The sequence below is a fragment of the Talpa europaea genome (assembly GCF_964194135.1).
Source record: "Talpa europaea genome assembly, chromosome: 2".
NCBI classification, from domain to species: domain Eukaryota; kingdom Metazoa; phylum Chordata; class Mammalia; order Eulipotyphla; family Talpidae; genus Talpa; species Talpa europaea.
This window is the reverse complement of record NC_140068.1, coordinates 93,463,720-93,607,898: the sequence shown is the minus strand read 5'-3', so window position 1 is coordinate 93,607,898 and position 144,179 is coordinate 93,463,720. Positions and strand designations below refer to the sequence as shown.

The window sequence follows — 144,179 nt, the reverse complement described above, 5'->3', positions numbered from 1 at the left end:
TGGAATATCTAAAAAATTATTATTGTTGTTATTATTATTTTGCATTTATCCTTTTTTTCATCTACTTTATTCTTTGCAGAATCATGTAATAGGCAAGGCAGATGGTCTTATCCCCATTTTATAGATGCTGAGGATGACAAGACTGTTAAGTGGCAGATATAAGATTAAAACCAGAATGTTAATCTGTTCCAGTCTAAGGTAACAGAAATGTAAATGTGCCTTAAAATGAATTTTTTTATTTTTTAAAGATTTATTTTTATTTATTTATGCATACACGAACTGGGGTGTAGGCCAGAGGTGCGCTGGGTGAGAGGATTCACCAGAGACAGAGTGGTGAACAGGACAGGCAGACTGACTGAAATACACTGCTGAGGGGAACATCAGGCAAGACAGGACAGGTCTGCTGTGCCATGTGGGTCAGCTCCCTGGCCAGGGATCAAACTCATGCCATAGTGGCTGGCCATACCTTGATAGCTCTGAGACTTTAACCCCTATGTCACCAAGGAGGCCCAATGTAAATGTGCCTTAAATAAAATAGAAGTTAACCTCTCTATCACATAACCTGGCTTATCTTTTATAGCAGAGGGATGTGCTTTTCAGAGTTCTAATACCCCTCAATATACAACTTCCAACTCTAGGCCCAAGGTGACTACTGTAGTTCCTACAATCAAGTTTGCATCCCACCTTGTGGGAAAAGGGAAAGACACAAAAGAAGCAGATGCTATTCCTTTTAGGAAGGTGATCGAAAGGTGGCACACTGCCTTCCTGCTCACAGCCCTGGCCACAATGTAACTGCTCAACCAGTCTGGTAACAGAGGCTGGAAAATGTAGTCTATCTGGGCAGCCATGTGCCAAAACTGGGAGATCAGAATATTGGAATGAAGAGGAGCATGGATTGATACAGACCTTGCAGTGTCTTTCATAATATTGAGAATTAAAACAACATTTTCATATAATGGCACTTACTCTTAATAGAAAATGTATCATCTGTATTTCATTTGTCTATTTGATCCTATTTTTTTCATTTTTAAAAATACCGGGTCTAGACATTTTTCCAAAGAAGATATATGAACAGCTAACAAGTACATGACAAGATGCTCAACATCACTAATATCAGGGAAATGCAAATCAAAGCTACAATGAGATGTGACTTCATACCTGCCAGAATGGTTCTCATCAAGAAGACAAGGGATAACAAGTGTTGGCACGATGTGGAGAAACACTATCAGTGGGTTGTAAATTGGTGCAGTCACTATGGTAAATAGCACGGAGATTGCTCAAAAATTAAAAATAGAACTACCACATGATCCAGCAATTCTACGTCTTTGGGAACATGTCCAAAGGAAACGAAAATACTATGTCAAAGAGATGTCTGCACCTGGATGCTCCTCACAGCATTTTTTATGATAACCAAGACAGGGGAACAATCTAAGTGTCCATTAATAGATGAGTGGATAAAGAGATTGTGGTATATACAGTATAGACAATGGAATATTTTTCAGCCATAAAAATAAGGGACTCCTGCCATTTCTGACAACCTGGATGGATCTCAATGGCATTATGCTAAGTGAAATAAGTCAGAGATAGATAAATACCATATGATCATTTTTATGTGAATCTTAAAATCTTAAAAGGGAATCTTAAAAAAAAAAATCTCATAGAGAAAGAGATTCTGTTACTAGAGGCGGAGAAGCAGAGGAGGGAAAATTAACTGAAGGTGGTCAAAAGGCCCCAACTTTGGTATAAGAAATAAGTGCTGGGTATATAATATACAACATCATGACTGCTGTTAACACTGCTGTATTTTTTTTAAGATTTATTTATTTATGCATACAAGAACTGGGGTGCAAGCCAGAGGTGTGTGTTTGGGGGGGTGGTGGTGAGAGGATTCACCAGAGACAGTCTGGAAAGCAGAACAGGCATATCTACTGAAATACACTGCTGAGGGGAGCAGTGGGTAAGACAGGAGAGGTCTGCTATGCAATGTGGGTAGCTCCCTCGCTGGCCAGGGATCGAATTCATGCTGAAGTGGCTGGCGATAGCTTGATAGCACTATCTTTAACCCCTGCACCATCAGGGAGGCCCACTGCTGTATGTTCTGTTTGAAAGTTGTTAAGAAGTAAATCCTGAGTTCCCATCACAAGGAGAAGAGCATTTTTTTTCTTTTTCTTTTCTTTGTACTGTTACCAGATGAGGAATGTGAACTAAACGTATTGTGGTATGTACGTGAAATCAGTACGCTATCTACCTTAAACGTATATGGTGCTGTTTGTCGATTATATCTTCAATAAAACTGGGGTAGGGAAGTGAAATTCTGGTCCTGACTTACTGAGTGGATTTCATGGTACTGGTATGGGTTACAACATTCAGTTTAAAAAACATTTTCCCAAGCAAAATGCAAACTTCTCGGCACAGTTTGGTGGTGTTTTCAAAACATGGCTACAACTCACTCTGCAGCCTCCTTTTACACCATCTTATTCCCCTCTTCCTTGTTTTTGTACTTGCTATTCCCTCTATTTGGAATGCCTTTCTTCCCCTTCCCCTTTGTAGGGTAAATAAAAGGTATCAGACTTTTCTGCCCTCTCGCCATTAGGAGTGATGATGGATCCCTGAGGTCCTGAATGCATGCCTGATGGCGGGCACCTGGAGTGGGGTGTGGGCATATGTAGATGGGATTCACCTGGACTGAGACTGGGCTTATAAGGGCGGTGTCACAGGGACACCAGCAGAATGAGAGAGACCAGAGCAGACCACCAGGAGAGCGAAATGAGCAGAGAAGCAAAGGCCACAAGAGAACATCAGAGAGCCCAGAAAGAGTGAAGACTTGCTGGGCGCTGGGAGGCCTGCCAGCCTCCTACCCTCCGACCCCCGCCCCGGCTTCCCTGCCTGCCATGTACCTGGTAAACTCAATAAAAGTCTGCAAAAGCCACCAAGGACTCCAGGACTCCTCCTTTACCCATCATAGAATCATAGAGCTCCTGCCCTGTGGCCTCCTGCCTCAATACCCTTGATCCTCACCTCCCTCACCCCCACCCAGACTGTCTTCCTGGCAAACCATTATTCAAAGCCCAATTCTAAGAAGCCTCTCTTGGGCCTCTTTGGTGGTGCAAGGGTTAAGATGCAACCTAGGAAGCTATTCACAGCCCCTGCAGCACCAGTTCCATCTCTGGCTAGGGAGCTACACCCATGGCACAGCAGACCTCTCCTGTCTTGCTTGCTGCTCCCCTCGGCAGTGTATTTCAGTCAATCTGCTTGTTCTGTTCCCCACTCTATTGCTGGTGAATCCCCCACATCTCTGGCCTGTACCCCAGTTCTTGTATGCATGTAATGGCACAAATGGCCACAGCGCAGCCTTTCTGTGACCCAAGCAGATGGGGTAAGAAGAGAGTCCTAGAGCCCTCAGTGGCTTTTGCAGGCTTTTATATGGATTTACCAGGTACACGGCAGGCAGAGGTGCTGGGGGGCCGGGAGCCTGGCAGGCCTCCCAGCCCCCAGCAAGTCTTCACTCTATCTGGGCTCTCCAGCATTCTCTGGTGATCTCTGCTGCTCTCGTGGTACTGCTCTCTGGTTCTCTGCTTCCTCTGGTGTCCCTGTGATGCTGCCCGTATAAGCCCAGCCAGCCTTAGCCCAGGGGAATCCCACCTACATATGCCCACACCCCATTCCAAGTGCCCGTCATCAGGCATGCATTCAGGACTGCAGGAGTCCATCATCAATCCTAATGGCGGGAGGGCAGAAAAGCCTGATACTTTTTACCTTACCTTGCAATGCATAAATAAATAAATCTTAAAAAAAAAAAAAAAAGCCTTTTGTAGGGTAAGGTAAAAAGTGTCAGGCTTTTCTGCCCTCCCGCCATTAGGATAGATGACAGAACCCTGTGGTCCCGAACGCATGCCTGATGGCGGGCACCTGGAGTAGGGTGTGGGCATATGTAGATGGGATTCCCCTGGGCTAAGACTGGGCTTTTAAGGGTGTCATCACGGGAACGAACAGACAAGAAAAAGAGAAGCAGAGGAGAAGCAGGAGAAGCAGCAGAAGCAGGAGCCGAGAAGCAGAGAACCACGAGAGCAGCAGAGAATGCTGGAGAGCCCAGAAAGAGTGAAGACTTGCAGGCCTCCCAACCCCGCAGCACCCCTGCCTACTGTGTACCTGGTAAATCCCAATAAAAGCCTGCAAAAGCCACTGAGGGCTCCAGGACTTTCTCCTCCTTTACCCCATCTGCATAGAATGATAGACAACCTGCTCTGTGTCCTGTCCTGCCTTTACACCTTTCTTACCTTAAGTCACCTACAGCCATCCTTCCCTTGGTATGCTCTCCAAATCCCTTAGTATCCCAATAGCAATTAATGTTCTTATCTGTCAGCTTCTTCTCCCACCTGGTAAGTCTCCCAAGGGCGGGAAAGCAGGCCTCATTCCTCTTTCTATCACCAGCATCTTTCTTGGTCCTGCATGAAGTCTAGGTCCAATGAAGATTTGCTGGACTGATCAGAAGATGAGTGATTTCTTCCAGAGGAGAACCTTCCCTGATTCCTCTGCTTTGTTCTCTTAATGCTTTTTTTGAGCCTCACATGCTACTGATTGTGATTAACTGTAGGGGCCCAGGCTGCTGGGTTTAAATTCCAGCAGTACCACTTTATGTGTGACACTAGAACAGGGTCTTTTTTTTTTTTTTTTTTTAATGCATACAAGAGCTGGGTTACAGGCCAGAGGTGTGGGGAGTGGAGGGTGAGAGGATTCACCAGAGACAGAGTGGGGAACAGAACAGGCAGATTTACTGAAATACACTGCTGAGGGGAGCAGCGGGCGAGGCAGGAGAGATCTGCTGCGCCATGTGGGTCAGCTCCCTGGCTGGGTATTGAACTCGCGCTGCAGTGGCTGGCCATAGCTTGATAGCACTGAGACTTTAAGCCCTGTGCCACGAGGGAGGCCCTTACTTCTACCTTCTTAAGCTTACACTCAGGCCCAGCTTCCAGGAGCATCGCTGTAAGAGAGTCTGGAACATTTGGTTTTAGTTTTCCACTGGGAGACACTGGAAGGTATATTAGAGGGGTGAAAAGTGATCAGTACCCCTCCATGCCCATGCTCAGAGCTCCACTGGCTTTCTGACGGTTCTTTGAACACAACAAACTTATCCCCCTGTTTGGAAATTTACATTTGCTGTTCCCTCTCCTTGGAAAGCCCTTCCCATGGATCTTCCCAGGCCTCTTTAGCATCACCTCCCCCAGAGACATTCCTTAGCAAAGGGCCTCTAGCTGCCCGTTTCCATTGAGTCGTGACCTGTTCCTGAGCCAGTCACAAGAGGATAGAGTTCCTAGGACTTATCTGGGATAAAACTCTATTACACCACACTGGTTTATTTTCTTCATAGCCCTTATTACTAGGCGAAATGAATATATATATATATATATTTATTTATTTATCCATTCACATGCTGATCACTTGTCTTCCTTCCTTTGAATGTAAGTTTTGTGAGCACAGGAACTTTACCTGTTTCTTCACCGCTGTTGCTCCAACATCTAGAATCAGCTCTGCTAACAGCATGTGATCAATAAACATCTGTTGAAGGAACCACTGAGAAATGGAGGTGACACTTTGGGTTCAGAACCCGATTTATCACATACTATTGTACTAACCCCTTCACTTGCCCCCTTCTTGAATCAAGACCAAGACTGTGTCTTGTTATTTATTTATTTTTTTAAAGTTTTATTTTATTTATTTATGGATATAAGAGCTGGGGTGTAGGCCAGAGGTGCAGAGAGGGTGAGAGGATTCACCAGAGATAGAGTAGGGAGCAGAACAGGCAGACTGACTGAAATACACTGCTCAGGGGAGCAGAGGACAGGCAAGAGATGTCTGCTGTGCCATGTGGGTAGCTCCCTGGCAAGGGATCAATAGCTTCATAGTGCTGAGATTTAACCCCTTGCACCACCAGGGAGGTCCTGCATCTTGTTATTTTTGCTTCACTTCTTAGCATGATGCCCATGGAAAATTGGAAGAAAGAAGATACACGTGCACATATTTAGGAAGCATGGGTGTGCTTCAGAATGTGAGAAGCTGGCAAGGAGGGTGGTTATTGTATAAAGGTAATCAAATGCTAAATAAAACAATCTCAAGGGGCCTCCCTGGTAGCACAAGGGGTTAAGTCTTAGCACTATGAAACTATCCGCAGCCATTGAGCACAAGTTAGATCCCTGGCCAGGGAGGTGACCCACATGGCCTGGCAAGCCTCTCCTGCCTCGCCTGCTGCTTCCCTCAGCAGTGTATTTCAGTCAATCTGCCTGTTCTGCCCCCCACTCTCTCTCTGGTGAATCCTCTCCCCTATCCCCCGGCACCTCTGGCCTGTACCTCAGTTCTTGTATGTATAAATAAATAAATGTTAAAAAAAAACACCAATCTCAGTGAGATCAGAAAATGCAAGAGATCCTCAGATCAGAGGGTGGGACAGTGGGGTCGGGCTGGGGTCAGGGTGGCTGGCAGAAGGCTCAGCTGGATAAAGGGAGATGCAGGGGGTTGTGTCTATTTCCAGAATTGATTAATTCTCTAATTATTTGGGCACTTTTTACAAGTACTTTCTCCTCACCCTTTTGAAAAGGATCCTTTTTGCCCCTAAAATTTTGTTTGAGGATCAGGATGGCTTCAAGTTGCATTCTCCACTTTCTGTACAAGATCGAGTGGCACGTTGCTAGGGTGAGAGAAAAGCCAAGCACCTCTTTTTTAGGATGCATTCTAGTATTGCCCCTTGCGGAAGATACTTCTGGAGGAAATAGGTAGCTCTGGTAGGAAGCAGATGGAGAATTCAGAAAAACATAAAGCCTGAAAAAAATCTGACCTTTGCATATATTTAATATATGCTATTATGATAATCACCAAATAATTGTCTAACTCAGCCTTTTACATGAACACAAATATCCAAACATAGACATATACAAACAGAGACACAGACACATACTCGTGTACATAGACACACAAACATCCACAAATACACACAAACATTCATACACAAACACAGTCATAGGCACAAACACACAAAGCCCTTGTTTATGAAACAAAATTAAGATGGTCAGAAGGCATTTATTTGTCAAACCTGTTTCCCAGGGAGGAAAATCATAGATCGGTTATGAAAAAAATTCATTTAAACAAGTTTCTGTTTTACTAATGACTGACCCAGGGACCAAAGAGAAGGGGAAGGAAGCCGCGAAGGGTTTCGCCAGCAGCTTGTCCACGTGAAAAGCAGTCTCCAGGGTCAGGAGCTCAGCCTGTCGCCAAGGCAGCCTCTCTGAGGGATCGGCTCTCACCGGCCCTCATTAACTGCTTGTTGGGTGGGCAAATGAATTGGAAAATGAGAAAATCAAGCCTTCCTCCCTCTGTAAGGGCTGAGAGAAGAGACTCAAGAAAGGAAAAAGAGGGCCTTGGAGGCAGACAACAGTTGCAATCGACGTGAGGAGTTCCAGGGCAAAGCAAGCAGGGTGCTGGAGACTAAAGGCCGTGAGAAAAAAAAAATGAAACAGACAGGAACATGGACATGTGTCTAACTCAAGGGGAGAATCAACACAGAATCAAGTCTGGGCTCTGTGGGAGGTGACTGCTAAACAGACGGGCCAGGTGACAGCAGTGAGGTGGGGAAGATGCTCAGACACACTCAGTGATTGGATCCCTGCAACAAGCATCTTCCCGGCCACAGAGGCCGTGGGAAAAGGGGACACCCTCTTTTCTCTGGGGAAGTTCCCACCTGCTGGCTTCCTCTTGACACCATCGTCCCCTGCACAGAGCCCCTTCAGCCTGAGGTGAAATGACAGATATGAACTCACAGCACTATTGTCACAGGGGCAGTTGCACCTTGGCAGGTTCTCATTATTCTGTTTCCTCCACTCATTTCTCAAGACTACCTTTTTCTAGAACTCAACTTAAAGGTCTCTTCCTCCTGGAAGACCTCCCTGATTCTCCACCCTTCAAAAGTTGGGATACATCCTGAGGTCTCCACTGCTCCCCCTGGCACCCATCATGCTGGAACCAGACAGCCTGAGTGACCTGGCCCCTCACTAGGCTGGGAGCCCCTTTGTAGGGTAAAGAAAATGTCAGGCTTTTCTGCCCTCCCGCCATCAGGATAGATGATGGATCCTTGTCCTGAATGCATGCCTGATGGCGGGCACCTGGAATAGGGTGTGGGCATAGGTAGATGGGATTCAGCTGAGCTAAGACTGTGCTTTTACGGGCGGTGTCACGGGGACTCCAGAAGCAGCAATAGAAGCCAAAAGAGAAGAAGCCCGAAGCAGAAGCAGAGAATGCCAGAGAGCCCAGATAGAGTGAAGATTTGCTGGGGGCTGGGAGGACTGCCAGCCTCCCAGCCCCCCAGCATCCCTGCCTGCCACGTACCTGCTGAACCCCAATAAAAACCTGCAAAACCACTGAGGACTCTGACTCCTCCTTTACCCGGTCTGCATGGGATCAGAAAACCTGCCCTGTGTCCTGTCCTGCCTTTACACCCTTGAAATAGGAACCGTGTCTTGCTTTCCAGGATAATCCACAGTTCCTGGCTCAGGGCCTGCCACACAGTGGACCCCCAACAAGCATCCTGAAGAAAGTGAGGAAGGAAGGAAGGCTGGAGGATCTTCACAGGAGGGGATGGCAGTTTCTATAGAGTATAACCCTTCCCAGGGACATATTTGAAAGGCTTGTTGCTAGGAGAGGAGGTGGTGTTTCTAGTGTCCGCAGTAAGTGCAAGGGAAAAGGATTAGGGAAAGAGGAGAGGGGCAAGGAAACTGAAGTCTTATTCTCCCCACTTGTGACTCTCTAGAATCTTCACTAAAGACTCCAGAAGTGAGTGAGAGAAAAGGATAGGAAGAAGAGGCTGAAAGAGCAATAGTAAGAATTGGCAGCTCACAAGCCCATCCACCTTAACCACCAGTGGAGGTCAAGAAACCACGAGCCTGGGGCCTCCCTGGTGGCTCAAAGGGTTAAGTCTCAGCACTATGAAGCTATCAGCAGCCACTGCAGCACAAGTTCAATCCCCAGCCAGGGAGGAACCCACATGGTGCAGCAGACCTCTCCTGTCTCACCCTCTGCTCCCCTCAGCAGTGTATTTCAGTCAGTCTGCTGTTCAGTTCCTGACTCTGTCTCTCGTGAATCCTCTCACCCGCCAGCCTCTGGCCTACACCCCAGGTCTTATATGCATAAATAAATAAAATAAATCTTTAAAAAAAAAAAGAAACCACAGGCCATTCTGTTCTGCTGAGTGTCTGAGTCCATTCATTCCACAAATACTTACTAAGCGTCTGCTATGTTCAGGGTGTTACTCTAAGTTCTAGGAAGACAACGATAAAGAAAATATGGTACTCATAGTTTTTAAGGGGATGGGGGAGGTAACCATATGTAGTAAGTCAGATGTAACATGTGTTATGAGAAAAATAATAAAACAGAGTTAATGGGTTAGGGAGGGATGGACAGGGTAGGAGTAGCTGCTCTCACATAGACTACATTGACAAGGAGGGCTCCTCTGATGACTTCTGAGAAGATGTTTGAAAGAAACAAGAAAGGGAGCAAGTGTCTTTCTGAGCAAGAATGTTCCAGTTTGAAGGACTGGCAAGGGCAAAAGCTAGAGTGCAGTAGGTGTGTAAGAGGACCTGCAAGCAGGCCTGCGTGGCTGGGAGCAGAAGGAGGGAGGACAAAGTAGCTAGAAAGGAGATTGGAAGGTGACAGGGAACTGGATCACTTAGCACTTAGCGTCACAAGGCCTGGGATTTTCACTCTGAGTGTGGTGGGGAGACTCAGTAGGTCGTGAGCAGCGGAGTAGAAGAGGGATTCTGTCTTACTTAGGCTTGACAGGATCCCTTTGGGTGTTGGGTGGAGAACAGACTGTAGGAGGAAAAGTTGGGGAGACCAGGTAGGAGGCTGCTGCTGCAATAACCAGGGAAAAGGCAGCAGAGGCTTGAGCCAGGTGGTGCAGCAGAGGTGAGGGGTAGGATCTGCACCTGTAGTGAAGGTGAGGGGTTGGCCAAAGGCTGAGAGGAAGATGACTCCTAGGCTTTGGGCCTGGGCAGTTGAAGCATGGAGGTGCGTATGACTGACTGGGCCTCGGGGCAGGTTTATGGGAGACCACCACCTGCATGGATTGGGACATGTTTAGATGGCTACTGGGCACTGATGTAGAGATGTAACTTATGTTAGTGATCAATTGCTCCAAAATAAAGCAGTTTAAGAGAAGACTGATTATGTTTGTTTTTGTGGGTCAGAAACCCCAGCATGGGGTCTGGCACCTATAGACAAGATGTTTGGTGGGGGCTGTGGTCACCTCAAGACTTGACTGAGGGAGGATCTGCTTCTAAGCCCACTTATTGGCTGCTGATAGGATTCGGGTCCTCGGGGGTTACTGACTGCAGCTGTCAGCTACTGGCCAGGCAGCCTCTCCATGGGATGCTCCCAACCTGGCAGCTGGCCTCCCCAGAGGGAGCAAGCAACACTGAGGTCACCGTCTTTCTGTAACCTAATCTTGGAGGTGACATCTTTGGCCGTGCTCTATTGCTTGGAACATTTAAGACGAGGTGATGGATGTATAAACTGAGTAGGATCATTGGGAACCAGATTAGAGGTGCCTGCCACAGCGAGGGAGCAATTGGATCAACAAGGACCAAGTCAGGGGAGAAGCCCAAGCTGGTGAGTGCCACCTGTGATGGGCCTGGGTGAGGAGAGCCCAGGGAAGTGGGGGGAACAGGGCTAGAACCAGAAGGTTCCATTGTTGGGTAGATAGAGTAGGAAGACCAGCCAGGGAGGTGGTGACTGGCCAGTGGTGGCCCTGGTGCCCCATAGGTCAGGAGAGAAGCGAGTTTTCAGGACAGGGAGGGATCAGCTGGTCAAAACCCAGCTGATCCCTGGGAAAAGGCTGAGCATGGGAGAGGGCAGTGGATGATCGCTTTAACAAGAGTAGTCTTGGCGGAGTGGAAGGCTCTAGAAAGAATGGGAGGCCAGAAAATAGAAGCAGAGACAAAAACAATTTCAAGAAGTCTTGGTGTAGGGGGGTGCACCACTGTAACTGAGCATCTTTAGCTTTCCCGCATCAGGTAACTCTCGTTGCAGTGATTCTTGGAACTCTGCATCTCCTTGTCTCTGCTCTACGCAGGTTTCCAGTCTTTTAACCTACGCATCACGAACCCAGGGGCCCGCAGCTGGGATGAGGGCTCGGAATCTGAAGTCTGCCCATGTTTTGTTTATTTCGGGTACCAACAAGTCACAACCAGTCAAGGCACGCCTTGTGAGACTAGGGTGGAGACACACACTGTTAGTCCCCAGTCGTCAGTTGGAGGCTTCTTAAATCCCAACCAGCCACCCTCTAGAGGATCCGGCTTGGAAGGCAAACAGGGTGAAGCAAAAGCTTATTGCTGACTGCCACCTGGTGGTCATTTTAGAAACTGACCTGGATCCAAATCTCCCTCCCAGAGAGGTGAGAAGAATTAACTAAATTGTTAGAACAGTACCTGGCACTTAGTAATTACAGAAGTGGGGTTACTCCTTTAAAAAAAAAAAAAAAAGATTTATTTATTTATGCAAGAGCTTGGGTACAGGTGTAGGGTAAAGAAAATATCAGGCTTTTCTGCCCTTCCGCCATCAGGATAGATGATGGATCCTTGTCCTGAATGCATGCCTGATGGCGGGCACCTGGAATAGGGTGTGGGCATAGGTAATGGGATTCAGCTGAGCTAAGACTGTGCTTTTAAGGGCGGCGTCACGGGACGCCAGCAGCAGCAACAGAAGCAGCAGCAGCAGTAGAAGCCGAAGCCGAAGCCGAAGCCGAAGCCGAGAAGCAGCAGAACGAACGCCAGAGAGCCCAGATAGAGTGAAGACTTGCTGGCCTCCCAGCCCCCCAGCCAGCACCCCTGCCTGCCATATGCCTGGTGAACCCCAATAAAAGACCTGCAAAAACTACTGAGGACTCTGACTCCTCCTTTACCCGGTCTGCATGGGATCAGAAAACCTGCACTGTGTCCTGTCCGGCCTTTACAACAGGTCAGAGGCGGGGGAGGGTTAGAGGAGTCACCAGAGACAGAGCGGGGAACAGAACAGGCAGACTGACGGAATACACTGCTGAGGGGAGCAGCGGGCAAGACAGGAGAGGTCTGCCGCACCATGTGGAAATCTCCCTGGCCGGCTGGGATTGAACCCATGCTGCAGAGGCTGTGGACAGCTCCACAGCTTGGCGCTCAAACCGCTGCACCACCAGGGAGGCCCGGAAGCCGGGTTCCTCTTGCTTCTGATCTAGAGGGTGTGGTCAAAACTGTGTTCCTTGACTTCACTACCAACATTTCGTGAAGGAAAAGTATTGTCAAAAGTAAGGTTCTCTATTTTATTTTTATCTTGATAAAAAATAAGAGGGTGTCAGGGAACCACACTCATATGGGAAGTCAGATGGTCTAGATTCAAATCCTGTTTTGCTATGTAACCATGATCACATCCTTAAATGTGTCTTAGTTTCATCCAATTATAACATGGAAACATTAGGATTAAAAGCACATCAGGGTGTGTATGTAAAGAGCTTTCAGTGTTTACAACATTGTATAAGCTCCAAGATACAATTTTTCACCATACCCACCACCAAATGTCCATTTGCCATCCACTATCAAACAATCAGTTCCTTCTACCCCTCCCCTCTTGCCCCACCTTCCGCCCTAGTAACCATCATTCTAAGTTTACAGGTTTGTTTTTGTTTTCATTATTTTCCACAAATGAGTGAAATCGTGTGGCATTTGTCTTTTTCCTTCTGACTTATTTTGCTCAGCATAATCCACTCAAGGTCAATTCATGTTCTCACAAATGGCAAGATTTCATCTTTTTTATGGCTGAGTAGTATTCAATCTTTTTATTACATATATACACATATATTATATATATAACATCTTTTTAATTATTTCTCTGTTGTTGGTCACTTGGGCTGTTTTCATATTTTGGCTATTGTGAATAGTGCTACAATGAACATAAAGGTGCATATATCTTCTCAAGTTAGTGTTTTCATATTTTTTTTGGTAAATACCCAGAAGTGGTATTGCTGGATCATATGGTAGTTCTAGTTTTAATTTTTTTTTTGAGGAACTCCATACTGTTTTCCATAGAAGCTGTACAATTTGCATTTCTACTAACAGTGAAAAGGGTTCCCTTTTCTGCCTAGAGATATTTTGGGTTGTCACAAGGGTGAGGGGTGCTCCTGGCATCTAGTAGGGGTAGAGGCTAGCGATACTGCTAAATATCCTACAATGCACAAGACAGCCCCCTACAAGACAGAATTATGCACAGTCCAAAATGTCAGCAGTACTTACATTGAGAAATCCTGGAGCTTTCTTGCCATGCTTTAAAGCAACAGGAGGAACTGCTTTCTGAAAAGTATGAGGGAAGCAGAGTGATAGATGAAGCTAGGAAGAGATTCTTTAATTGTTATGTGCACAAGTAAAATGAGACTCCAGATGACTGTGTTCTCCAATATGGTAGCCACACACCAGCTGCATGTCCCTCTTGAAACGAAAATTAATTAAAATGAAATAAAATTTCAAGTTTGATTCCTGGGTTGTAAAAGCCACATTCCAAGTGCTTAATAGCCACAGGTGGCTAGTGGGCAGTACAAATATAGAACATTCCGACCAGCACAGAAAGTTCTATTTGGAGCACTGCTCCAAAAGGACTCAGCAAAACTATGCAGCTGTGAGGCAACCCACAAAAGAAAAATTAGAAAGTAAGGCTTTACAGAGAGCAGAATATGAGAGACAACAGTAAATACCAATGACATGGTTAAGTTCGCACAAGGCAGTATATAATTCAGTGCTGAAACAAGTCACAAACACACAAGGACAGTAGTGGATCCAAGCAGTTCTCTCTCCCCCCAAAAGCACTTAAGTGCATAAAACTTGAGACCCTCCCAAAGGCAAGCAGAATCAACAGAAGACAGGTAGGAAAAGGGGCACTCCATTGTTGGGGTACACTCTCCCTCTCTTGCTCTTCTCCCTGACATAGTCAGCTAAACTTGTGGTATATCGTTCTCAGACGGAGATATGCCCACGAATCGATTGAATTGATAGAGGAATGCCTGTGACGGTATATCTTGCCTGAAGTCTTGGGGTCCTTGTAGAGGGTATATGTATGCTTGGCGATAAAGGGCACACAAAAGAAGTGCAGGACCATGCGTGATACTTGGAAGAACAACTGCATGTAAATCAGCTCTTTGAACTGCTCTTTGATGGAGCCACTGACGAACAGGACCAGGGAGAAGCTGATGAGCTCATAGACAAAGATCCACACAGTGTAGCACAGTAAGCCCTTATAGTTTTTTGTGTGGATGCAATAGAGCAACAAGATGCTGACCATGATGGTGATGCAGGAGAGGGTGCTGTTGATGGTCTTCCTATAGATCTTGATCCAAAAGAAGGCCTTGGAATTTATTTCCAAGTAGATGTCATACTTATCCTCATAGCCGATGAATATAATCTGGTTCAGGTCAAAGATGAGGAACTGGATGGTGATGAGAATAGAGAAGATGCCTGCCATGAGGGAGAGCATCCTGATGTTCATTTTGCATTTATTTTACTGGAGCCTTTCCTGCAGGAAAAAAAAAATGATCATGGAGATATGTGACAAGAGGCAGAGCCAGCCCTAGACAAAGTCCCCAAGCCGCTAGATATAAATGGAGAGCTGATACATGGACAGGCAAAGGACTAGAAGTCAAGGGGCCTGCTCTGCTCTGCTCTGTTCTGACCTACCTAGTTGGGGGTGAGCATGTCACTGGGAAGTGAGCGCATCATTGGCATGAGATACTCCTCAGGCAGCCTCTGCTTCCACTGTTCTAGCTGCAGCTATGCTTTATGGGCGGGGGGGGGGGGAGGATGCTCCTCTCAGTGTCAGGCTTGTGGGAATTAGAAAATGATGTCTATATCGGAATCGTAATAGTCAGCTCTGAGCTCCTGCAAAGGGTTTCTGGACCCTATTGCAATGTGAGTATGTATGGAAGCGTCTTCACACTAAGAAACAATTCTCAGACACCAGGGGGGACACCCTGAGGGTGTTCAACTCAATTCTGACACTATCTGAGGATACCAACAGATCCCATAAGTTAAGGGTTCATTCTCCCAAGATTGCCCTCCACTTCAGACCCCAGTGCCAAGTCCAGAAGTTACCTGTGCTTCTGACAGACTCCCTTCTCTAGTTCGATTAATTTGCTAGAGTGGCTCACAGAATTCAGGAAATCCATTTGTTTACTAGATCACCAATTTATTACAAAGGCTACAAAAGTATGACAAGCTAGATAAAAGAAATTGTGAGCCACAGAATAAGCACTGTCCTAAGTCCTGTGTGTACAGGGGGACTAAGTCACAGACTGATGATCTCTATCTAAACAATTTGGCCACACCAGAGACAGAGTGGGGATCAGAACAGGAAGATCTATTGAAATACACTGCTGAGGGGAGCAGCGGGCAAGTCAGGAGAGGTCTGCTGCACCATGTGGGTAGCTCCCTGGCTGGGGATCGAACTCCTGCTGCAGTGGCTGGTGATAGCTTGATATTGCTGAGACTTTAGCCCCTGTGACACCAGGGAGGCCCCCCCTACACATATGCTTGAGCTTTGTTCTGATTGGAAACAGCTTTTACTTTTTCAGTTATATTTCAAAAACAAAGGCTCAGATTCACTCTGAGTTACAGATTAACTGAGATGACTTCATAGAAGAAGCAGTCATGTCGATTTGGAAGTTCCAGATGAACTCGAACTTACCATTTCCCAAGCTGTCCTCCTTTTCATCTTCCCCATGTAAGTGACCTGTGCCTTCCCCCTCCCAACTCAGTGAAGGGGTCCCCTCCACCCAGGTGCTCAGTACAGACTCCTTCTCCTACTGCCCCATCTCCAAATGCACCCCATGCTGCCTTACTTCACCCCATTTCTTTCAATAGCCTCTTGACTGCTCTACCTGTTTTTCCCTAACTCTTGCCCCTTTCTGACCTATGCTCCCACAGGAACAAGAACGTTTTTTTAAAGTGCAAATCAGATCATTATCCTCACATACTCATATCCTTAGGGCCCTCCCAGATCTACCCCATTGCCTCCCAGAGAAAATTCCACATGGCAGGTATCAGGTAAGGGCCCCAGGCAAACTGTGTAACCTCCCCCTCTGCTCAGTCCACACCAAACTTTTGGTTCCAAAATGACTCTTGGCTATCCCTGTGCCTATCTGGATGTTGTCCAGGGGATGCCCATATCCTTTAAGATACAAAGTCAATAACTGCCTCCTCCAGAATGCTTCCCCTGATTCTCATTCTGGGTTAGAGCTCATTCTTGCATCTTAAGGACACTGGGCCACTTCTTCCACAGCACTTATCACAAAGCATTCTAAATTTTCTTCTCTTAAGTTTTGTTTAACAGTTTATTCATTTAAAAAATTTGTCTAGCTTCCTTGCTAGAATGTTTGTGAGTCTGGTACCAAACAGTATGTGGCACATAGTAGATGCTTGTGTGAATTCTGAATGAACAGAATGTACCAGAGGAACTCACTGGAGGCAGAAAGAGAAGTTTAGGGCCTCCCTGATGGCCTAGGGGTTAAGTCTCAGCACTATCACCACTACAGCCTGACTTCGATCCCAGGCAGGGAGCTACCCACATGGCACGGCAGACCTCTCCTGTCTTACCCGCTGCTCCCCTCAACAGGGTATTTCAGTCATTCGGCTTGTTCTGTTCCCCACTCTGTCTCTGGTGAATCCTCTCACCCCCCACACCTCTGGCCTATACCCCAGTTCTTATATGCATAAACAAATAAATCTTTAAAAAGAAAAAAAACAGACAACCATATTCATAGCAGCATTATTCACAAGAGTGAAAAGGTAAATACAATCCAAACATCAATCAACAGGTGAATGGATACACAAAACACAGTATATACACATACAATATTATTCCACCTGAGAAAGAAAAGAAAGTCTGGCCCAAGCTGTAACATGGGGACATTATGCTAAGTAAAATAAACCAGTTACAAGGAAGCAAGTATATGATCCTCTTATAGGAGGTACTGAGAGTAGTCAAGGCTTAGAGACAGAAGGTAGAACAACAGTTGCTAGGAACTGGGGAGAGAAGGTGTGGGGAACTATTGTTTAATAGATGTAAAATTTCAATTTTTGCAGGATAAGAAAAGTTTTAGAGATCTATTGCACAACGGTGTGAATGTATTCAATACTACTGAATTCTACACTTAAATGGTCAGCATGGCAAATTTTACAGTATGTGTATATATATATATAAACATGAAATTTTAAATATGCTTAAATCTGTAAAAATGTAAATGAAATAATTTTTTCAGATATACAAGAGCTTAAAGAATTTGTTATCAGCAGACCCACACTACAAGAAATATTAAAGGAGGGCCTCCCTGGTGGCGCAGCAGTTGAGCGCTGGGTTGCAAAGCTCCCCGCGGCCTCTGCGGCGCCGGTTCATTCCCCGGCTGCTCCCCGGCCACCAGAGGAGGGTCCCACATGGCGCGCAGACCTCTCCTGCCGCCCGCTGCTCCCCTCAGCAGTGTACTTCGGTCCTTCTGCCTGCTCTGCTCCCCGCTCTGGCTCTGGTGAATTCTCTCACCCTCCTGCGCTTCTGACTGTACCCAGTGCATGTATAAACAAACAAACAAATAAATAAATAAAACATGCCTCTATAAAAAAAAAAAAAGAAATATTAAAGGAAGTTGTTTAGGCAGGAGAAAAATGATATCAGATAAAAATCTGGATCTATTCAAATAAATGAATAGTATTAGAAATGATAACAACACGGGTGAAGAGATAAGATATTTCATTGTTGCTTACTGCTTTTTTAAAAGATAATTTAAGCAAAAATAGTTATGTAAAAGAGGTTTATAACACATCTAAATGTAGAACACATGATCATAATAACACAAGGAGGAGAGAGAATTTGGAAGTATATGTATTAGAAGGTTCTTTTTTTTTAAAGATTTATTTTTATTTATTTATGCATACAGGAACTGGGCCATGGCCAGAGGTATGGAGGGTGAGAGGATTCACCAGAGACAGAGTGGAAAGCAAAACAGGTAGATCTACTGAAATTCACTGCTGAGGGGAGCAGCGGGCGAGACAGGAGAGGTCTGCTGTGCCATATAGCTTAGCTCCCTGACTGGGAATTGAACTCATGCTACAGTGGCTGGTGATAGCTTGACAGCACTGAGACCTTAACCCCTGCACCACCAGGGAGGCCCTATTAGAAGTTTCTTACATTCTAAGTCCATATAAAACATTTGTACACCATGTATAGTGTTCTTATTCATAATTTCCCCAAACTGCAAACTACCAGATGTCCTTCAATGGAGAAATGGATAACTAAGATATGTTATATTCAGGTCATGGCATACTATTTAGCAGTAAAGAATGAACTATCAACATACATAACAACATGCATGAGTCTTGCAGGCTTTAGGCTGAGTGAAAGAAGACAGATGAAAAAGATTATTATTTATTGAATGATTCTATTTTTGTAAAATTCTAGAAAGTATAAATTCATATACAGTGAGAGAAAATCATTACCTTGGGATGGTGGGGGTGGTGCAGGAAGGGGTTGGCAGCAGGGTTTACAAGGATACATGTTCATGAAATCAATAGTGGTGATGGTTTAACTGTGATATACTAATATCAAAGAAAACGATGATTCTCCTCATTCCACCCCTCCCCACCCCAACAAAACCAGCTGGGGAAATTGGCTCTCCTTCTACCTCCTTTCTGGACTCCACCTCCATCTCTGTGCCTCTAGGATCTCAGGTACTGAACATTACAATTTCCAGTATGTCATGGCACTGACTTCCTGAAGGAGCAGGGCCAGGAGCAGATGTTTGGAATCAGGGGACAGAGGTGAGTGGTCATGTCATGGTCATACTGGACTTATAAACACTAAACACATTGGTGCCCTGTCTTTTTCTTACAGGGCATTCAGAAGGGGCTTTCCACATCTGCAGAGCCCCCTTCTGCTCATGCATTGGCTGGGCTGTCCCTCTCTGTCCCTCTCACACACACCCCTTTAGCTAGCTGCCACCTGCAGCTCTTTTTTTTTTTTAAGATTTATTTATTTATGCATACAAGAACTGGGGTACAGGCCAAGAAGTGGGGGGGGGGTGAGAGGATTCACTAGAGACAGAATAGGGAGCAGAACAGGCAGATCTACTGAAGTACACTGCCGAGGGGAGCAGCAGGAGAGTCAGGAGAGGTCTGCTGCGCCATGTGGGTCACCTCCCTGGCTGGGGATGGAACTCGTGCTGCAGTGACTGCAGACAGCATCATAGTGCTGAGTCTTAACCCCTTGCACCACCAGGGAGACCCCAATAGCAAAAACGTAACAAATATATGTAGTTCAAATATGTACAGTTTATTGTATATCAATTATATCTTAATGAAGGTATTAAACCAACAGACAAAGCTTAACATGTAATGTTTGCAGTAGAAGTTTGCTCAGTTTGTTTCCATCCTACCTTAAAGAGCTCCTGACATTTTTCTGAACCTGGAGGCAAAGTGTAGTTCACTGCTCTGTGATAATGTGTAATCTCATACTGTCTTCCATGGTTGGCTAATTGATTCATTAACAGTAATTTAATTTCTTCTTTAAAAGGCAAAATCCTCAAGGCCTTATATCTTTTTTTTTAAAGATTTATTTATTTTTATACAAGAACCGGGATACAGGCCAGATGCGCAGGAGGGTGAGAGGATTCACCAGAGACAGAGCAGGGAACAGAACAGGCAGACTGAAGAAATACATTGCTGTGGGGAGCAGCGGGCAAGACAGGAGAAGTCTCCTGCGCCATGTGGGATTCTCGCCGGCCGGCCGGGATCGAACCCGCGCTACAGAGGCTGCGGACAGCTTCACAGTGCAGTGCTCAACCGCCTGCGCAACCAGGGAGGCCCAAAGCCTTATATCTTATATATTTTTTTGTATCCTACAGTGTCCAGCACAATTTTAAGAAATACCTTTAGAGTAACCAAGTACCTTTTGTGTTCCTTGTCAAATTTGAAGGAGGGGAGATTCAAGACAGAAATTGAAGAATATTTTTTTCTACTTTTATTCTTGTACTTATCTGGAATACAGCATAGAGGACTGTATTCCCAACACCAAAGGGGGGTGGGAAACTATAGCACAGAGCCACTCAACACATCAAAAGTATCCTCTGAGCTACAAATATCTGAGGTGTAAATACAGATTTGCCTGCACCAGAATTAACTAAGTGGGCTGTGGGGTGAAGGCTGATGAAGACATACCAAGTTTCATTCCCTTGTCCTCTTCATTTTCACCAACAAAGTGGTATTGACTCGAAAAGGAAAGAACTCAAGGAGTGATTGATAAATAACAGTCCTTTAATTAAACCCCTCTGTTAGTAGGATGTTCCAGTTGTGATTACAGTCACATTTCTTTCCACATTCCCTTGAAAGGAGGGCCAGAGGGTCTGTAGCAGCTGAGCATCTCAGCAAATGTGGGAAAGGAAAGAACTGACATGAGAACTTCAGAGAGATGCCTCTCAGGGGAGATGAAAGGCCCAAACATTATTCATTAATGGTGGAGAGGAAAGTTGATTTTCTTTGTTTTCCAATGTGAGAACTCTCCATTGACCATAGAAACACGTCTGTTGTAGGAATGTATGCTGCCCTGGCTTTTGATTTTGTAGATTGTGTAGGCTTCGTTGATGACAAAGAATATCCAGAAACAGTGTAGGAATACACGTGACACCAAGCCAAACCAGCGTATGATTTTGACCTCTGCAATGTCAGAGTCTCTGTTAGTAAGGATTTGTATTACAATGTTGACAGTTTCATAAACAGGGATCCAGATGATGTAGAGCAGCAAGCCCCTGTAGAATTGGGCATACACTGAGTACAGGAGGAAGCAGCTGATGAGGATGGTGATTACAGACAGAAAGAAGACAATTTTCCAACTCCAGCAGATGATAAGCTTATTTATCATGTTGCTTATACTCTTGGCCCATAGGTCATTTTCCTCACAATTGTCATTTCTTAAGAACTTCCGCTCAAAGATGAGGTACATTTGGGTGGCCATGATGGTAAAGACCCCTGATAACACGGTGCCCATTCTGGAAGTCATCCCACACCAGTGCTTCTGTTTCATACTGAGACCTCCTGTGAAGACAAACAATATGAGGGGGGATTCTCGTTCCAGTCAACATGGTAAATTACCAGGCTGTCCTTCCCCCAATTCACTCTGTAGAAATGATAGAAATATGGAAACCAGGAAATAATGGCTTCGGAAAGACAGATTTTTCAAAGTTGATTGAAGGTAGGAGTGGGCAGTCTGGGGCAGTGAGCAGATAATTTTGAGAAGGATTCTCAGCCTTGGTTTCACATGAGAATCACAGAAAGTACCTATGCTCACACCCCACCCCAGGCCAATGAGTAGGACCCAGACAATGTTTTCCAAAACTTCCTACTGATTTTCCTTTTTTAAAAATAGATTTATTTATTTATGCATACAAGAACTGGGGTACAGGTCTCATACCCATGGGAGGTATGAGAGGATTCATGAGAGACAGAGTGGGGAGCAGAACAGGCAGATTGACTGAAATACACTGCTGAGGGAGCAGTGGGCGAGGCAGGAGAGGTGTGCTGTGCCATGTAGTTTAGCTTCCTGTCTAGTGGTCGAACTTTTGCTGCGGGTGGCTGTGCATAGCTTCAAAGTGCTGAGACTTAACCCCTTGTGTCACCAGGGAGGCCCTGGTTTTCATATGTAGCCAGTATTGGAAAACCCTGAGTGGAAAAATGTGTTTTAAATTTATGTTCTTACCTCTCCTAGCACTGTCTTGGCAATCATTCTTGCCCCTTGCTAGAGTGAAAATTAGCTGTATTTGTGCAGCCTTCATACAGGTATCTCAGGAGAAAAATCAGTTCAGCAGAATAGACCCATTAGGGTGAGGAGTTCATGAGAATGAGTGGACACTTGTTTTACTATACACTAAAGCTTAAGGAATACAGTGAAAGGTATACATTAAGGAAAATATAGAACCTTAAGACAGAAGAAACTTTTAATAGAAAAGTAAAAGCAATAAGGGCTAAGTGTTCTCCTTGGGAAGTTGGGAGGCAACTAATCAACAATAAGAATAATAAAAAAGCTGGAGAAAGAAAGTAAATAAAAAAGCAGAAATAAAAGAAAAGGAAATAAAGATATAGTAGCTCGATTTCAGATTGGTTAGGTTATTTAGTTAGGTTATCCAGCATTTTTCATTATTTTTAGTATCAAGTTGGTCAGGAACTGGGAGAGCTAAGCAAGCAAAGAAGTCAGTTTTTCTCTGGGGGGATTGTCTATTTGGAAAAGTTTGAATTTCATCTTGAGAGTTTTTTAGGGTAAAGGAAGGAAGTCAAAATTTGGGGCTCATTAGGGTGGGGCGTCTACTAGAAGGACTTTGTATTTGCTGTGGTCTTCCAAAGATCCATGATTAGAGAAAAGTGAATCAGAAGTAAACCTGTCCCCATATCTTTCTTCCAAGAGACATGGGGAAGCTGATTTATTAGTACCCTGAATATATGGGGAGAAAACTCTCCTTGAGACATTGTAATCATTGCTAACCTTTTTGTGGATTTGTAGTTGAAATTACATCAAGTAGTTAAAATGCTTTTAAGTAATAAATCTAGTTTAAACTAATTCCCAATGGGTCTCTAAGTTCTTGGCAAAAGCAAACTCAAATTCCTCCTAGAGGAACACATCTTTGTGCTAGCCCTTGAAGAATCTCCACCAGTAATTTTTCAGTGACTCGAACACAGTAAAAAGCAATCAAGCATGGGGTCTCCCCGGTGGCACAGTGGTTGAGCACTGAGTTGCAAAGCTGCCTGCAGCCTCTGCAGCGCCGGTTCGTCCCGGCCGCCTGGCTAGGGTCCCACATGGCGCAGGAGACCTCTCCTGCTGCCCGCTGCTTCCCTCGGCAGTGTTTCCTCATTTTGCCTGTTCTGCTCCCCGCTCTGGCTCTGGTGAATCCTCTCACCCTCCCGCGCTTCTGACTGTACCCAGTGCTTGTATAAATAAATAAATAAATCTTTAAAAAAAAAAGTAATCAAGCACATTGGGAACAAGGCATTGTAAGAACCATCAAATACGATAGCAGAAACAGAACTGCAACAGCATCAGTTATGATTACTACATTATGATTACTACAATTTTTGCATTAATTTTAATGTCATTTTTAACATTGGTAAACTATATATAACATTACATTTACATCTTTTTTTTTAAGATTTATTTATTTATTCATACAAGCACTGGGTACAGTCAGAAGCGCGGGAGGGTGAGAGAATTCACCAGAGCCAGAGGGGGAACAGAACAGGCAGACTGACGAAATACACTGCCGAGGGGAGCAGCAGGCGCGGCAGGAAAGGTCTGCACGCCATGTGGGACCGTTGCCAGCAGCCAGGGATTGAACCGGTGCTGCAGAGGATGTGGGCAGCTTCGCAGCCCAGCGCTCAACTGCTGCGCCACCAGGGGAGGCCCCACATTTACATCTTAAGTGTATAATTCAATAGTGTTAACTATATATTGTTGATAACCAAAATCTAGAACTTTTCAATTTGCAAAACTGAAACTCTATACCCATTAAAACATAATTTCCTATGACCCCTCCACCCCTAACTTCTGGGGACCACTATTTTGCTTCCTATCTCTATGAATTTTACTACTCTAGATATATCATATATCTGGAGATCACATCCATAGTAGTAAAGTAGAATAATACTGAATTTGTCTTTTTGTGACTTGCTTATTTCACTTAGCATAATCTCTTTGATGTTCTATGTTGTAGAATGTGTCAGAATTTCCTTTGATTATTATATTTAAATAAGTAAAAGTAATATTGAAACATATGCAGAAACCAAAAAACAGAGAAAATAATCTGGCAAATTTGAAAGAGAACCAAATAGAATTTTCAGAGATAAAAAACTCAATACCTGAAATTAGAAATTTAGTGGACATATTTAGTAGCACACTGGACAAAGAGGAAATGATAATTAGTTAACAAGAGATAAGTCAGGAGAAACTATCCAGAATGTAGTGCAGAGAGATTAAAAGATGGAAAATATGGATGAGAAGAAGCTATAATAAGATATCTTGACTCAGAAAGAGAGAAAGAATGAGCTGAGGAATTGCATGCTGGAAGAAAAATATCAATCCACAGAATCAAAAAAATATGATATTAAAAGGATAAATAAAAAAAGTCTGTACCTAGACTTGTGGTATTAAAACTTTTGAACACCAAATATTAAAAGAAAATCTCAAAAAAAAAAAAAAGAAAATCTCAAAAGTGACTGAGCGTTTTTTATTCAAAAGAACAAGAGTTAGGCTTCAAAAGGAAACCAAAATCCAGTGGAATTATAAGCATCTTGAGATAAAATAACTGCCAGTCTATGACTTTACACCTAGCTAAAATATTTTTCAAGATTGAGAGTACACAATATAGCCTTGTTATGAAACTTAAAACAACTAAATTAAATAATATATTGTTTGGTTTATATTTATTTATTTTATTTTCAATTTTTTTAAAAAAGATTTATTTATTTATGCATACAGAGCTGGGGTACAGGCTAGAGATGCAGAGGGTGAGAGGATTCACCAGAGAGGGGGGGGGACAGAACAGGCAGATTGACCAAAGTACATTGCTGCAGGGAGCAGCAGGCAAGTCAGGGGAGGTCTGCTACACCATGTGGGTTGCTCCCTGGAGGGCCAGGGATTGAACTTGTGCTGCAGAGGCTGTGGATTGCTTCATAGTGCAGTGCTTAATTCCTTGCACCACCAGGGAGGCCCTTATATATATTTAGATAAAACTTTATTTAAAAGGTAAGGGAGGGCCTCCCCGGTGGTGCAGCGGTTGAGCGCTGGGTTGCGAAGCTGCCCGCAGCCTCTGCAGCGCCGGTTCGATCCCCGGCTGCTCCCCAGCCACTGGAGGAGGATCCCACATGGTGCGCAGACCTCTCCTGCCGCCCGCTGCTCCCCTCAGCAGTGTCCTTCGGTCCTTCTGCCTGCTCTGCTCCCTGCTCTGGCTCTGGTGAATTCTCTCACCCTCCTGCGCTTCTGACTGTACCCAGTGCTTGTATAAATAAATAAATAAATCTTTAAAAAAAAAAAAAAAAACTTCTAAAAAAATAAATAAATAAAAAATAAAAGGTAAGGGAATAAACTCCTAAGAATCTACCTCAGCTGGCCAGGGAGCAACCCACATGGCGCAGCAGACCTCTGTCCTGTTTCGCCCGCTGCTCCCCTCAGCAGTGTATTTCAGTCAGTCTGCCTGTTCTGTTCCCCACTCTGTCTCTGGTGAATCAAATAAATCTTAAAAAAAAATTGATCTTTGACCCAGAATGGGAAGCACTTGCTGAATATGGTAAACACAGATCACTGTTAATCACTTATTATCCCTGATAATAAGGGATGTTGAACATTTTTTCATATGCCTGTTGGCCATTTGCATTTCCTCTTTGGAGAAATGTCTTTTAAGTTCTTCTGCCCATTTCTTGACTGGATTGTTTACTTTTTTTGTTGTTGAGTAGTGTGAATTCTTTGTATATCTTTGTGACCAATGCCTTATCAGTTGTATGGAGTGCAAAGATTTTTTTCCCAATCAGTAGGGTGTCTCTTTGTTTTGGTTAATGTCTCTTTTGCTGGACAGAAGTTATTCAGTTTAATGTAATCCAGGTGTTTATCTTTTCCTTGACTTTCTTTGCTTTGGTGATGAGTCTTTAAATGTTTTTGAGATGTATGTCTTGTAGTGTTTTACCTATATTTTCTTCTATATATTTTATGGTTTCAGGTCTTATGTCCAGTTCTTTGATCTGTTTTGAGTTGATTTTTGTGGACAGTGAGAGGTAGTGGTCTAGTTTCATTTTTGTGCATGCGGTGATCCAGTTTTCCCAGCACCATTTATTGAACAAACTGTCTGTGTTCCATTGCATATTCTTTGCTCCCTTATCAAAGATCAGTTGTCCATATAAGTGTGGCTTTATTTCTGGGCTCTTTATTCGGTTCCATTGGTCTGTGTCTGTTCTTGTTCCAATACCAAACTGTTTTAATTATTATGGCTTTGTAGTGTAGCTTGAAGTTTGGGAGTGTGATACCTCCTTTCTCTACTTATGATAATCATCTTAATGACACTAATAGAGACACTAGTGTTAGAGAAATTAACTTTGCCTAAGTTTGTACATCCGGCAATACCAGGCTCTGAACTCACATATGTCTCCAAAACCATTTTTTAAAAAAGATTTATTTATGCATACAAGAACTGGGGTACAGGCCAGAGGCACGGAGTGAGAGGATTCACCAGAGACAGAGTGGGGAGCAGAACAGGCAGACTGACTGAAGTATACTGTTGAGGGGAGCAGCAGGTGAGACAGGAGAGGTCTGCTGTGCCATGTGGGTCAGCTCCCTGGCCGGGGATCGAACTCATGCTGCACTGACTGCAGGGAGAGCTTCATAGTGCTGAGACTTAACCCCTGGCACCACCAGGGAGGCTCTCCAAAACCAGTTTTGGCAATCAACCTACTTGAGTCTTGTCTGCCTCAGAGACTTGTGAACTCACTCAACCCAGACACACTAAGTGAAAGGTACCAGGTGGATTTAATTTCTAGTACTGCTCTTTAAATTGCTGACTCTTCAGTTAGTTGGTAGTTTTCTATTGCTACTATTACAAACAAATTACCACAAACTGTGTTAAAAGTCACATTTTTTTAGATGACTGGATCAAGAAGATGTGGTACATATACACAATGGAATATTACTCAGCTATCAAAAAGATAAACTCATGCAATTTGCAGCAACATGGATGGAGCTGGAAGGGAGCATGCTCAGCGAAATAAGCGGGAAAGAAAAAGAAAAATACCGGATGGTCTCACTCATAGCAGGAATTTAGAAAACCTAAATAAGGGACCAGGAAAAATACTAATTATAATAAAGTAAAAATCAAAATCAACAAGCAACTATAAACCAGAATCACTCTATGGGGGTTGGGGGGAGAGAAGGGAGTAGAATCAAAACAAGGAGGGTGGGAATTGAATGGGGACTATAATCAAGATGAAAATGCACACATTGTACAAAAATGAAAAATGATGTAAAAAATATATAAAATCAAAAATAAAAAAATCACATTTTTATTATCTTACAGATCTGTATGTCAGGAGTCCAGATTGCCTCAAGATTCAAGTGGTTCCTTTGCTTCAGGTTTCACATGGCAGAAATCAAGTTGTCACTGGCTGGTCGGGTTCTTATTGGGGAAAATTCCATTTCCAAGTTCTTTCAGTTATTGGTGAATTCACTTCCTTGCAGTTGAAGGACTCATGTTCCTGTTTCCTTGATGGATGTCACTTGGGGGCTGCCCTTTGCTCCACTCCTTGCTTGTGGGCTCTCAGCCAGCAATGCTGCACCAAATCCTCAAGTTCAGACTCTCTCTCACTTCTGCTATATCTCTTCTGGCTTTAACTGAAAAAAGTTCTCTTCTTTTATGGGCTCATGGAATTACATTGGGTTCACCTGGGTAACCTGGGATAATCTCTTTATCTTTGTTTTTTTAAAGATTTTTTAAAAGATTTATTTATTTATGCATGCAAGAACAGGGATTCAGGCCAGAGGTGCAGGGGTGGGAGAATTCACCAGAGACAGAGTGGGGAGCAGAACAGGTGGACTGACTGAAATACACTGCTGAGGGGAGCAGCGGGCAAGACAGGAGAGGTCTGCTGTGCCATGTGGGTCAGTTTCCTGGCCAGGGATCAAACTAGTGCTGCAGTGGCTCAGATTGCTTCATAGTCTGAGAATTATTCCCTTTCGCCACTAGGGAGGCCCATAATCTCTTTATCTTTAGATCTTAATTACATCTTCAAAATCCTGTTTGCCATATTCACAATTGGGATATCAGGGACAAAGGTCAGAGGGGACATATATGGGCTGAATCATGTGCCCCTTCCCATATTTATATATTGGAGTCTTAACCCCCACAGCCTTGTGCTATAAAGAGACAATTTAACAGAAAATTAGGTCACTCATGTGAGCTCTAATCTACTCTATCTGGTGTCCTTATAAGCAGAGGAGATTAGGATATTTCATACACACATGAAGACTTACAGAGAAGATGACCATCTACAAGCCAAAGAGTGAGGTCTCGAAGGAAACCTACCTGCTGACCTCTTGACCTTATACTTTTACCTTCCATTTGCGAAAAAATAAATATTTGCTGTGTAAGCCACTCAGCATGTGGTATTGTATTATGTGAGCCTTAGGAAACTAATACCACAATTTTGCTTCCCACAGTCATGAATGACCCTTGAATATTTCTTTAGACTTGGGTAAATTGCCTATCTACAATTGGGCTGTTCTCTTACAAATATTAGGTGAATTTTTTAATGAAAAGGTATTTTAACAATGAGTTTTCTTTCAAATGAAAACAACCTAACAATACAATGATTTTTTAAAGTTAGGCTATGGTATTGAACCAAATCACTCAAGAACTCTTAAATCACTGTCAGCAAACTCCATTTAACTTTTAAGAAGTCAAAACAAAACTCAAGCTCTCTGAGTGTTCTATTGTTAATACATTTCCCCCACCCCCAATTTATAGAGAAAAGTTTCTGGGAAGTGAAGTTGCTGTGCTTTTGGATTTTTTCTAACCTCTTCCAGACCATTACTCCTCTTCAAACCATGCATCAGCCTTTAAAAAAAAATTGTTATTTATATTTGCATAGAAGAACTGGGGTGTAAGCCAGAGTTATGGGGGAGGGGTGAGAGGAGTCATCAGAGACAGAGTAGGGAGCGGAACAGATATACTGAAATATACTGCTGAAGGGAGCAGTGGGTGAGACAGGAGAGGTCTGTTGCACCTTATGTGGGTTTGCTCCCTGACTGGGGATTGAACTCAAGCCCCAACGGTGATAGTGCTGAGACTTAACCCCTAGGCCATCAGGGCAGTTTGTAACTTTTTAAAAAAAGATTTATTAATTTATGCATACAAGAGCTGGGGTACAGGCCAGAGATGGGGGCGGCGGTGAGAGGATTCACCAGAGACAGAGTGGGGAGCAGAACAGGCAGATTGACTGAAGCACACTGCTGAGGGGAGCAGTGGGCGAGTCAGGAGAGACTCTGCTGCGCCTTGTGGGTTGCTCCCTGGCTGGCTGGGGATTGAACTTGTGCTGCAGAGGCTGCAGATTGCTTCATAGTATGGTGCTTAACCCCTTGTGCCACCAGAGCAGGCAGAAGGACCGAAGTATACTGCTGAGGAGAGCAGCGGGCAGCAGGAGGGGTCTGCGTGCCTTGTGGGACCCTCCTCCGGTGGCCAGGGAGCAGCCCGGGATCGAACCGGCGCTGCAGAGGCTGCGGGCAGCTTCGCAACCCAATGCTCAACCGCTGCGCCACCTGGGAGGCCCAGCTTAATGTTGTTTGTGATGAAGAATTTACACAGGGCACATACAGGATGATTTGTCACTGCTCATGATTATTGGGGGCCATTCCCAGAAGTCTTATTCATTCACTCATATGTCTGCCTGTTGGGGGCCTCTAATCATCTCCATATTGGCCTTTCCATGTGATCTCTTTATATGGGCTCCTTTACAGCCTGCTGACTGGATCTTCCCACAGTGAATGTCCCCCACAAAGTGAGAAAGACCAGTGAAAGTGTGTAATTTGAGATGAAGAGGTTAATAGGAGGGGAAACGGAATAATTTCCAATTCCCAACCTCAGAATCCGACAGTATGGCTTCTACTGCAATCTAGTCTTTTCCTTTTTTTTTTTTTTTTTTAAGTTGAGGTATAATTGACATATGTTAGTTTCTGGTGTACACCATAATGATTCCTATATTTGTAAGCACTATAAAAAGATCACCATAATAAATTTAGTTAGTGTCTGTCACCATATATAGTCACAGTTTTTTTTTTAAAGATTTATTTATGTATGCAAATAAGAACTGGGGTACAGGCCAGAGGTGTCAGGGGTGAGAGAATTCACCAGAGACAGAGTGGAGAATAGAACAGGCTGATTGACTGAAATACACTGCTAAGGGGAGCAGTGGGTGAGTCAGGAGAGGTCTGCTGTGCCATGAGGGTCACCTCCCTGCCTGGGGATCGAACTCATGCTGCAGTGGCTGCGGATAGCTTCATAGTGCTGTGCTTAAACCCTTGTGCCACCAGGGAGGCCCAGTCACGGAAGATTTTTTTTCTTGTGAAAAGGACTTTGAAGCTCTATTCTCTTAGCAACTTTCAAATATGCAATACTTAGTATTATTTACTAGAGTGCTCTTTACTCTAGACACTAAACTGTGCAATTACATCCCCAAGATGCACTCTGTCCTTCTGAGTCACCAAGACTGGTCTATATTCAAGGGGAGGGGAATTGGAGCCTACTTTTGTGGTCAGTGTTAAAGAATGTGCCAAGGTACAGGGCACTCTGGTTATCCTAGTGGTCAGGCTCCAAGTTTCCACATTTGCCAGGTTGCCCAAGGAAGCAATAATGATCATAACAAGGAAATATTCACCAATGAACTGACATTCTCCACCTCCCTGCTCTGCCTTCCCCACATTCCTCTCAGCTGAAACTAAAGGCTCTCTGTGCACACTAAACCCATCAAATCAAAGTCTTTATTGGTCTGCCTCTCTCTGGTAGCCGAATGTAAATAATGGACAACGTAAGGCAAAGCATTAGCAAAGCAAAATGGCAAGTCAAACAGAAGAAGCAGGATCTCACACAACCTTTTAAAAGGAGGTAGGAAAACTGCTCAAGTCACGTGCATACCTACTAACGAACACAGATCTGACATAGTGAGACAAGTTAATGACCGGAAAAGAGAAAATCGATAAGAATGTAACAGGTACTTAAATAAGAATGGTTTGAGGATGACTAAACTGTTTCATATTTACACTCTGGGGTGTTACGTGATTGTCAAAATAAATGTCTGTAGCAAAACACAAAATCAATGAATCTAAGCGATGTAATAGTGAAAATACCAAAGGAAACATACAGTTAAAACAACTATAGACACACAAACACGTGCACAAACACACAATTTTAGGACTACATGTAGCTACATGAGGACTATAAAACTGTATAGGAAAACCACATAAGGAAAGTAAAGGAACCAAAAAAAAAAAAAATTTACAAGAAAGTAAAGGAGAAGCCTCCCCGGTGGCACAGCGGTTGAGCGCTGGGTTGCGAATCTGCCCGCAGCCTCTGTAGCATAGGTTCGATCCCCGGCCACCAGGCGAGGGTCCCACATGGCGCGCAGACCTCTCCTGCCGCCCACTGCTCCCCTCAGCAGTGTATTTCGTCAGTCTGCCTGTTCTGCTCCCCGCTCTGACTCTGGTGAATTCTCTCACCCTCCTGTGCTTCTGACTGTACCCAGTGCTTATATAAATAAATAAATAAATAAATAAATAAACAAACAAACAAACAAACAAACAAACAAATAAATAAATAAATCTTTAAAAAAAAAAGAAAGTAAAGGAATGATGAATTTAGGATTCTGGATGATTATCACCTGACCTAGGCAAGGTAGATAATATAGTCAGATTTGAATTACTGACAAATTCCTTATTTTATTTTGTTGAAGGGTTGGAGGGAATCTATAAAATTATTTTTTTTAATATTTATTCATGCATACAAGAACTGGGGTATAGGCCAGAGGTGCAAGGGGTGAGAGGATTCACCAGAGACAGAGTGGGGAACAGAACAGGCAGACTGACTGAAATACACTGCTGAGGGGAACAGCGGGCGAGACAGGAGAGGTCTGCTGTGCCATGTGGGTAGCTCCCTGGCTGGCCAGGGATCGAACTCATGCTGCAGTGGCTGCGGACAGCTTCACAATGCTATGCTTAATCCCTTGCACCACCAGGGAGGCCCCAAATTATTAAAACTATTATTTTAAAGGTAAAAGAAAGCCATGTGAAATGGCTCACACAAAGGATTATGATCAATCTAATTTTGAGCAGATGAAGTAAAATTAAAATACTAAAATAAAGCAAGAATAATAACAGCCTTTACCTTATAAAGTTTCTGTGAGATTAAATGTGGCAATATATTTAGTACACTCACTTGCTGTGTGCCTGGAACACAGCAAGCACTGTACTATGTAAAGATATTTGCTGTTTTTATTTTTATTTCATGCCAAGGGGCAACTATGTATTAAGCAGCAGGCACCACTAGCTTCCTTCCTCTTTTTTTACAAACTACTTAGTTCAAGATGGTAATGAACATAGATACAGGCAAAATATTTGCTTTCCAAGATATTTGTTTGCATCAAGGGTGTGCATGGGACATAGTTCTAGCAAATAGCATGTAAGCAGAAGTCATTGGAGAGCTCTAGGAAGACTTGCTTTTCCTGATAGATGAGGTAATGTGACTGGCACCAACGCTACATTCTCTTAATTTTAATGTGGTGTGCTGGAGCCTCAGCAGCTATTTTGTTACTATGAGACAACAGGCATGAAGACGGAAGCTTATATGTTGACAATGTCAATGCCAAGAGTCTTTTGCATTTTACTGATTATTCTGTAAAAGCTGAATATTCTTATAAGCTGAATATTCTTATAAGTGTTGATATATGCTTTTAAAATCTCTTTAAACATTCTGAGACCTCTAAGGTTAGGGGGTGGGGAGAGGGACAAGGAGATGTCTACAAGGGATGGTGGTGGGGAAATATTTTTTTTAAAAGCCTAAGAATTTAAAAAAAAAAAAGAATTATTCCAGATGACTGGGAAGAATTTCTAGGAAGATCTAGTAGGAAAAAAATAGAAAAAACATAATCTTAGCCTTGAGAGTGGTCCTTTGAATTAAATTCATTTAACCAAAAGAAAAAAAATATTAAATCTATGTTTAAGTAAGCCTAAAAAAGTATCTTGATAAGTAGAAAATAAAAATTCAAAGTGAGAAAACATTGAGCATAATTTAATTAATAGTATTTTTCTCTCCATGGTACCTAAAACAATTGTGTATCTTGAAGCTGATGGCATCTTAGATTATTATGGTAAGAACTTCATAGTTTTCTAACAGGGTGGTCCCCAAGAAAAGGGGAAGTTCCAGATTCCCAAAGGAGGGTAGAGCTGAGCAGGGAGAGGAGAAGCAGCAGAGGAGACTGGGGAAGGGAGGAAGCAGGATGGAGCCAGAAAGAGATCTGGAGGAGGCGCATGGAGCAGAGAGACATGTGAAGAAGCTGCGCTTGCCTTTTGGTGGTGGACTGGGTGACACAGATGTGGATGAGAGAACCGTGGAGAGGTGGCAATGGCAGCTTTTATCTTGGTTTTGATTTTGTTCTTTTCTTCCCAAACTTGTTTGGCTATTTCTGACCCTTTTCTATGGGTCTCTGCGGGAAGGTACTTTAGAATCATGGCAAGCTTTCGGGCCTTTCTCTGGGCCAATCCCATTTAGGTGGACTTTTACCCACAAGGGGACGGGTAACTTTGGGTGCTTGGCTTAGAAACTATATTCTTTGTCTTTTCTGTATTGTTTACTAATTGCATTAAAGTTCCTTTCCATTAAGGGTCTTATATATTTTGTCTTGATGCAGTGGATGGCAGAACCTTTTTACAGTGGGCAGGTTTGGGGGTTCTGGGGTCCCACTCCCTGCCCTGTAAGTTTCATTTTCTTTCTATGATCCCAGTAGAAAGTGTTGCTATCAGCTTCTTTCTGCTGGATCTCTTGCATCATTGCATCAGGGAAGGAAACTAACCATGACATTATGCATACTGTAAGACTTTTACAGCCTACGGCACCTCTGTCAGCTAAGAGTACATTTGGCTGCAGGGAACAGAGGCTCCTCCAACAACAGGTTAAACAGAGATTTATCTTCTTTCCCAGAGCAAAAGGTCTGGCAGTGGCAGCCCAGCATTTGGGTACTGGCCTCTGAGAACATCTCGATGACTAAGAAAAGGTAGAATAGAAAACTGGGGTTTTGGTTTTGTTTTAACCCTGTAAGTATGTTTGACTATTTCCCCCCTCAACTATTGTATTCAGTTATCTATTGCTCTGTAACAAATTAGCTCAAACCTTAGAAGCTTATGAGATAACATTTATTATCTCATAGTTACTGTGAGTCAGGAATCTGGGAGTGACTTAGCTGGAAGGTTCTGGCTCAGAGTGTCACATAAGGTTACAGTCACTGTGGACCTGGGGAGGCTATGCGCCAGGAGCAACGCCTTGACTACACTTACTCACACAGTTGTGGGCAGAAAGCCTCAATGTTTTGGTGACTGCTAGCAGAGACTTTGTTTCCTCACCTCCTGGATCTGTCTAAATGTTGCCCGAGTGTCCTCACAAGATGGCAGCTGACTCCCCTCAGTACAAGTAGAGAGAGAGAGAAAGGAAGGGCGTGAGGGAGGGGGCAACAAAAAGAGAGCGAGAGCACAATAACAAAATGGAAGCTGCATTTTTAAAAAAGATTATTTATGCATACAAGAGCTGGGGTGCAGGCCAGAGGTGTGGGGTGTGACAGGATTCATCAAAAACAGAGTGGGGAGCAGAACAGGTGGATTGACTGAAATACACTGCTGAGGGGAGTGGCGGGTACAAACAAGAGAAGTCTGCTGCGCCACGTGGGTCAACTCCCTGGCCTGGGATCGAACTCAGGTCACAGTGGCTGGTGATAGCTCGATAGTGCTGTGTCTTTAACCCCTGTACCTCCAGGGAGGACTGGAAGCTGCATTTTTTAAAAAAGATTTATTTATTTATTTATACAAGCACTGGGTACAGTCAGAAGTGTGGGAGGGTTGAGAGAATTCACCAGAGCCAGAGCCGGGAACAGAACAGGCAGACCGACGAAATACACTGCTGAGGGGAGTAGCGGGTGCGGCAAGAGAGGTCTGTTGCACCATGTGGGACCCTCGCTGGTGGCCGGGGATCGAACCAGCGCTGCAGAGGCTGCGGGCAGCTTTGCAGCCCAGCGCTCAACTGCTGTGCCACCAGGGGAGGCTTTGGAAGCTGCATTTTTATAACTTTTATAAACTAGCCTCAGGAATGACATTCATCATTTCAGCTGCATTTGATTGGTCACACACATAAAGGGAATTTTGGGGAGGAGGCTTCACAAGGGTGTAAATCACCAGGAGGTAGGGTTATTGAGGGCCAACTTGGAGGCCAGCTACCACAATTATGTATATATGTATATGTTTGTGTGTACTTTGAAAACATGAAGTTAATTTCAAACAAGAAAATAATTACAAAAGCACTAGATTAAAAACAAAACACCAGATGGTTGTTATTAATTCAGTTCCACCAAAAATACATTGCACACCTATATGAGCATATAGTTGCCATCATTTGCTATTACTTTAAAATTCTTTCCTATTTTCATTTATTCTTTCCATTTAACCTATGTGAAGAGTCTTATTTAAACTTTTGCCTCTTATTTATTGAGCACATCTATGGTTGCATATTTTGAAAGTATTTTTAGTCAATTTTATTGCTCATTTTACAAGTTATTTAAGTTCTTTACCTACTACATTCTTGTATTAGGATGCTAGTAATTTCCCCCCCAGTTAGTGTGAGTTCCTTATATAGTAAATATATTATTTTTTGCCAAGAAAAAAAAAAAAGGAAAGAGCAGAAGTGGCTGTCTTGGAGATGGAGAGTACTGAGTTGCTGAGTTGTGGGAAGCAAGCAAGAACTCCCAAGGGATGTCTGGGTACTGTACCTGGGGAGTAACTGGACCCCACTTACAAGGAACTGTCCCTGAACCAAACCTGTGTTAGGCCCCTCTGGGTCCTCTTTTGGTTTGTGCCCCAAGCTTGAGTTCTATCCTTGGTCTAGTTCTAGCAAGAATCCTGAGTTGAGTGAAATCCTCCACTCCTGATTACCTTAAGCAGGATGTTTTGATGTTTCTTTGTAGTAATCTTTTATTCACTGACCTCCACCCTGCTACTTAGCTACAAATTTCCACTTGTTCTTCTATGTGGCATCCGGCCTGGTTTCTCTCCCCAACTATGAGGCCTACATTGCTGTCTTGAATAACGTCTTCCTTACAGTCTTTAACAAGTGTTATGAATAATTTTTTCTCTAACTACTGCCCCCACCCATAATCAGGATAGATACTTGCAATTCATGGGGGGGGGGGGAGAGGGTGAAGGTGGCTCAGAGCAAGAGCTAGTAGGCTTCAAGATTTCCATTCCAAGTCCAGGGCTCGGGGACTTCCATGATGCTGTCCCACATGGCGTCACCATGGTGGCCACTGGTAAGAGGCTGGCCCTGCACCAGCAAGTTTCTCTGCTACGTTCTACACCTGGATTCTGCAGTGTCCCTGAGAGCCAGAGGAGCCCCCATGATGAGAGATTGGATTTTCTTCTAGCACGGCAATATCAGAGCAATTTAACTAGATTTTCAAACATGGAAATAGATATTTTGTGTCTATATGAGCTCGAGTTCTTTTTTTTTAAGATTTATTTATTTATTTGTTTGTTTATTTGTTTGTTTGTTTGTTTATACAAGCACTGGGTACAGTCAGAAGCGCAGGAGGGTGAGAGAATTCACCAGAGCCAGAGCAGGGAGCAGAGCAGGCAGACGGACGAAACACACTGCTAAGGGGAGCAGTAGGCGCGGCAGGAGAGGTCTATTGCACCATGTGGGACCCTCGCCAGTGATGGAACCGGCTCTGCAGAGGCTGCGGGCAGCTTCGCAGCCCAGCGCTCAACGGCTGTGCCGCTGGGGAGGCCTGCGCTTGATTTCGTAGAGACACAGCTACATTTTCTTGTAAAATGTCCACTAACTTCACAAATAAAAACTACTGAGATAACTTAGGATCTCTTATTCCCTTTTCCTTGGCTTCATTTATCACAGTATGATTGTGCACCACAGCTGGACACTCCAATACAAGAAATGGCTTTTATTATTTTATCTTTTTAAAATAACATAAAAGTCTGACTCAGCCCTCTTCCCCAAGGAAATAGAGAGAAATTCTCTCAACCCATTATTTTCCTTATTCCCCCTTCCCCCTCCTAGCCCTCTCCCCCCATTTCTTGCTGGAGTTGCATAGGACTTCCAAGTTCAACCAATCTTGGAATCTCAGGAAAGGGCTCTGGACTTCAGACCAGTGTGGTCATCGTGAGAGCTCATTGAGGCCCCTGCTCACAGCCCTGAAACTAGAGAACACAGTCTTCAGCCCAGTCAGTGCAGCCAACGCATGGTCACACACCCTGTCACTCCAGGCCCACGGTGGGCAGAACCAAGCATCTCTCCATTTCCTGAAGGAAATGGATAGCAGAGGAATCCCACTGCTATCAGAGTTAGAAACCATTCTTTTCCCCCTCAACTTTTGGAATTCACACCCCGTACACACCCATGTAATCTAGATCTCTGCCATGGGACATGGAGATTTCCCCAAACAAAAGTCTCCTAAGCCTTCGTGGAGAAAGCCATGGGCAGTGCTCTAAAACACACAAAGAGAAGATGCCCATCATGCTTTCATGGCAAATCAACCGACAAGCAGGGAAACCAGTCCCAAATCTTGAGTGAGTTATTCTGTATCCTGACAATAAATCACACTGCTGTATATAAAATCCTCATCATCTCACTCTGGTCCAACTTTCTTTTCTTTTTTTTTTTTTTAAGATTTGTTTATTTATGCTTACAAGAACTGGGGCACAGACCAGAGGTGCGGGGGGTGAGGGGATTCACCAGAGACAGAGTGGGGAGCAGAACAGGCGGGCTGACAAAATACACTGCTGAGGGGAGCAGCGGGTGAGACAGGAGAGATCTGCTGCGCCATGTGGGTAGCTCCCTGGCGGGATGGAACTCATGCTGCAGAGGCTGCGGATAGCTTCATAGCGCTGTGCTTAATCCCTTGTGCCACCAGGGAGGCCCTGGTCCAACTTTCTAACACATTTCTTCTCTTCTCACTTCTTCAAGCATATTTTCTTCCCACGTCCACCTTCATTACCCCTTCTCTTCCCTCAAGGTCATCTGAATCCTCAAAAAAGGGTCAGGTATGCATTTGTATTCTCTTGGCCTTTCTTTTGTCATCATAGCTGATTTCCACAGCTCTTCACACCAGCATCTCCAGCAGGAGTATCCCAATAAGCTCTCTTCTACTTTAATAGGAAGGAAACCATTTTTCAGAAGTCTTCTCCTAGCTCGTTGGTCAGGGCTGGGACACATGGCCACCCACAGCTGCAGAGAGGCTGGGGAGGCTGGACAGGATTGCCATAACTGGTTTAGACACATCATTATTATTTATGTCCAGACCAGGAACATAGCTGCCCTACTCTTCCAAAAAATGAATCCTCTTAACAAGAAAGAAGGAAGGATGCGGCTAATGAAATATATCACAGAGCTCTTGTTCTATTAAGTATCCTTTTTTCTCCATTAACATGGCAGAAACTACAATGATTCCATGATTTTCCCTTTCTTTCAAAGAAACAGAATTTTTATATATACACATCATTGACCAAAGTCAGGTTTACCTTTCCTAGTCTCCCTTGCAGCTGTGTGTGGCCATGTGACCAAATTTCTAAAATATATTGAAAGGGGAACAAACGACTGTGTCCACCAGGTATTAATAAGATCATGTTTTCCCCTTCCCTTATTCCTCTGTTTGAAATATGGATGTGGTGAGGACACGTCTTGGGCCAAATGGCAAGGACATGATGGAGCACAGAAAGAAGAGGCCGAGGCCCCAAAGATTTTACAGTACAGAGCTGCCACTCCAGCTCGGGCTTCTACATGAAGACACTGGAACGGTGCATCAGGTTCAAAGCACTATTATTTTGCAGCTACACTTATATTCTAATAAATATAACTGCCGCCAATCCTCTGCCTGTAAACATGGTAATGTCTTTCCCTCTTCAAATAATCTTCCCTTTACCCTTATTTCTCTCTAATTTGCATTCAGTCTTTCTAGATATTCAAGCAAGATGTTGAGCAAGTGATGTGGAACCAAGTATAAGTATTCTTAGCCATTGTTTTGTCATTTTGTGTGTAACTGCTATTTTAGAATTTCAGGTCTTGCTCTCCCGGGAAAAGACTGCATTCCAGAGTTCGACCCCCACCCCACTCTGGTCTTATCTCAGTCGGCTAGCCACAGCCGAGCTGAGCAATTCAGGCCACTAATAGGGTGAAACTAGCCATAAAATAGAGCTGCATCTTGATGTGACCAATCAGCTCAAAAACTGAAACTGTGCACCCACCGTTGTTAGGAAATGCACCAATGAATGTTTGCCAACATGATTTAATTTTTAGAGATCTGCTTGTAACCCTATATAAGATCCCTGTTCCCTTTGTTCAGGGCTCCCGACCTCCACCGTTACATCGGTGTGTGTCATGGGCCCGGACTCTAGCCCGTAATGAACTCCTTTATGTTCTTGCAGCAGCTGTCTGTGTGTCCTTGGGAGCTGCACTGGTCGACGCTGGGCACAACAAGTGACACATCCTGACCCTTATCTAACTAAAGCAGAAAAGACCGCACTCCTAGACTTGCGAGGGGGCTGAAGAACCACATGTATGAGCTACCTGTTGCCACACAGTGCCACATGTACCACCACAAAACCTCACTACCAATAACAGAGAATAGTATTTAGTTCACAAGTCTGTGGGGATCCACTTATCTGGGCCTGGGCTGACCTCAACGTGGACTCATGGGAGAGTCTGAGTTAACTGTTGGTTGGCTAGACAGTCCTGTTCATTTTGGCTGAGCTCCTACTTACGTCAACCGAGGGATGATCTAGGATGGCCTCAGCTGGGACAACTTAGGGAGGCTTGGCCTAGTGCCACATCTCTCTCATCAACACCAGACTAGCCTAGGCCTGTTCTAATGGCAATGGCATCAGAACTCTCAGTGGACAGCCCTGAGAGTGTTGGAGTCTGAATGTTTGTGCCGCCCCGCCCAAATTCAAATGTTGAGAATTTAATGCCCAACTTGACAGCATCGGAAGGTGGGCCCTATGGGAAGTGACTAGGTCATAGAGTAGAACCCTTATAAATGAGTGTCATGACCTTATAAAAAGATACCCCAGAGAAATACCCTGTTCCCACTACCACAAGAGGAGGCTGCAAGAAGTTGGCAGCTTACAGCCCAAGAGGGCTTTTGCCAAGACCCAATCACACTATCACACTGGCAACCTGATCTTGGATCTCCAGCCTCTCAAACTGTGAGAAATAAATTTCTGTGGTTTATAAGCACCCAGCTGGTGGTATTTTGTCATAGCAACCCAAAAGGCCTAAGACACAGAGCAAGTGCAACCACACAAGTGCTTTTCAAGCCTCTGTGTAATGTTTGCTAACATCCATTGACCAAAGCAAGTCACAAGGTCAAGTCACTCAGAAGGGAAAGGTCTGACAAGGTAATGTGGATGCTGCCAGAGGTGAAGCATTGGAGCCTCTAAGGCAATCAGCCTGCTGTACCATGCACAGGGATTTTACACAGGGTGGGTGCCAGCATCACACCACAGAGCTGGGCCACGGATGATACTATTCAATCACCAAAGATACTGAGAGATCTTCTAGTACCAGACCCTGGGTTTGCTGCCCCAACTGGCACTGCCCACCTATGGAATGGATTCCTTTCTGCTTCTGCTCCTTTCTATCACAAATTCCAACTGATTCAAAATCTGAGCTTGGCAGACTGTATCAGAAACATGCACATGACTTATTTCACAAAGCAGCATGGCATAGTGAGTAGCTGGGATCTTCAGCTTCAACACTGTGAGGTGGGCTCTGCTGCAGTTTCATAGAATGGAAATTTCTTCATATGTGGGAAAGAGGCTTGTATCACTGGCAGCAAAAAATCCAAACAGACTCACAAGAATGAGGAGAAATAAAAGGAGGAAGAAGGGAGAGAGAAGGAGGAGGAGGGAAAGAGGAGGAGAAGGAATATTCTAGCTTCTTACTCTCTTCAGTTCTGGAAAGAGTCCTCCTAGCTCACCTGTCTTTGTACTTCTCTTCCATTTCACTTCTTCAATTATCAGTTATTACCACTATGATGCAAAATCCAGTGGTTTACAACCACAAACATCCATTTTTCTCCCTCTTACTTCAGGCTGCTGGGTTTGGTTCAGGGTTCACTTTGGGTTTTGTGTGCTCCAGGGGTCCCTTATCCTCCTGGAATCAGCAGCGCCCTCCCCAGGGTCCCACCTTCTCATGGTAAAAGTGTTATAGGACAGGGAGAGGGGCAGCCCAAACCCCGCAAACCTGCCTATTCTAAATGGGTTCTGCCATCCGCTGCATCAACAGAAAACATAGGAGACTTTAAGGGGAAGGAACTTTAATAAAACTAGGAAACAATACAGGTAAGGCAGAGTCTAGTTTCTAAATGAAGCACCCAAAGTTACCCGTCCCCTCGTGGGTAAAAGTCCATCCAAATGGGACTGGCCCAGAGCAAGGCCCCAAAGCCTGCCACAAGTCTAAAGCATCTTCCAGTGGGGACCCACAGAAAAGGGCCAGAAACAACCAGACAAGCCCGGAAGGAAAAGAGCAAAATCAACATCAAGATAAAAGCTGCCATTGTCACCTCCCCACGGGTCTCACCCACATCTGTGTCACCCAGTCCACGACCAAAAGACAAGCACAGTTTCTTTACGTGTCTCTAGGCTCCATGCGCCTCCTCCAGGTCTCCTTCTGGCTCCATCCTGCTCCTTCCTTCCTCAGTCTCTTCTGCAGCTTCTTCTCTCCCTGCTCAGTTCCACCCTCCCTTGGGTGGGGCAGGGAACCTCCCCCTTTCCTGGGGACCACCCTGTTGTAAAAGGAGTGCAAGGGCCTCCCTGGAGGCTCAAGGGGTGAAGTCTCAGCACTATGAAGCTATAGGAAGCCACTGCAGCAGGAGTTTGATCCCCACCTGGCACAGCAGACCTCTCCTGTCTCACCCGCTGCTCCCCTCAGCAGTGTATTTCAGTCTGCCTGTTCTGCTCCCCACTCTGTCTCTGGTGAATCCTCTCACCCTACATACCTGGCCTGTACCCCAGTTCTTATATGCATAAATAAATAAATAGTAAAGAAATAAAATAAAATAGTAGAGGGTAGTGGAGGTCATTTAATGGTTGGATATGTGACTAAAGTCACAGGCAAATTACAATGCAAAGCTGGTCATGTCGTGCTCCCCATTAAAGTTTCAATGAATGTCTCATTGCCTAGAGGAAAAGGGAACACAATCCTTAGATATCATTAGAAGTCTTTCATGCTAGGACCCTTCTCGAAAATCTCAGATCACTGCACCCCATTCTTTATACTCTTTGTTCTTACCACATAATGCTTATGTTTTATTTTAGTTTTGGATTCTCCCAGAAGTTGATCCTGAGTGCAAGTACATTTGTTTTATATATACTTTTGTGTGTGAGGGATTTTTAGCATCCCATGAAAAAAACCTAAACAGTTGATAAACTATAGTTTGAAAGTGACTGCACTAGAGAAAATTTTGCACATGATAATGGGTAAAAGAATGTTGACTGAGCACTATTCAAAATAAAAATAATTGGAGACAAGTGAGGAAGAGTCACATCATGAAACAGTGTATTGCACTTAAGAAGAATAAATGAAAACTCCATGCATCAACAGAATGCTGAGTGGAAAAAGCCAGTTGCTGAAGCATATGTCCAGTGTGATGCTATTTATAAAGTTTCAAAACATGGAAAACATGTTTATGGATATGCACATATGTAGTGAGAGTCTACAACATGCATGAGATGCTAACACAGACCCAGGATCCTGGTAGCCACTGCAAAGAGGGAGGGGGGAACAAGAGCCAGAAAGGGCAGAGAGGAGACTTGAATTGTATCTTAAGGGTTATTTGTTTCTTAGTCTTATTCTTATATATCCTTTACTGTTTATTGCAGGGGTTGGCAAACTACCCATGAATCACATCTAGTGTGCTTTGTTTGTATGGCCTGTGAGCTAAGCGTGATTTTTACATTTTTTTTGTGTTTGCTTTGGCAGCACATATACTAAAAAGAGAAGGATACAGAGCTAAGAATAATTTCTACATTTTAAATTGTTTTTAAAAGACAGAATGATCTTTCATAACCTGTAAAAATAACATAAAATTCAAATTTTTGTGTCCACAATTAAAATTGTATAGGAATACAGTCATGCTAGTTTATTTTCATACTGTCTACACTTTCATGTCACAGCGGCACAGTCAAATAGTTACAACAGAGTTCAAGCAGACCCCAACGCTGAAAATATTTACAATCTGGCCCTTTATAGAAAAGTTTTCCCATATTAAAATGGTAGCATTAAAGAAAAAAATTCCAGAAATAAAAAGATGTATAATTGTGCCATCTGACAAAATTTGCTTAATATTTCCATGTTTTCTTCCAGTGTTGGACAAAACCCATCAGGCAAAGATATTTACATTCTGCCTTTTTCCCTGCTGTACAACATTTCATAGACTTCTTTGATGTGCTGTGTGCATTCAAATTTGCACATTTTAATAGCACAGCATGATTCAAGTTTACAAACCACACATCAAAATTTGTATAACTAACTCCTCATGTTTAAATCTTTATATTCTCTTCACTTTCCCCCTATTTATTTTTGGTTTAAAAGGCAAAGGACATCCCTATACACATAGTTTTCTCTCTTCCCTCTCCTCACTTTGATTTGTTTTCTCGAAAACAAATTCCCAGGAAAGAAATTCCTAGTCTTCTCTCCACCCCACCCCCCCAAACTGACCATGCTATCTTCCTTTTTACTCCAGTAGCCTCTTGCTTCTTTAGTCTTTCTGCTTATCCCTTGGCTTTCTCTAACACATCTAACCTCTCTCATTTGGCTCTTCCTAGGGCTGTTAGGTACTGAAAACACTGTCTTGCTCTTAGATCCCTGCCTGACCTCACCACCCCTTTGGTGGCCAGACATTCTCCTGCGCATTCTGAGGGTTGCTTCTTGTTCTAAATTTCTTAACCTTCCCCTCCTCACAGGGTTGATTGCACTCCCTTGCTGCAATTCAAGTCTGCCAGTGATGCCTTTGTATGCAAGTCCAAAGGCTTTTTCTTGATTTTTATCTTTCCCAAGGAGCTCCTGCTCTGAAATGACCTGCCTACGCCTTCATACTGTCTCTTTCTTTTCCTGCCCTTCTCTAATCTGAACTTATCTCTTCCATAGAATTTTTCCTAAGGACTGAGTTCTGCCTACCTCTTTTGAGTCCATATTTCATCCATGCACAGCTCATTCCCCTAACTCAAATTTGCCCCAATCTAAGTTGTTTTACTCTCCTTTGAATGAAGATGAAATTAAGGAGGGAAGAGTGAAAACTCACTAACTGACAATATGGCAAGTCTCCACTTAAAGTTTCAAAATAACCAAGCCCTTGAGATAAATTCAAGAATCACAGAGTATACTATGCTAGTAACAAGATTTATAAGGATGGATTCATAGGTCAGCAGCATCCATGTGACCTGGAAACTTGTTTGGAATGCAGAATCACAGGCTAGCGCTTTTGAACTAGACTTATTGTATTAGAATCTAGTTTGTTTTGTTTAAAGATTTATTTATTTATGCATACAAGAGCTGGGGTACAGACCAGAGATTGTGGGAGGTGAGAGGATTCATCAGAGACAGAGTGGGGAACAGAACAGGCAGACTGTATGAAATACACTGCTGAGGGAAGCAGCGGGTGAGGCAGGAGAGGTCTGCTTCGCCATGTGGGTTGTTCGCTGGCTGCCCAGGGATCGCCATGTGGGTTGCTCTCTGCTGCAGAGGCTGCAGATTGCTTCATAGCATGGTGCTTACCCTCTTGTGCCACCAGGGAGGCCCTAGAATCTAGTTTTTAATGCGGTTTCCAAGTGATTCACATGTACACTAAAGTATGAGAAGCACTGCTAGTGGACCAATGAGTGCCTTGAGTTCCTCCATCTAAAGTGCTCTAAGGCTCCCACAGGAATCTCAAACCAATGATTTTTGTCCCTAGTTGGGTGACCTGGCCAGCACAGCTATTGCCCCTGTGATGGAAAAGGTTGATTTGCCTGAGCTCCTGGCTAGGTGGGCAGGTTCTGTCCCTCATCATTCTAGGTATAGGTACATCCCTCTGAAGCTGCAAAAAGGTTTCAAGAGAACAATCTTTCCTAAGAGGGGAAGACTGTTCTTCAACCAAGTGCATAGGCAGGGTCATAGGTTTCTGGATGAAGTGGAGATATCCTACTAGAGATTAGGAAACATGGCGTCTATAATCTTTTCCAACAACAACAAAAAATATGTATAAATAACATACAACCGAGAGAAAAGAATGGTCTGTATTCTACATTCTCTCACTTGGTAAATACACCAAGCCCTATTCTAAATGTGGAGGATCCAGCAGAGACCAAAACAGACAAAATCCTGGCCTTAGTGGACTTAACATTTTAAGGATGGAGATGGACAACAAACAAATACATCACATGGCAGGTAGTGATAGTGCTTTAAAGAATAATAGAGTGGTGGAGTCTACCGTTTAAGATGGTTGGTCAGGGAAGGCCTCCCCAAGGTAAAGACATTTGGGAATATACTTGAATGAAATAAGAGAGCAGGTCTTCTAGATACTTGAGAAAAGAGAATTCTAAGCAGAGGAAATAGCTAATGTAGCAAAAAAGTGAATAAGGGTGGAGCAGATTAACCAAGGAAGAGAGTAAAATGTGATGAGGCTGGAGACCTGAGTAGAAGCAAATCATGTGGTCTGTAGGAGCCCAGACTTTATGCCAAGTGTGATGGGTTACCATGTGGGGAATAAACTCTAAGGGGGCAAGAGTGGAAGTGAGGAAGCCTAGTAGGAGGCTGTTGTATGAATGTGGTTGGTTTAGATTTGAGTGGTCACGGTGGTGCTGGTGAGAAAGAATAATAGGGTTTCTCTGGTCTGAACAATGCTAACAGCAACCCCTGGGAATTTAGCATTTCATAAACCATTAAGAAGGAGAAACATTTAGACACATTTCCAGGCACACAAATTATACTCTGCTTTCCACATGGTGAAATGTCAAGTCAATAGGGAGCAACTCCTGGAACATTTCTAAAGTGATATGAGAAGGTTGGGAAATGGCAGGTGACTTGCTACTAGTACAAGTGTAAGGCAACTCACATGGAGGAGACAGTTCAGATAATACCTTTAAGATAATGAACTCTGAACTACTGGTTGCCACCAAGGGATGGGCTCTAGAAGTCGCTGGTGATTATTCATTCAAGACATTTGCCCTTATGAAGTCCAAAATGCCAGCAAAAGTGCTGGCTATCCAGAATAAAGATAAAACATCAGCTTCAACAAAACCTCAGGAAACCCTTCTTGGTGCTCAATGTGCAGTGCTGGTCACTTTGGCTGAAGAAAAGAAGAACCAAGAAGCCAAAAGAAGAAAGGCAGCTAAAATGATGAAAAGGATAGAGGGATTTTTGTTTGATAGATTAAATGCCCATAAAGGTGACTTAGTCAAGATAAGATGAAAGCCTACAAAAGCACAAAAGATTCAAAGAAAGTAAAAATAGCCACTTTCATACAACTGCATGATCATGAAATTAGGGGACAAAAGAAGCTTGAAGATGGGGGCAATGTCTATGTAGGAAGAGGTCATTGGAGGGCACGTTAAAGAAGGTCGTTCTTTAAATGGGGGTCCTTAACTATTCTTCAATACAGGGAAAGAAATGTGGTAGCAGTAAACAGGAGGAGGAGTGGGGACAACCAGTGTAACTCGTTCTTTGTTGGGACAAAAATTATTCTTGAGGTGTTTGAAATGCTTGAGTCCCCTCCCTGCCCCTACCTCCTCTGCCCACCCTCGCCACCCCCCTAACCCCCCAGTCGTTGTGGTATACAACCAGGGCAACTCAAAATAAGCAAAGCACACCAAGACATTCAAAGAGCTCAAAAAATGCTAACATTAAATTTCATTCTTAATCTAAATCAGACTGAAAGTAAATTCAAGGGTGAAAGGTTTATAATAAATGAATAAGGGACACTAAGGATGTTTGGGGATACAATCCTCAATTTCTGAAACTCATGCCGTGGTTACATACTTTGTCCTTGCAAGAATCTTACCCGGTAGCTTGAATAGGATGGATAAATAAAATTTCCTTAACACTGTCACCATCAGCGTTCTTACTGTCAGAACAACAGTTACTGGTCGACACTTGAGATAAGAGTATTTAATTTTCGCCCACAGCACAAGTCCTATTATAGTTTTCAATTAACAGAGAACAGGGAGACTCAGCAACTAACCGTCACTCAAGTGTTGAACTGTTAGCAACCCTGGGCTATCGGATCCATGTTGATCTTGCTTCACAAATTTTTAAAGTCGGGGTCCAAAAAGAACGGGGAAGGCGAAAGGATAGTACTAGTGTCACTGAGTTGGAAGAGGTTAAAAATGGGCCCTTATTTTTAAGTCAAAGATTTGTGTATACGAATCCATGTGCACCCTCTTTCCAAAAATATACTAGATTCAGGAACCCGACACCCGCCTCCGTCCCCCACCCTGCCCCTCGCCCATCGCCCCCAAAGAAAACAGTACCCGCTCCTTCCAACAGGTCCCTTTTTTTTTTCACCTGCCTCTCTCCCCTCCCGGGAGTAGGAACTTTCAGCCCCGCCTCTGCGATCGCCCAAGCTCCGCCTTACCGGTCTACCTGTGTGCCCTGCCCCTGACGTGACCGTTCGGCTTCAGCGGCCTGCAGGATTCTGGCTCCTGATTGGTCCGTCCAACCACAGCCTGCGCAGCCCGCCAATGGCAGCGACGCTGGGTCGGGGGGTGCCCACATCCAAGATGGCGTCCCCAGGAGCTGGGAGCGGGTGACCAGCGGCGGGGAAGCGGCCTGGGTTGGCCCTCCGATTGCCGGGTCCTGGGGGCATCTCTCCAGGTACCCCCTGGCCCGCCTACAAGGCCTTCTCCAGGCCAGAGCAATGGCCTCCGAGAACAGCAAGCAGTTTTGGAAGAGGAGTGCCAAGCTGCCGGGGAGGTGAGCCCAGGACTCAGAGGAAGGGGGGACTGGACCAAACCCTCCTAGATCCGGAGCCCTAAATCCCGCGGGCCTGGGGCACCGCGGATCCCGGAAGACTGGTTTCGGGAGCCTGGTCCGGGAAAGCTGGGGCTGGCCTGCGGCGGCAGTGCTGCTGTCAGGCGCAGGAGAAGGCTCCGAGCTGTGGGAATGGCTGGGTGTGGGAGCAGACCCGCGCCTGGGGGCGGAGGGCTCTGGAAGGGCTGCCCTCCGCCGGCAAGTGGCCGGGCTTGGGACAGTGAAGCTGGGTGTGTAGGCAGTATCGGTCGGAGGGCCATTCCCAGAGCTGTTTCTCACTTTAAATAGATGTCCCTTTTGGGGGAATCTCCATCACGCACAGGTGGTGGTTTGCACGAGGATAACCCCCTTTCCTTGCACCCGCAGCTCCGCACTTAAGAATCTCTAGCTGACTTCCCAGAAGGTTCTGATGGGAACTTGGGGCCGTCTGCGAGGAGATATTCTCAAGCTCGACATTACTTTGTCTTGAGTTGACCCTTTTTCATTAGGAGTTATTACAGGGTGATCCAAGACTCGAGGTTATTTCTTTAGCGTTTTCTAAGGATTTGTACAACTCCTAGTGACTTCTTCCATCTTGCGTTGTAATGTTCTTGTGCAAATGCACTAAACTCTTTCATTCTTTAGTTGTTTAATTGGAGAGCAGATCTTCTAATGCACTTTTTTTTTTTCCCTTTTTGGTGTTTGTGGAGATGCTTAGCAATTGTACATCCATCAGTCTGCTGTTAATTTACAATTTCATTTGTTTTGGGCAGGGTCCTGAGAAGAAGGAATGTGTGTTTCAGTTCTGAATTTAAGACTTCCAGCCACAGTTTATTTGGTGATGAAATTCATGCTTGTGCCTCATATGTTATCTTTCCTAATCCTTATGGGTCTTTTCCTTCTGGAATAACCCTTTGAACCTGTGGGGGGGGGGGGTGTGTGGAGAGAGAGAGAGAGAGAGAGACAGAGAGAGAGAGAGAGAGGGAGGGAGCGAACACCGGCAAAATGAGGGTCAGTAGTGACTGTAACAATCTGATTTTATTTAGAATTCTATGCATATGTAGAATAGACTGAGAATCAGCTCTTAATAATATAGTATTAAAATAATGGGAGGGAATGCAGAGATAGCTTCAGATTAAAGTGCTGTAGAATTATAGTATTAATATTAATGTTAAAGACTTATGTTTTTAGATAAGCACCACTTCCTGCCAACTGATTTCTTTTCCTTCCTGGCCTTACGAACTCTCCAGTCTCACTAACTGCTTTTCTCTGGGGTTTTCCATAGTGAGATCATTACATTTTGACATCCTAAGGTTGCAATCAGAGTCAGTGGAAACATTGTTAAATCAGGAAGCTGTAGGAGATGGAGAGATGGCATGGTCTACTGACTGATGGTTATTAACTATCTTTTGTTTTCTCAATTTCCTCTATTGAACTATAGGAACAGTCAACTTTTTTTAAAGTACTACCTTTGGGAGATAGGAAGAGGAGGGGGTCTTTTCAGTTTCTTCTAGATTTTTCATTTTGATGAATATAGAGTGATAAAACATTTGAGTTCAGAAAGGCGGGTTGTCATTTAGGCTCTCTTACTTGTGTGACTAAGGATAAATTATTTACTTTGTCTCTCCAGGTCTCAGTTTGCTTATCTGTGAAATGAGGATAAAAATACTTTGCTCAGGGTTGCTGTAGGACTAAATTAATTATCATACTTATAAAGAACCTAGGATAGTGTTTATAACACTAAATATTAGTTTATTATTAGTATTACTATTATTATTAGAGCAAGTAAACATTTAAAAGAATGTTTTTTTGGTCCTTACCCCAGTATTAGATACCCATTTTCATTGTTTGTCTTAAGGTGTTAAAATGTTACTGCAATTCGTAATAGTTTCTTGTTGAAGAGAAATACTGTTTATCCCTGTGCTTTGAGCAGGAAAGCCCCATTTTTATGGGAAAAAAATAAAGTTATTTTAAAGAGAAAGTGCTATGATTTAAGGAAAATGTTGGGACACTTTCTCAAGAACAGAATTTATTGCATTTGTATTTTTTCAGTCTCAGTGAAGAAAAACTTTCGCCTGGGTGGGTAAACAAATGACACAGATGACTGTGTGTAGGCCCATGGTAACAGAGAAGTGAAACTAGTTTATTGTCTTTTACAAATTGAAAGGTAAAAATTCAGAGCCATGGCAGATTACTTTCAGTTTCTTTGATCATTATCCAGCAAGCTTAATGACAACAGATAAGCAACATTTTATTTAGTACAATAGCCTAAGTTCTAAATAAGTTAATTTTTAAAAAAAATAACAGCTTTACTGAGATATAAGTCATACATCATTAAAATTTACCCTTTTAAAGTGTACATTATAGTGGTATTAAGTACATTCATTTATCATATAGGTGGTTTTATGCAACTTCACTATTTTCATCACCCCCAAAAGAAACCTCATATCCACTAGTGCTCACTCTCCAACAGTGCATCCCACTCCCCAACAATACAACCACTAATTTTTTTTTATTCTATGGATTACCTATTCTGGATAGTAAATATAATTGGAATAATGTGATGTGAGGCTTTTGTGACTGACTTTTATTAAGCATAATGTTTTCAAGGCTCATCCATGTTGTAGAATGTATAAATATTTTGTTCCTTTTTGTGGCTAAATAATATTTCTTTGTGTGGATATGCTTCATTTTTGTTTACTCATAAGTTGATAGACTCTTTTGGTTTTGTTTTATTACTTTTTGGCTGTTGTGACTAATGCTGCCTATAAAACATACATGCACAGGTTTTTGTATGGATATATGTTTTCCATTCTTTTGATTATATGTGGGAGTAGAATTGCTGGGTCATATGGTAACTTGATAGAATTAAACATCTGTTTAACTTCCCTCAGTTATTCATAAGAGCCCTGTGTACTTAATAATAAATCACTGGCCCTTGTGTGAATGCCTAGGAAGATAGGAGGCAGTATGTACCCTTGTGGTTGAAAAATGCAGGCTTTGAGAAACTTACAACTTGTAGATAAATAAGTTTTGGAACTCTAATGCACAGCATAGTGATTATATAGTCAACAGCACTATATTATAAACTTCAAAGTTGCTGAGAGACTAGATCTTAATTGTTCTCACCACAAGAAAGAAACGATAATTATATGACTTGATAAAGTCTTTAGCTAATGCTATGGTAGTTATTATATTGCAATATATAAGTCTATGAAGCCAACACATTTATACCTTAAAAGTTATTCAATGTTTTATGTCAGTGTTACCTCCCAAACAAATAAAAAACACAGGTCTAACTACTTAGGTTCAAATCCCAGCTCTGTCATTTCTAACTGTATGACCTTGTACAAGTTACCTAACCTCTCTGTGCCTCAGTCTCATCTGTAAAATGGGGACAGAGTAACTACCCTACAGGACTGTTAAGAGAATTGAATGAGGTAACGAATAGAAATCACATAGGAGGCACTCAATAGCTATTATTAAAGTGATAATTGTGATTACAATAGATCCTGGGTTTTTTTTTGTTTCTCCTTCTTGCTCTAGTTTCTGAAACTGAAATTGAAAACCTTTGATAAGTGATGTGTCTGGAGCCCCTGTTGAATCCTGGGCACAAAAATATACTATCGTTCACTAGGCAGAGGGTTTATGGAGGCACAAGAAGCCTGATACAGGATAGCTGTGGCTATCAAGTGTTGAGGTGATGAGGAATATGATTTGGTGATGAGGAATATGATTCTGAGCAGTGGTTCTCAAACTTCTGTTAATCACCTGGAAGTCCTGTTAAAACAGATTTTGCCAAGCTCCATTTCCAGAGTTCCTGATTCAGCAGGTCTGAGGTAGGACCTCAGAAAAAAAGTTGAGCTTCTAACAAGTTCCCAGATAAGATTGCTGCTGTTAATCAATGGACTGCATTTGAAAACCACTGAGAAAGAGCCCTGAATTGAATTGAAAGAATCCTGAGTTCTGGTGCTGAGGACTTTTCCATATGGATCCAGAACAATCAATGCATCTGCTCTTGATTGTCTAAATGCATCTCATACTTAACATGCCCAAACAACTTGTGATTTTCACATCTGTCCAATCCCAAAAAGTTACTGTTTCCATCTCACTTAGTGGTCCCACCATTCACCAAGTTTCTTAGGTCAAAAATCCTAAGGTCTTTGATTTTTCTCTTTCCGTTCCTGCCACAATCAACTCATCAGCATATCTTGTCAATTCACTCAAATATATCCTGAATTCACTCTTATACTTCTACCCCTACTGCCATACAGCAGAGTCCTCTCTTGCCTGGACTACTGCTGTAGCCTCCTAACTGGTCTTCTTGCTTCTCTTCCTGTCCTTCTACAGACCTTTCTCATTTGTAGTTGGAATAAGATCCATGATCCAGCATCTTCCAGCCCTTCATGATTGGAAAGATAGGCCAAATTAAGGACTTAGATCTTTATCCCAACAGCAGTAAAATGCTGGTGGAAGGTTGGTAGGGTTGTGACATGATCATATTTGCATTTGTAAAAATATAGTTGTCCTGAGGAAAATGGCTAGGACCAGTGTTTTCAGGGGTTAGGAATAGGGACACCCAAGTGGTGTTCTGGGTGGGTTAATTCTGTACTGGACTGGAATGTTTAAAATCTCTGACCCTTGCCTTCTAAATGCTAGGAAGACCCACCAGCTGTTGGTACAAACCCCCTTCCAACAACCACACATCTCTGAACACTCTGACCCCCCTCAGTACCTCCAACACCGCCCCTTCCTCCAGAGGTCAGAATGAGTATAGTTTGGAGGTTACTGGCATCATTAGAGAGAAATGATGATGGCTGGCGCTAGGGCAATGGCAATGGCAAGTGAAGGTAAAGTTTCAAAATATCTGCAGGACCTGGTAGATCATTGGATTTGAGGAATGAGGGAGGAGGAGTGCCAGGCAGTGTCACTCCACGGTTTCTGGCTGAGGGGGGTCCAGTAAGATTGGATATTGTATACGTGGAGAAAAGCCAAGTTTTATGGCAGTGTGCTTAAATACTCCATGGCCCGTCTCCTTATCTATGAAATGAGAGGCTTGGATTAAGTGGACTCTAAGACTTTTGCCAATTCTGAGGTTGAGTGTTAAGTTTAAACTTACCAACCCCGACTTCTGTCAATGGCTGTTTCTCTTTTGTTCTGTCACTTAGACCAGTCAGGACTGATAGGTAAGAGTGGACAGAGTGGGGGGTGTTGAGGGTGGCATTTCTTTTTTTTTAAAAAAATGTATGCATACAAGAACTGGGGTACAGGCCAGAGGTGTGGGGGGTGAGAGGATTCATCAGAGACAGAGAGGGGAGCAGAATAGGCACATCTACTGAAATACACTGTTAAGGGGAGCAGTGGGCAAGTCAGGAGAGGTCTGCTGCACCATGGTAGCTCCCTGGCTGGGGATCGAACTTGTGCTGCAGTGGCTGCGGACAACTTTATAGGTTGCGTCTTAACCCCTTGCGCCACCAGGAAGGCCGAAGGTAGGATTTCTTATTTTGTGCTTTTTTTTTTTTTTTAAGATTGATTTATTTATACAAGAACGGGGTACAGGCCAGATGCGTGGGAGGGTGAGAGCATTCACCAGAGACAGAGCGGGGAACAGAACAGGCAGACTGAAGAAATGCACTGCTGAGGGGAGCAGTTGGCGAGACAGGAGAAGTCTGCTTCGCCATGTGGGATTCTCCCCGGCCTGCCGGGATCGAACCCGCGCTGCAGAGGCTCTGGACAGTTTCATAGTGTGGTGCTCAACCTCCTGCGCCACCAGGGAAGCCCCTATTTTGTGCTTTTGGTAGTACTTTTTCTTTAAAAAACTTGCTGGCCCTGCTGAACATTTCTTTCCTGTGTTTTTCCCACAAGCATATGTTACTTTTGTAAACAGAAAAATGTAAAAGTGGAGCTGGGTAAAAACACATCCTTGAATGAGATAAGCAAGATGCAAATTCTAGAAAGTTAGAATGCAGCTCTTAACACCATAGAGGGTAAGGAAACCGAGGCCAGAGAGAGGAAGTTACTTTCCCCAAATCGCCAGATTTCTTTCTTTCTTTCTTTTTTTTTTTTTTTTTTTGAAAAGAACAGCAGATTTTTGACTCCTGGTCCATGTTCTTTCTACTACTGCTTCCCCTTTCCCTCAATGTCTGCTAAGCTCAAGACTCCCCCATTAAAGCACCTCCTCCACCGCAGGGTGTGGGCACTTCCAGTGAAAAGACAGCTAAAGAATATGATGGATGGAGTAGAAGAGACAAATATGAGCCAAGCCTGGCTCATTTTCTACATTCTTATTTCCAGTCCTTCTGGCTTATCCCATTTTAAGCAAATGTGTTTATTGTTAGAGTCAAGGAACTCTTTTCAGCATTAAGTGAATGAAGCTGAGAAAAGTGTCGAATCACTCGAGCTACTTAGGACTTTGTGCATTTTCCACTAAAACCATCTCTATCATTTGGTCATTTTTCATCCATTAATGAATCTCATAGACTCGGTGTAATGGTTCCAGCTTGTCTGGGCAGGTACATTACAACTTAGCTCAGAAATGTTTTGTTGATAAAGTAAATGACTAGAAGATACTAAATTATCACTGAAACAGTATAGATCTCCAGTTCTGGAAAACTTCCATCCACTGAGTGTCTGAACCTGAATCAGTTGCCAACACATTTGGCTTTCAATTGGACAGCTCTATTCCCGTATTTGTTTAGCAGCGTTATCAATGCCAAGCCAACACCTGTTGATGTTTCCTACCAAGGTTTTTTCACTGTTCCAACTACGTAAGCCGGCGATGCCAATACATCCTGTGGTGTTGGTTTTATAAATGAGAATGACAGAGGGTGACCGGGATGTTTGCTCCATCTTGGCTCAAGCTGTAGCTCATCCCGAGGTGCTCTTTGCTCTGGGTGTGTGGGGTGATTTCTCTGAGATTCAACGTGTTTGCCTCCAGCTTATAGATCTAGGTAGATAAGAGGCAGCTTACACAGAGGCCTGGGCTTTACAGAGTGCGATTGTCACAAAGTGTTGTTAAGTGCCTGCTGGTGGGTGTCGGGGTCTGCCAGGTGTTGAGGGGACTACAGAAAAAGACTGGCTCCACTGCTGCTTTCTAGAAGCTGAAAATCTTGGCACTGCCGCTGCCGTGGTGAGAATGATGTGTATTATTGACCTACCAGTTTTTCCACCAAGCATATGTTACTTTTGTAATCAGAAAAACTGAAAGGTGGAGCTGGGTGAAAACACACTGTTGAGTGAGATAAATAAGAGGTAGAACCATAGTGGGCAGTCTTTTATGTGAAACTTTAAAACATTAAAAAAAAAAGGTATGTTGTTAATGGAGAGGCAAGTATATGCAAAGGTATTAAAAAGGAACATTTCATACCTCAGGGTAGTGAATCTGTCTTTCAGAGAAAGGGAGATGTGACTGGGGTCTGCAGTTGGGACTTCAGTAGCACTTTATTTTCTTAAAAAGAAATGTGACAGATGTTAGTTAGCATTTGTTAAATCAGAGTGATAGATTCATGGATGTTTGCTACATTAGTCTCTGTATTTGTATTTGTGTTTGGAAATGTCAATTAAGTGGTTTTTACATTGTGTTAAAGCAAATGTTTTTTAAATTGTGTTGGAGAGATCAGCTAGCCAGCTGTGAAATTAAGTAATACTTAAAGTAACATTCATGGTTTAGAGTCAAAATAAGTCATATATACAGTGTGTTGCCATTTATGCAGTTTGAAAACATGCACACTAACACTACATATTGTTTAGGAATACATGCATAGAAAATAAAAATATGGCAACAGAATGAGAGTGAGAAATGCCAGATTCAGTGAAACAGCTTCCTAGAAGAAGAGGAAGGGGTGTGCCAGGGTTTCGCTTCCACAATGTCTTATTTCTTATGTAAATGTTGGGCATGCTTTATATTATGATCTCAATTTATTTTAAAATAGCTATGTAAAATGTTTCATTTTAAAGAGCTTTAGAAGCCCTGATTTATGTATTTTAGGAAATCAGAGAATAAGGGTTAGCGAATAGGGGGATGAGGATCAGAGAAAGTCTCATGGATGGAAGGTAGGGGGTGGCATTTGAAGGGAATGTTTCAGGATGGGTATGATTTTGAGATGGGAGAAGGGAGAAGAGCTGGATTTAGTAATGAAGGCTTGTATGGAGTGTGGAAACCAGCCTGCTCTGGAGTTGAGTTTGGGCTTGACAGCAGTAGGGATGATGCAGGCTGCCAAGTGAATTATTAAATGCCAGGAAATCGAGCACCTTGACCACCAGGCTCTTTCAACTACCTGCATTTAGTCTCTGTAATCATCTTGATTTCTCTTCCTTTTCTAACTTCCTGCCTGTCCCTTTCGAGATTCAATAAGCCAATGAATTATATAAAGTACTTCAGGTACAGATACATGACAGCTTAGTTCAGGAAGATGTTAACACATTCATTTTGGGCTCTGATACCTTTGCTGATGAAGTCTTTCATTTATCTTGGTCTTTCTGGCTGTGCCAGCACACTGGGTTGACATCTTTGACAAGTAGTTGATTGTAAGACTCCTTTCCTGGCTAGTAATTGACGACCTTTGTACCTTAAACCTGCACAATTAGAATTGTGTTTGTTTTGTTTTGTTTTGTTTTCTGCATGGATTACAGGCAAATAGTAATACTCTTTTTTAAGGAAAAAAATTAAAGATCTCTATTTTTTCTATCAAACCAAACCGGCCTATTGAGATCTTCCTGCAGAATTTATGCCCTGATCTTTGTTATATTTTACTACTAAGAGATTTGTGGAGACTTCAGGTGTACTCATCTTAGAGTATGTGCAAATGTTAGAACACAAAGTAGTGGCCTTTTTGTGTGTTTCTGTTTCAATTTTCTTTTTTTCTAGGCCTTCTCTCTCTAAGCCAAACTTTCCCTTTAGTCTTTGATCCCTTTTATTTTTTCTCTGCTTTTCCTCTGCCTAGGTAACTCAGCCAGCACATTAAAGTAGTATTATTTGTATTTCTGCTGTAGTATATGTAATGGCTTGTTTACAGATTACTTAATAACCTTCTAGAAAGGTTTAGGGAGTAGAGTTTTTTTTTAAAGATTTATTTATTTAAACATTCAAGAACTGGGGTGAGGACAGAAGGGGGCTTGAGACAGAGTGGGGAACAGAACAGGCAGATTGACTGAAATACACTGCTGAGGGGAGCAGCGGGCAAGACAGAAGAGGTCTGCTGAGCCATGTGGGTTGCTCCCTGGCCAGCTAGGATCAAACTCATGCTGGAGAGGCTGCGGATTGCTTCAGAGTACGGTTCTTAACCCCTTGTGCCACCAGGGAGGCCCTGGCTTATTTTTATTTAAAAGCAACTTTGGGATCTCATCTTTATGTCAAACAAGGTACTTGGTAAACTTATTTTTTAAATGTCTGCTAAAAATTAAATTATGAAGAAGGGAGGGAGGGAAAAAACAAAAAACTCAACAGAGTTTTTGCATATCTACCTTACTAGCTGCTAGTATTACCACCTGCCAGGAATTTTGCTAAAGGGCTATTTACACGTTTAAACCTCCCAACCTTCTTTTTGTTTCTTTTTTTTTAAAAGCAGTTTCAAATTTTATTTATTTTTATTTCTTTTATTATTTTGTTTCTATTTTTTACATCATTGTTCATTTTTAAACAATATTTGCTTCCCCCCACCCCCTCAGGTGTAGTCCCCATAGAGTTTCCTTCACCAAAGCACCCATGCACCATCACCTCAGTCCCCTGTGCTCCTCCCTCCCTCCCTCTCATCCCTCTTTCTCCTCCTCCCCTGCAGGATGTCTCTGATTTAAAATGGTCTGTTTTTGCTTTGTTGTGCTTTGTACTGTTATTATTTTTTTTTTACACTGGTGTCTTATTTGGTTCCCCTATATTCCTGCCATAAGTGAAACCCTCTGATATTTTTCTTTTTCCTTCTGGCTTATTTCACTGAGCATAATTCCTTCTAGCGCCATCCACGTTGCTGCAAATGGCATGAGTTTATCTCCTCCAACCTTCTTAAGATTGCTTAATTTACTTCTTTAAAAGGTGATACATGTTCACAATACAAATTCAGAAAGGTACGAAAAGGTTTGCAATGTCTTTGCCACTTCAGTCACGGCTTCTCCTCCAAGCACTGCTCCTGGTGTCTTGTGTTTTCCAGGGATGCTCTATAAATACCTTCACTTAATAATATGAAAATATGTGAATGTTTTAAAGATTTTTTTACAAAAAATGGTGACATTGTATGTGCAAAATTCTGTGTTGTTCTTCAATGAATGTCTGATTTTGTTTCATGTCAGTGGATATAGAACTGCTTCATTCTTTTTATGAGATGTGTGGTGATTTAAACATTCCTCTGTGGATGATAATCCTTTATCTTTTAATACATAAGCTCAGCCCATTGATGTTCAATGGAAAACAGATACATTTGGCCTTAGTTATATTTTTAATATATTTTTTAAAAACATCTTTCATTCTTGGGCTGTATTTGCTTTGGGAAAGAAATGTCCATGTGTATATTCTATACATGGAAAGTTTATCATTTTTTATTTTAGTGATTGCATTTTAAAGTATAATTATACCATATTTCTTCAAACATATCTGTTGACTCTCTGCCTCGACTAGTGATGAAATTATTGTTTCCCATCCCCATCCCTCCTTCTTTTAGTTGATTGTATTATTTTTCTGTATCTTAGATTTAAAATATGCTTTTATACTCAAGCTATCAGCTTTAGCTATCTTTTGAGGACTGTCAGTGGAAGATGAGGAAATCAATGTACTTATTTGTCCATTTTCCTCTGTTCCATTGTAACATTTTGTGAATTATATTATTTTTACTTTCTGTGCAACCATACAGCCTCAAATATAAAATTTAGTCTTAAGGTTAATCAAATAAATGTTTTCCAGCAATCCTTTCTCCCTGGTTTCTCCATTTATCTCATTGTTCAGTCAAGTTTTTCCTTTAGTAGTTTCCTCAGAAAAGAGTTGATGAAACTATTTTCTCTGAGTTCTCACATGTTGAAATGTGTCTTTCTGTGATCTTTGTACTAGAAACAACAGTTTGGCTTGATGTATTATTGTTCTTAGGACACTCTTTTTATTGTGAAATATTATGCAAACAAATGTATATGAAACATTCTTGTGACGTGATGACTTGATGAATAATCACCCCAGGAATGAGCACCCCAGAAATTCACTTGTGTCTGTTCTCTATCACACTTCCTTCCCCGCAGAGTTTATCCATAGAAGCATTTTTATAGAAGTATATATAAATAAAATCATATAGTATTTACTCATTTACTCTTTTATCCTTTCTTTGTTTTATTCAATATTTGTAAGGCTCACATTTTTACTTGTAGCCCTACTTCACATATTTGTTGCTGTATAGTAAACATTCTATTATATGAACATACTTCAGTTTGTTTCTCTATTCACTGTTGATGGACACTTGGACTGTTTCTAATTTGGTACTGAAAGGAGCCATGATGCTGTTGACCCTCATATGTAAATATTTCGATAAGATATATATATTTGGGATTAAAAAATACTGAGTCTTAAGAGCATACATATTTTATTCTTCCTAGATATGGCCAAACTGTTTTTTTGAAATGGTCTTATCACTCTAGAAATAAGCCAGAAAGAAAAAGGAAAATATCGGATGGTTTCACTTATAGAAAGAATGTAGGGGAACCAAATAAGGGATCAGGAAAAAAATTATGATAAGGGGCCTCCCCGGTGGCGCAGCGGTTGAGCGCTGGGTTGTGAAGCTGCCCGCGGCCTCTGTGGCGCCGGTTTGATCCCCGGCTGCTCCCCGGCCATCGGAGGAGGGTCCCACATGGCGCGCAGACCTCTCCTGCCGCCCGCTGCTCCCCTGAACAGTGTACTTCGGTCCTTCTGCCTGCTCTGCTCTCCCCTCTGGCTCTGGTGAATTCTCTCACCCTCCCGCATTTCTGACTGTACCCAGTGCTTGTATAAACGAAACAAACAAACAAATAAAAAAAAAATTATGATATAAAGACAAAATTAACCGGCAACTATAAATCAGAAGCACTCTGCGGGGGAGGGGGCAGAGACGGATCAAAGCAGGGGCGGGAAGAGCACAAGGGACTATGGTGATGGTGCATGGGTGAATTGGTGGGAATTCTCCAGGGATTACACCTGAGAGGAGAAAGCAAACATTGTACAAAAAGGAAGAATGATGTAAAAAATACATATAAAATGATCTTATCACTCTATATCCCCCACCAGCAGTGTCTGAGAGTTCCCTAGGTCACTCTTCCTTGATAAGTAGTGTTGCTTCACTGTCTTTTAACCCAGGTATTCCTTTGGGGTAGGGGACATTCCCATTTTGAAGATAAGAAAACAGATTCAAAGTGTTCAAGCAATTTAGTGCATGTTTACAGTGGTATGGGATGTGAGAACTGTCGTTTGATGTCTGCTCTCTCTCTCTAAAGTCTGTTATCTTTCTACACTGTCCTCCAGAAAATCAGATATGTTAGGCCTGGAAACTTCACCAGGGAAGGCGGATGTTCTCAAAGACTTTCTTGAAAACATAGGTTGCTGTTCTTCAGGTTGGATATAGTTGTTCTTGGTGAGAACCTGTTTCTCAGGGTCCCTTCCAATGTTGTAATGCAGGTAGTGCTCACCCATCATATTTAGTTTCCTGACAACTTACTTCATTTTTTCCTTGTTTTTAGCATCCAACCTGTGTATGGAGCACAGCACCCTCCTCTGGATCCTCGGCTCACCAAAAAGTAAGTTGAGTTATTTTTCTTTTCATGCATGTGCTTCTTCCATCACCCCTAAACCCTGTCTAACTTTGTTGAAATGACAGTTTCCATTTTTGACCTTTTCTAACTTGTTCTTTGCTCTATTTTGGATCAGAAGATGAACAGACTTATTCCATTACCAAGTGGAAGTTCACTACTTCCTACATTGGAAACTGCATTTATGTAGGGTTTGGTGTTGGATTCTATATTCTGGACAAAAGATCTCTGTTGATTAAATATTGTCCTGAAATTGGATGATTAATGACTTTCTAGTAAGAGATATAGTTTCTGGGCTTATTGTACCTGAATATATATAGGTCTGCCACCTTCTCTTCCCTTATACTCTGAGAACTATGGCAAATAAATTGTAACTATAGGCCTAGCATTCTTCAGGTCTTCCTTCTCTTTGACACACTCAGAATCACACAGTAGAGTCAAGAGCTCCCTGTAGACTGTTTCTCTAGTAAAAGTCTAATAAATTATTTTCAAACATGTAGAAACCCTAGTTAAAATTAAGAAGTGTGTGTATGTGTGTATATCCATACCCCCAATTATTGCTCTGTCTCACTTTTCTCTTCTGGGCCATCACTCAGCCACTATGAATTTAAATGAGGAGGTGGCTACCTTCTCAGATGTTTAAGAACTTTGGCCTCTATCTTTTGGACATGCTTAACTGATGATTTATTTCGAGAAAGTTGTAGTTTGTAGTGAAAACTGAATGATTTGAGAAGTGCAGGAGATCAGGGTTCTCATTTTCCTGGGGCCTGTGTAATACCCACCCTTTCTTCCTTTGCAGTCAATGGGGAAGTAAAGAGAACAGTGTTAACGTATTTTGAATACCTGGAAACATGTTCTCTTAAATATGCATTATCAGTATTTTAATATTTTTAAAACAATAACTAAATGTGTGGAAAACCTTCTGTAATTCTGCCAAGTTGTTCTTTTTTTTTTGTTTTTAAGACTTATTTATGCAAGGCCAGAGGAGTGGAGGGTGGGAGGACCCACCAGAGACAGAGTGGGGAACAGAACAGGCAGATTGACTAAAGTACATTGCTGAGGGGAGCAGCGGGCAAGTCAGGAGAGGTCTGCTGTGCCATGTGGGTAGCTCCCTGGCCGGGGATCAAACTTGTGCTGCAGTGGCTGCAGATAGCTTGATAGACAACATCGTTTTAACCCCTTGCACCACCAGGGAGGCCCCAGATGCATGATTTTTATACCAGAAACCACTAGGGTGTCAGCTCTATGAGGGCAGGACCTTTGTTTTGGTTGCCACTATGCCCTTAGTTCTTAGCATGGTAGGTGGCACATAGTAGCACTGATTTATGTGATGGAGGCATGGAAGCATTATAATTTCTTAGACAGTGGGCTTTTCTTTCATGTTGGTTAGTTTAGACTTGTATTAACTCTACTGATGGGGAGAGCAAGGTTTTGTTTTGTTTTTGGAATATTTGTGTGATGTTACCATTAAATAGAATGAATTCTGTTTCCTGGTTTTACCATTAATAGACTATCTGGTCTGTTGGGCAGTGTGGCAAGCACCTTTACCTACCCAGCAGCCATCCCTGCCCCACTTCTTCCTTGCTCAAGGAACAAAATTTTATTTAGCTCTTGAACAGGAGACAATGTACCTTTAGAGCATGTATCAGGATTAGTTTAAGCCTTTTATTATAATTCTTTAGTAATCCCAGTGACTGGTCTTTGGAGGATCTTCTCATTCGTTCTGGCTAATGAGATGTGAAAGAAAGTCTCCTGAGAGAGAGTTCTTGGAGAGGTTTTCTTTTTTGATCAGAGAGAAATCATGGTGTGAAGAAATCCTCTTTTGCCTCCACTTTTATATTTCCTTCTTTTGAATGTAGTGGTGTGAAAATGAAATGCTAAAAGCTGTAGCAGCTAATTTGTAAGCTGAGGGAAAGGTCTAGAGAAATGCAGAAACACCAGCCCAATACCCTGACACTGTGGTCTTCCAGCTTAAGCATCACTGCTGAGTACTCTGTTCTTGTGGCCAATTCCACTCACAGCCAGAATTTGTTGATTGGCGGTAGATCCATTCTAGCATATCTTATAATTGCCTTTGATATGCATATGGCTATAAATCTGTCCATCCACCCACCTATAGGGCAGTGGGGTATGCTACCTCATTTTATGTTTGGGTCAGAGTCACCATAGCTTGTCTGCTCCTGTTATCAAGAGAGTTTCCCGATTCTATATTTAGGGTCGGTCTTAAGTAGTATCACCATCTCCCAGCGGCCCACACATACATCATACTCATATACTCTGTTTTCTCCCTTAATAATGATGAAAAACCACAAACATTTTCACTGATTATTTAGCAGAGTGCAGTCATACTTTGAAAAGAAGCAATCACTTAGTGCTGCTGTTTGGGAGGAATGTAAGTATCATTAATAAATTGCTTCCCTTTTTCATGCACATGGAGGTATTAATACCCTACAACATGAACAGCATCTAGGTCTGCATTGGACCATTTTACAATTCCAGATTGTTACTATAAAACATTTATGGCCCACATTTTAGTACCTTTGTTTGGACATTTTTATTACTTTCCACACTGCGTGATTATCTTTCCACTTCAGACCACCATTAATTACTGTGTGGTTAATCCTCATCACAGCAGAAGCCTTTACATTGGGCCTTCAATCATCTAAACTGCATAAGCACAGTAAGTCGCTCCCTGTCCACATATATTGACTTCAATTTGCCAAATTATTATCATTAGTGATATTATTGCCTGTAATAATTTTTATAGCACAGATAAAATTGGCCTTACTGCAGAGCGGCTCCATTGACCACTTGGTGATATGACAAGCTTCTAAATTTATTGTTTTCTGAATTGATGCTGAAGTGTGATAGATTCTAGTTCAGAGTTATGAAAGCGCAGGAGAAGCTTCGCTAGTTGTTGAGGTGACTGGATTTAATGTTACTAAATGTTATTTTAATGTTATTAAATGTTATTTTAATGTTACCAAAGCCCCCCACATGCTTCACTTCTCTTACTTCAGAGTCAAGCTTTGTTTTTCTAAATTAATTTGTGTCATATTTCTATTAAGTGAGCAGCTATCTTAGTTAAATAGTGTAGTATTAATAAAATTGGAGTGGCTGATCTTTTGCTTCCTAGTACCAGTACAACCTGTAGCCCCTCTTTTCCAAAATATCCTGAGGTGTTTGTGTTTCCATTTAATAAGTTACCATTCACCACATAACTATGTTTCTCTCAAATAGGCCATTTACTATGTTTTTGAGTTTTTAGTATCAGTTGCACTTCTTGAGTCCTGTTTTCTTCCCCACTCTTTTTAGCTCCACCATCTTGAGCAAATTACTTAACCTCTCTGAGCCTGAGATTTCTCATTTATAAGACTCACCTCACAGAGTTGTCCTGAGGAGTAAATGAGGTATCTGTGAAAGTGCTTTTTATTTATTTATTTTTTTATAGAGGCATGTTTATTTATTTGTTTGTTTGTTTGTTTGTTTGTTTGTTTGTTTTGTTTTGTTTATACATGCACTGGGTACAGTCAGAAGCGCGGGAGGGTGAGAGAATTCACCAGAGCCAGAGCAGGGAGCAGAGCAGGCAGAAGGACCGAAGTACATTGCTGAGGGGAGCAGCGGGCGGCAGGAGAGGTCTGCATGCCATGTGGGACCCTCCTCCGCTGGCCGGGGAGCAGCCGGGGATCGAACCGGCGCCGCAGAGGCCGCGGGCAGCTTCGCAACCCAGCGCTCAACCGCTGCGCCACCGGGGAGGCCCTGAAAGTGCTTTTTAAACTGTAATTTGGCATACAGTTATAAGGAGGCGTGGTGACGGTGTCTATCAGAGGCCAGTTTGATTATAACTTTGATATAGTTCTGTTGAAATAATCATGGTTAAACTCCAAACCACAGGGTGACATTCTTGTACCGTGGGTTAGGTATAAATTAGTTGGGGCCATGTTAAAATGAGGCTGCCTGTTAACCAAAGGCACCCCCAGCTCGAATTAGTTGGATTGATTTTTTATTGTGACTTTTAGGCCAAAAGGAAAGAGAGGCATTTCTCCTAGGACCATATCTCCACATGTGGCTTCTTCCCAAACTGACCATCAACATATGTAGCCTATTCCATGTGGATGGGAAATTATTCTTTCAAGGTGAGAGCGTTGGGGATATCAGCCATGCTCAGTTTGCTTGGCAGCGCCTCTTCCCAGGCTACAGATGCTACTAGGCCTAAGCTCTCTTCTTTTTAACCAGTTTTTCTAGGTAGAGTTGTTAGAGAGTACATGCAGGCTCTATGGGCAGACCTGGATTTGAGTCCTGTGTTTGCTGCCTGTTCATGACTTCAGTAAACCTCAGTTTCCTCATCTGTACATGGGAATAATAATGATAATAATAATGCCTCAAAGAATTGTGAATGAACATTAATATGAAAACAGGCATATATAAAAAGCACAGAGCCTGCCACCTAGTGAGTAGCCACTAAACGTAAACTATTATGTTTGCATGAATTTATAGGTCTCCTCTGGAGAGAACAAAATTAAAAACATAGAAAAGCTTCAGAGTGTTAAATCTTCCCATCATTGCCTCTGGTTTATAGATTTCCTGCTTTTTCTCAGTGGCAACCCGGGAACCTTTTCACTCGCATCCTCCTGTTTCATTTTTTTTCTTTAATCCAAAACGTGTTCTTGGAGTGTGTTCCCATTCATCTTGCTCAGGGTGCTTTTAGTGCTGCTTCTGTCTGAAAGAGCACCCTTCTGTAGGTCTTGCTTTTCCTCCTGTAGGCTTGCAGGGGACAGTGGAGCAGCCAATACGCAACACCACCATTTACGCTAAAGACAGGGTGGTTTTATAGCTTCCTGGGTACTTGACTTCCATGAAGTAGGAATTGGGGGTCTGCATCACCCACTTCTTGTGTTTCATTTTCTGAAGAGAGGAGATGGCGATCCTTTGTGAGAGGCATGTTCTCGTGGGGAGGTCATCACCGTGGAAAGCTTCTCGTTCTTTTTTTTTTTAATATTTATTTATTTATACATAGAACTGGGGTGTAGGTCAGAGATGCAGGGGGTGAGAGGACTCACCAGAGACAGAGTGGGGAACAGAACAGACAGATCTACTGAAATACACTGCTGAGGGGAGCAGCAGGCAAGACAGGAGAGGTCTGCTGCACCATGTGTGTAGCTCCCTGGCCAGGGATCAAACTCAGGCCACAGGGGTGATAGATTTGAGAATTAACCCCTAGGCCACCAAGGGAGGTTCTTCTCTTTCTTTTTCTTTTTTTAAAAGATTTGTTTATTTATGCATACAAGAACTGGGATACAGGCCAGAAGTGTGGGGGGGGGGGGTGAGAGGATTTACCAGAGACAGAGTGGAGAGCAAAACAGGCAGACTGACTGAAATATACTGCCAGAGGAGCAGTGGGAGAGGCAGGAGAGGTCTGCTGCGCCATGTGGGCAGCTCCCTGACCAGCAGAGGATCGATCTCCTGCAGCAGCTGCAGACAGCTTCATAGAGCTATGCTTAGCCCCTTGAGCCACCAAGGAGGCCCTTCTAATTCATTCATTTTTTTTTTAAGATTTATTTATTTATGCATACAAGAACTGGGGTATAAGCCAGAGTTGCAGGGAGGTGAGAGAATTCACCAGAGACAGAACAGAGCACAGATCGGGTGAAATATACTGCTGAGGGGAGCAGCGGGCAAGTCAGGAGAGGTCTGCTGTGCCATGTGGGTTGCTCCCTGGCACGCCTGCTGGGATTGAACTCGTGCTGCAGTCTACTTCATAGGTTGCATCTTAACTCCTTGTGCCACCAGGGAGGCCCCCATTCATTCTTGTGAGTGATTCTCATCAGCCTTCTGGCCTCAGACTCCCACCCCTCTAGGTGATACTAGCCACTTGCTCCTTGAAGGCCTCTTTCCTCAGACAGAGCTGACTTTTCTTTTTTTTTTTTTTTTTAAATCTTTTTTTTTTTTTATAGAGGCATGTTTTATTTATTTTGTTTGTTTGTTTGTTTGTTTTGTTTATACAAGCACTGGGTACAGTCAGAAGCGCGGGAGGGTGAGAGAATTCACCAGAGCCAGAGCGGGGAGCAGAGCAGGCAGAAGGACCAAAGTACACTGCTGAGGGGAGCAGCAGGCGGCAGGAGAGGTCTGCGCGCCATGTGGGACCCTCCTCCGATGGCCGGGGAGCAGCCGGGGATCAAACCGGCGCCGCAGAGGCCGCGGGCAGCTTCGCAACCCAGCGCTCAACCGCTGCGCCACCAGGGAGGCCCAGAGCTGACTTTTCTTAATTGGTTAGTTGAGTTTTGGACTTTGTGGAGCAGAAATCCCTAAAACATCATGAGGATATTTAGGAAATATCAACCAGAAAAAAATAAGTTGCTAACCTTGGGATCCAAAGTATTCGATTTCTCTCTGTAGGATTCATTACATGCAATCTGGGAGAACACACAGCCTCCAAGAAGGAAAGCAGTGATGAGCAACCACGTACTCCTGAGCAGTATTTTCTAGATGACAGAGCTTATGTAAGCCCTCTGAGGTGATGCATTTTGGGTGCATCCCAGGTCCCCTCATACAGAGAAGTGGTGATGATGGGGTCCAGGACAAGCAGCCTCAGCAGGGCTGCAGAAGAGCAGTTTGCCTTCCAGGCCATAGTTGGATTTTGGACATGCAGATATTTACATGTGGCAATGGGCTCAGTTTTGTTGTCCATAATTTAAGCTCTTGTTTATTTCCAATATTCCATTCAGTGGGTTTGTAAATACTCTTACTTTGGGAATTGATGAAAGTCAAACAACACTTTTTTACTGATTAATAAAAAATAATATGCTCTTTGTTGAAAACATCAATAATTCAGAGAATTGTAAATATGAAATTAAGTATCACCTATATTCTATGGGCTAGAGATAAGTAAACACTGTTAATATTTTGATATATTTTCTTCTTGGTCTTTGCATGTACTTTTTTTTAATACAAAAATCATGAAAAACGTATAATCGTGGTTCTAATTTTCATGTTATTGAGCTATTATTAAGTAGACCTTCAAGAAGGGGTTTTAATGACAGTGTAGCATTCCATCTGGTGGTTGAACCATATTTTATTTCATCCTTTACAATTTCTAGATGTTTATGTTGTTTGCAGTTTTTAGCCAAAAATATACAAGTTATAAACTGTTAGGTCATCTTTGTCTTGACTCTGTGATTATTTTCTCATGGTTAGAGATCATGAACTATTTTGCGGTTCATGGTGAGTATGTTGCTAGGTTGTTTTCCAGAGGCTTGTTCACCACTGGACTGTTTCTCTGCCCCCTGGCCATCACAGAAGAGAACAGGTTTTTTGTTTGTTTTTTGTTTTTTGTTTTTGGTGGGACCCTCGCCTGCGACCGGGGAATGAACCGGCGCTGCAGAGCCTGTGGGCAGCCTCGCAGCCCAGCACTCAACCGCTACGCCACCAGGGGAGGCCCCCTTTTTTTTTGTAAATTTTTTTTTTATTATAATAATCATGGGTGACTTTTTCTTAAGTGAGTTGTAACACTGCTTTATAACACTAGATTTAGAGGATTAGGTTCACATCTCCTCAGATGTATGTCACTTCACCTGACCCTACCACCAAAGCCCCCACAGTCCTTCACCCTGGGCCATTACACCCCCTGCCTACTTTGCTCCCACCCTCTCACTGCCTCCACCTCTAGCAGTGTCAGTTCCACAGTCAGATCTCTTAGGGCTTGTTTTATTTTGGTTTTATCACTCCCATTTTCTTTTCTTTTTTTTTTTTAATTCTGAGTTTTAGGCACGTCTTTCTCCTTCTGACTTGAGAATAAGCCTTTTAAATCTTTGCTAATTTAGTGGGTGAAAGTGGTATCTTGCTTCTAGCATGTTACACAATTGTAGTTTTGTGTTCTCTCTTGTGTCATATATTTTCCTTTACTCTGCATGAGACTAGCGTTTGAAAATAATGCCTCAGTGATAACTTGCTCTTTTATTGGTGTTACCAATAGAGGTATTCTGATGAGGGACATTATGGTGAGTTACCAGAAAATATTTATCAATATTAATAACAACTATCTTTCAGAACAAGTAATGTATACATGCAGGGAGATGGGACAGATTAGTAGAGCACCCACTTCCATCCAAAAAGAAGAAATGTCTTTTGGAAGGGGGTGAACATGTTGCCCTGCCTTGCTGGAGGCAAATGCGGCATTTAATGATGTTTTTACCCCATCGTATTCTAGTGCTAGGGATAAGCTTACACAGGACTGAAAGGTTTGGGGTATGAGGGATGCTGCATATGACTGAGTTAGTATCGTCCCCGGAACCAGAACAAGGGCCCCCAGGCCTTAAGGTGGAGACATATAGAGAAAAAGTTAGGGAAGTAGGAATGGTTTGTGCTACTCTGAGGACTATACTTTCCTTTCTCAGTGAGTTGATCTGCTGCTTCCCAAACTTGAGTCATGTACCATCTTCACATTTTTTTGTTGCCATTTTCTATGATATTATTTACTAAATATGTGGTTTTAAAAATAAACTCATTTATTTACTCAAATAGATTTGGTTTTTTTAAGGAAACCATATCCCTTCTGAAAATGGAAAGCCATTAGCCAGCATCATTTGCCATAAATAGAAAGTAACCTTAAAAATAAATGCAGTGAAAAATAAAACAACCTTACTGAATTATAAACCAGATCCTGTTGCTTGCAAATATGTTGGTGTGAGGCTGCCCTCACCTTGTTAAAAAGTAACCTTAAAGACAGAGTAGCACTGAACTGAGACTGTCTCCTTAAGGCTAGCAAAACGACTTCACCAGAATAAAAAGGAACAAGTCGTTCATTTTGGAACTCATTTTGTTTGATACTACATATGTGAACTACCTAGAATTATTTCTTCTCTACCAGTAGTTTATGCCCTGCTCGGTGGAATAGTTTAAGTTGTATTCCCATAACAGATTAACTGAAACCTCAGTGGATTAACCCAACAAAGGTTTATTTCTTGTTCCTGCTACATGTCCAAAGCGGAGTCAGATGGGAGGGGAGGGCAGACTCTGCTCCACATAGTCACTGTTACCCAGGCTGAGGGAGGTGCCACCTGGAACCTCAGCAATTACCATGATAGAAGAATGCTTATAAAATGTTCACACTTGCTCTTTTATTCTTCAGCTTGGAAGTGATTACCTCTCTACTTTCCTTCGTCCATGGCCAGAGTGGTCATATGGCCTTGCCTAAGTGCAAGAGGGCTGGGAAGTACAGGGGAACACAGGGGAACATGAGGGATGTTTGCTGAGCATTGCTGTCTTTTTACATCTGTCTCTTCAACATAGGGCTCATCTAGATGGGAAATGGACATGGGTGTTTTTGTTTAGGAAAGTAATGATTGTGCATAAGGTAGTTTGTGACCCTGTTAACATTACATTAAGCAAGTGGAGGTGGTGAGATGTGTCAGATTATTCCTTGGTAATGGTGTCTCCTTTCTTAAAGCTTCATTAAAGAACGGTCAAAGGTCAACGCAGTTCCTCTGAAGAGTAAGAAGGCCTCCAGTTTTCATGAGTTTGCCCGGAATACCAGTGATGCTTGGGACATTGGTGATGATGAGGAAGAGGACTTTTCCTCACCTTCTTTCCAAACTCTGAACTCAAAAGTTGCTTTGGCCACCGCAGCCCAAGTCCTAGAAAACCACAGCAAGCTGAGAGTGAAACCAGAACGGTCCCAGTCCACAACATCTGACATTCCAGCCAGCTACAAGGTCATAAAGTCCAGCAGTGATGCCCAGCTGTCCAGAAATTCCAGTAAGTCCATTCTGCTCCCCTGTGTAGCCTCAGCCTTTTCAGCAGAGTGCTTTTTAAATAAAAACAATTTTTCTTTAGGGCATCCCTCAGATCTTCCATTGGATGAAAAATAAGCAAGTTCAAGCCCGAGGTATGACATCAGCAAGCTAACTGGTCATAGCTGTGCTTGCTGCTCCCACCTTGATGGATACTTGGCTCTGTGACCTGGGGCTTCACTTTCTGACACCCAAGTGTTGCCTACCATTCTCTTTTTGCTCCCATGGTAGAACATGGTGGAATCTGTGGTTTGATTGCTCCACGTTGCTTTTGGCTTGATTTGATTTAAGAATATCAAGTACTGTATTTAAAGTTGTTAGTGGCTGAGTTTCACAAATGTTTGGCACTGTAGTTTGGCCTCCTCAACCCTGGGAAATAGACAATAACATAAGGTTTTCTTTTCCCTATTCTGAGGAACACTGCCATGTGTGCCTGAGGGTCCTGTGTCACAGTGCTCTGCCTATCAGGCTTGGTGGGGCAAAATGAGATGTCCCCTCTGTTTCTTTTCAGCCAACTGGGCTTCAGTAACTGGTTGAGATGATGTTGGTCTTATCAGGTGTTTGGGGCTCTCAGAGTACTCTTTTAAGCATCCATTGCCGTATTTAATGTTGCCCTCAAGAGTTTTATGGAAACCAGTTATTCTAAGCTGGAGAGGGAAGTGCCTTCATTCTAGTGAAAGTCATAACAGCTGACTGGTAAAAGGTGAACATGAAGAAGATTCATCCTGCAACATGTCCTGCCTCACACTCTAAGAGAACTTTTTTTAGCAGTTTCAGACTAAGCTGTGTCATGAAATTAGACTGTACAGCCTTTAAAATCATTCCACACTTGCCACTGCTGATTTGGGCCCCAGCATTGACTGACCAGGTGGCCACAGCTAACGGGGATAGAAAGCATCTCCACAATGTAACTGAGGGTACAGGTGGGGGGTAGATGGTTCCCTCCCCCCATCCCTCTTGAGCTGCCCTTGAACGCCAGAGGAGACCCTTTAGGAGGTTTATGAGGTTCCCCTCCTGTGATTATCTCTCTGTTAATAACTGAGAACAGAGGTGCACATTGTAAACCCACTTGTGCTGATTGGTTAGTATTAACCATTTAGTTCTTGTTCTGACTACCACTTTTTGGGTTTAGATAGGCCATTATGATAGGACAGTCAGAATTTAAAGTGAATTTTGTTTGGAATTACAAATTAAGGGTTTCGAAGTTAGATAGACCTAAGGTGGCGTCTTAGCTTTTGCTTGCAAACTATTTAACCTCTGAGCTGCAGTCTCCTCTATCATATATTGTAAGAATCAAGTGAGAGATCGTATGTAAATGTGACCAGCAATTGTGCCTTATACATGTAAGCACTCAGTAAATGTTATCCGATATGGTTTATTTCTCCTACCCACTGTCTGCTTTAGAAATGTCTAGAACCGCACATAGGGTTAAGTTTGAATCCATGTTCTGGTTATCTGTGACCTAGCAGAATTAAAAGCTTCTTCGTTTTGGTGGGCAATGAGGAGTGCAGAGGAATTGCAGCCACCCAGAGTGATCCAGGACTTCTTACCAGGTTTGCAGGGCACGCATTGGGCCAGGAACAGGCATGGGTGGAGCCAGAGATGTTGATCCCCTCAGGCCTTGAAGCAGCAGGGAAGGCCTGGGCCTTGAGGAAAGCAGCCACCTCCTTTTCTTGCAGAGTGCTTTAGAGAGTCATCATCTCCTACGTGCTCCTTGACATGGGAAGGAAGGCAGACACAGCCCAAACTCAGTACGAGGCATCAAGGAGAGGTCCAAGATGGGGTAGAAAGCAAACATTTGACTTTCCTCTGATATCAACAAAAAAGTTCTGAGAGTTGCTGTAGCATCTGGAGTCTCTGTATGCCTTGGCATGTTTGGTAAAGACCTGGCCCTTCTGGGCAGATGCGGGGAGCACAGCTGGGGTGCACTGTGCTCCAGCCCTGGCCGCCCCTCAGCTGGGCACCCTCAGGCAGCACACGGAGCATGCAGCCAACGCTCAAGCGGAGGAGACCAACCTTCAACACTCAGGTATTAGGTTCTCAGAACCTGTGCTGCTCATAGAATCTGCTCTTTCTTTTTCAAATTATCGCAGGTGATACCTGTCTGAGGAACCCGCTTCACAAACAGCAGTCACTCCCTCTCCGACCCATCATCCCCCTCGTTGCCCGGATCTCTGACCAGAATGCTTCTGGGGCACCCCCAATGACTGTCCGGGAGAAAACTCGCCTAGAAAAATTCCGTCAGCTTCTCTCCAGCCACAACACTGACTTAGGTGAGTACCTGTGAGCCCTGGGCAAGTTGAGACTTCTTGGTGACCGGAATTCTCAGAGACCTGAAAGCTGTTGCTCTTTATTCTTCCTTCTTTTACTTTTCCAGCATCTCCTGATCTGGTGTCCATTGCAGTGACCGCAGGTATTAAGTCAGAGTATGTTACTAGAAATTAGGGACCAAATTAGGTGGGACTGGACTCTGTGGCCTGTAGACCATAGTGCAATTCTTCTGGCTTTGGTCTGCCCAACCTCAAGGCAATTCTTACTGAAATCCACACTCACTGGTCTTTCTCTAACGCTGATCTCTGAGCTGACAGGATCACTACTGCAGAGCCGTGTCCTTGGCACTGTGCAGCTCAGGGCTGTTGTTTGGGGCTTCCCTCCCCCTGTGCTTGTCAGTGGCAGGTGGTGGTGGTGGTGATGGTGGAGGATGGTGATGGTGGCGGTGGCCCGCGTACTTGAATGGTGGGAGGCCCCAGGCAGTGCTGGTTGAGGTTTTTTAGGGCATTTGTGGGAAGAGCTAATCCAACAAAGCTGTTATGTGTTTTCAGATGAACTGAGGAAGTGTAGCTGGCCAGGGGTTCCCAGGGAGGTTCGACCTGTAACCTGGAGACTCCTGTCGGTGAGTTCTACCCACTATGTAGAGAAGCGTGAGCCTCACACAGTCCTTCTTTCCTGATGAGGTTAGTCTGGGCACATTAGTCTTACTCTATAGATTTTTCCAGACCCACTGACTGCCAGATCTGTGGGACTGCAGTCCTCTTTCGTGTGCATAAAGGAACACCTTCTTGAGAATTTATTCCCACACATGTAGATGAGCACAGGCTTATTCCGGTGGTCACGATCTTACTTTCCCAACACTAAAGAGGAAAAGTATAGTGAGAGGCAGGGTGATCCTGGCACTCGTTTGGGCAAGTGCCTACATTCCCTGTGCTTCACTCCTTTTTCATGAGGAATAATCAAATGGTCAAAACTCACTTTACAACTGTGAAGAGTTGGTCTATGGGCCTCCTTTGGAAGCCTGCACTAGTCCTGCTTTCTGAGGACTGAGTGCAGAGCACTGTGTCAGCCACTGCAATAGGAACACTTGGATTTCCTGAGCATGTAAAATTCATTCATTCATCTGGTTAGGATTTATGAGGGCCCGCTGTTCACCGGGCTCAGTGCCAGGTGCTGAGAGGGTAACAACTATGAATAAAGCACAGTCCCTGCTCTCCAGGCACTCTCTCTGGAATGTTACATAAGTGTCTGTGAGAGGAAGGGTCTCTCTTGACTGCTCCTGACCTCCAGTCTTGCAGCCACGTAATCTACTGCCTCTGCCACTACTAGTAAGTTTGAATGCTAGTAACAGTAGATATGGTGGGAATGAAAGGGGAGTAGGAGATGTAAGACTTGAGAGTGGGATCTAGACCACACTAAGAATGAAAGTTGGCCTGGAACTCTGGCTAAGAAGGGGGCTGCTGCCAGTTCCGTATCCGGTGCTGCAGCTGCTGTGTCACAAATCATTCAGCTTTCTAAGCTGGTAATTCTGACTGTTACTGTGGAGAAGAACGAATCCAGCACACATATCCATGGTGTCCCTCTGTGACATGCCTTGGAGGTAGCCGTCTCCCTCTGAGTCTCAGAAGTGTTGCCTTGCACACACGCAGCCCTCAGAGGCCCTGACTTGGGTCCAGTTCCCTCCCACTGACCCACATTCACTGCACTACCATGCCAACTCTGGGAGCTCTGGACTGCGCGTACCAGCAGTGCAGCTCCAAGTGCAGCCCGGGGTCACAGCAGTACACAGCTCTGGGAAAACTGGCCTCGCTTCATCTGCCCACATGTGGATCTGATTGAGTGAGGAGAAGGCAAACACTGGGTGGCCAGAACCAAAGAGGGATTTACCATTGTCCTCTTGGTAGTGTCCCTTCTGTTCCTTTGATTGTTTCCAAGCCACTACTCAGACTAAAATAAAAATTAATGGTTCATCCAACTAGTTCCTGTCCCAATCTGACTAGTAGTCCTGTCTGTAGGGCTATCTCCCCGCAAACACTGAGAGGAGGAAGCTGACCCTGCAACGGAAGCGAGAGGAGTATTTTGGCTTCATTGAGCAGTATTATGACTCTCGGAATGAGGAACATCACCAGGATACCTACAGACAGGTATAGTCATCACCTACTGCTGTTTTCCTCACGGGTCACAATCTTCAGGTGTGTTTCCTAGAAGTGCTATAGGGATATCAGTTTTCCAACTCTTGAGGTTATGGTGTGCTTGTTAGAAATTAAAATTTATTTCCTGTACTACTTCCCCTCTTTCTACTTCAGCAGCTCTGATTTTAAATAGATTTTTTTTTTTTTTTGGCCCAGATCAGGGGCAGTGCTTCTTAAACTTTAATGTGCATATAAATCACCTAGGATCTTAATAAAATGCCAGCTAGGGGATGATAAAATACAGACTCTGATTCATTAGACCTGGGGTGAGACCTTCACTTCTAGGCAATGCCAGCACTGCTGTCCGCAGACCAGACTGGGAGGTGTTACGGGCGATGGGACACATGATGAGAGATGAGCTCACTCAGGAGTGACTATCCAGTTGCTCTGGATTGTGTCCTCCTGCAGTGCAGTGGCTGTTTAGCATCCATGTCTGTCTTCATGTCTGCGGGAGCTGTAGCCATCAGCAGCCTTGGCAGAGAGTGCGCCTCCATTGCACATAGTGGTCCTGCAGCCTGGAGAGGGGTGGGAAGGAAGGAGACTGTGGGCAGGCAGCTATCTACCACAAACCCCAAGAACTGAAATGGCCTCTGCCTCTGCTAACGCAACACTCAGGATTGTTAGAATGCGGTTGGGAAGTCCTGAGGCCAAAACCAACCAGAGTGACCTCTTGGGTAACAGAAGTCAGAACTTGCACACCCGTTCTTAAGACCAACTCCCCCGGGTTCCTTCCCCATTTCTTACATGCTATGACCTCACCAGCGGTCCTTCTCTAGTTCCCTCTCCTGGCATGTTTGCGCAGCTGTCAGGGCTCTCCTAGTTCTTGGGAACTGTTGACGAGTAAGGCAAAAGAGGGTACATATTTCGATCATACCTTTTAAATAAATACTAGCCCAGTGTAAAATAGACTCCAGAGCAATAGGGAAAAAAACAATCGATTCTCTTAGAATGTGAAGCCTATTGCTCTTGGATGTAGGTAGTTTATCCAAGAAGATTTCCTCACTGTTCAATAAGCTATCTTGATCATGGAACAGTGAGGGAGGACAGGTAGGTGAACTAGACTCTTTGTTGGTGTGTCAGTCAGCTCTTCCCAAAGCTAAACTGTGTTCTCACTCTTACTTAAGATTCTTAGTACTTAAGAAAATAATTTGATTCTTAGTACTTGATTCTTAGTGCTTAAGAAAATAATTTCAAAAGAACAGACTGGCATTTGAGTTTTTGGACATGGCTTCTCTTTTTCAGATTCACATTGACATTCCAAGGACGAATCCTCTCATTCCATTGTTCCAGCAGCCACTTGTACAGGAGGTGAGGGAAGTACTAAACGTTCTTGGCCCTTTCACCCGTCATCCCTCGGCGGCACCCGTTCTGCGTGGATGAGTGCTCTCGTCCTCCCAACCGAGGGCAGGTTTACTGCTAATCTTGACAGCACCTGGTGTCCATCTGCAGAACTTTGGTCCTTTCAGAGAACTTTTTTGTGCGTTCTCATCTGATCTTCATAACAAAGCTGTGGCCCAAATAATGCTTCGAGAGTTAAGGGACTTTCCCAGAGTCTTGAGGCTCCTGGTGATAGAACTCACATCTTAGAATTCCTAGTCTTGTGTTTGCTCTATTTAACTACTCGCTGGGAATAGTGATTTTTGGTTTTTTGTCGTAATAAATATACATAACTAAAAATTTACCATTTTAGCCATTTAGTTGAGTGGCATTAAGTACATTCACATTGTTGTATGACCATCACCATCTTCCGTCTCTAACACTTCTTTTCATCTTCCCCAAACTGAAACTCTGTCCCCACTAAATAACTCTCCCCAGCAACTACCATTCAGCTTTCTGTCTTTATGAATTTGACTATTCCAAATAAGTGAGATCGTATGATATTTGTCCTTTCGTGAATGATTCGTTTCACCTAATATGACATCTTCAAGATTTATCCATGTTGTAGCATGTGTCAGAATTTGCTTCCTTTTTAAGACAGAATAAACTTCCATTTTTGTATAGAATATGTCTTGTTGACCCATTCATTCATCTATTGATGAAAACTTGGGTTCCTTCTCTCTTTGAGGTAGTATGAATAATTCTGCGGTGAACATGGGTGTGCAAATAGTTGTTTGAGTCCCTGTTTTAAATTATTTAGGGTATATTTTCAGATGTCAAATTATTAGTGATATTTTGAGGCCTAATAAGTTAGTGAGCACCTGCAAGGTTAGTTTTGACTCAAGCAGAAGCTAACTATAGACTCCTTGAAATTAGGGGTTTCCTTTTGCAACTTCACAGCAGCTGGGACATGGGTGTAAGGCTCTTTGAATTGTGCTTTCAGTTATCCTTATAACTGAGAGGAAGAGTGATAAAAATGCCCAGAATAGTTTTGATTTGACTTTAGATTGTTTCCATAATTCTGTTTAAATACAACTGTCTCTACTCATGATTTTCCGATAGCAGAAAGATTTTGAGAGTAACTCCCTTTTTTTACCTGTAAGATTCAGGTCAAAGGAAGCTAAAACCCAGTCAAGATCCCTTTGTGTCGACCATTGCCTCCCATTGCTCAACCTTCCTCATTCCTTATTCTAGGAATTCTGAACATTTGGAGGTGTTTAGATACATGTCATTTACTTGTGCACATTTGTTCCTAACTTGGAGATGGGGAAAGTAGTTTGTTTAAAAAGCTTCTCTGAGGAGCTGGATCTGAATACAAAGAGGGAAACTCAGACCTATAGTCTTCCAATTTTTCTTGAAGCACCATTTTGTCTAGCAGACTGTAGTCACCTTAAACAGAATAAAATGCCAACCAAGGAGCAGAGAACGAGGCATTTACTGAATAGTAAATGACTTGCTTTGCAAATTTGGGATAGAATTGGCTATAGTAAGTCAAAATTACCCACACTAGTAGAAGAGGTATAGGAAATTCCTTCAAAGGACTATGCTAGCTACTCCTTTCTACAAGGCAAGAGTATCCCAGACTTTTCTGCAGTGAAGGTTCCATGGTCTCCCCTGCTAGTCAGGATTGGTGCTCCTCTGTTTCCACCTTTTTGGCATCTCTGCTTATTGATGCATATGCATCTGCATTGTCCCATCCTTACTAGAGGGATTATACCAGGTCTCCTGATTCCAAGCACCTAGGTTCCATGCACATCCCTTATGAAACCCAGTCACCAAACATTTGTGTTTTCATAAGGGGTTGATAAGTATGTAGGAGAAACTCTAGTAAGTCCTTCAGGACTGACTGGAGGAGCTTTTAACAGAGATGTCTGGACAGACACAGGCCCACAGGAGGTGTGCGGAAACAGAGTGAGGGCAGGGAATCCTTGAGATCTTGGTGGGTGATGGGTCTATCTTGAGCTATGATTTCAGGAGGAAGGGATTATGTATCAACAAAGAAGAATATAAGAGGGCCCGCCTTTGTGTGTTGAGCCTAATGAAGGCGCCACACACTCCTCATGGCCCCAGAGAGCAAGCGGGCAAGTCTAGGGAGACAGAGAGGCCAGCTTACTTCCAGGCTGGACTTTGCTCTCACTGCCTGTAGGAGCAGGAGTGTTGACAGTAGAAGTGTTTCTCAGCTCCCTCTGCCATCTGGAACGCAGAGTCAGCCAGCTGGAAAACATCCTTTATTGCATGTCTAGTTCCCTACTTCTCACCAGCTAACCAACTGCAAACCCATGCAACAATTTCCCTCATGTTGTTCTCCCTGGGAAGACTTTTCTCCTTGCACCTGGCCCTTGAGAGGGCCTCTTCGCTTTGCCCCAAAGCCCATGTGCTATGGAGGCCTCTAATCTTCCTCACACTCTCATTCACAGTAGTCACTGTCATCTCTGCCATCCTCCTCCTCCTCCTTTTTTTTTTTTCTCTGACACTAAGAAAATGCTTTAATGGTGGTTTCTGCATAGATGTGATGTTGAGGCAAGAAGAATTAAAGGCACACAGGGAGACAGAATGACCAAGACAGGTTATGAGTGCGTAAAGATATCACACAGCTGCCACACTGCACCAGTACCAGCAGCTCTAGGCCACCTCCTCCTCAGCTTCCTGCTCAGACTTGCCCTTCTCCTTGGCTGTAGCATCCTGGTACTGCTGACACTCAGACACCAGGTCACTCATGTTGCTCTTGGCTCCATCTGGCCCATGCCGTTACCTGTGTACTGGTGCACAGGACATCTTCAGTCCCCGGGGTCAGATGTCACAGATAGCTGTTTTCACAGCTGTTGTAGGGGATCCGCTTGACAAGATATCTGCTATTTTCTTTTCTTTTCTTTTTAAAGATTTATTTATTTTTTTTTATACAAGAACCGGGGTACAGTCCAGATGCGTGGGAGGGTGAGAGGATTCACCAGAGACAGAGCAGGGAACAGAACAGGTAGACTGATGAAATACACTGCTGAGGGGAGGAGTGGGCACAACAGGAGAGGTCTGCTGCGCCATGTGGGACCCTCACCGACCGACCGGGATCAAACTGGCACTGCAGAGGCTGCAGACAGCTTCACAGTGCAGCGCTCAACCACCTGCGCCACCAGGGGAGGCCCAATATCTGCTATTCTTGTTAAGCTTCTGCTCATCTACCTCCTTTATGGACATGCAGCCCCTGGTTCACGGAGAGTTGAGGCAGCTCAGTCAAGGGCAGTGTAAAGAATGTGTTGGGGCCAGGAATTGAGGTCACCAGGATGAAGCCAGGAAATGAGTATTATTAGAGAAAATGGGGCAGGGGGTGGGTGGGGCACAGAGGGCCAAATCAAAGCAGACAGGAGTGTGGTTGAATGGGACAGGGCTAGACTCTGTAGCAGAGCCATAAAGATCTTTCCTTTTCTTCCCTTTCTAGGCCTCTGACCTCTTGTGACTGACATTCCTAACCCAGAGACCTTCCCACAGAGGCCCTGGCTGACTTCTCTGTTATCAGATCCCCAGCTGTAGGAGTCTGTAGGATTTGGTTTATTTATCTTTCTATCCCCAGCAAATGTCGAGATTACATCCTGATATATGAAGTGACTTCCTGCATTTGTACTCTGTCAGTAGTTCGTCGTCAGGCTGAGTTAGAACTAAATCGAGATCTCCTTCCGTCTCAGCAGGGAAAAAGGGAGAGGATGGTGGAGAAAATATTTCCTTTCTAAATCCTGTAGTGCCAAAAAAGATTTAGAAAAAAAGATATCAGAACATGTCTGGGGCCTCCCTGGTGGCACAGCAGTTGAGCACTGGGTTGCGAAGCTGCCCGCAGCCTCTGCAGCGCTGGTTAGATCCCCGGCCACCGGCAAGGGTCCCACATGGTGCGCAGACCTCTCCTGCCGCCCGCTGCTCCCCTCAGCAGTGTACTTTGGCCCTTCTGCCTGTTCTGCTCCCCGCTCTGGCTCTGGTGAATCCTCTCACCCTCCCACGCTTCTGACTGTACCCAGTGCTTATATAAATAAATAAATAAATCTTTTAAAAAAAAAAAAAAAAGAACATGTCTGATATTTTGCTCAGTAGAGAAACTGTATCTACAAGTGAGAGTGTGAATTAATGACATCCACAGCAACCTTTTTCTAAGCCATTTGTGTTACCTTTCCTTTTCTCAATTTTATATCACAGTGACTAGGTACTGAAAAGATAAATAAAGTGCGAGAGTACCTATCCCTGCTTGAAAACAACAAATGTATTTTTGCATTTACAATATAGGCTTCATTTTCCCCTGTATTGGAAAATGTTCCAAAAAATTCTGCAGCCCTGAGATAAATGGTGAGGTAGGTAAATGGAGGGATGGAATGTAGCCCTGTGATTTAACAGTCATGTCTTTTTTTCTCATTTTCCTAGATCTTTGAAAGAATTCTATTTATTTGGGCCATCCGACACCCTGCCAGTGGGTATGTCCAGGGAATTAATGACCTGGTCACTCCATTCTTTGTCGTCTTCCTCTCAGAATATGTGGGTAAGAAGCAAGCATGAGTACCCGTTGAACAAACTATTGCTCTTTCTTATCTGCAGTCTGTTTGTTTTTCTCAAGCGTGTAGCCAGTAGGCATGTCTTGCTAAAAAAGAGATACGGCTTTAAAATTCACAGCTAAGCTGTTTGCAGGGGTAGCAATCTGGAATGTATCTCTTGAGATGATCACAGATCTCACCTAAAAAGACCTGCTCCGTCACAAGACCAAAGTGACAAATTTATGTCCTGCAGTGAACAGGAGGCTTACTGGTTTAGTTGAGATTACTTTAGGATTATTTTGAGTTCATCTCTCACACAGCCCCCCAGCCTGCCATTTTATGAAAGCTGGCATCTTAGCCTGTGCTTAGGCCTTCCCACTTGAGTTCACATTCTGTATCATAGGAGCAGGATGTGGCTATGTAGAGGAGGAAAGGTTGTGTTACCAGAATCCCGCTCACACTGAAGGTAATGGGATGGTCCACGAACCCTAGGATCTGGATTCCCGCCCAGCCCCAACCCCTCACCTCTTATTTCACTGGGTTCTTGTCACTTTGAATGAAGTGATTAGATTTTACTGTGTCAAGTTTTCTACGACCCCCACCTCCTCCAGCCAACCTAAATTTAAGCCAGGAGTCTTAAAAGAAGTTGAAGATCCTGATGCCTTTCGTTTGGTTTCCTTTATTATTTGTGCTCAGAAACTCAAGAAAAACCCCTCTGTCATGGCCTGAAGCTTTGTTCACTTAGTTAAGGGGAGGCTCAGAAGCAGAACATTGAAAAGGTCTTAGAAAACCACCCATCTAATCCTCACCCCTCACAGATGGGGTGTGTGATTTCCTGCCTCCTCAGGAGTGGCAGAGCGAGACTAGAACATTTCCGTACATTCTAGGACTGGTGGATTTTTGTGCTTTTTGTAAAAAGTCATTGCAGGGGTGTAGGAGGGTAATGAGTGGTAGACTAATGGGGACTCTTAGAGTGACTGGTGACCTAAGAAATGTTTCACTGGATCAGTTCCATTCAGGTTTTCTGCTAGGGCTCAAAGGGATGTCTTTTGGTCATTCATGAAGCAGTATCAAAAAGTCAAAGCAACTGAATAACACCTGTTCCCCCGAAGTGACAGTAACCAGGGCAGAACTGGGAGTTAGGGGGTACGACCACTCTTGTCCTCTCTATCAGATGGTCCTAAGCAAAAACAAAACTAGTTAAAATTTAGCTACTAAATGGCTATGAATAAGCTTTTACTAGAGGACATTTCGTTTTCCTCTCACATTAATAGGTCAATTTTTGGAAACAGCTTAATTTTGTGTGTGTTTAGCTTTATTAAGAGCATCTGAGCTATTGGGATTTGGGGGTTGCTTCTTGTGATAGTTTTTTTCTGAAGTAGTATTAAAGGAAGAGCCTAGGAATGTACTAATCTACATTTGAAGTCCAAATGCAGTCATGAAATCTTGTTAACAATATTATGCCAGTTAAAAATAATCCTCATGAGTTGCAGTTGATTGGATATTTAATTACCTTGTTAGCTGCCATTTATATCTTATGCTAAATTTTCCTTTACTTTCTGTCTCTGTGGTTTTGCCTTTTCTGGACATTTCATGTAAATGGAATCATACAATATGAGGTCTTTTTGTGCATGGCGTCTCTCACTTAGCATGTCTTCAAGGCTTGCTCATGTTGTCACCTGTGTCAGGGCTTCCTTTGTGTGGTCAAATATTTCATTGTATTGGTATACGAGTTTTACTTATCTATTCAACAGTAAATGAATATAAATTAAGTTGTAATGAAATAATGCGTTCAGACTTCCTCAGCCTCAGGCCTTTCTTGAACATAGATACAATATTTTTTACAATCTTCAAGAATGATTGTCTTGTCTGAACAATAACGCTGCTTTTCTCCCCTTCTCTAATGGTGGCTTCTCCTACTGAGGCAGCTGCTAGGTTGCTGTTATGACCTCTCTGATAGTCCTCCCTGCTGCAGGAGGCCTCAGGTATCCTTCACCTGTGGAACAGGTTAAGCAATTGTCCCTTTCATCCTAGGCAGCCTCACAGGCTGCCTTACCCAGTGCTCCATCTCACTGAACCATAGCAGAGAGGATTTGCCTTGACAACACTGTGGGGTCCGGACTTTGTTTGGCCTTTCAATTCTCCTCCCCTATCTGTTCTCAAGCACTGCGTCACTTTTATAAATCAGTGCCTAAGCTTGCTTCCTACTTTGTGTCATGTCTGTTGTGGAAAGGTTGAAAACACTGACTTTCCTTTGCGCTAACAGAAGTTGTCTATAGCGAGTTGACGACCAAGCAGTTTCTTTATCTGCTGAAGCCAGCTGCTTGTATAGAAGTGAATCCTCTGTGGATAAGCTAGCTGTGTAAGGTCCAGGGAAGACAGTACTAGAGGGCCACCCCTGGGGAGATGCAGTCTCTGAACGGTGACCCCTGATACTGCAGAATACCTTTAGACTCCCTTTTCTAAGACCTTTGGCTTAGAAGATATTACTGACCTAGCTCTGAACATATTATGGCCCAATAGAGCTGGTAGTGTTGTCATCATCAAAGTAGACTCAACAGCAACTATTTAAGTGATGCATATGAAGAAACCATGTGACAGGCAGGGATCATGAAACATCCTTTTTTTCAAAAGAAGAGTTGTGCCTGGTGACTTCTTTCAGTTCAAAATGAAACACTAAGTATCAAATAATATTCTCTCTCTCTGCATGAAGCAGCACAGTAAAATTTTTATTTCAGGTTTTGTTTAGAAGTCTGAGGACAATGGAAGCCACAGGAGGGAAGTCTTTCCCAGCCCTCTGACTTATGTGTCCACCTCCCTTTGTGACATTTCTAGTTGGATGTGCCATAGGGAATCAGTTAGAATAAGCTTGGCTACATGTGATGGGGAACCCTAAGTATAGTACCTTGCAAAATGGAAAAGCTTCCTTCTCTAACATTAAAAGTCAGGAGGTGACAGTCCCGCACTGTTCCAAGGTATTTAGGACTCCAGGCTCCTGCCTTTTGTTATTCTGCCATCCTCAGCTTATGATTTCCCCCTCATGGTCCACGATAGGTGTTGCATTCTAGCCATCACATCCATATCCCGGCCAATATGGAGAAGGAAAGAAAGAAAGACACACTCCTTCCATCTGAGGACATTGTGCAAGTACATAATGCTTGGGTTTGAATCTCTTTTGTCCGAACTTAGTCTTATGTCTATTACCTATCTGCAAGTAAGGCTGGAAAACACATGGGAATCCCAGGTGACCGGTACCCTTGGGGTTCTGTCACCAAGGAGGAAGGGGGAGTGGTTATTTGTGGACAACTGATCATCTTTGTCACCCCAAGGCTCCTCAGATTCAGTGATGGACTCCTCCCCACACCAGCTACCCTTTTCTCTTAGTTGGCAGCATTTCTTGTCACTAAAGTTGGAAATGCTAGGAATTGTACATGTTTCTTTTTTCACATTCTTCTATATCCAATCGATTATAAAACTCTGATCTTATATCCTAAATGTTTCTTGAGTCTGCTTCCCTCTCTGTTCTTCTACAACTGTCTGAGGTCAGGCTTGCATTGCTGGAATGGCCAAGTGTGTTTTCCCAGCTCTGATTTTATCCCTGTCAAATTCATCTTCCACACCATTCAGACACAGACTTGCCAGTGCAGCTCCTTGGCTTAAAACCTGTTAGTAGCACTTCCCATCACCTAAAGATTAGAGTGGCCAGGTTCTCTAGCTTGTTGTGCATGGTCCTGTGTGATCTGCTCCCTGCCTCACCCCCTAAACTCAGTAACCCAAAATTGACACTTTTAATCTAAAGTCTTGTCCTGCAAAATGTCTTTATCCCGTGGGCTAATCTGTGTGCATCCCTTGAGACTCCCCCTCTTCCTGTAAACCTTAGGGTACCCTCTGCCTCCACCACCCCAATAGTGCTCTCTCCATAGCTCTGTAGATTTCCTGTGTATCACTTCACCACATCAATTATTATGTTTCCCTCCTGCCATCTGCCACCAGACTCTGAATCCTTGACACCAGAGACTATATTAAATATATTTATATTCCCAGTGCCTTCATTTTGGTGTCCAGTGAGGAATTCCACAAAGAGGAATGTCTAGATGAGTGAAAAAATGAAATTTTCATGGTAACTTTGCAAGATGATAGTCGGGAAAATTAGTACAGCTTTGCTGGGCTTGGCCACTGGAGGGCAGTAGATGACAGCATTCTGGTACTGTGCTGAGCTCAGCAGTTCTGTCTCCACTGAGGGATGCAGATGGAGGACTACCAGTCATTCAAGCATTTATTGAGCACCACACACCACACCAGGCACTGCTCTAGGCCTTGCAGATATAACCATAAGCAAAGTAGACAAATATCTTTGCTTCCTACTACTAGGTATTAGAAAATTGAAGCTTATGGCTCCTAAAAGACTTGCATAGGAATATTCATAATAACCACTCATATAGACAAAAACCAGAAACAACCCAAATATCCAGTAACAGGAGAATGGATATTCATACACTAGAGTAGTACTTGAAAATAAAGAAGCCAGTACGACTAATAAATGCAATCACATGGAAGAAACCCTCTTTAAAAAAACCATTATTTGAACAAAATAAGCCAGATGCCAAAAAGTACACATTGTATGAGTCCATTTAAGTAGAGTTCAAACATACTCTGTGGTGAGAGAAATCAGAACAGTGGTTGACTCATGGGAGATTAACTGGCAAGATGCACGGTAAGTTTTTCTGGGGTAATGGAACTCTTGTATTTGGGCTGGAGCACTTTTACACAGATGTACACATGCCCAAACTCAGAACTATGTGCTTATGTGTTGTCTACTGTATGTAAGTTAAACCAAAAAAGAAACCCCTTCCATAGTGCTTAAATTCTGCTGGGCAGAAACAGACAATAAATTGATAACTAGTAAGGTATTTGTTGGGCTGTGATTGGTCCTGTGGAGTAGTAGGAAAGGACAGGGATGTGTCCTGCTGACCAGAGTGGGAATGGGGGCAGTGACCCAGAGCCATACTTGAGTGTTATCCTGAAGGAGGCAAGGGGTCAGCCATGCTGTTAACTTTGATTGTTAATACTCAATTTTTAGAGAAAAGGAGTCTTAATAACTTCCCACATACCCCGGTGCCCTGGGCCCTGTCTCCATGTCTTGCTCCTGGGCTGTTGTGGATTCTACCCGAGGTCCATGTTCCCAGTTTCTGGGAGGCTTCATTCTCCATCTCATGTCTGACTCCTTCCTCGTGATAGCCACCTTGCTGATCCTGTTCTTCCTTGTCTGGCAAGGTGCGGTAGCCAGACATGAGACTGGGACAAACTTCTGTAGCAATGACGAGTTTTTATTAGTGTTGTTAGAAGACGTTCTTTTTGTACTTTTTTTTTTATGTGAAATTTATATTGACGTATCATATGCATTTAAAAAAGTATATATGATAGGTACACAGCTCAATAAATCTCCCATAAATAATCAGCATATCAAGATAAGGAACATTTGCGGCCTGCAGAAGTCCCTTTGTGTTCCTTCTAGTTCCTACTCCTGGCCCTTCTCCCTTTGACCCCCTCAAGGGTAACAACTTTACTGACTTCTAATATCCATATTAGTATTAGTTTTCCTAGATTAGTTTTGCCTGTCTCGAAACTTTATATAAATTGAATCACATAATGAATATTCCATTTTCCCTTTTTTTTTTAATAAGATTTGTTTATGTATACAAGAACTGGGGTACAGGCCAGAGGTGTGGAGGGTTGGAGGGTGAGAAGATTCACCAGAGACAGAGCAGGGAATAGAATAGGCAGATGGACCGAAGTACACTGCTGAGGGGACCAGCGGGTGAGTTTGGAGAGGTCTGCTGTGCCATGTGGGTAGCTCCCTGGCCAGCCGGGATCGAACTCATGCTGCAGTGGTTGCAGAGAGCTTCATAGCTTGCATCTTAACCCCTTGTGCCACAAGGGAGGCCCACCATTTTCCCTTTTAATGCTATTGGCTTGGAGGAAATTGGTCAGAGGGGTTGGCAGTCACCCTATGTGGGACCCTAATCCTTTCTTCAAGATGTCTCCTGGTCCCATCTTCATAGATGAGCCATCCTCGTGTCGGGTAGATAGTGAGATATTTGAGGGTTTCCTAGCAACAGAGATCTGTATGGAGGCAGCCCAACCAGGGCTCTGAGCTGAGCTACTTGCAGCTGACTCTAGATGGCATTGTGCATTTGGCAGGTGTCCAGGGCTGGATTTCCTATTATTGAAGAAGCTAAGGTCTCCATATGTAAGTTACAGCTTGAACGTTATCCTGTAAAACCGAGGCTGATCATTCCTGGCAGTGAGCCAAGTGGCCTGCATGCTTACTCTCATCTAACCCAGGAATAAGTGAAACATTAGAAATTGAGGTAGCCAACATATTCAAGATATTTGAGCCTAGATGAGGAACTCTGTAGGTAGCTGACATTGGCACTGGGGGCCCTGAACTACCCAGAGCCTGTTCGCTTCCACAGTGTCTTGACGACTGGGTGCCTGACTGTGAGCTCCTGGCAGGTTAAGTGTATGTTGGACCTGGTCCTTCCCTTACCCCCATACCCTGAATACCCATATAATTTGGGCTCAAATAATCTGGGATCTTACATTCCCCAGAAGCTGAGTTAGCCAACCCCTTGCTTGCAAAGTAAGTGTAATACAGGACCTTTAGGAAAACAGAAAATTTTCAGTTTTTAGTATTAACTTTAACCAGGGTATCACGACATATGTGCACCTAACCACTCCACCCTGAGTTAGTGTACAGCCAAAGTTCATCCGTCCTTCCTGGTTAATATTTACCTTTTAATTACTACCCTGATTGACAGGCACAGTGTCAGGAAGGGCTCCACAGTCAGCTGTGTCTCTGTCTTTGAAACAGCACAGCTCTCACGCATTCTATATTGCATGGTCCTCGTGCAACAGAACCACCTCCCCATGTATCTCTGCTCTGTGGGAACCTCAGAAGAAATCTGTCCTCCCACCTTCCCTCTGGAAGAGACTAACTCTCCTCACTCATTTGTCAGGTGGTTTGACTCCCCAGGATTAGTGAGGGACCATGGTGTCCTTGTCTTTGCTGCTGCCATCCAATTTTTTGCCCAAAAAATTTCAAATTAATAACAACCAGAGTATGTTTACATAGTACTTAAACCACTTAAAATTATTCCCTACAGGTGGCCCGATTAATTCCTTCACACTTTTCTTAAATCTGTGGTTTTTCTTTTTGATGATCTATGTAAATTCCTATTTCATGGGATTCCTCAGTTGTATGGCCAGAAAGATTTATTTTCTCATTTTTTCCATTTCCTTTTGTGATTGGAAAATATTAGGTAAAATATCATTCTTATGAGTCCAATTTTTAAAAAAAACAAAGGCAGAAATCAGGTCAATGAGAGACCATGGTATAGAAAGGTGGACCAGTCTGGTGCCTTGAATCCTTCTGTACCAGCCAGTTGTCTGAATCATTCTGATCCAACAGATCAAAGAATCCAGAAGTTGCCCTTTCATCACAGATGATTCCTGGGAAATGCCCAGACAAGTTTACTCCTGTATGTTTTGGAAAAACTGGTGCTTCCCAAAACGGTCACAATGTTTTTGATGTACATATGAGGCTGATTTAGGTCCAGGACTTGGAGTTCTCAGAAAAATAAACAGTTGACTGGAGCCGCCACTCAAGTACATTTTATCAACTAATAAATGGCCCCGTTCTTGTCAAGCCCAGAGTGGGCAATTTGACTTTTATAACGAGCTTTCGGGTCTCTTCCTTTTGTATGCTTTGCCTCTTTAAGTAGCCATAAAATATCCCTTAAGATCTCATTCCTCCAGTCAGAGTCCCGGCGGCTGTGCGCTCTGTCATGACAACCAGAGATGCCGCTGTCACTCGATACTGCGTTGCTGGCACAATTTTCCCCCTTCCAGCTCAATTATGTGTTGAATTTTCTCAAATAGGATGTTTAATGATTCTTCTAACAGACTGTTTATGCTGAATAAAGCCCTTCAGAGAGCATCTGGGTCTCCCTTTCTCTGCTGCTTTTTGCTGGTGCACTCAGCTCACAGGTTTTGAGTGAAGGTGTAAATTTTGTCCTCCCAGCAGGCAGAAGAGCAGCACTAAACTTTCCTCCCACCCTGAAATGCTGGTGAACTACCCCACTGTCTGTGAAAGCAAGGGGCTAACAAGCAGGCCAAGTGTAAGGGCAGAACATGGGGACATAACAGCCATGTTGTGGCCTTAGAAAAGGGGTCAGCGTCTTGTCTGTTGGTTCCTCTGCTCCCTGCAGCTGCAGGTTTGGAGTGTGTGCTCTTACTGAGAGTGGTATCTTACCAACTTGAGACCTCATGCTCTACCTTTTGGTATTAAGGAGGAAAATCTAACAGCATGAGGTCTCAAGTTGGTAAGATACCACTCTCAGTAAGAGCACACACTCCAAACCTGCAGCTGCAGGGAGCAGAGATCCAAAATAACATCAGCTTAAACAACATAGAAGTTTATTTGTCCCTCATTCAATAACAATGATACTAGTAACATTTACATAATGCTTATTTTATGCCAAGCACTATTAACATTTTTGATATATTAGCTTATTTCTTCCTTACAATATCCTGTGACACTGGTACTGATATTATCACTTGAACAGATGAGGGATTGAGGCAAGAAGGTAAAATCATTTGCCCAAAGCTAATGAGTGATAGAGCCAGGATTTGAGCTGTGCAGTCTGATTCTAGAATTTATGCTCTTAACCACATGTTTTGTCTGACAAAAAAAAAAAAAACACACAGTCGCTGGGGTGGATGTGACAGCTGTGCCCCTCCCAGCTTTTTCTTCTTGTTACTCTGCTATATGTGGTTCCTGCTCCTAGCCACGTTTCCACTTTGTAGAATGCCCAAGTTGGAAAAGACCCTTCAAAGTATGATGTGGCTCTGGATCTTCATTTGGGAAATGTGTATGAGAAGTGGGGGTAGTTTTTGTCCCGAACCTTCCTTTTGGGCTCCACTTTTTTCTTACAGCCCTGTTCTCATGAGGAGGGGCTAGGACAGTTAGTGTGAACAGCCATGCTCATGAAAAAGACAATGCTTCCCTTCCCTCACGCATGCTAAGTCTGCATCTGGAAAGTGGTCTGCCTGCACTGTGGCCCAGAGTAGTTCTCCTTCAGGGTTGAAGGGGGCATTCCTTGGGGCATTGCTGTGGAAAATGGTTCTCTGTCCTGGGGAGACAGATCCATTAAGTGGTAGAGGTACATATGCACTGGTGAGCTAGAGGACCTTAGTGGTATAATACGAAGCCTACAGAAAAGGAAGATTCAGAGCCAGCCCTTAGAGCCCAGTGTGATTTAACTAAATGAATAATATTTATATTCATTATCCACATAATGGGTATCTCCACAAAACTCACCACATAATAAGTATTTAAGTTAGGAAAAAAGGAAGGATGTTATTTCTCGGGAAAGTTTTTTAAATTGTGCTTCTCAAATAGACCTTTATATTTTATTTGGAGTCTTAGTTTCCACAGGCTTAGTGGTGTTTTACAACACTTTTCCGGTGATAAAATGCAGGTGTAGTCAATGATTGCCTTTTTTTCTAAAATAATATGCATTTTTTTTATTTCTGACTATAAAAATTATGCTTATTGTAGAAATTTTGAAAAGTCTAGTAAAGCTTAAAGAAAATAAAATTCCTCAATTCCTGGAACTACTGGGAGGAATAAGCACTGTAAACCTTATGATATATTTTGTCTTTCCTTCATGCTTATATAAACACATAAATATTGTATGTACAGTAGTTGAAAGTCTACCATCAATAATTTTGCACCTCATTCTTTTCCCTTAAAACATGCTTTCCCATGTCATTATAAATTCCTGATAAACTTCATTTGAAATAAACTGTATTGCACCTACTGTGTGCTGGGCACCAGTTAGCACTTTACATGCACTAACTGTGGCTATCCTTTGAGTTGGACTTTTAGATTATTCCCAGCATCATAGATCTCTTGCCAAAGCACCCTCAAAAGGGTTGATGTTTGTGTTTTGTTTTTTGGATTTTTTTTTTTTTACCGCCCTTAATGTTCATTAAAAACATTGTTTATACAGGATAAGAATCTGAGAGTTGCTACATGTTGTCCCAAGGATTTTCGGTTGTAAGTTTTTGTAATAATTCTCATAAATGAAAGGGCTGGAGTCAGAATACATTTTGTAAGATGCCTATGTCCCTGCAGCACTAGGGACTGCAGAGAACATGCTGTTTGCAAAACAGGCTTGTGGGTCTGAGTTAAAAACTGCCTTTGGTGCAGAACTGGGGGCCCTGGGCATTTCCACTTGTGGCCTCAGATGGTCATACAGGAACCCAAGGGTGAGGTGGTCTGTTTTACTAGGCAGATAACTTTCTTACTACTTACACCTCTCTGGCAGGAAGGAATCATCACATGACATGTTCCTTCTTGAGGTTTCTAGAGAGCTTCTTAACTTCTCTCCACTTGGATCTCAGAGCAGACAGCTTCTGACTCCTATTGCTCAGTGCAGGGTTTCCATCAGAGGCTAACAGATGGTCCTTTTAAAGAGGCTTCATGGCTGGGGAAATGCCGGAGAAGCAAGGTTAGGCAGATCTACATAATAGAAGTCTCTAATTTTAAACTTCAAATCCTTCTGTATGCTGTGATCTTTGTGAAGTTTCACGATGGGGATAGATAATACAGCATTTCTCCACTGTATTTGTCCATGGAGTCTCTTTTTCCTTATGCATTCGAATGGATGGGAGTTTTGCAAAGCCCATCTTGGGAATTCCCCACTGGGTGAAATTCAATTCCAGTAACTCCCATGGGCTTCAATTCTGAATGGTGAGGCCATGGGTCTACCTGGTCAGAATTTGGGGATTCTATCTTAAAAGTGAACCGTGGAGGCTCACTGATCCCTGCTGTTCTCACTACATATGAATGTGAGTGTGCTAGACAGCTCACTAAATTTCTGAAATCAAAGAATTTATCCAGGCTGTCTCCAGGGGGCTGGTTATAGCTCACTGAACATAAAGCCTGAAGTATCTTTTTCTAAAACTGAATGAACAAATCAGAGGAAGAGTATGATATGTCGGACCCAGTGGAATTGGTGTGAGAAATGTCCTGTTCAGCATTGTAATGAGATCTTTAAGAACTTTCCTGGGACAAGTTGCCCGCCTGACAAGGGAGGAGGAGGGCAGCCCTGTTCCTTGGCATCAGGTCAGCCTGGCCCTCCACTGGCTTTAAAGATCCATTGGAGATACTAGACTCTATCTTTCTCTCTCCATTTTTCAGAGAAGACCTCTGGACTTTCTTCACCTTTTGTTTTACAGAAGAGGATGTGGAGAACTTTGACGTGACCAACTTGTCTCAAGACATGCTGCGAAGCATTGAAGCCGACAGCTTTTGGTGCATGAGCAAGCTGCTGGACGGGATCCAGGTAAGCGGGTCTGCCCTCGCCGCATGCCGTGTCCAGGAGCTCCCCTCGGGGCTTTGTGCTCCTCATTGCCCTTCTGCATCAAACAGGCCTCCCACCTATCTTGGCTCCTCCTCTGTTTCACTTTTACCTCTTTCCTTAGCTTTATAGCCTTCGAAAGGTAATGGTCTAGTGTCCCCTGGAGTCTGAGGATATTCCACGTTATCCTGACTTTGGGGTCCACCTGTGCCCCTCTTTCTTGCTGGGCACACTGAGCCATGCGGTTTGCCTCTACAGTACAAGGCTCTGTCAGGCTTTCCACACACACTGCTGTTCTGCAGATTCCCTTGTTCCCTAGAATGCTTGCACTGTCTTTGCAAAAATAGTTTGTGCCTTTAAACATGTTGGAAGGGCCTCCCCGGTGGCGCAGCGGTTGAGCGCTGGGTTGCGAAGCTGCCCGCGGCCTCTGCGGCGCCGGTTTGATCCCCGGCTGCTCCCCGGCCACCGGAGGAGGGTCCCACATGGCGCGCAGACCTCTCCTGCCGCCCGCTGCTCCCCTCAGCAGTGTACTTCGGTCCTTCTGCCTGCTCTGCTCCCTGCTCTGGCTCTGGTGAATTCTCTCACCCTCCCGCGCTTCTGACTCTACCCAGTGCATGTACAAACAAACAAATAAATAAATAAATAAAAACACATGCCTCTTTAAAAAAAAAATAAAATAAAATAAACATGTTGGAAGAAGGGGGTGGCCCAATGGCTTGGAGTCCCTGTTCATCCTGGACTCTCTGTCATTTGCAGGATAACTATACCTTTGCACAACCAGGAATCCAGAAGAAGGTCAAGGCACTGGAAGAGCTTGTCAGCCGGATTGATGGTAGGTTCAGAAGTGGGGGTATTCTCTAGCAACAACACACTTCTCTGACACAGGGCCAGGGCCCTCTCCTCAGCCCTTCCTAGCCATGACCATTTCCGGGTTCCTCTACCATTGGCAGCTGCAACACCTTCCAAATCTCCACAGGAAGGTGAGGTAGGAACTCTGCTTTTAGCTTACGTTCTTTTTTCCCCTTAGTTTTCTGTCACCAACTCCTGTCAGTTCTCCTTCAGCATCTCCCCTCAAATTCACTCTTTCTTCTCCATTTCACTAGCCACAGCTCTGGTCCAGACAGGCCCAGAGTTCATGAATTCCTCCTAAAAGGACTTACCTCTTCTAATCTGCCCTCTTCCAAGCCGTCTACCACTCAGCTGCATCTTTCTGAAACGCCATTCTGGTCATGTCTCGCCACTTCCTCTATTGCTATAAAACCTTCCGTGGCTTTCCATTACTTTCAGCATCAAGTCTGTAATCTGCTCTTGCCCTTCATGTGATGATGTAACTCGGGACTCCTGGGCTTAATGCCAGGTTCTCGAGTCTGGCTGACACCACAGCAGAACTTCCCAGAGCTCCCTGTGATCTGTGTGGGCCAGGGGGAAGGAGACATGGCTCTTCTGAAGCACAGGAGCCTGACAGTAATTCCTTGGTTCTGACTTAGAATCATGGAATGTTAGAGGGCCTCCCCGGTGGCGCAGCGGTTGAGCGCTGGGTTGCGAAGCTGCCGGCGACCTCTGCGGCGCCGGTTCGATCCCCGGCTGCTCCCCGGCTACCGGAGGAGGGTTCCACATGGCGCGCAGACCTCTCCTGCCGCCCGCTGCTCCCCTCAGCAGTGTACTTTGGTCCTTCTGCCTGCTCTGCTCCCTGCTCTGGCTCTGGTGAATTCTCTCACCCTCCCACGCTTCTGACTGTACCCAGTGCATGTATAAACAAAGAAACAAACAAACAAATAAATAAATAAATAAACATGCCTCTATAAAAAATAAATAAATAAAATTAAAAAAAAAAAAAGAATCATGGAATGTTAGAACTAAGAGGCGACTTGGGAAACCCTACTGTTGGCTGTTGAAGAAACTGAGGCCCCCCCAGGGGAAGAAGTCAGAATTTGGTTTCACAAAGAACACACAGAACCTAATGGTGTAGTCTTCTATTAAGTGAATCTCATGCAGCAGCTAAGCTGTAAAACTTTAGGGCTGACTCTACCAGTTCTCACACTAAACTAATAAATCTTACTTCCTGATTCTCTCAGTCATGGGTTTCCTGCTTCACCTAAACATTGTCCGTCCCCCACCCCCCAACTCCTTACCCCTCTGCAGAAATTGCATATCTTTTTCTCTCCTCTCCCACGTTCTCTTTTCATGAAAACCTTCCCTGATTTGTTCCACCTGCTCTGACTCCCCCTTGTGACTTAGGATTTCAGTCTTCCCAGCTCAGTTGCGTATTTACAGTGGTTCCTATCCATGGCATGCCGGGTGTGTTTCCCTCCATCTTATCACCCTGACCCAGCTGTGAGCCACACAGCGGGGCTCACATGCAGCTCTGATGCTTTGCTCCCCAGATCTTGTCACTGGGCATGCACTGCTGCTAGCAGGGATGCTGAGCTACCTGACAGAGGCTGGCATCCGTCAGGCTCCAGAGGGCAGAGGTCTCTGCCACCACCTGTCCTATCCTTGTTTTCTGTGCCCTCACAAATACCAATGGGGTGGAGAGTGGAATTTTAAATGTTTTTTTAATTTGCTTTATTGCTTCTTTGAATTAAAGAAATAATACTTATTTTACAAAAATTTAACCAATTCAGAAACACACAAAATAAAAAATCTCCCCCTTCCTTAAATTCTACTCCCTAGAAATAATCATTTTGATGGTTGGTTATTTCAAAAATTGTGTTAAGTGTTTACCACATGCCAGGTGCTATTGTAAACACTTTTATTTTCTCGTTTTATCCTCCCTCCAAATCTTCTGATGATCATTCATACCTCAGAAGTTTTTTATAGATTAGGAAATTGAGAATGACAGTGATTTTTTAAAAAAAATCCTACAAAGCGTTATTTGACAGGCTGCCATGTAGAACAGGGATCAGGTTTATTTTGGGTTGTTCTAGAATACCACACACACACACACACACACACACACACACACACATACACATGGGGTGGGAGTTGGGAGGGAGCTAGTTGCTCTTGAATGTGGCACAGCACTTCCTGGTGAATCACTTACTACACTGGTGGGAGAGGCTGCCCTTGAATGGAGTCAGAAACCTCTTTCATTTGCAGTGTTTAAGTCTCTGCTGGCGGCCATCTGTCAGTGACCAGAGAGAGGATGGCCAAGGTGACCCCCAAGGTTCTTTTTCATTCTGGCTTCTTCTCTGATGAGTAATAAGGTCAAGCAGCCAAGTGAGCCTTATGTCTCGTGTTTTATGGCCATAGCAGCCCTGTGAAAGAGGAAAGACACCTTTTTTTCTGTGCTCAGGGCTGAGTTAGCGTTGCTGTGAGATGGGGGAATTAAAGGACTGTCAAGTCAGAGACCAGTTAAGGGATGGAGGGATGAAAAGAAATGGATTCTTGTGACTCCTTCAGAGTCACAGCCCCTAGGTGGTACCCCTGAGGCCAATGTCACCTCCTGTTTCAGAGCAGGTACATAATCACTTCAGGAGGTACGAGGTCGAATACCTACAGTTTGCTTTCCGTTGGATGAACAACCTGCTTATGCGGGAGCTCCCCCTTCGCTGCACCATCCGCCTGTGGGACACATACCAGGTGAGAAGAGATCCCTGAGCTCTGCACCCACACTTTCCCCCAGACACCCAGCTCTTCGCTGTTCAGAAGTTCCCCCACTACCTCTCTACTTCTCTGTCTGCCTTTGCCTTGGGATAAAGTCTGTTTCTCCCAGGAAAGGGGTGCTGTGCACGTCCCCACCTGGGAGAAGGGCTGGAGCTGAGAGGCCGAGAGCCAGCCCCATGTCAGGGCTCGGAGACCTAACAACTGTCTTTTCCCTTCCCAGTCTGAACCAGAAGGGTTCTCCCACTTTCATCTCTACGTGTGTGCAGCTTTCTTGATCAAGTGGAGGAAAGAGATATTGGATGAGGAAGACTTTCAGGTGAGTGTCAGGAGCTCAGCCTGGGCTAGGAATGAGCATCAGAATAGGAGTTACCCACCAGTGGGACTGCACAGACAGCAGGTACCACAGAAGGTACCTGGCTGGGCAGAAGAGAGGAGAAAGGATGTTCGGTAAAGCTGCCCTGCCCAGATAGATAGCCAGAAAGACTGCGGAGCATCTGGGCAGTCCATGGTGCCCATTCATCCATTCACTGACAAGCAGTTGTGGAATGCCTGCCATGTGGCAGGCATGGGGGAAGGGCTGGAAAGTACGATACAGAACTCTGTTTTCGTAGAGTAAGCTCTTCCCATAGCTTACATGCTCGTCAGAGAGACTTAAACAAAAGTATAGTAAATAAGTAAATTTAAGAGAATAGTAGAAAATGATGAACAATTTTTTTTAATTTAATTAATTAATTTATTTTATTTAGATAATAGCTGGGGTACAGGCCAGAGGCACGGGAGGGTGAGAGGATTCACCAGAGACAGAGTGGGGAGCAGAACAGGCAGACAGACCAAAAGCACTGCTGAGAGAAGCGGCAGGCATGACAGGAGAGGTCTGCTATGCCATGTGGTTATCTCCCTGGCCAGCCGGGAATTGAACCTGTGCTGCAGAGGCTGCGGACAGCTTCACAGCGCTGTGTTCAACCTGTTGCGCCACCGGGGAGGCCCCAACAATTTTTTTTGTAAAGTAGGACAGGATTAAGGGATCATTAGTTGGTAAGGAAGGGATAATGTACTTTCAAATAAATTAGTCTATTTAGGCTTACTGAGAAGGTGACATTTGACCAAAGACTTGGGAAAGGGGAGGGAGTAAGCCATGTGAATATCTGGAAGTGTCCAGGCAGCAGGAACAGCCAGTGCAAAGGCCCTGGGGCATGCATGTGCCTGGGCTGTTTAAGGAATCACTAGGGTGGCCAGCATGGCCTGGAGCAGAGAGATGGGAGGAGGGGGCAGCATTGCGGGGGTCAGGGAGGGGGGAGATTGGGAAGCGCTGAGGCTGGAGAAATCACTAGGGACCCAGATCACAGAGGACTTTATAGGTACTGTCAGGACTTTGGCCTTTATTCTGAGTGGAAAGGGAACCATCAAAGGGTCTTGAGCAGAGAAGGGACATGACCTGCCTTATATTTTCAAAGATTTCTCTGATTTCAATGTAGACTTTTAAGTGTGGACAAGGATGGCAACCGAGAGACCAGCTAGGAGGCTTTTATGGTCCTCCAGGAGAGACATGAGGGTGGCTTGGACCTGGGCAGTGGTGATGGAGGTTTGACAAGTGACCAGAACTTAGATATATTCTGCAGGCAGAACAAACAGGAATTCTTTTTTTTTTTTTTAAAGATTTATTTTTATTTATGTATGCATATAAGACCTGGGGTATAGGCCAGAGGTGCGGAGGGTAAGAGGATTAACCAGAGACAGAGTGGGGAGCAGAACAGGCAGATCTACTGAAATACACTGCTGAGGGGAGCAGGCAGGAGAGGTCTGCTGAGCCATGTGGGGTAGCTCCCTGGCTGGGGATCAAACTAATGCCACAGTGGCCGGCAATAGCTTTATGGCACTGAGACTTTAACTCCTGTGCCATCAGGGAGGCCCACCAACAGGAATTCTTGAAGAGTTGGATATAGAGTATGACAGAAAAGGATGTATCAGACTATACTGTTTAGAAGGCTGTTGTAGTAGCAGGTTTCCAGAGAAAGATCAGGAGTTCAGTTTTGGCCTGTCAAAAATTCATTAAAAGATTTATTTATTTATTTATGCATACAAGAACAGGGTTACAGGCCAGAGGTGTGGGGGGAGGGGTAAGAGATTCACAAGAGACCAAGTGGGGAGCAGAACAGGCAGATTCACTGAAATACACTGCTGAGGGGGGCAGCAGGTGAGCCAGGAGAGGTCTGCTGCACCATGTGGGTAGCTCCCTGGCTGGGGATTGAACTCATGCTGCAGTGGCTGTGGTTAGCTTCATAGGTTGTGTCTTAACCCCTTGCACCACCAGGGAGGCCCTGGCCTGTCAAATTTTAAATGCCACTAGACATCCAAATAGAGATGTAGAGTAGGCATTAAATCCTATGTGTCTGGACTGAAAAAAAGAGATCTGGACTGGCCATTTATGGTTAGGAGCCTTTGGCTAGATGGTGCTTAAAGCCAGGTTGCTGGATGAGATCCCTAAGGAAGTGAGTGTAGACAGAGGAGGGAAGAGGACCAGGCAGAGCCCTGTGGGAGCCAAGCAAGCTCCTGCAGAAGAGACCAAGAAGAGGTAGGTGGAGCAAAGGCAGCAAGAGGTGGAGCAGGACCAGTGAGTGCAGCAAGGAGCCAGTGGGATAGGACTTGAGGAAGGCTGAAGAAGGGTGTGGGGCGTGAGTTAGGCTGGGTAATGCCAGTCAACTCCTCCAGGAGACCCAGGAAAGAGGAGAGGAAAATAAGGGGTTAGATGGCCAGGCTCAACAGTCTATAGAGAGAAAGGCCTGGAGGTTGTTTGAGTCTGTTAGCACTGGGTTTTGTTTTCCCCCTTGCTTGGTACATTTCTGAATTGAGAGTGTTTTGGGGTTTTTTAATGAGCACACATTTCTTTGACAAGTCGAGGCGCGGAGGGGTTGTGAGCCAGAAATGGCTGAAAGTTTTTTTTTTGAGTTCTGACTAGTAACGTGGTGTTCTCAGAGCAGCAGCATCTCCATGAGATCCCCAGGCAGCACCACTCTGGAATTGGTGTTAGATGGTTAAGTCTGTTCAGCAGACAGATGAAAAGACAGGACCTGACTTGCCCAAGTAAAGGCTTTTGTGGGGGAAAGGAAAGAGTGGCTGGGTTGACTCCCACACATAGATGCTAGCTGTGTGCCAGGCTCCAGCGCTGATGAAAAGCTCAGCTTCAACAAGCAGCATATGTGACACCCCAAGATAAATGAGGAAAAGGAGCTAGAATGGCGGTGTGTTGGGGCAAGCTATCCATTTTGATAATGTGGCTGAGGTGAAGCAGGGTATCGAGAGCATGAAGTCTAATTTAGTTATCATGAGCCAGGCTCAGAGGGCCTTGTCATGTGTGATAAAAGCGCTTCCCAGATTAGCTCAGGGAGGTGAAAGTTTTCCTGGAATGGCTAGAAATTCACAGTATCGACAGAGCACAGGACCGTCATCTATGACTTTAAAACTATGTTAGACGTGGAGATGTTCTTTCCTGGGTAGCACGTTTGATTTTCTGATAGATGAGGGTCTTTCTGCAGTAATCCACAGCGTAACAGTGGGCTTTGTATCCGCTGCTGTGTTAACACCTCAATCCTACCATGGAGAGGGGTCTCGCCAGTTTCTTTAGACAAAATAGAATGGACAATTAAACTGGATAATCTGCAAAAGCTCTCACTTCCACTGCCAATTCTATAATTCTGTGAATAATAGAAGAAAAAATGTACCTGACTGTTAGGATGGAGAGGGAGGCCTTTCAGGAGATGGCAGCATGGCGTAGGTAGGAAGAGGGCACTGGAGCCGTAGGAGGCCTCAGGGAAGAAGGCACGTACATCCTGACTGCCAAAGGCCACTCGTGTTCAAGTCGCTGCAAATGAAGCTCTGTCAGAGAACACAGGCTCCCCAGAGAGTCCAACAAGTCCAGGAGAGAGAAAGGAGAGCTTCAGTGACTCAAAGAGGAACCAGGTGAAGTAGCTGCAGCAATAAAAGTGGGCAGCTTCAGCAGATCAGCCCCTTGTCACTCTTAACAGCAGGGAAGAAGTGCCAGCTCTCTGGGGAGCTAGTGGGGCGATGTTGGGGGAAGCAGCAGCTTCCCTGCCAATACCAGGAACTATACAGAAGAGCAGTGGTTAAGCTACAGCCTCCTGAGTGGACTGGCCGGGGTCAGCCACTTTCCTATGTTACTTACCATAAGTAAGTAACTTGGCTTTCTATGCCTTAGGTTTCTTACTTGCAAGGGCTATTGTGAGAATGAAACAAATGAGCACGTGGAGAGCAGTTGAGATGGCATACCTGGTATAAGTACTCAAAGCAATGAGGACTTACTATTACCAGTAATATTGCTCCCTGCATGTACTCCTAAGTCTGGGAAGCAATGAAGACAGAGCATTAGGAGCCCAGGTCTCTAATTAGGTGGTTTTTAACTTACCTAAGTCAGACTGTGAGAATCCCAGGTGAGACTGCTCAGCCGGATAAACAAACAAAGCTGGAAAGGAGTGTCAGTGCCAGGGTGAAGGTCTGCTGTGGTGAAAGCCCCAGAAGGAAAAGCACCTGCTTCTACTTGACCTAGCAGCTGTCTGGGGGTCACTGCCTGGGAAAGGGGACCAACACCTGATGATAAGGGCATCACATTGAAAAGGTTCCTTCCTGAGATCTCTGAACAAGGGGACTTGAGGCGCAGCTGTGCACAGGTATTGTCAAGGCAGATGCCCCGTCCTCTGGGGCTTGAGGGCTGCTCGCAAGAGAGCTTCTGGCGGAGCTGGGCCAAGGAGCTTTTGTAGTAAAGGGGCCCTCAGCAATTCTGGCCCCCAGCCTGGGCTGTAGTAATGTGATGATAATATCAGCTTGAATTATATGTAATTACTTTTGTAGGTCAAAGTAGTCAAATATTTGTTCAGTCTAATAATAGCTAATTCTTAGCACTTTTAATGTGCCAGACACTATTGTAAGTGCTTACCTGGGTTAATTTATTTGATCCTTGTGAGTCCCAAAAGGTAGGTTGTGATTACTATCCCTGTCTTTATAATGGGGAAACTGAGTCACAGGACATTAAGTAACTAGGCCCAAGGTCATGAGGGAGTAAGTAGTAGAAACCTGAAATCTGTGGCTTGTGCTCTGCTGCCTCCTGCATTAGGCCCTGGTCAGCACTTCCAAGGCATTTGAGCTACATTCAGCAGGGTGCTGCTCCCTGGCAAGGACCTGCTTCCTTTCCTTCTCACGATGTAAATGTTTTGCACATATTTGATTGTTTGAAATCTGAGTAAGTCATCCCCCAGGGTCCTCCTAATGATTTCCCACCATACTGGCTCCTGGGCTTGTCTCCGTCACTGCTAGGAAGACCTGCAACCTCCAGATTCCCTTTCATGCTCTCCCTCTCAGAGGGTACAGTTGTACCGCATGTGTCCCTATGGGGAGGAGGGGCCCTATGATCCTGGTGCCTGACTACGGCAGGGAGTCCCAGGCACAAGTGCAGGTTGCTGGAGCAGAGAGGGTGTCTGGGCCTCCATGAATCACAGCACCCCACCCCAGGGCCTGAGAGAGCAGGCAGGCTCCAGAGCCACCATGCACTCCGAGGACTGTGTTAGCCTCGAGGACTGGCAGAGGCAGGATTCCACTCAAACCAGGTTTTTAAAAGTGTGTTTCACCCTTTTTAAAAACTTTTTATTTTGGGCCTCCCTGGTGGCACAAGGGGTTAAGCACAGCACTATGAAGCTATCCGCAGCCTCTGCAGCACGAGTTCGATCCCTCCCTGGCGAGCTGCCCACATGGCGCAGCAGACCTCTCCTGTCTCGCCTGCTGCTCCCTTCAGCAGTGTATTTCAGTCTGTCTGCCTGTTCTGCTCCCCACTCTGTCCCTGGTGAATCCTCCCCCCCCCCCACAATCTCTGGCCTGTACCCCAGCTCTTGTATGCATAAATAAATAAATCTTTTAAAAAAAGTTTTATTTTAAAATACTTTTACACTTATAAAAATGTTGCAAAATTAGTAGAGTTCCAATATATCCCCAGAAGTGAAATGGCTGCATCATACGGTAATGCTATCTTTATTTTTTCATGGACTCTCCATACCTCATTACATAACGACTAACGATCTACATTCCTGCCAGTAACACACAAGGGCTCCCTCTGGCCCATATCCTCACCAACATTTGTTATCTCATGTTTGGGGGAAGAACCAGCAGTGCTACCACGTGGGAGTGAGATATCACTGCAGTTTTGACTGCATTTCCCTGATGATGAACGATACTGAACAACTTTCCAATGTCTCTCCAGGTCCTCTGCCCATTTTTGTATCAAGTTATTTGAGTTTTTATCTTGAGTTGTGTATCTATACTATACACCCATTTATCAATATATAGCTTTATATATTTTACCTAGTAATCCCCTTTCAGATTTACGGTTGGTAAATATTTTCTCCCATGCTGCAAGCCAACTGGAGCTTAAGCTGATGCTTTGCCACCCCAGACTGCTCCCCATTATACCCTTTTATAGATGTACACTTTATTATATGTAAACTATACCTTAATCAAGCACTTGGTCCACACAAAAAGTGGTTATGTTTAGGATTTATACGGTCTATGGACTAAAATGACACCTCAATAAAATACTGTTAAAAATAAGTGAAAAAATAATAAATAGTAGAGTTGCATATGCCCCTCCCATCTACTCCATGTTTACATCTGACACAACCATGCTACAATTTCCCAGTCAGGAGAGTTGTATTGATAAAATATTATTAATCTACAGAACCTTACCAGTCTCCCCATTAATGGCCTTTTTTCTGGAGCAGGATCTAATACAGGCTCCCAATCTGGGATAATTCCTCAGTCTTTGTCTTCCATGATGGAGAAATTTTTTTAAACTTTTGAAGAGCGCTGGTTAGTTATCAAGTGAAATGTTCCTTAATTTGGGGTTGTTGGACATTTTGTCATGATGAAGTTCAGGGTCCTGCCTCTTGGGGAGGAGGCCACAGAGGCCACTGGCCTTTCTCTGTGCCTGGCGTTGGCCTCGCTCTGTGCTGCCCCCGATTTCTTGGCTTCCGTGGGTCTGCCAGCTTCACTGTAAATTTACTATCTTCCCCTTGGTAATTAATCAGTATCTTCTGAGGAGACACTTTGAGACAATGTAATTACCCAGTTTCTCATCATTCTTCCACTCGCTAATTTTAACATTCCTTAATGGTTCTCGCCTGTAACAGTCATTGCTGTGATGTTTGCCTAGCGGTGATTTTCTATTCTCATCATTCCTTCTGTGTTAATTGGCATTCCGCTCCAAGGAAGAGCTGTCCCTTCATCCCCATTTATTCATTCAAGTATTTATTTATATCAGATTCATGGGTATTTATTTTATCTTATGACTTACCCGACACTGTCATTTATTTTGCTGCTCAAATTGTCCCATCTTTGACCCTTGGGCATGCATTCAGGGTGACTTATTTTTTTTGTTTTTTGTCACTGAAAAATATTCAAGGGCGTCATAATAACTTCAGAAATAAGATTGTAGTAAAGATTTTATGTGACATTCAAGAAAATGCAAAACTACTTGATGGGTTGGTACAGGTCAGTGGTTGCAGGGAGAATATTGACTGGGGAGGAGCTCAAGTCTTCTGGGGCACAGGAAGTGCCTTTCATCTGGGTAGTGGTTATATATGTAAAAAGCCATCAAGCTGTACACGTAAGATTTTTGTAGTTTGTTGCCTGCAGTTATGCTGCATTTAAAATGTCCATCAAGGTTGAGCTTCTGCAAAACCTCCCCCAGCATTTCAAGATGGACATGCACATTACGCCAGGGCTCCATGCCCCAGAGCACACCGTGACCAAGCAACCAAACAGCTTGCAGATAAGGAGCGGGGGCAGCTGCCTTGGAGAACACCCATCTGCTAGAGGTTGTAAGTCAGCGCCTGTTGGCCCACTCCTAGGCTTAATTCATGGACAATGAGGAACAAATGTTTTACATTTTGTGATAAACCCTTAATTTACATTTTTCAAAGAAGATAATTTAAACCGAATAAAGCAGTAACCCACAGAAAGCCTAAAAACTATTTGACTGTAATGTACTGTATCTAGGAAAAGTACCAAATCAGAGAGAATGGGCATCTGGTCACCCTGCAGTCTGAAGTCATCTTGTAAAAAGCAGCTCTGTAAGAGCCCGGAAGAGCATGAGACCCCAGAAAAATAGAGGCACTAATAAAGCCTCAGATGACTCAGAACTGATTTCTACAAACACCCCAAGGACTAACAAAGTTTCTTTAAATATATAAAATGAAGCTGGCAAGGAAGTCAGTGCGACCAAAGTAGCAGCTGGTCTCAGAATCCTTTGCTTTCATCTTGCATAAGCAAACCTTGGAGAGAGTTCCACTCTGAAGTTTTCTTTTGTAGGAGACAGGCCAGTCATTAAATGAAAAGGTGCTAAGCCCATGGGATGTTCCAGGCCTAAATAACAAACTAAATGTAAATAAACCCCTCAAACCTGATGACATCCACTCACCACTACTTCAGGAATTCAAGGATGGGGCTGTGGAACATTGCCCAAGCAAGGGCCCCATCTTTGCTGACATCCAGTGAACTTCTAGTTTGAATTCTGCTCAGAAGAAGGGTTCAGAGGGAACCCTGGGAACAGAAGGCCTTTTTCCACAGCAAGCTGGTATGAGAAAGGGTATGATTCCTAGACATGAAAACAAAACAAGCCGTGAGGGGACTCCACACAGCCTTCTCCAAGGGGAAGCTTGCCAAAGGCATGAGGCTCTTCGATGCTGGGGACATCAGTGAATAGAAGTTTGCTCTCAAAAAGTTTGCACACAAAAGTACATTTTTAAAATTTTGTATTGGGATCAGAGGAAATGTCGTGCCAACTCACCATCACAAAACAGGAGGGATGTGTTTTAAAATACTTTTTTGACTAGGAAATTTTTACACACATGAATACACTTTCTATTTGAAAAAAAATTCCAATATTGCTAAGTGATTCTAAATGATAAGGTACGCAGTACCTTATTTTACATATATTTTATGTGGCTTTTAAAGTTCTTTTGCTGTCAGCTGTTACATGTCCTACCTTTGGTTGTGCTTGGTCATTACCACTGAATAAAATTAATCACCTTGGAGCCTCCCTGGTGGCCTGGGGGTTAAGTCTCAGCACTATCAGTGCTATGGTCATCCCCGGCCAGGGAGCTGACCCACATGGCCTAGCAGACTTCTGCAGTCTTGCTCATTGCTCCCCACTCTGTCTCTGGTGAATCCTCTCACCCCACCCCACCCCACCCCTCTGGCCTATACCCCAGTACTCCTACACATAAACACACACACACACACACAAATTAATCACCTCTTCTAGATTTCCTTCAAACAGTTTTTCTTTTTAATTTCTTCTATGTTATGTTCAACCTGTCTTCCAACTCTGTCAAGTGGTATATGTTACAGTGGTTATACTTACAAGTTCTAAAACCAGATTGTCTGGGTTCAAATCCCAGTCCAGCACTGTTTTGTGACCCTGGGCAGGTTCTTAACCTCTGCCTCAATTTTCTCATCTGTAAAATGGAGATAATAATATATACCTCACAGAGTTGATGTGAGAATTAAATGAGTCAATGCAATGTGTATGTGAACCATTTGAGCCCTGACTGGTATATAGTAGGTGCTCAATAAATGATAACTGCTATTATTGTCATCCTTGATGTTCTCCCTCTTCATTTGCAATTCTTCCATCTATTTGGACAATCTCTAATGGGTCTCCCCTCCCAGAGTCTTTTGGCTTATTTCCTGCTATCACTTCTTCTCCTTTAGCCCCTTCACCTAGTTGTCTTCCCCCTCCCATAGGGTTTCAATTTCTCCTATGCCATATTCCTTTTCCTTTGGGATCTGTAGATTTTCAGAAGGTGCCTGGGCCAGGCCCTTTTCTGATATTTCAGCCACTTCCAGCATTTCTCCTATGGAGGCCATTGCCCTTCTGCATTAATTTGGAAACACTCTGCTGCTTGTCCCACAAGATGTCTCTTCACAGTGCCTCCTCTGACTGCGTGTCATGCTTAGTGCGCTCGTGAGTTCTTTGCAACATTCAGTTGTCCCTTGCCCTGACAGTGTACCTTCTTCACCCTAAACTGCCTGATTTTTTAATTGCTATCTTCCTCCAGCCATGATTTCTCCATTTCTATTTCTTGACCTCTATCCAAATACATCAATGCATTGGGCAGGGTTTCCCATTGTTGTGGTGCTATAATGGAGTTGCAGTTCCCACACAAGGCCACCAGGTGGCAGTGGTTCTCCCAGTAAAGTCTCACTGCCCTTGGGGGAAGTGGGGAAGTTAACTTGACTACGTAGAATTATTTCAAGGCTTTTGGGAGGTTTCTAGCAAGACTAGAAGAATTGGAAATTACAGATCCTATCCAGCAAAGAATACTCTCTTCTAGAGAAATCACCCCTTTGTTGGTAATTACCCTGACCATGTAATCATTATAGAAAATACCACTAATAACAAAAAATTACCAGGTTCCTGAAAGCTGACCACATGAGGGTGTTATGTTTACTTTCAGACACTGCACTGTACAAGCCTGCATAAATGAATGCATATTGTATGTATATAACTGTTGCTGAAGCCATTTTGTATACTTTGTTTTCTAATCTCGAATCACTACAGAATATAGTGGGTGTTCTATATTGTCAAAAGTATGTTCTATATTGTCTAGAGTGCTGGCTACATGGCATCCGAAGCCACCTGTGCCTTTCCGACGGTGGCAAGATACAAGCTACAGGGAGGACAGGGATGATGTCTGTGTGGCTAGGGGGAGCAGAGGCCATGGGCCAGGGATGGTCAGGGTGGCAGAGGACGCTCTTCTCTGCGTAGAGATATGGCCAAGTCCAAGAACCACACCCTGTACAGCCAGTCCCCAAAATGGCACAGCAATGGCACAAAGAAACCCCAGCCACAAACATGACTTGTAAGGTGTTAGACCCCAGGGTCCTGAGGAATACGTGCTTTGCTAAGAAGCACAAGGACCTGAAGAAGATGCAAGCCAGCAGTGCCAAGGCCATGAGTGCACATGCAGAGGTGGTCAAAGCCCTTATAAAGCCCAAGGAGGTGAAACCAGCATCCCAAAGGGCAGCAGTCACAAGCTCAGTCACTTGCCTACACTGTCACCTAAAGCTAGGGAAATGTGTTCATGGCTGCATGGCCCAGGGTCTCAGGATCTTCTGGCTGAAGGCCAAGGCTGAAACCAAGGCCCAGGCTGAAGCTGCGGCACAGGCTCCTAAAGGAGCCCAGACACCACAAAGTCTCCAGAGAAGAAAAACCTGCCTATGTGAGGGCAGGACGGTGCAGCCCCTCAGCTGCTGTCCGCATGGTACCGGTGGCCTCCTGTGCTATTTGTATAAATAAACCTGAGGCAGGATCTATTGGAAAAAAAGAAAGTATATATCATCATTTCCCCCCTTTTTTATTTTTTACACCTTACATGGGTACATGCTTATACAAAAACTGTGAAAACATTAAAATCATGAGTTGGCTACAGAGTATTCCATTTTACGGATTTACCTTCATTTATTAATGAAAGGTCACCCTGTGTGACATCTAGGGGTTTCCTTTCTTGGTACCTCACTATTAGACCTATATCCCAAGTGTGTTTTTATTCCTTAAGAGTTTTTTTTTTTTTTTAAGATTTATTTATTTATTTATACAAGCACTGGGTACAGTCAGAAGCGTGGGAGGGTGCAAGAATTCACCAGAGCCAGAGCAGGAGCAGACAACAGACAGACTGACGAATACACTGCTGAGGGGAGCAGCGGGCAAGGCAGAGAGGTCTGCTCGCCATGTGGGACCCTCGCTGGTGGCGAACCCGTGCTGCAGAGGCTGCGGGCAGCTTCACAGCCCAGCGCTCAACCTCTGTGCCACTGGGGAGGCCCTCCTTAAGAGCTTTTATATCTCTCTAGTGGAAACCCCAAACCTAGTTGCCTATTGGAATCATTGCAGAAGTGTGTGAAAAGTGGATTGCTGGGCCACCTCCCAGACCTTTAGAATACAAAAGTCCAGAACTCTAGGGATGAGGCTTGGGTCTGTGCATCAGTTGATCCAGATGTTGGCAGCCTGACTGAAGCAGGCCGTGGTAACAGGTAGGGCCACCACTCAAATCCCTAAGGGTTTCACCGAGGCTCAGGGCCCTGGAATCTTCTTGCTTATGTTCCTTTTTTTTTTTTTAAAGATTTATTTATGCATACTGGGGTACAGGCCAGAGATGCGGGGGTGAGGGAGTTAAGAGGATATCAGAGACAGAGTAGGAGCAGAACAGGAAGATGTACTGAAATACACTGCTGAGGGGAGCAGCGGGCGAGACAGGAGAGGTCTGCTGCCCCATGTGGGTCACCTGCCTGGCCTTGGATCAGCCTCATGCTGCAGTAGTTGCGGATAGCTTCATAATACTGACGTTTATCCCCTTGCGCCACCAGGGAGGCCCTTCGTGCTTATGTTCTAGAGGAGGTTAAGTAGGTATCATCCTTTCAGCTCCCCTTTCATGAAAGGCAGGGCTGTTTCTGAATGAGTGAGGTATGTTCTCAAGAAATAGTATAGCAGTTTGACCTCACCTAGCAGGTTGATTGAAAATGGGAATAAAGTTGATTGACAGGAGCAATTTGTACGAAAGGTTTTTCAATAAGTTTTAAAATGTAATTTAGTGTTAACTCGGGGTTAAACTGGCCTCTAAAGGGAAGTATAAGAGGAGTTAGGTGTTGGCTGTGGTGTGGATCAAGAGGGGCAAGCTACAAAAACAAGAGACTTTAACCTAGGGCCCACATTTGAAAGTTAGGGGGTCCCTATACATAAATGTTAAAATGGTTTTATTTTTAATGACCTCAGATTCCAAGTTAGCATTTTATACAGTAATGAACTTAGGCAACAGTAAAATTAGCAGTACCTTTCTTTGTCACTAATTGCATACATTTTCCTGTCACATTAAGTTTTGCAAATGTCTCAAAAACATTGTTTATGCTTGTTACTACTTTGAAATTAAGGTAGTTATCTGCCATTACATTTTGTTAGAATTTATTAACAGTACATATATTGCAATATCACAAATTTGTTTCTGAAATACTCGAATAACTATATTTCAATTTGACTATGTATTTGATTTTATGTCATTAAAAGCGTTATTTTAAAGAAAGGATTCATTGACTTCACCAGACAAGAGTCTGAGGTGCAAGAAAGGTTGAGACCTCTGCAGAATCTGCCAAACTTACAATGAAATTTGACACCCTAAGGAGGATGTTGATAAAGGGGGGGGGGCAGCAATACATTTTCCATTGGGTGGGGTGGGGGCACTTGGAAGGAATAGGAAGCAGGAGAGAAGAGCAAAGGGACCAGATATCATGGAGTTCATGGTGGTGGCACATTGGGGATGAGGGGGCATGAAGGTTATGTGCCAAGGGCAACATTTTAAAAGTAAGTTGAGATATAAATGATGGTTCTCTTAAAAGAAAAAGTTTTGAGGCAGACATACAGCTGAGCCTAGATGGAACCCTGGGAGAACTGTGACTGTGAGAAATGAACAATCCAGAGAGATTCAGATCAGCTGCAAGCAGGCTTTTTTTTTCTAAGTTATGTTGGCAGCTGGGTGGGTTGAAGGAGTATCCCTGGTTGAGCACCTGCTCTGATTGAATGGAGTTCAGTAACAACGGTTTGAGGGAGGGGGTGTTAGCATGTAGGGGGTGGAAAAGCAAGAAAGCAGATGCCAGCCACTGAGGATGGGGCAAGGATGGATGTAGTGCCAGCAGGCACAGGGCAGATTCACTATTGATTCGGGCAGTCAGATAAAGCAGAGTTCCGGAGCACTCAGTGGATTTTTCAGGCGTTAATGTTCTCTCAGGGAACCAGGTACCCAGGTACCCCAGGCAGGGAGGCTGGCATGCATGGAGGCAGGGAGGGGCCAGGCAGGGAGGGGCCCTGGGCCGTAGGCAGGCAACTGAGCCTCCCAGCTCCCCACAAATCTTTTTTTTTTAATTTTTTAAAATTTATTTATTTATACAAGCACTGGGTACAGTCAGAAGCTCAGGAGGGTGAGAGAATTCACCAGAGCCAGAGCGGGGAACAGAACAGGCAGACTGACAAAAAAACACTGCTGAGGGGAGCAGCGGGCGCAGCAGGAGAGGTCTGCATGCCATGTGGGACCCTCACCTGGCAGCCGGGGATCGAACTGGCGCTGCAGAGGCTGCGGGCAGCCTCGCAGCCCAGCACCCAACTGCTGCGCCACCAGGGGAGACCCTCCCCACAAATCTTTACACTTTCTCTGGGCTTTCTCGCATTCTCTCATGGTCTTACCTCTTTTGTAGTCACTCGTCCTCTCATAGCCATCTTCCTGCGGCTGTTCTCTGAGTGACGCCACCCTTATAGCCCTGGCCTCTAGGCCCAGGTGTGCACTTACGCATACCCACACCCATGCTCCAGGTGTCCACAATCAGGCACACTTGCCCCAAACCCGCGATCCCAAGCACCTTCTGCATCAACACCATCAAGGTCACAGCTGATCACCACAGAGGCTTGTAGTGTACAAAGCCTGATTAATTCACTTACAGTGGACATACTACAGGAGCTAGAAGTCTGATTGCTTCCTCGCTGTTATTCCTGTAGGTTCACCCCTATATTGATTTAAGTCTATGGAGCTCCAGTCCCAACCCTGGAGATCTCAGGGAAAGGGATTACAATTAACAAAGTTTGTTTAATGATAGTATTCAGTAAGTGGAGATCTAGGGAAATAAACATTTTTCTGGAATGTGTTTTTCTGGATGAATATTAAGCAACTTTTAAATTTTTATGCCCTTTGACTTAGTAATTTCATTCCTAGGAATTTAGCCCAAGGAAATAATCTAAAATAATGGTTTTATGTACAAGGCTGCTCATTATAATTTCATTATAATGAGAAACCAGAAATAATTAAATGCTCAAAACAGGAAGATGTAGAATAAATTATGGTCCACCTACATCATGGGAAATTTTTTGACCATTGAAATGTCTGCGACAAATTTTTAATATTAGAAGAAGTGCTTATGTAAATGCTAAGTAGATTCAAAATTATATAGGAAAAATATTTCAGCTGTGTAAAATGTACAGAAAAAAGGACTGGAAGGAACTATGCCAAAATGTTTAAAAGTGGCTACCTCTTGTGAAGTTTTATAGGTGATTTATTTTCTGCCTCTTTTTACTAAACAAAATTTCCACAGTTTCTTTTAAAAAATATGAACTTTAGAAAAATATTCTGGGCCTCCCTGGTGGCGCAAGGGGTTAGGACACAACCTATGGAGCCATCCTCAGCCACTGCAGCACGAGTTTGATCCCCAGCCTGGGAGCTACCCACATGGCGCAGCAGACCTCTCCTGACTCGCCCGCTGCTCCCCTCAGCAGTGTGTTTCAGTCAATCTGCCTGTTCTGTTCCCCACTCTGTCTCTGGTGAATCCTCTCACCCCACATACCTCTAGCCTGTACCCCAGTTCCTGTATATATAAATAAATAAACATTTTAAAAAATTCTATCACACAAGTAATTTACAAAGACTATGGTAAAAATTGAAAACAAGCAGCTCAGAAGATATCAAAGTATGGAGAAAAAAGTGAAAGTCTCCTTCCCCAGAGGTAGCCACTGTTCTACCACCTAGCCTCTGACGCTTGTATGTACATGTGTGCATATGCAAAATACTGTGGGAGGTTCTCCTTCACTAAATGGGAGCATACTCTAGCTTTCTGTAACTTGCTTTTTTTTCCCACCTAAAAATGCCTCAAATATCTTTTCACCTTGGCACGTGTGGTCCTGCTTCCTCTGTTGCAGGTGCTGCCTTGTCCTCATGTTGACCATGGCTTAACCACTCCTCAATGACAGACACTCCCTGGTGGCCTTTCCCCCACCCTCTGAGGCAGTGGTACAGTGAATGCTTTCGTCCCAGAGTGTGCATAGTCCACCTACCAGGGGGAGCATAGATCAAAGATCATGTGCATTTCTGACTTTGATATATTGGGTAGAAAAATTTAAACTTGTCTGATGTACAAGAAAGTCCCTAAAATAGCAGTGGCATAAAACAAGTTGGTACATCTTTTCAGTTAACAAGTCTAAGTGTGAGCAGTCAGGGCCAACATTCTGACTTTAAAGTTGTGAGGACTCAGACTCCTGTCTTCCATTTGTGTATGACTTTAATCCTTCAGTGCAAGGTGACCATTTCCACTACTCTGTTCATATCCCTTCCTGGGAAGGGGAGAGGAGAATTTTAGGACAGAACCCAAAGTCACACTGTCCTAGAATTAGTCAAAACTGGGCTTCTCTGGTGGCACAAGGGGTTAAGCATAGCACTGTGAAGCTATCTGCAGCCTCTGCCACATGAGTTTGATCCCCAGCCGGCAAGGAGCTACCCACATGGTGCAGCAGACCTCTCCCAACTCGCCCGCTGCTCCCCTCAGCAGTGTATTTCATCAGTCTGCCTGTTCTGCTCCCCACTCTGTCTCTGGTGAACCTCTCACCTCCCACACTGGCCTACACCCCAGATCTCGTATGCATAAATAAATAAATCTTTAAATAAAAAAAAAAGAATTGGTCAGAACTGAGTCATATTGGCCATATGTAGCCAGGTCTGCAGAGGTAGCCTTGTGCCCAGCAGAGTTTCTGTTCCAAAAGGAAGAACTCTCGTCAAAGATGTGCATGACCTTTACACTGAAAACTGTGAAGCTGTGCTCGGTGTTCAGATCAGCTAAAAGCAGGACTTGTAAGAGAAATCACAGCATGTGGGTGCCGTTGCCATCCTGTCCACTACCTATTTACATCACTCCTCTGCTTTTCTACTTGATTCTTCTCCCTTTTTCCTTATTGATCTGTACGTACTCCTTTTTTTTTATTATGACTATGCTTATTAACCTTTTGTATTTTACAGGTATTATAAATCTTTTCTTACAGTTTTTATATTTAATTTAGTTTTTGATGCCTCCTGACATACTGAAATTTCAAAATTATACGTAATTATATCTGTCAGTCTCTATGGCTCTAGCTTGTGTGTCTTGGTATAATTATCATCAGGAATTTTATAATAATCAGAAAAAATAAGACTATTCAGTTCAGAAAGAGTCAGAGAAAGAACACAAGGCAGCAGCAACAGCACGAGTAACTAAGTTATAGAGATAACCTAAAATCTCACATTCATTTTTTTCATTCACATTCATTTTTTATCCCCTTTAATTAGCTACCTCATTGGGGCTTTTTGAGGGACCTGGGCTTGCAAACTGAATAGGATTTAGATAGGAGGAGGAAAAGGAAGAAGGTGTTCCAACTGAAAAAAAAAAAACAGTATAAAATAAACCACAGAGGCACATGCAAACCATGGAGTGGAACTGATTGAATGAGGCATGTCCATTGGGACAGTGGGAAGTAAGCTGGTCAGGTCGGTGGAGAGTGGTCTTTGGAGAACAGTGCAGCTTAATACAGTGGTTACAAGAGAAGGATTAGGAGAAAGATGTTAAATGCAGAAAGATAGGCAGCAGTCTTATCAATAAAGGTGTTTGTTGTTTTGTTTTTTAAGGAAGCAAATTATGTAACCAATGGGAGATGGCTGGGTAAATTAGGATATAGCCACATGATGGAATACGAGCATTGAGAATAATCATTTTTGAAGGCTGCATGGAAAAACATGAAAATTATAGTAAAAAGGGGTGATTAAAAAGCATATAAAATTATAATTATGATTACAACTATTTAAAGAAATATGCATGTGAAAAAGACTAAAAGGAGTGCATTAAAATTAAGAGAGGTATATTTGGATGATGAGTGATTTTTTTTTCTCTTTTAAATACCCTTATTTATTGTTGTGATTTGCTGTAATATTTTTAAAGAGGCAGGTGTTAGTGGATCAGAGAATCAGCAGAGGCTTTTCAAGCCTTCTAGAAGGTGAACTAGAGGCCAAAGGCTGTGTGCTCCTTGGGAGGAGGGAGGCCAAACCCTTTGGGTAGGTGACCCAGGAGAAAAGGGCCCCATTCCAGGGTCTGCTGGGACCTGGGTCTGCAGTCCCGGGGTAATTAAAGCCATGTCTTGCATTCCAGGGTCTCCTCATGCTGCTACAAAACCTACCTACGATACACTGGGGCAACGAAGAAATCGGGCTGCTTCTCGCTGAGGCCTACAGACTCAAGTACATGTTTGCCGATGCCCCAAATCACTACCGCCGATAGGTGCTGTGTCCCCGTGGGGACCCCGACTGCCCCATCTCTGATGGCAATCTGATCACTGTGGCCACTGTGCGAGCCGTGGACCCCGGCCAGGAACCACTCCTGCTGTAAAAAGCTCACATCTGCCGCCCAGGTCTTAACTTTTTGGCGTGCCTGTCCACCACTCCATGTCTCCGGATGGGTCTCTTGGACCACTATCAGTATTCCATGCCATGTGGATGGGCCGAGCTCGGGGAGAGGACAAAAAGGAGGTACAGGGTTGTCTGCCCGTTTCAAAGAAACCGGACAAAAGAGGGGAAGACTCAGGGTCTCAACTCGCTTTGTCCCTACAAGGACTGGCTGTCTCTTGCCTCCCGACCCCAATGGATACCTTTGCTTTTTGTGATATAGTTTAATTTGATCACAGGTCAAGAAACGCCTTATGTTTTGAAAACACTCCCGGTACCCCCACCAGCCACCCCCCCCCCCCCCCGTCCTCCCTAGTTCCCTAGCCTTTCCCCTTCTGCCCTAGTCTGAGCCAGCGAGGGTCAGCTTTTTAAGATGGAGGAGGCACTGATGCTTATAACTCTGGGAAGTGGCCTACACCCAAGGGCTAGGGGTTTTATTTTTCCTTTCTCACCAGATGTCTGTGTGCCTGCATTTATGTGCGGGTGTGGGTGTACGCACCCACTAGCATTTAGCTACGTGTCTGAATTTCTCTGTCCGACTGGCCCCATCGCCACCAGCTGGCAAGGGCCCAGTGACCAAGTGTACAAATGTCCCTCAAGAAAGATCAGGGCAGGGGCGGGACAAGGGGCTTTTTACCTCTCCAAACCCTTTCTCCATGATGACCCACTCCAAGATATGATGTGTAAATTGTGTTATTATGTATATGGGTAAAGTTGTACAAATATATGTCCTCTTTGTAGCAGATATGATTTTATATTTATAATGTGCATTGACATGTGAAAGCAATCTAGGTCACTAGCACAGATGAAGTTGCCGGGCAGGTGACTTCAGCACCTCCAGGTTGGTTTCTGGGTGCCTTCCTGCGAGGGAGGTGAGTCTGCCAGAGCGCGCGCACGCAGCTGAGCAGATAAGGGGCTGCTTGGAGCACCCTAAGCATCGGTGTCTCAGTTTTCCTCTCCTGCCCTTCTTCCCTCTCACCCCAGTCTCGTGGAGCATCTTCCCTGCTCCCTCCCCCCTCCTCAGCAGACAGAGCTCCTTACCCTTCACCCCTGCCACCTCCCAGAGAGAGCGACAGAGGCAGAAGCCCTTCTACATGTTTTTCACCCCCGTGTTTCCCCATTCTGGGGAGGGCTTTTGTTTTCACATTTTTAAGTCAGCGTTGTATTCCAGACAAGCTGTGACTGACTCCTCAGTGCCAAGGAAGGGGGTTTGCTGTATTCCCTGGGGTTTGGCCTCTTCTCAGAGAGGCTTTCCCACATCCCCCACTGTCACCATTCACCTCACACAGCTCGTGAGATGTGTGACCCTGGTCCGTTCTTGGTGTTTAGTAATGGAGAGGTAGGGGACAGCTGTCATCTTCTTGGGAAGCTGGGTGGTGTCCCCAGTGGGTCTCTGCCAGTGAAGCCCCCCACACGGCATGTTACATTTCTCATCAGGAGCTGTTTCTCAGGCATTCTTCTGCCCCTTTTCCTTTTCCCCTCAGTGTGCCTCAATAGTCTCCTTCACAGAGCAGGAGGGCATCTGACCCTCCCTCAACCGGACTAACTAAAGAAAGACACTTGTGATCCCAAGTGGTGGTTTTATTTTTTTAGTTTTTATGTTTGTATGGGAAATTGTGGAAAAAGTGAATGCATTGTAAATAAATAGTGTATTTCCTCCTCCACTGCTGATTTTTTCTTTCATGGATTTGTGTAACCTGGAAACTAAGGCACCTCCTTTTCTTGGGTCATTTTGCTGACACTACTAAGTACGGGGGGCCAGCCTTCATAGAGCCAGCAGGGGATCAATAGAAGATAGATTGGCCATCTCAGAGGATATCAGCAACCCCCTGCTGAGCACCTACTCATGAAGGAGGCTGCAAACTACAGAAATGAGGAACACAGTTCCCGATAGCTGACTTTTACAGACACCCTTGCCATGTGCCAAGCACTGTCCTAAGCACTTTTTCTGGATTACTTCTTTACTCCAAAAGGAGTACATCGTCTAATGGAGAGTAGAAAATGGATTAGAATTTCAATGCTGGACAGAAACATGGAGCCATCTAGTCCAACATCCTCCTACTTAACAGAGGAAAAGCCTACCAAGGCCAGGAGAGGGAGCACTGGAACAAGAGCAGGAGGGCTGGCCACATGGGTTGTCTGCAGTGTTTTCCCACCAGACCAGATAAACTGAATTGTTCAAATATCTGCCCTCCATTTAGAGTCTTCATTAATATTCTTTTGGTTGCTAGTTGGTTTTTCTCTTGGTATCTAGTCTCAAGAAGGACAGTTGATTGTATTTTTCAGCTACAACGGATAGGTTGGAATGATTTCTCCATCCAGAACTTCTTCCTAGGATTCATTTGAGAGTATGTCTTTTTTTTTTTTTTAAAAGATTTATTTACTTATTTATATAAGCACTGGGTACAGTCAGAAGCGCGGGAGGGTGAGAGAATTCACCAGAGCCAGAGCAGGGAGCAGAGCAGGCAGAAGGACCAAAGTACACTGCTGAGGGGAGTAGCGGGTGGCAGGAGAGGTCTGCGCGCCATGTGGGACCCTCCTTCGGTGACCGGGGAGCAGCCGGGGATCGAACCGGCGCTGCAGAGGCTGTGGGCAGCTTCGCAACCCAGTGCTCAACCACTGCGCCACCGGGGAGGCCCTGAGAGTATGTCTTGGTTTCAGTCATAGGAACCATATTAGAATTAAATTCCGCTACATACAACAAAAGTAAAAAAATAACTGTGACTTACACAGCAAGAGGATTTACTTTTCCTTTCACATGAAAGTCCAGAAGTAGGCAACCAGGGACTACTATGAGTCTGTTTCACAAAGTCTTTAGGAACCTTGAGTTCTTCTCTAGGTCTTCACGGTCAAGATGGCAGCTAGAACCCCTAGCCACTACATCTACTCTCCAATACAGAATGTATTAAATGAGGGTCAAAGAAAAAAGAATGAAGGAAATGTGCCAGCAGTATTTTAAGGAAGGTTCCAGAAAGCTGCCTCATGATACCTCCTCTTACAACTTACAGGCCAGAACTATAAGGGAGGTTGGAGAATTAGTCTATTCCAACAGCCTTATGCCTCACTAAAAATTAGGACTCTATTGCCACAGAGGAAGGGGAGAACAGGTATTCTGTGGAGATAGTAATCTCTACAATGAGAACTTTTGAAAATGAAGAGCAGACTTTCCTTTAAGCATATCAGGGGAGGGAGGATCTGACCTAAAATTCAAGTACTGTTCACAATTAACTTTAAAGTCTAAACTTTGCCATAAAATGCAGACCATATCTCTACTTGACAGTATTTGGACTGAGGCCATTAATTGTTCCTGAAATTGAAGAAAATAACTAACCTGAGTTTGCCTTCATTCAAATACTCTTTTTCATTTATGCAAGAAGTGAAGCATTCTCTGAAATCTGATCACTATTTTAAAAATTGATGAACGGCCTCCCTGGTGGCACTGCGGGTTGAACGCAGCGCTGTCAAGCTCTCCACAGCCTCTGCAGCTCGGGTTCAATTCCCAGCTGGCCAGGGAGATTCCCACATGGCGTGGCTGACCTCTCCTGTCACGCCCACTGCTCTGTCTGCCTGTTCTGCTCCCTGCTCTGACTCTGGTGAACTCTCTCACCCTCCCGCTCCTCTGGTCTGTATCCCAGGTATTGTATAAATAAATAAATCTTTAAAAAAAATAAAAAATTGATGAAACCTTTCATACTAATCCTGCCATACTATGACCTATGGTTTATGCCAGTTTATTCAGTGTTTCTGCAATCTCAATCTCTAAAATTTAACTTAAATAGGCTCTACCTCTGTTTATAGTGGTCCCATTTGCTTCTAGAGACAGGAGCTTCTTTTTGACAGTATTAGGCTTGTCTTGGAGATGTCTGCATGGCAGATGTCTCTATAGCTTTGAGGGTTGGAGTCAGAATTAAGCCTTTCATGCCAACACTTTCAATTCATGGTTGGAGACATTTTTGTAATCTGCCATAGACATCAAGGAGAGATTCTAGGCTCATCATGGATAAGATGAGATTCATTCCTAGTCAGAGAACATTAAACATTGCCACAAGACCAGAATCTTATGAATCTGTGCCAATCTCCCAGAATAGTTAGAGCACACCCAAAACTATAGCGAACCAAAACATCATCCCCTTATTTCCGAAAAGGCTGAATTAGAATTCTTGGAAGCAAGAAACTTTGTTCAGTTTGGTTCAGCAGGTAGTTTGTAAGCTATGGCTACTGGGTGATGAGTGGGCAAATCAATGCTTGAATTGACAGCCAAGTGGAGAGACTAGGAGTCAGCCGCTGGAGACGCAACACTTTTGCTGCAGGAACACTAAGGTTGTCTAGTAGTGACCCCTCCACACTTGTCCCACCCAACCCAGCTATCTGAGAGAGAAAATCCCAAACTTCTCTTCAAACCACTGGTTTCCAAAACTTTTTTCCATCCTTTAAATTAATGTCTTTATATTTAATGTCAGTTTCTTAACAGCAAGATATAGTGGGGTCATGTTCTATAATCCAATCTGATAATCTTTCATTTTTAATCAGTGCATTTAGGCCATTTACAACTAATACTAGTAATATGGTATTATTTAGGACCTCCCTAGTGGCCTCACCCACCGTGACTGCCTGAGTTTGATCCCCCAGCCAGGGAGCTACCCACATGGTGCAGCAGACCTCTCCTAGCTCACCTGCTGCTCACCACAGCAACATATTTCAGTCTGTCTGCCTGTTCTGTTCCCTGGTGAATCCTTTAACCCCCACACCTCTGGCCTACACCTCAGTTCTTCTACACAAAAATAAATATAGTAGTATTTAGGTCTATCTTTTTTTATTTGTTTCTGTTTGTTCCCTTTGTTTTTGTTCTTCTCTCTTTACCCTTTCCTGCCACTTTTTGGATTATTTGGATTTTTTTATTTTTTTAAAGATTTATTTATTTATGCATACAAGAACTAGGGTACAGGCCAGAGGAGTTGAGGGGGTGCATTGAGAGTCTTCACCTGAGACAGAGTGAGGAGCAGAACAGGTGGATTTATTGAAATACACTGCTGAGGGGAGCCGCGGGTGAGAGTGGAGAGGTCTACTGCGCTATGTGGGCAGCTCCCTGGCTGGCTGGGGGAACTCGTCTTAGAGAAGGTACCTAACATTTTTCTTAGTTTTACTTATCTAAAAAATAGTCTTTATTTTGCCCTCATTACTATATTTGTTTTTTCTTTATGAGGTTATTTTCTTTGGGAACTTTAATATATCTGCTAAAATAGCAGTAGATACATTTTTTTTTTTGCCAGCAACTAAGCTTTATTACAATTAAATGCTATTGTACTTGAGAGTTAAAAATGTTTGTAAAGACTACATTTAGAGACTATGAACTCTTAGAAATTGTAACTTTCCTTTAAAGAACATTTGGCTTATTTTGTTTTGTTTTAAAGATTTATTTATTTATTTTATACAAGCACTGGGTACAGTCAGAAGCGCGGGAGGGTGAGAGAATGCACCAGAGCCAGAGCGGGAAGCAGAGCAGGCAGAAGGACCGAAGTACACTGCTGAGGGGAGCAGCGGGCTGAGGGGAGCAGCGGGCTGAGGGGAGCAGCGGGCTGAGGGGAGCAGCGGGCTGAGGGGAGCAGCGGGCGGCAGGAGAGGTCTGCGCACCATGTGGGACCCAGGTTCGAACCGGCGCTGCAGAGGCTGCGGGCAGCTTTGCAACCCAGTGCTCAACCGCTGCGCCACCAGGGAGGCCCCATTTGGCTTATTTTGGATTCACACTCAAGTCTTTTACAACTGTTTGTAATCAGCAAGACTGAGTAACAGTCACAACCCACATCTTTCTGGCTGAACTGTGAAGAAGGGATTGTTTTATTCAGTAGTAGATATATTTTTGGCTATATATTTATGTATTTTTTTAAACAGGTTGCTCTGAGAATTACAATATACATACCTAACTATTCACAGTCTACTTACAGTTAATATTTTATCACTTTAAGTAAAGTATAAAATCTTCACGACCACAGAACTCCTTTTTTTAACCCTCCCCTCTTAAAATATATATGTGTGTGTGAGTTACATCGACATACATTGAAAACTTTACTAGATACTCTTATAAATTTTGCTCTCAAGTAGTTATGCATACTCTCAAGAGCTTAAGACACCATTTATGTTCCTCCTTCATTCCTTAATTTCCAGGTTTCTCTCAGCCTGAAACACTTATTTATTATTTCCCTTCAGCCTGAAACACTTTCTTGAGTGCTCCTCTTAGAGAAGGTACCTAACATTTTTCTTAGTTTTACTTATGTAAAAAAAAATAGTCTTTATTTTGCCCTCATTCCTATGTTTGTTTTTTCTATATGAGGTTATTTTCTTTCTTTTTTTTTTTTTTAAGATTTATTTATTTATTTATACAAGCACTGGGTACAGTCAGAAGTGCAGGAGGGTGAGAGAATTCACCAGAGCCAGAGCGGGGACCAAAGCAGGCAGAAGGACCGAAGTACACTGCTGAGGGGAGCAGCGGGCAGCAGGAGAGGTCTGCGCGCCATGTGGGACCCTCCTCCATTGGCCAGGGAGCAGCTGGGGATCCAACAAGCACTGCAGAGGCTGCAGGCAGCTTTGCAATCCAGTGCTCAACTGCTGCGCCACCTGGGAGGCCCAATATGAGGTTATTTTCCTTGGGAAATTTAAAGACATATTCCAGTGTCTCCATGTGTCCACTGGTTCAGATGAGAAATCACTCGTCTATATTTAATTCATTTTTCTCAGATCGCTTTTTTAAAATTGTGGCAAAGCATACGCAACATAAAATTTGCCATCTTTATCATTTTTAAGTGTACCAGTCAGTAGTGTTCAGTGCATTCACACTGAACACTGTTCAGTGAATTCACATGTCCAGCCATCACCACCATCCATCTCCACAACCCTTTTCATCTTGCAAAACTGAAACATTGTACCTCTACTTTCTGTCTGTGCGAATTCACTGCTCTAGGTTCCTCATATAAGTAGAATAGTTCAGTATTTTTTTTTAAAAATATTTATTTATGCATATAAGAGCTGGGGTACGGGCCAGACATGTGGGGGTGAGAGGATTCACCAGAGACAGAGTGGGGAACAGAACAGGCAAATGGGCTGAAGTACACTGCTGAGGGGAGCAGGTGAGTCAGGAGAGGTCTGCTGCAAATGTGGCTTGCTCCCTGGCTGTCCAGGAATCGAACTCATGCTGCAGAGGCTGCGGGTTGCTACATAGGTTGCGTCTTAACCCTTGTGCCACTAGGAAGGCCCTAGTTCAGTATTTTTCTTTTTTGTAACTGGCTTATTTCACTTCACATAATGTCCTCAAAGTTCATCCATCATTTTATCATGTATCAGAATTTCCTTTATTTGTAAAGGTTGGATAAGATCCCACTGCATGAATATATCATATTTTGCTTTTCCATTCATCTGTTAATGGTCAATTTGACTTGCTTCCATTTTTAGGCTGTTGTGAAAAAATGGGTATATACATATCTTTTTGAGACCCTGCTTTTAGTTCTCTTGGATACATACCCAGAAATAGAATTGCTGAATCATATGATGATTTTTAAAATTTTCTGAGAAATCACATTGTTTCTCAGCCTACTTTTCAAGGTTTTTGTTTTTTTTTTTTAAGATTTATTTATACATACAAGAGCTGGGATAGAGGCCAGAGATGCAGTGGGTGAGAGGATTCACCAGAGACAAGGTGGGGAGCAGAGCAGGCAGATGTACTGAAATACACTGCTGAGGGGAGAGCGGTGGGTGAGACAGGAGAGGTCTGCTGCACCATGTGGGTCACCTCCCTGGCCAGGGCTGGAACTTGTGCTGCAGTGGCTGCAGATAGCTTCATAGTGTTGCGCCACCAGGGAGGCCCCTCAAGATTATTTTCTTTGGGCTTCATAAGTTTAATTATGTGTCTGAGCATGGGTTGTCTGGGTTTTGTTTTTTAGAGTTTTGCTTTTCACTGAGTTTCAAGAATCTATAATTTTATGTCTTTCATCACATTTGAGATTTCTGCTATTAATTCTCCAAATATTTTCTGCATTAATTCCTTACTCCTCTCCTGGGATTCCAATGATATGAATGTCGGCCCTGCAGCCCCTAAGACTATTCATGACTTTTCAATCTTTTCTTTCTCTTTCTGTCCTTCAGATTAAATAGTTTCTCGTCATCTGTCTTCAAATTCATTGATTCCTTTTCTGTCTTGTCCATTTTATTAAGCCCATATAGTGAGTTTTTATTTCAGATATTATGGTTTGGGGTTCTACCATCTCTTTTTTGTTCTTGTATAATTTCTGTTTCTCTATTGAGACCATCATCCCCTCATTCCAAGTGTACTCTGCCATGTGGAGCATAGTTATAATACCTGTTTTAAATCCTTGATAATTCCATCTCTGAGTTATCTTGGAGCTGGCATCTTTAGATCATCTTTTTTCCCCCCACATTTTCAAAGTACAGGTTTATTAAGAAAAGGAAAAGAGAGATACCTGCATAGTCACATGTGGATGAGAGAGTTGCCTTTTGATCATCTTTTCGCTGAAAAACTGATCACTTTTTCCTAAGTCTTTTGTATTTTGAGTAATTTTATACTATATCCTGGCATTTTGAATATTATGTGTGAGATTCTGGGTCTTGCTGAAATCCTCTAGAGCAGGGGTCAGCAAACTGGTGTACAGGCCAAATCCAACCCATCTCCAGTTTTCAAAAATAAAGTTTTATTGGAACACAGCCATGCTTATTCATTTACATACTATCTGTTGCTGCCTTAGTGTTAATATCAGAGTTGAGTAATTATGATAGACTGCGTGGCCTACAAAGTCTAAAATATTTACTATCTGTCTCTTCACAGAAAAAGATTGCTCACTTCTGCTCTAGAAAACATTGGTTTGGTTTGGCTTGGTTTTAATGTAACCAATCAGTCCTGTTAGGTTCAAATTGCAAGTTCTGTCTCATCTCCTGTGAGCAGCTGTTCCAATGTCATTTCAGTTTTTTAAGTTTGCTATACTGCTTTGGGTTTGCGCTGATTCATACACAGATTTAGGGGACCCCTTTCTCTAGCTTCTCTCTTGGATTCCCCCTATACTCTCTGGCTCACAGGAGCTCCATTTCCTGGTAAGTTAGCCAGAATGAGTATTTCTCTTGCTGCCCATACAATTGCCACTACTGCTCCACAATTGAGACCTGCCCTTGGAAAGGTCTGGAAGAGAGAATATAAATTTTAATGGGATTTCCCCCCATATTCTCTGACTTGCAGTAACCAATTTTCCATTAGAGCGAAAAGATTTGTGATATAATGGGAAATACATATGTAATATGTATGTGTGTTTGCATGTGTTTGTGTGTGTATGTGTATGTGTCCATGCTCCAGTTCCTAAGACAGAGCTCCTAAATCCTTTGGAATTTTCTGAATAATAGGAACATCTTTTGTTTTAATGAGGTGACACTAGGTGGGGTCCTGCATGGTTTCAGGATGGAGGCTGGTCACCAGAAAGACCACGCCGTGATTAGAAACTTGGAAATTTAAACTGTACCCCATCCCACTACTCTCCAGGAAGGACAGAAAGGTGGAAGATTAAGTTAGGATTGACCATGCCTAGGTGATGAAGCCTCCATAAAGAAGTTCTTTCCAGAAAAATTCAGAGAGCTTCCAGGTTGATGAAGCCCTCCATGTGCACCCCAACTCCACAGGGACAGAAACTCCCGCACTTGGGACCTTCAGATCTCACTGCCTATACCTACCTCTTCTCATCATGCTGTGCCTTGTAATAAACTGGTAAATATAATTGTTTCCCTGAGTTCTATGTGCTATTAAGCAAATTATCAAACTTGAGGAAGAGGTTATGGGAACCTGCAATTTGTAGCCAATTGGTTAGACGTACAGGTGAAAACACATGGCTTGCAGCTGGCACCTGGGATGGGGGCAGTCTGTGGAACCTGAAGCTTGTGGGGTCTGCACTAACTCCAGGTAGTTAGTGTCAGAATTGAGTTGTAGGACTTCCATTTGGTATCAAAAAATTGGACAATTGGTTGGAGGGGAAATGAGGCCTTCATGTCAGAAGTGTGAGGAACAAGAGTTATTTTCTTTCAGGTTTCTCTAGCTGCCTCTGCTACCATAAAGCTCCCTAACTCTCAAATCGGAGCTGTGAGAGAAAAGAAGAAGAAATTCTGGGAAATTCAACCCATACAGATAGCTTCCTCAGACTTTGATTTCCCTCCCTAATTTACCTGCTTGTTGACTTTCCAGGGTTTCAGGGAGTTTGTCTAGAATTTTCCGTTGTAATTAGTGGCAGATAAAGATCATAGTGGGTTTACTCCATCTTGTCTAAAACCAAAAATCCAAACTTTTTGGACCACAACCTGAAAAAAAAGGCACTTTACATTGAGACCCAGTACACGCAAGCAGACATGAGCAACATTTCACAAACAGTACTTACCTTATGTATGACGGCCTCTAACCTGTTCATTGTACTCCCTTGTTTTAAAATGTTGGTCAGGACTCATTACTGAAGTGTTAACCAGAGTTTGCAAAACATAGCTTTTTTATTACTGAAATGGGAGTCATAAGGCTGTACTAGTTGAAATAAATTTAAGCACACTTCAAGAAGTCCTGAATAATAAATGCCAGAGCTGATGGTGCAATAAATTTGTGAGTCCAAAAAACGTGATGAGAATTGCATTATAAGCTTAGATTGTTGTAGAGCTCAAATTTCTACAAACACTCCCACTTGCCCCGCTTTCCCTAACCCTGGACAAAGGTGACTTTAGTTAGGGATTTTTGTGGTTTTTGTAGTTCCAAAATTGCCCACTCTGAGTGATATGTTTTAAGTTTAAATAACTCCAAGCCCAGTTTTAAGTGCTTGATGCCATGTACTACCTGCAAAATAAATAGCCCCAAACCAACTCTGCAGTGAGAGAACAAGGAGCAATTATTGATGCCTGATCCTACTGCCTTCTTTCACTCCCTCTTGTCTACCTTCTTTTTAACTCCTTCCTCCTATCTCCTTAATAAAGTCAGGTGGGTAATAAATATTTGAGCTGGATACTGATATTTTACAAATTAAAGAATGTAAGTGCTCGGGCCTCTCTGGTGGCGCAGGGGTTAAAGACAGCGCTATCAAGCTATCACCAGCTACTGCAGCATGAGTTCAGTCCCCTGCCAGCAAGTGAGTTAACCCACATGGCGCTGCAGACCTCTGCTGCTCCCCTCAGCAATGTATTTCAGTAGATCTGTCTGTTCTGCTCCCCAATCTCTCTGGTGAATCCTCTTATCCCACCCCCGCACCTCTGGCTTACACTCCAGTTCTTGTATGCCCACATAAATAAATCTTGAAAAAACAAAAAAGAATGTAGGTGGTTAAACACCCAGAGCCTCCACCAAAAAGGAATGAGATGATCTCCTGTAGTACTAATTTCAAGTACCTCCAAAACATCCACACCTTAATTACTGATCACAGGTACTTTCAGAATATAATAAACTTCATGACGCATTATAAGTACTTATAAAATATAATAAACTTGATTAAAGATATCAGAAATATCTGAGTCTATACTTGAAACCCTATGTTTACATAAAACAGCACTTAACTCACAAGTTGTCCAAAGCAGATGGTTCCTTTTCTCCTCACTCAGGGAGATAGCCATTTCACCTTAGGGACCACTGCTAGGCAGGACAGAATACAGTCCTTGGGGCTCACAGCCCTGGCTTCAGTTCTCTACACTGCCATTTACTCATTAAGTTACATTCATTCATTCATTCAGTAAAAATGTCAGAAATACAATAAAAAATAAAATATAATCCCCAAAGATCTCTTGATAAGGAGACCTTGAACAACCCAGTAATCTCAGGTTTCTTTTTTTTTTAAAGATTTATTTATTTATACAAGAACCGGGGGTACAGGCCAGATGTGCAGGAGGGTGAGAGGATTCACCAGAGACACTGCCGGGCACAGAACAGGCAGACTGATGAAATATACTGCTGAGGGGAGCAGCGGGCGAGACAGGAGAGGTCTGCTGTGCCATGTGGGATTCTCACCAGCCGGCTGAGATAGAACCAGTGCTGCAGAGGCTGTGGACAGCTTCACAGTGCGATGCTCAACTGCCTACGCCACTAGGGAGGCCCCAACCCAAGGTTTCTTATAGTAACTGGGGATGTCTTGCAGACTAGTAATGAGGATTAAGTAAAATGATATATGAAAAACATATAATAGGTATTCAACAGTGGTATTTACTAATTCATTGCAGAGCTGCCTGTGCTAGTGAAAGACTGAAAAGGACTGCATATCAACAAGGACTCATTGCTCCCTTTGTGGGAGATGCGGTCTCAGACGCAGGAGTCATCCACCACCTCTTGCTTCCCACTCACCACAGATCTGGGAGAGAAAGGCCACAGAACACTGTTTCACAGCCATGGCCTTCAAAGATACCAGAGGGCCTTCCTGGTGGCAGTGTGGTTGAGCGCCGCACTATGAAGCTGTCCACAGCCTCTGCAGTGCAGGTTCGATCCCAGCCCGCCGGGAAGAATCCCACATGGCACAGCAGACCTCTCCTGTCTCGCCTATTCTGTTCTGCCTATTCTGTTCCCCGCTCTGTCTCTGGTAATCCTCTCACCCTCCCGCACATCTGGCCTGTACCCTGGTTCTTGTATAAAAATAAATAAATCTTTAAAAAAAAAAAAAGATACCAGAAAGACAATCATGGAACCAGAGGTGGCGAGTCATTGACTTAGAATGATTCTAACCAGCTGCAATGTGAAATCTTTGGAGAAGGTGTGTGCGTCTTGATCAGAGGCGCAAAGGAAAAGAAACTCAAAGTGAAAGGACCAATACAGATGACTACCCACACTTTGAGAATCACTACAAAAAACACCCCTTGGGCGCTCCCTGGTGGCGCAACGGGTTAAGACACAACCTATGAAGCTGTCTGCAGCCTCTGCAGCATGAGTTCGATCCCCGGCCAGGGAGCAACCCACATAGCGCAGCAGACCTCTCCTGTCTGGCCTGCTGCTCCCCTCAGCAGTGTATTTCAGTCAGTTTGCCTGTTCTGTTTCCCACTGTGTCCCTGGTGAATCCTCTCACCCCCCTACCTCTGGCCTGTACCCCAGCTCTTGTATACATAAATAAATAAACCTTAAAAAAAAAATCCCTTGTAGTGAAGGGTCTAAGACTTGGGATCATTTTCAGATGAGGATGCATGAGGGACTCATTGACCTGTATGGTCCTTCTGAGATTATTAAACAGATTAGGTTGGTCAGTACTGAGAGGAGTTGAGGTTGAAGCCACCATCACAGATGGCTTAAATCAACCTTTTAAACAAACTGATAAATAACTTGTTAAAAAAAAAGGGTGGGGGAAGACCAATTGAATAAACAATGGTACATCTGCCCAGTGGAATAATATACAGCTATAAAAGGGAAGGAGGACTGTATGTATATGCTGGGAGTGTTCTCCTGGAAACATTGTTAAATAAAACAGAAAGAGTGCAGGAGGTGGGGAGGTTGAATAGTTGAAGACCTAGGAATTTTTCATGGCAAGGAAACCACTCTCTATGATACTATTATGCAAGACATTATGTACTTGCCAAAACTCATCAAACTTTACATTAGAAAGAGTGAAACTTGGGCCTCTCTGGTGGCACAAGGGGTTAAGATGCAGCACTATGAGGCTATCTGCAGCCACTGCAGCATGAGTTCGATCCCCAGCCAGGGGCTACCCACATGGCACAGCAGACCTCTCCTGACTCACCCACCGCTCCCCTCATCAGTGTATTTCAGTAGATCTGCCTGTTGTGCTCCCCACTCTGTGTCTGGTGAATCCTCTCACCCCCACCCCACACCTCTAACCTATACCCCAGTTCTTGTATGCATAAATAAATAAATCTTTAAAAAGAAATAAAAAAATAAAGAGTGAACCTTAATGTATATAGACTTTGAGAAATTATTTAGGAGGTAAAGCGATCCTAGATAGAATGTAGACTGACAGAAAAAATCAAACTGTATATGAGAAAACCCCTCTCTGAAGGGGATGGGGTAAAGGATGCGGAACTAAGTAACTTTGGGAATGAGTCAAGTCTAAGAATAAAGACAAAAGACATGCACATGAGTAGTGCCCTCTAGTTGAAAGTTGTTTTCCACAGGTGTACAGGTTAATAATTTTCTGGTCCCCAGAAAAAGGGGAGGTTCCAGGTTCCCTGCCCCACCCAAGGGGGGATGGAGCTAAGGAGAAGAGAAGAATTTGCAGAAGGGACAGAGGAAGGAAGGAATCAGGATGGAGCCAGAAGGAGATGGGGGAGGCAATGGAGCAGAGAGACATGTAAAGAAACTGCGCTTGCCTTTTGGTCGTGGACTGGGTGACACAGATGTGGGTGAGACCCTGGGGAGGATAACAATGGCAGCTTTTGGGCCTCCCCGGTGGCGCAGTTGTTGAGTGCTGGGTTGCGAAGCTGCCCGCGGCCTCTGCGGCGCCAGTTCGATCCCTGGCTGCTCCCCGGCCACTGGAGGAGGGTCCCACATGGCATGTAGACCTCTCCTGCCGCCCGCTGCTCCCCTACAGCGGTGTACTTCAGTCCTTCTGCCTGCTCTGCTCCCTGCTCTGGCTCTGGTGAATTCTCTCACCCTCCCATACTTCTGACTGTACCCAGTGCATGTATAAACAAAAACAAAACAACAAATAAATAAATAAATAAAACATGCCTCTAAAAAAAAAAAAGAAAAAAAAAAGATCAATGCCTTTAAAAAAAAAAAAACAAAAAAAACAATGGCAGCTTTTATCTTGATTTTGATTTTGCTCTTTTCCTCCCAGACTTGTATGGTTGTTTCTGATTCTTTTCTGTAGGTCCCTACTGAAAGGGTGCGTTAGACTTGGGGCAGGCTTTCGGGCCTTGCTCTGGGCCATTCCTGCTTGGGTGGACTTTTACCCCCAAGGGGATGAGTAACTTTGGGTGCTTGATTTCTTTGCCTTATCCTGTATTGTTTACTAATTGTATTAAAGTTCCTTTTCATTAAAGTCTCATATGTTGGGCCTCCCCTGGTGGTGCAGTGGTTGAGCGCTGGGTTGCGAAGCTGCCTGCAGCCTCTGCAGCGCCAGTTCGATCCCCAGCTGCCGGCGAGGGTCCCAAATGGCATGCAGACCTCTCCTGCCACAACCGCTGCTCCCCTCAGCAGTGTATTTTGTCGGTCTGTCTGTTCTACTTCCCGCTCTGGCTCTGGTGAATGCTCTCACCTTCCCGCACTTCTGACTGTACCCAGTGCTTGTATAAATAAATGAATAAATCTTTTTTTTTTTTTTTATAAATTTTATTGTTATATTCCCCATACAATTGCAGCCCCCCATTCTGACCCCAATCCCTCCCCTCCCGCCCCCGCCCCCCTAAAAGTGTCTCTGGTTCATAGTTTTTTGTTGATTTTGATTTTCACTTTCTTATAGTTATTCATTTTCCTGGTCCATTATTTAAGTTTTCTAGATTCCTGCTATGAGTGAGACCATCCGGTATTTTTCTTTTTCTTTTTGGCTTATTTCGCTGAGCATGATCCCTTCCAGCGCCATCCATGTTGCAGCAAATTGCATGTGTTTATCTTTTTTGAATGCTGAGTAATATTCCATGGTATATATGTACCACATCTTCTTGATCCAGTCATCTATTTTTGGGCATTTGGGTTGTTTCCAAAGCTTAGCTATTGTAAACAGTGCTGCTATAAACATAGGGGTGCAGGTGTTCTTTGGAATTGATGTTTCTGTGTCCTTTGGGTACATACCTAGGAGTGGAATTGCTGGGTCATATGGAAGCTCTATGTTTAGTAGGTCCAGAAATCTCCACACAGCTTTCCACAGTGGTTGGACCAGTTTGCACTCCCACCAACAGTGCAGAAGAGTTCCTTTTTCTCCACACCCTCGCCAACATTTGTTGTTGCTAGTTTTTTTAATATGTGCCATTCTCACTGGTGTAAGATGGTATCTCATGGTAGTTTTGATTTGCATTTCCCTGATGACAAGTGATGTTGAACATTTTTTCATATGCCTGTTGGCCATTTGCATTTCCTCTTCAGAGAAGTTTCTTTTAAGCTCTTCTGCCCATTTTTTGACTGGATTATTTTCTTTGTTGTTGTTGAGTCTCATCAGCTCTTTGCAGATTTTTGTGATCAGTCCTTTATCTAAATGAATAAATCTTTAAAAAAAAAAAGTCTCATATGTTTTGTGTTGATGTGGCGGACGGCAGAACCTATTTAGAGCAGGCAGGTTTTCAGGGTCTGGGGTGCCCCTCTCCCTGCCCTGTAACGAAACCACTATACTCTACATGTATACTGGAATGATGTTTAAGTAAATGGGTGGTGGGTGTTGGGAACCAGGTTTCTCATTTTGGAGTGGAAGGTTACAGACAAGCATGGGGAGAGGATGTCTATAATGATCCAGACATGAAGTGGTAATATATTAGAATTTTAATACTTCAATATGCACACGTTTGGCTTACAGATGGCGATAGACATTACCTCAGCCAGATGACCAAGATTAACATCAGTATTGGTAATTCATGTTGATAGCATGTACCCTGCTATGATGTAATGTGAATGGCACTTTATTTTACCCTCTGTCATCTTCTTCCCCCAAACCTATAGCCCCAGTCTAATCGTGAAATAAAAATCAAACCCCAATTGAAGGACTTTACGTGTGTGTGTGCGTGCGTGTGTTTGTGTATTTTTTACATCATTGTTCGTTGTTAAATGTTTGCTTTCTCCCCCCGCCCAGGTGTATCCCCCATAGAATTTCCTTCACCAATGCACCCATGCACCATCACCACAGTCCCCTGTGCTCCTCCCTCCCTCCCTCTCATCCCTCTCTCTCCTCCTCCCCAATTGAAGGACTTTCTATAAAATATCTGGCTGGTAGTCCTCAAAACTGTCAAGGTCATCAAAAGCAAGGAAAATTTAAGAAACATTTCAAAGAGTGACCTAAGGAGACATGCCAATTACATGTTCGAATGGCCTCTAGAAGTACTTGCTGTTCTTGGGACAGAATGCTAAAATGGGGTGAAGGCACCAAAGGACACCTATCCAAAGTTTAAGGGAACATCTCTTTGTGCAGTTATGGTCTCATCAATTTTCTTGATCCCCTGTGAAGTCACAGGCTGAAATCCTTAATCTGATAGTGCCCCACAGAGGAAAGCTCTAGGCTGGAATTGCAATGATGCTTAAAAAATTAGTTTCTGGAAAAAGACCTGGATTGACATCATACACCACCATTTAATTTGTTACTTTGGGAAGATTATTAAACCTGTTTCTCAAAATCATCCCTAAAGTAGAAATTATAATGGTAGCTATCATCATCATTGTTTGAGAGGAGCAAATAAAGAATATAGGATGCTTGGCCTGCCACTTGGCACTTAGCTCTCAATAAATGCTAGCTATTTCCTATTGTACGTTGTATAATTTAGTTAGTATTTTTTTTTTCTAGTGAGAGAATTTGAGAAAAATTGTAGCCAGCTTACTGAAAAATCAAAAACAAGGGGACACTGAGTTATCAGAGGTACTCACTACGGGAAGCAGCTATCACCCTATACTGGAGAATCAAAAGAAAAGAGGTTTTTCTTTTTAAAAACAGTTTTGAGAATAATTTACATACCAAAAAGGCATCCATTGGAAGTGTATTATACGGCAACGATTTTTAAAGCAAATTTATAGTTGTGCAGTCATCACCACAATTCAGTTTTAGAACATTTCTATTACTTCCTGTAAAGGCAAGATAAGCACAGAGCAGGTTATCTATGATCCGGCAGATGGGTAAAGGCGAGTCTTGGAGCCCTCCGTGTCTTTCTCAGGCTTTTATTGAGCTTTACATGTAGTGTGGCAAACAGTACACTAGCAGGCAGGGGTAGGGGGTAGGGAGGCAGGAGGCCGATAGGCCTCCCAGCCCCAGTCAAGTCTTCGTTCTGGTCTTCTCTGGCCTTCTTTCTCCCCTTTTCTCTCCTGCCTCTTCTGCTTCTGCTTCTGTCAGTGACTATCTCTCAATACTCCTCCCATGGCCCACAGAAGTAAACAAGACAGTTTACAACAATGTAACAACCACAGGTGCCCCATCAAGCAGGGCAATCCTAATGGTGGGAAGGCAGAAAAGCCTGAAAATCCATTTTCCCTACACTTGCCAAAATTCTCTTAGGCCAAGTTACAATGCATCCCCGCTCCCACCACTAACCCCAGGTAAATGTTTTCTGCCTTTACACATTTGCCTATATATTACCTATATATATATTTATACACACACCTGGATTGGCATCATACTATATATATAGGCAAATATATATACACATATATATGATTCCGCTAAAAGGAAGTAGTGCAAATTTAGACTATGTAGGAACAGACTTAACAGATCTTAAAATGATCAAGTTTAAAGTTGTTTAAAAGTTGGTTATAATTTTAAGTAAGACAGACTATGTTGTTTGGGGCGACTAGGCAGGGACGGTGGTGCTAGGAAGCACGAGTAAAGTTCTCGCACAGCCGGCGAGGCCGGGGCGTCCCCAGCCCCACCAGGAGCTAAACTCCCCTTCACCTGCGCCTGACGGGGCCCGGGCTTCCTCTGCGCAGGCGCGGTGACTCCGGCCCGCGGAAGGGCGGGCAGGCTGGGCGCCGAGCCTGAGCGAAGGTTCGCATCGATCACGAGTGCGTAGCGATTGCTTCTGTCTGTTGTTTAGGTATGGCGCCCGCGAGGAAGCCAGGAGGCGGCGGGAACCAGGGTCGGGGTCTCGCTCTGCGTTGACTGCGACCCGGGGCCGAGTGGGCTATGGGGGAGCCGGGCTCCTTGCTCACCGGGGACCGCACCCGTGGCCGGAGCTGGTGTTTGCGGCGGGTGGGGATGGACGCCGAGTGGCTGCAGCTGGAGGATGGCGGCGAGGTGAGAGGGATGGGTCGGGGTCCTCCTGCGGCCAGGAAAGGGGGTTGGAGGGAGCAGCAGCCCCTGGGAAGTAGCGCGTAGGGGCGGGAGAGATGAATGGAACGGGGGAGGTGGGAGCAGGAGGGAAAAGGAGAGATGCGAAGGGTGGCCCTTGGGGGGCAGAGGGTTGGGTCTGGGCCGAGCGGTTGGTGGGGGGGTCTGAAGTGGGAGGTGTTGGGGCGGGGGGCATAGGGACCGCGTAGGAGTAAAGATGGCTCCTTTGAGAGAGGCCTAGGGCTCGGGGGCGAGCTGCTGCTGGAGTCCGGGGTTGAGACCGACCCGGGAAGAGGGGCGTTAGGGAGTGGGGGGCGTAGAGTTTGAGCCCAAGGTAGGGATTCGTGGTGGAGGAGGAGTCGGGGTTGGGAGGGGATTGGGGTGGCCCCTAGATCTCACCGAACCCAGCGGTTCCTGTCCGGGGCCTGGAACTGTGTAGCGGAGCTTAGAGGCAAGAATCGCCCTGAGTTTGACCGAGAACCAGGAAGGGCTTCCGAGAGCGTGAACTTTTTCAAGGTGTTTTTTTTTTTAAAAAAAAGATTGCCAGTTTTCGGTCATGACCCTTAAAACCCTCAAACTTTAATGTAACATGTTTCTTTTGGTAGAGGAGAATTGGTGCTTTGGATGGCCAATATTTATCCTGTGTCTCGGTACTGCTCTTCGGCATCCCATGAGGTGGGGGTTAGGAATTCAGAAATATAAGAGCCCCCTCCTCCAGAGGCTGCTTGTCGTGTTTGCTAATGCGGTCATAAATGCAAATTTTTAACTTTTTTTAAAAAGAGGAAAGGTGAGGCAAGGTTTCAGTTGAGGGCACTAGAACTGGGGTGCTGATTCTAGAGGGGTAAATGGAGAGAGTTAAAAGAGTCCTATCAGTTTGAGACGGTGAGCTGACAGGGGTCAGCTTGTGATGACGGATAACCATTTGGGTTTTGGAAATGATTTTTATGAAAGATGAATTAAAGAAGCCTTTTGACTCTTGTGTATGTTTAATTAGATTTTCTATAAACGATGTAGTCTCAATTCAGCTTCCCAGGTATTTACTGAGTACTTACCTTCTTTGGTATGCTACAGAGAATCAACGAGGTAACGTGTGTATTGCTCAGTGGGGAAAGAGAAATTTATAGAGTGAAAGAATCTGAGAACATCAGTGTAGACTCCATGATCAAATGCCAAGATATAGATTATTTCGTTCTATTAAATACAAAGGTGGTTTCTCAGGTCAGAGGAGGGATTTAGGTCAGCTGCTAGATCAAGTGTTACAAAGGCTTACTTCTGTGCTGTGATTTGAAGAACTCCAAGAGAACATTTGCCCCCCTAGTTTCTCCTCTGTCCAGGTATTAGTGCCTAAGAGTCCACAATGGGCATTTATTTTTCAGCTTGAGCATGGTCTTTCCCTACACTGTCATTTCCATACACATATACCTTTGGGAAGTTAACAAATGAAGACACTAGTTATATAGCTTATTTGGGGCTTTTGTAATTATTTAATCTGATCCCTGTGTATGTACTACATTCTCACATATAACCTTCTAAGCTGCTGAGTAGTTATGGGTTAGCTCATTCTTTCAGGTTCAATTGCTGTGGATCAATGTATTACTACTTCTGAACAGCTTGGTCGCCCTGTAAATCTGTTGGGGGGGCAGAGGGCAGAAAGAATTAAAGCACCTGGAGCAGGGGCAGGAGGAATATAAAGCACTCCTAGACTTATTTAAAACTAATGGCTACAAAAATAGATGACTGGATCAAGAAGATGTGGTACATATACACCATGGAATATTACTCAGCATTCAAAAAAGATAAACACGTGCAATTTGCAGCAACATGGATGGCGCTGGAAGGAATCATGCTCAGCGAAATAAACCAGAAAGAAAAAGAAAATTACCGGATGGTCTCACTCATAGCAGGAATCTAGAAAACTTAAATAAGGGACCAGGAAAATGAATAACTATAAGAAAGTGAAAATCAAAATCAACAAAAAACTATGAACCAGAGACACTTTTTGGGGGGTGGGGGGGCGGGAGGGGAGGGGTTGGGGTCAGAATGGGGGGGTTGCAATTGTATGGGGAATATAAAAATAAAATTTGAATTAATTAAAAAAATAAATAAATAAAACTAATGGTCAATTTTGTGTGAGGACACCTGTGCGGGGAGCAGCCACAGTAAATGGTAAAGACAGTGGGAAGACTGACTTGCTGGGAGGCTTGTGTGGAGGCGAGGTCAGTCAAGCCGTGCTGCCTGCAAGGTGGTTGTCTTAGGAAGTAGTTGGAGCATAGCCTGCAGTCAAAGTCAAGAGATGAAATGAAGTCTTACCTAGTGTAATGGTTCCCAAACTATAGCATGGACTGGTATGCACAAGATTTTAGGAAGTATACAGTCTTCCCACTCTTAGATTTCACAGATAAAACCAAGTGCTTCTCACTTCATTGAAGGGAATACGGTAGTAAGTTGCCAAAATGGGTGTCTTTAGAGTTCTTAAACCAATCCAAAGACTTTGGTGGATAGCAAATAGAGATTTTATGGCAAAGTAGCTAGCTCCCATACTCTGTGAGTATGTAGGCCTTTGGGAAAAACCATTGTATCTTTCTTTTTTCTTCTGTTGTATTTGAGTTTCATGAATTTTTCTGCTCTAAGAGGGTTGGGAGAGGAGAAAGGATGGTTCTTAAATATTTGCTGTTCTTCTGGGAAGCAGTAGGAGTCATACCCAGAAGGAAAAGGATAGTTTGAGCCAGAAAGGATAGTTTGATCATCTTAGAAGGACAAAATGATCTTGTAATGTTAATATGAGCAAAGGCTTGCAAAACTGTTGTAAATGGAAACAATCCCCAACACTGAGTTAGTTGGTGGTATTTTTGGCACTCAGTCCCCATGCAAAATTTAGTTTTAAATTATAAAGTGAGCAGGGATAGCCACGTAAGTTCGTTGCAGGCTCTACCATGGTGTAGGAGTAGCAGTAATACTTAGCTGAGTTCTGGGACTGGACAGTGAAGGGAAGGATGAAAAAAAGTATTTCCTTACTTTCCTTGATTCAGAGTTTATATGAAACTATTTGAGAAAAAGACACTCTTCTTCCTTTCCTGCTTTCCCCAGGCTACCCACATGGCAATCTGGCTTTCTTCCCTGAAGGATTAAAATGGAATATGAAGTGCTTTCTTTATTAGAAATAAAGCTTCCTAAATAGAAATTCTTACTAAATATGGATGGACAGACAAATGTTTAAACACTCCATTTTTGAAGGATATAAAATATAAAGTCAGAGGAACTTACATAATTAATGCAATTCTGGCAAACTGGTAAGGCTCTAAAAAACTTCAGATGCAAGGTTTTGGTGGAGGTGGCCTCCACAACATTTTAAAGGGGGAAAAGCCACACTGTAAGAGTTCCTCGCTGCTGCTCCATAGTTTCCAGTGGTAATAGCCCAGTTTCCAATGTCCCACCTAAAAAATGCCCATTCTGGAGTCTGGGAGGACTCATAAACAGGATCGCTCTTATTTTTCCATTCTTTCGTGAATACTTACTAAACTGTGCCATGTACAGAAGAACAGTGGTAGATACAATAGAAAAGTAAAACAAGCAAGATAATTTTGGATTATGATAAGTGTCAGCTAGTATCATGAGGAAATCAGGAGCATGGGGGAGCAGGCAGTGACTTTAGATAAGAGTAATCAGGGTAGGCCTCTGAGGATCTTAAATTTGAAAGATGAGAAGGAGCCCTTCAAAGATGTGAAAGAAGCATGTTCTAAGCAGAGGGGCGAGGTGAAAAGGACCCTCACCTAGCTAGGCTTAAGACTGTGGGGGAAAGTTTGGACCATTGGAGGATTTTAAGGAAAGTAGGGAAAGATTTTACATCTTTTCCAGTCTCGCTTTGAAGCTTGAGGTTTAGGGGAGGCTAATACAAGAGCAAAACACAGTGTGACTAGAGGAGGCCTGATTGTTTGGACCAAGATAGTGGCCATACAAATAGAGATTAATAGATTCAAACATCTGGATTATATTTAGTAGTATTTGCTGATGACTTGAACTTTGGGATGAAGGACAGTGAATGATCAAAGATGGCTCCCAGGTTATGGGCTAAGCAATTGATTGGATGTTCCTCATCTCAGTTACTGAGATGAGTTTGTGGGGAGGAATAGATTGGAGTGAGGAGAGTCATAGTATTCTTTAAGGGGCTGAGGAGGACAGGTGTGATTCTGAAAGATTTTCAAAAGGAGCAAGAAGGCAATTTTTAGAAAACAGACCATTTTACTTCATGTTTCCAAGTAAGATGTGGACTGGGTCACTAAAGAAGTGATTTGTGTACCAAGAAAAAAAAAGCAGGGAATTCTGGATCTGAATCACAAATGAGTTTATTGTCTTCTTATTATAACTCGACTGGTCCATTAAGACAGTATGGTAGATGTGAGTTGGGATTTCTTTGCAACATTTTTCAGAGGCTCTGTGCTGTTCATGTGGATGAGATAGAAAATATGTACTCTATGCAGAGACTTTCAGTTTAATTATGACTTGTGTACTCAGATTGTGTATTTAGAATGTTTTCTAGGCTATCCTGAGAGTTTTGCCTTTGGCTATATCCTGTTTCAATCTATTTATCTGTGTCTTGAACAGAAGGCATATCAATTTGTTGGATGATTCAAACCTTGAAGGGATATTGAGTATATCTGATGGCAGAATAAAAATTCACAAGCTCACATGATAGGCTGAACTAACCAGATAAAATTCAGTAGCCTCAATGTGAAGTCCTGCACTTGCATCCAGATTTACCAACTACTCAAGTATAGGACAGAAGAGACATGATTTAGCATAGCAATTCTTGGGGGCACAGGGTTAGACCACGAAATTTAATCATTCTTAAGCCTGGAGGATACATTGGCAGTGTGATAGATCTGCTTTGAAAGCTAATGCAATTTACATGCTCCAGTGATAATATCTAGAACTGGGAAAGTGAAACTTGCATTCGACTATGTAATAGAAATTAAGTTGATTTTTCTTAATATGCCATCCAGGAATAAAAATAAACCAGCAGTCTCTTTGCAGACCCATTTAGATGGCCGAGACTCAAGCTATGCCATGGGAGTTAGTGTGAAATAATTGGGAACATAGGGCAAATAGGAAAAGACTGCAGAACTTTAAAGCTGTCAGTGGAAGGGGATTGATGATTTTTTAATGGTGTTCATACAGAGCCTGGACCAGTGGATGGAATTTATAGGGCGAAAGATATCAAATCAGAGCCATTAAAGGGACTGTCTTGTATAGAGACTGCGGTTCTTGGTGATGTTTGAGACTACTTAATGGGGGGACAGGGGTGTAGAAAGAATTGCTCCATCTTGTGGGTATTGAACCAGAGATCTTTCACGGTCCTGTCAACTCTGACATTCGGTGACAGACTCTACTTAGCTGTTTCTTCCTGTTGTAACTTATTGCCTTTTTTCTTTTTTTAAAGATTTATTTATTTATGCATACAAGAACTGGGGTACAGACCAGAGATTTCGGAGGGGGGCGGTGAGAAGATTCACCAGAGTCAGAGTGGGAAACAGAACAGGAAGACTGACTGAAATACACTGCTGAGGGGAGCAGCGGGAAAGGCAGGAGAGGTCTGCTGCGCCATGTGGGTATCCCTGACCGGCCAGGATTGAACTCATGCTGCAGAGGATGCAGATAGCTTCACAGTGCTGTACTGAACCCCTTGAGTCACCAGGGAGGCCTAACTTCTTGCCTTTTTCTACCTAGTGGCTTCCATGCAGTTGAAGGAGGAGATAATCAACGAACTATTCGGATTTCACAGAAGTTTGGTTTCATAAATAGGGAGATGTGTACACTGCTGATTGGCAAGATTGTAAATGACCTCCTTTTTCATCACAGTGACTGACTGTATCTCTCATGTTGTTGTCTCCATAGGTGACTATAGGGCGAGGATTTGGTGTCACATATCAACTGGTATCAAAAATCTGCCCTCTGATGATTTCCCGAAATCACTGTGTTTTGAAGCAGAATGCTGAGGGCCAGTGGACAATTATGGACAACAAGGTATAGCCCACAGAAACCTAAAGACTTTTATTGAATTTTGTTGATTTTTTAAATTAAATTATTTTTATTGAGGTCATGTTGGTTTACAACACTGTAGATGATTTAGGGGTGTAGGTCTACATCTTTTCAGATGAATGTTATAATACTCCACCTACCACTGAAGCACCAGTAATCCTCCACCATAGTCAATAGGATAGGAATTTCTTAATCAGAGTAATTAAGCAAGAGAAAGACATAAAAGGAAATAGTTTTTCCATGGAATCGTGAGGGTTTTCTATGTATATTGTCATGTCATCTGCAAATAATGATAGTTTTATTTCTTTCCCAATTTGGATTCCTTTTGTATCTTTCTCTTTTATCTCATTGGAAGGCAGCTGATTTATGCGTGTTGATTTTTTTTCTAAAGATTTATTTATTTATGCCTACAAGAACTGGGATACAGGCAGGAGGTACAGGGGGTGAGAGTATTCACCAGAGACAGAGTGAGGAACAGAACAACCAGACTGACTGAAATACCCTGCTGAGGGGAGCAGCGGGCGAGTCAGGAGAGGTCTGCTGCGCCATGTGGGTAGCTCCCTGGCCAGCCGGGTATCTAACTCGTGCTGCAGTGACTGCGAATAGCTTCATAAGTTGTGTCTTAACCCCTTACGCCACCAGGGAGGCCCTGTTAATTTTTTATATTACATTGTCATGATTAATTAAGTCATTGATCATTTAATTCTACCTCTAACTTTTCTCCTCTCCCAAAAGTTTGAGGGGTGGTACTGAAGTTTCTACCCTTATTCTTAGGATGATTACACTGGCAACCGGCCCCTGACATATGGGTGCATTCCAAAAGTCACCTTATTAACTTAAAGACATAAACCTATTCTTTCTCTCTTTCTACTTAGGACATCTCAAGGGTGTGTTGTTTTGTCATTTTTTAAGAAGCTCTATGCTAGAAATAGGATGTAGATCAAATATTATACACACACACACATATCCATATCTTTTTTTTTTTATAGAGGCATGCTTTTATTTATTTATTTGTTTGTTTGTTTGTTTATACATGTACTGGGTACAGTCAGAAGCGCGGGAGGGTGAGAGAATTCACCAGAGCCAGAGCGGGGAGCAGAGCAGGCAGAAGGACCGAAGTACACTGCTGAGGGGAGCAGCGGGCGGCAGGAGAGGTCTGCGCGCCATGCGGGACCCTCCTCCGGTGGCCGGGGAGCAGCCGGGGATCGAACCGGCGCTGCAGAGGCCGCGGGCAGCTTCGCAACCCTGCGCTCAACCGCTGCGCCACCGGGGAAGCCCCACATATCCATATCTTGTTATAATTCACAATATCACAGGTATCTTACAGGCCTGCCCAACAACCTCATTTTGCAGACATGAAACTGCTAGATTTAAGCAGCTGGAGAAAATACCTTCCTCCTCTAGGATTAAGTTGAACTGGCACTGTGTTGAAGGAGAGGGTACAAATGCTAAGTAAATTGGTTTAGCGCTCAGCGAGGCATTATGAGCAGAATAGAAATTGGCACTGAAAAAGGAACCTTAGAAATGATCTGGTTTAACCCCTTCTGGGAACAGATGAATCTGAGACCCAGAGAGATAAGAGGTCTTGCCTTAGGCCTCTTGCATAACTGACTGAGTGAATGATCCCTGACTCAACTCACATAAGGCTCCCTACTATGCCGTTTTCAGAAACCAGTGAAGGACAACAAACAATCTGCTAACTGACTACATAATTTAAAAATATGATTAATTGTGTCTATTTAAGATAATAACTGTTAATATCCTCAAGCCCCTGCAATAGCTTATATCAAAACACCTTAGGAAAAGTTGTTTTCCTCTTCTAAATTGGCTATCTGAGAAAGAGGGTTGCAGTATTACAGACATGAGTCCTTGTTGCTTCTTTCCTTGATCATGTGCAGTATTTCTATGCTAGAAATAGGATGTAGAGGGGCCTCCCCTGGTGGCGCAGCGGTTGAGCGCTGGGCTGCGAGGCTGCCTGCAGCCTCTGTAGCGCCGGTTCATTCCCTTGCCGCCGGCGAGGGTCCCACCAAAAAAAAAAAAAATAGGATGTAGATCTTATTATATATATATTATATACATATCTTATTATAATTCACAGTATCACAGCTATCTTACAGGCTGGCCCACCAAACTCATTTTTTTGTTTTAAAGATTTATTTATTTATGTATACAAAAACTGGGGTATAGGCCAGAGGTGTGAAGGGTGAGAGGATTCACCAAAAACAGAGTGGGGAACAGAGCAGGCAGATGACTGAAACACTGCTGAGGGGAGCAGTGGGTGAGTCAGGAGGGGTCTGCTGTGCCATGTGGGTAGCTTCCTGGCCGGGGATGGAACTCATGCTGCAGAGGCTACGGACAGCTTCATAGGTTGCGTCTTAACCCCTTGCGCCACCAAGGAGGCCCCCCACCAAACTCATTTTGAAAGCTTGGAAAGTTGACTGAGTTTAGTGTTCCTTGACTCTGTCAACCTCAAGGACAACCTGTGCCAACAAAAGATAGGATTGTTCTTCTGGATGTTCACCAGCTTTTGGTTTGTACCCTTCTAGGGCCATTGTTACCATAAGACTCTTCTCTTGCGTCTCAGACATATAATAGAGAGAGGAAAGGTAGACTCCTGGTTTTTCCTACTCTTTTCTATACAATTAGTTTAAACCTCTTAGCTTTAAGTCCGTTTGTGAGGCAAGTGCTTTTTGAGAGAAGCTGTGACTGGAGTGTTTTGATGAAGCAACTGTTCTCAGAGGTAAAAAGCACCCTTATCTTCCTTTTTCTTTTTTTTTCCCTTAAAAATGCTGCTATTCTTTCTGTCATGATGCCTTGGCAATCCTTCTAATGAAGGGTTTAAATCTCAAATACAGGGTATTTCTGTTAGGGTCATACTTTATGTCATTTGCCAAGACTTTTCAATAGGTAGATATTTCTAATAATTCAAGACTCAGAATTACATTCTTTCTTCATAAAAAGGTCTCTCATATGCTGGAATGGCCAGAAGCTGAAAGCTTAAGTAAGTACAGATATAAAAATTACAAATAGGGCCTCCCCGGTGGCGCAGCGGTAGAGCGCTGGGTTGCGAAGCTGCCCGCGGCCTCTACGGCGCTGGTTCAATCCCCGGCTGCTCCCTGGCCACCGGAGGAGGGTCCCACATGGCGCGCAGACCTCTCCTGCCGCCCGCTGCTCCCCTCAGCAGTGTACTTCGGTCCTTCTGCCTGCTCTGCTCCCCGCTCTGGCTCTGGTGAATTCTCTCACCCTCCCGTGCTTCTGACTGTACCCAGTGCATGTATAAACAAAACAAACAAACAAACAAATAAATAAATAACATGCCTCTAAAAAAAAAAATTACAAATAAATCAATTTGGTTTAAAATTGGCTTAAAAGAAAAGCCAAAGTCAACCTTGATGGACTGCTAACTCTGCACACAAAATCTGGTGGTTGTGGATGTGTAGATTTCAGTTAATTGAGAAGATTTTCAGATAGTCGGTCCTAGGTATTGATATACAACTCTGTCAAAAAATCATTTGTTTCCAAGTCACAATGTAAAATGCCTTGGGGCATTTCCTCACCTCCTTTCCTAGAGAATCTGGCCTATTTTCTGAGCCTTTACCATTCCTCCCCATCATGTTACTGTTCACTTGCTACCTGAGTTACATTCTGTGCAATCTTGCTGCTTGTGACTCTTCAGTTCTTCTGGCAGCTAGAGTGGTGCTTCTCAACTATTATTTCCAATTTTTGCCCTTACCTGGGGTACTTTTTAAAAAGAATGACAGTATCACATTAAGCTTAAGAATTCTGTTCATCAGAAGACACCATTAAGAGTGAAAGGCCAGATCAGACTGGAAGATATTTACTCCACATAATGGATGAAGGACTTATACATGTATGTATACAGAACTCCAAAGCAGCAAGAAAGTGATAACCCAGTTTTAAAAGTGGGCAAGAGCCAGGCACTTCACAAAATTAAATATTAAATCCACATTTTAAATTTTCATGAAAAGTGGTTCAACCTCATTAATGATCAGGGAAATGCAAATTAAAACCATGATGGAATACCTCTATACAACACTGAGAGTGGCTAAAATTTACATACTGACAATGCCAGGTATTAGCATGGATATGGAACAAATTGTCTTGCTGGAAGTATGAATTGGTACAACTCCTTTGAAAAAGTATTTGACATTATTTATTAAAGTTGCACATATTTATACATTATGACAACATTTTCACTCCCAAATGTCTATTTACATAGAATGGATAAATAAACTGTGGAAACGTATACTATATTTAATTTGAATGAACTACAGCTATATTTAACACCAAGGATAAATCTCACAAACAAAATATTGAGTGAAATAAAACATTTTATGATGCAATTTATATACTGTTAAAAACCAGGCAAACTAATGTGTGATGTTAAGCCAGGCTAGTATTCACTTCAGTGACTTGAAGAAGATAACAAGGGTTTTTCTGGGATGTTAATGTAGGGTTTTTAAAAACCTCATGGTCTTGCAGTGAGATGTTCACTTTGTGATTATTTGTTTAGTTGTGTACTTACAATTTGCACACTTTTAATGTTTTTATATTATATTTTAGTAAAGAATTAAAATACTGACTGATACACACCCTTAGAACTGTTAAAGCGATACCAAGTGCTGGTGAACGGGTATAGTGACTGGAATTGTTGAACATCGCAAATGAGCCTACAAACTGGTACCACCGCTTTGAAAAGAAGTTTGACAGTTTCTTACAGTTAAATATACTTACCCATCAATCCTGTTTCTAGATTATTTACCCCAAAGTAATGAAAGCCTGTGTTCTCACAGAAACTTGTATGTGAATGCTTTTATGTTTCTATATACATACAACGTTATGTGACATGTTTGTAGTGATTTCATAATCACCAAAACCAATTAGGGAATGGACTAACAAACTGGTACATTCATACTCTGTAATACAATTCAGCAATTAAAGTACCGAATTACTGTTCATGCAAAAAAGTGAACAAATCTTGAAGTCAATGTGCTAAGTGAAAGAAACCAGATTCAAGGGTATTAGTATTCCATTTTATACAGCATTCTGGAAAGGGTCAGAGAACAGATGGCTTGTTGCCTGGGAATGGGGGAAAGGTTGACTGCCAAGGGGCACTGTGTCTTGATAC

General features: G+C 43.6%; 4 protein-coding genes across 8 annotated transcripts in view; 2 read left to right on the top strand and 2 right to left on the bottom strand.

Moving 5' to 3' along the window:
* Nucleotides 1-13,989: 13,989 nt before the first annotated feature.
* On the bottom strand, nucleotides 13,990-14,544 carry TMEM217B (transmembrane protein 217B; the record flags this gene model as incomplete). The annotated part of the gene is made up of 1 exon (XM_084259180.1): nucleotides 13,990-14,544. One exon carries the CDS (start codon nucleotides 14,542-14,544, stop codon nucleotides 13,990-13,992), a length of 555 nt encoding a protein of 184 aa, XP_084115306.1.
* Nucleotides 14,545-20,544: 6,000 nt separating this feature from the next.
* On the bottom strand, nucleotides 20,545-21,117 carry TMEM217 (transmembrane protein 217; the record flags this gene model as incomplete). The annotated part of the gene is made up of 1 exon (XM_084259169.1): nucleotides 20,545-21,117. One exon carries the CDS (start codon nucleotides 21,115-21,117, stop codon nucleotides 20,545-20,547), a length of 573 nt encoding a protein of 190 aa, XP_084115295.1.
* A 26,648-nt stretch (nucleotides 21,118-47,765) lies between these two features.
* TBC1D22B (TBC1 domain family member 22B) lies at nucleotides 47,766-113,937 on the top strand (the record flags this gene model as incomplete). 5 transcript variants are annotated; one of them, XM_084228244.1, is made up of 14 exons in its annotated part: nucleotides 47,766-47,821; nucleotides 60,536-60,592; nucleotides 70,050-70,357; nucleotides 72,486-72,665; nucleotides 73,215-73,285; nucleotides 74,679-74,807; nucleotides 76,098-76,163; nucleotides 80,631-80,745; nucleotides 92,045-92,151; nucleotides 92,923-92,998; nucleotides 95,621-95,748; nucleotides 95,993-96,088; nucleotides 113,602-113,656; nucleotides 113,809-113,882. In XM_084228244.1, the coding sequence occupies 14 exons, from the start codon at nucleotides 47,766-47,768 to the stop codon at nucleotides 113,880-113,882; spliced, it is 1,518 nt and encodes a 505-aa protein (XP_084084370.1). The 5 variants fall into 5 exon arrangements, with proteins under 5 accessions (XP_084084370.1, XP_084084368.1, XP_084084371.1 ...); XM_084228242.1 differs by lacking the exon at nucleotides 113,602-113,656 and having other exon boundaries at nucleotides 70,050-70,353; nucleotides 72,455-72,665; nucleotides 113,809-113,937; XM_084228245.1 differs by lacking the exon at nucleotides 113,602-113,656 and having other exon boundaries at nucleotides 92,048-92,151; nucleotides 113,809-113,937.
* Nucleotides 113,938-132,850: 18,913 nt separating this feature from the next.
* The window catches only part of RNF8 (ring finger protein 8), a gene marked incomplete at both ends in the record, with an annotated part of 21,489 nt that continues 10,160 nt past the window's right edge, over nucleotides 132,851-144,179 (top strand). The window contains 2 exons of the mRNA XM_084228148.1: nucleotides 132,851-132,961; nucleotides 138,887-139,015. Of these exons, the coding sequence (XP_084084274.1) occupies nucleotides 132,851-132,961; nucleotides 138,887-139,015 (240 nt within the window). The remainder of the gene's footprint in view (nucleotides 132,962-138,886; nucleotides 139,016-144,179) is intronic.